The sequence below is a fragment of the Vitis vinifera genome, chromosome 2 (genome assembly GCF_030704535.1).
Source record: "Vitis vinifera cultivar Pinot Noir 40024 chromosome 2, ASM3070453v1".
NCBI classification, from domain to species: Eukaryota; Viridiplantae; Streptophyta; class Magnoliopsida; order Vitales; family Vitaceae; genus Vitis; species Vitis vinifera.
In genome coordinates this window covers 4,753,099-4,876,372 of record NC_081806.1, presented here as the reverse complement: position 1 = coordinate 4,876,372, position 123,274 = coordinate 4,753,099, and the positions used below count along the sequence as shown (strand labels likewise).

The following is a 123,274-nucleotide window of genomic DNA, read 5'->3' as shown; positions in this document are numbered from 1 at the left end:
TGGTTAGAAAGCTTCCACCTAGATGGAGCCTCTTGGCCATATGTGGACAGTTTCTTTACAATCTTATGGATGGTTCAATTGTTGAGGGGAAGCAGAGATGAGAATAGCAATTGAATTTTTTTATTTTCATAGGAAAGGGCTAACTGTTCAGTTGCTTTGGATGTTAAACAAAAGATGAGAAGAGAAAAACAAGCAAGCTTCATCTTTTCAACAATACTTTAAAAATATGGACCTTCTCTTGAGAAAAATTGGAGAAGCATTCAGTAAGCAACGTCTTATGGTATGTGTCTGGTACTAATTTAATAAGCATCCAGGAGCTCGATTAGAGACTTGGGTTTGAGTCTGTTTGACTTCTTCTTCATTGGAGTAAGACTCAGACCTCTTCAAAATTTCCAGATTAATGGACAATCTTCAGCTCTTTAGTGTGCATGATTGAGGGGTAAAAGAATAGTGTGACAGATAGGAGTGGCAATTCATGTTTGTAGGTTGCGTCTGTATCATATTGAAGTTTGGACATTCTATTAAATAGGTTAATCCAAGCATGATACAAATAATTATCAGATTAAAAATATAAATCCGCATATGACTTAATTATTAAACAAGTAATACATTGTATAATCTATTTAATAATTTAATTTTTAATAAGATGAGTTTTGTATAAGTCTATATGTTTAATGTTTTAACTTATTTATTTTTAATCCAATTAATCTATTTATTCAAAAAAAATTTTAAAAAACAATCAAATATGAGTGTTTATAGTTATAATTAGATTAATTAACATGTTTATTAATTGGATCAATTCAAATCAAATTCATATTATGTAAATTGATCCAGAAACTAACTAAAGGGGATAATTGGGTTGGGTATGTGATAAGAATTTGACTCGGACACTATTGTATTCCATTCAAACCCGTGGAAAACATGTTAAAGTTAAATTGTGTTAACCACCCATAACAAACTTTGTCTAACCTAAGTGAGGGGACATCTGGTTTAGGCATGAGATAGGTTGGGCTTGTGCCTGAGGGGCTGAGGATGAGAGTGGGGCTCGGCAATCATAAAGGCCTTTGGGACAAGCCCAGGCCGGACCATGACCCAAAGAAAAAGATTAGGCCTAGCTATGATGGTCATGAGAATTCTCAATTGTTTTGGCCACACTCTATGCTAAAGAGGCCTCAAAGTTTCATACCCACTTCGGCTTGATGTGAAAACATGGGAGCCTCTGAATTGGAAGGTCTCTCCTACCCACTTTGCCGTTTTAATATGAATATATCTAAACAAAAGCCTCCAAATTCTCTCTCTCTCTCTATTTAATTATCTATTTTCACACTCATCTACTCCGTTGACCAACGTTATATCTAAGATCTGAAGAAAAATAAGTGAATAAACAAAACTTCCACTCTTATAATTTCCTAGATCTGAGTCTGATTATGGTTTGACCTCCTTGGCCAATCCATGGCCTTGCCGCCCCTGTGGCCTCATCCATTTTCTTATAACACCTTCTCCATTATTGTAAGGCCCGATTGGAGCCAATCGCTGCCCAGTTCAAGCCTTATGCTCCGCCTTGCTCATTCAATCAATTACTCAGACCCCACAGCCTCATGCACATCTTATTATCTACAGTCATCATGATCCATGTTATTGTAATTGGTGCTGCTATTATTATTATTATTATTATTGCGATAACTTAGGTACAGCGGTCCATGCAAAAACATACAAATAAATTAAAGACATTCCTTGACCAAGTTGGGACCAAATCAGGGGATTATATTATATGGTTTATGGTTTCATTAAAATAAGGAGAGGAGATGGGTAGGTTTGTATTACAAGTTATAATAATGTAGATTGATAGCATGGAAATTGATGTCGTCTTACCGGGTTTAGCAATCAATGAGTTGGCAGTTGGCACGTCTGGATTTTTCAATATTTTGGATCATCCCACCATGTGATGTCTACATTTTCATGCATGTAATTATAATGAAAATTTAAAAAATAAAATAAAAATCATCAATCAGCCCTTGAACCTACCCATGTCCCGTACATATTTTCTTGAACACTTGTTTTTTTCTACAAAAATCCCAAAATATGTATGATAAATAAATGGTATAGGAATGGTAATCCCATTCCCATTCGGGCTATTTATATAAATTTAATTCTCATTTTATATGCGTTAAAAATTAGAAAACGAAAAAAAAAATATTTTGAAATTCAATTATATATATAATCGGTGTAGCATTATCTGGAGGGGGAAAATTGTGTGTGAAATCACTCAAGTGGATGGGGGGCAGCGCCCTCCATCACAACCGCAATCTAGGCTTTTCCAAGTCATGAATGGCCATTGGCCAATTTCTCGCACCAACTTTGAGCTGGTTTCCACTTGCATTGGTCGGCAAGATCCTGGCTCAACCCCTGAAATCCCCAAAATATCCCAAGTTCCTAACCTCACATCCAGGAATGAGATAAGTGTGCCATCTGATAGCAATCAAATAAAATTTGCAAGCATCATGTCTTTTATTTATGATTCTTGTTGGTTAAGCCACTGGGCATTGATGGCATCCTTCTGCTTTTGCCCAAATCAGGGGTTGCCTTGTATTACCAAACACAATGGTAAATAAAATAAAGGAATATATCATGTAACGCCAAGCTATCAATTAGAATGGTTAATAGACCTATTCAGGGCTGCCTGGGGTGCCATACCCAATTTGGGAGAAAAGGAAATGCTTGAATATTCTTATGTCACGGGCCCCACTAAAACCCTGGGTTTTAGTTTTGCCCGTTGCTTGTTTACTTTCACCTTCTTGGTCAGGGTATTTGGAGCCATCCTTGGTGGGTGAACTGCCTTATAATTTTGAAAATTTTGTCACTCTTCTTTCATAATTGAAGTGTTATATTCTAGTCTAAATCTTATGAAACCTTTTTGCAAATGTATTTTAATTATATTTTATCAATAACTCATCCTTGATCATGTTCTTCCTGGATACTGAAAGTTTATTTATGGCTGGCATCCTCGTATGATCCATGTCGTTGGGCCGATGACAGGCAGTCTCAATAGTGACCATCACAGCTCATTCATCACCGTAGGATTTAAATACCTGAGGGGGTGATGTAAGACCCACAGCATTAAGGTTGGTAATGGTGGGACCGCACGGTATTTTGACCTATTGCCTAAAAAGTAGTGCTGCTAAAATATGTAACATTTTGGGATATCGAGGCTGAGTGTCAGCGCCACTGGCTCTGCAATTATTATGGTTTTAACATTACATACTGTTTGAAATTCTTTTAAATGGAGGACTCAATATTACACCACTTTGTATAGAAGCTCATTGGAATCCAAAATTCCAGGGCAAATAGAGAAGATATTTGAGAAAAAGAAAAAGCTAAATATGTTTGAAAAAAATGGATGGTGGGAAGTAGGGGGGAAGGGAAGGAGGAGGCTGAAACGTTGAATGGAAGTGGGAATAGGAGCATGGGAGAGAGAGAGAGAGAAGGGGTGGGGACCAGAGAGCAGGTGGTGGGCTGGCAATCATGTGGCGCTTTCAGAAGATCCGAACGTTGGATTAAATGTCGGGGTTGGACGACACTGGTTTTATGCCTTTGCTATACGCGTGTGCCTCCTTTTTCTACGTCTTCCCTTCACTTCTGACCTGGCTCTCCGCTGTCACTCACCCTCCCACACTCTCTTTCTCCTTCTCTTTAACCCTTCTCTCTCTCCTCTTGTTATTAATTTTTTTTCTACCCAACTCCATTCATTTAATTTAATACGCAAGATTTTTGTTATCTGCTTCTGTTGAAACGGAAGAACCGGATGAGAGGAAATTGGAGGAGACTGGGACTCTTGCGTCTCTTCTCTCTCAAGCTCTTTTTTTTTTTTTTTCCCTTCTCTCAACGGATATGAATGATGTTTGATGAGTGATGAGTCTGATGACCGACAAAAGCTTGGGATCAACTCTCTCAAAAGCCAACCAAAGTGCTTTGCTACAACCCACCCCCAAAAATATTGTACAAAAGTAAATATAGACGTTCACTCTCTCTCTCTCCACCTCTCTGCTCTGCTTCTGCTTTCTCTCTCCCTCTTTCTGAATATGTGAGTAACCAAAAGCTCCAAAAATCGGCTCTAAATCTCTAACCAACTCCCAAAAGTCTCATACATGGCTTCTTCGGGTTTTCTCGGACTGTCGCTTATCCACATTGCCTTACTTTTGAGCTTCTGTTTTGCTGAAGATCCCTTCGTTCACTTTGATTTTGAGGTCTCCTACATCACTGCTTCTCCTCTGGGTGTTCCCCAGCAGGTTTGTTCCTCGGATCTTTCTGTTTTCTACTTTCTCCCTCTAGTTTCACTGGATCTTCTCACGCGGGTCTGGTTTATTTTCATGAATGGTTCATGGGTTGGTCTTAGATTTTGAAATTTCAGTCAGTGGCTTCAGATCTGCAAACTGTTCTTACTTATTTTGTGTTCTGAGCTTCGTGGTTGTAGTGTTAAGTGAAACGAGATGATGGGCTTTGAAATGATGCTGAAAAGCTTTCCTTTTTAGGGTTCTAGTAATCTTCTTTCCATCTGCATTGCTTTGCAGGTTATTGCTATAAATGGAAAGTTCCCCGGTCCTGTAGTTAATGCCACTACTAACAACAATGTCGTAGTTAATGTACGGAACAAATTGGATGAGAATCTCCTCATTACCTGGTGAGTTTTGTAGTGATTTTCTCGCTAATTTGAATTGGAAGTAGTTGAAGTTTTGGAATGTAATGTTTTGATGTGTGCAACAGGTCAGGGATTCAACAGCGGCGTAGCTCATGGCAAGATGGTGTTCCGGGCACAAACTGTCCGATTCCACCAAAATGGAATTGGACCTACCAGTTTCAGGTCAAGGATCAGATTGGGAGCTTCTTTTACTTCCCGTCTCTCAATTTTCAGAGAGCAGCAGGCGGGTATGGCGGTTTTATTATAAACAACCGAGCTATAATTCCGATTCCTTTCGCCACCCCAGATGGGGATATCACCATTATGATTGGTGATTGGTACACCAAGAATCACACGGTTAGTGTTTGTTAGATTATCAGAATGATCCTCTTTATGTTGATGTTGGGTTTAGGATGTTATGTATGTAATGCTGGTCTTCTTTTTTCTCTCTTCTCTTTTCTTTAAATTGTAGGATCTGAGGAAGACCCTTAACGGAGGAAAAGAACTTGGTATGCCAAATGGGGTTCTCATTAATGGGAAAGGCCCTTATAGATATAACACTACGCTTGTCCCTGAGGGCATTGACTATGAAACAATTGATGTCCAGCCAGGTGATTAATCTTCATAGCTCATTGTTAAGGAATAATTTGTTAACAGTTCTGTATGTTTATGGAATGGTTTTGCCTGTCTTAGTCATCTACTATCTAGGGATGTTTGTCTTGCAGGGCTGTGAACTGGACTTGAGAGTGACAAATAGTTAGATTGGTAGAGGCTTTACTATCTAGGGATGTTTGAACTTTGAATGCCTGTTTCTGTAAAATGTAAGAGATATCATTCTATTTGTGTCAGGGAACTGTTATTTCCAGCAGGAATTCTATTTTTCTTTCCTCCTTTTTTTTCCTTTTTCTGTTTTTGTTTCTGATTTTGTTTTTGCCTTATTCTTTGTTGTGAGATAAATCATGTGTGGAAATGTGATAAATTGGTGGATGCAAAAAAAAATAGTGATGGAAATAGGGCTATAACTTTAGATGAGTATAATAGTTTTCTTCCTGATGTTGTGTGGTCTAAGATTTACCATGAGAACCAAGATTACCTGCAATCTTTCATCCACCCACTGACATTAGTGGGAAACAAATTACTGACTCTTAAGACCTTCAACAGTTGTAAGGAAAATAAAGAGAGGCTCTTTTGAGGGTTCTGGATGTATAGAACCTTGCATCACATAATTCTCGAGAATGATAATACCTGCTTGCATTCAAACACATATTAATGCATAGTGTCTTACTATACTAAATATTTTATTTAGATGTGGATATTACCTTTTTACTTGTTGAAGAACTATTTGAACTGTTGATTGACAAAGTTGTAAATTTGAACAGGCAAGACTTATCGTATTCGTGTACACAATGTTGGAGTATCAACTAGTTTGAATTTCAGGATCCAGAATCATAATCTGCTTTTAGCAGAGACAGAGGGATCATACACAGTGCAACAGAATTATACTAGCTTAGATATTCATGTTGGGCAATCTTATTCATTTTTGGTAACCATGGATCAGAATGCAAGTACTGATTACTACATTGTAGCTAGCGCTAGGTTTGTGAATGAGTCACTTTGGAAACGGGTTACTGGTGTTGCCATTTTGCGTTATTCAAATTCCAAAGGAAAGGCATCTGGTCCCCTTCCAGACCCACCAAACGATGAATTCGACAAAACATTCTCAATGAACCAAGCTAGATCCATCAGGTTTGTTCTTAATGCAGTTTGAATGCTAATGCACACTATTCTTGTGAAAGAAAATGATTTTTTAGTATGTCTTTCTTTTTGTACCTTCCAATGATAGTATATCATTTTTCAAACACACCCACAGATTTAGATCCAGGTATTCTTGTTTCTACAAAATACTATTAGTTGGCAAACAACTCTAATTTTTGGAACTCATCATAAAGATATCATGATAAGTCAGGAAACTAGTGCTAATAGACTAGATAGCATGTTGTATATCTAGAGAAGTCTTTAAAATAATTCAGAAAGTATTTTTCAGTTCCAATCATATTTGCAGATGATTATATGTAGTGGAACTGGGCATTGCATTTTCAAATAAAAAAGGTTCATTTCTAGATTTCTATAAAATACTAGAGGTTTCTGATTACTTTGGTACTGTTTCTCCATTTTTATCACTGTGTGCAGGTGGAATGTATCTGCTAGTGGTGCTCGTCCTAACCCACAGGGATCTTTTAGGTATGGCTCAATCAATGTGACTGATGTTTATGTGTTGAAAAACAAGCCACCTGTGACGATCGATGGGAAAATGAGGACAACACTCAGTGGGATATCATTTGTCAATCCCACCACGCCCATTAGGCTTGCAGATCAGTTCAAGGTGAAGGGAGTATATAAGCTTGATTTCCCCAAAACCCCACTTACTGGATCACCTCGGATGGAAACATCTGTAATTAATGGTACATATAGGGGATTTATGGAAGTAATACTACAGAACAATGACACCAAGATGCAGAGCTATCACATGAATGGATATGCATTTTTCGTTGTTGGGTAGGATTTGTTTCCTCCCTCTAGGCTTTATTATATCAACATGTGTATATGTTGAGTGTACATGATTTTTCTCAACATTGGTTAACTAATTGCAGGATGGATTATGGTGAGTGGACTGAGAATAGCAGGGGCACGTATAATAAATGGGATGGAATTGCCCGCTCCACTACACAGGTATGTCCACATTGTCCGGACAGGAATGTGCTTTTTTAGTCTAAATTGATACCTTCTAAAGCCTTGGGGTAACGTGGTGTTATTTGTTTAGCCTTTTCTTTTTTCATTTTTGACTTAATAGTATGAATAGGAACATATGCTCTTATTCACATCCCTAATGAGATGATGGATTCAGGATTCTATAGTGTGGGGAAACCATTGGTACATCCCTAACTCTGTGTCACAAACGCTAGTGTTACCAAGCCAATAGTGTACTCTGCATAATGTTGGGAGTAACAAATTTCCTAGTGTAGTAGATTCAAGAAGCACAATCATACCTTGTCATGGGCCATTGAGGCTCTGGAAACTTGATTTGATCATTTTATTTTATTATTTCATATTTTCCTCTCAACCACTCCAGAGAGAGAAACTGTGGAAGGCCAGATAAGATAGATTCTATTTGCTTCATGCTGTGGGAATGATGGATCATCATCGAGGAGAATGCACAAATGTATAAATTCATAAGCACTCTATGGACTCCAATTAAATTAGAGCATTTCAGCTGTAAACTATTTGGTTCATTTTGCCTGGTTCTGTATTATTTTACACTGTGCCAGTGCCCATAGAGTGATGACCTGAAAAGTTGTGGTGGTCTCCACAAACTCAAAGGGTGCTCAGAACATTCCTATTTCTGTGCTATGCAGGTTTTCCCTGGTGCATGGACGGCAATCTTAATCTCTCTTGACAATGTTGGAGTTTGGAACCTGAGAGCAGAAAATCTTGACTCATGGCATCTTGGCCAAGAAACATATGTCAGGGTTGTCAATCCAGAGGCTACAAACAAGACTGAGTTGCCCATGCCAGATAATGCCCTTTTTTGCGGTGCCCTGAGCAAAATGCAGAAGTATGCATAAGACCTATTCTTACTTTCTTTTCTTCACTAGTTGTCTCTTTTAACCAACTTTGGTTCTACATTTCCTTTTCATTTTCAGGCCACAAGACATCACTTCTTCAACCACATCAATCAGTGGCAGTAAATTAAGTATTTTCTTCACTCTGTTGATGATCTATGCTGCAATCTCCACTTTCCACTAAACCTCTTCACCTTAAGTTGCTTGAGGGAGCCATGCTTGCTTAGTGAGGTTTGTGATTGTGAGTGTTAGGTGTGTAATAATTCTAGTCTTGTTGATATGAATGTTCGATGATTTTGGTATTTATTTTTTTATTTCACAATGTCTAATGTGCTCCCTGGGTTGTTGGGATTTATCATTCTTTTATTACCTCCAAACTTTATGTACTGATGACAATTCATCAATTTTCAATACAATTAACTTCCCATGTCTTAGTTTAGTCTGTTTTAAATAACAACTTCGAATTTCTGTTATCATTTTGTTCCACTTTTATTGTAACTTTGGAGTTTGAACTGCTGAAGACAAGATGTATTATCTTTTGCGCGTGCATGTTGAATGAGTGATAAAGATAGGAGATGATTGTCTACCCAACAGGGGCTTGATGAGCTAAATGTCCGCCAGTGTGGAATATAAAAAAATCATGAGCCTTACTATAGTAAATCATCCTGAGAGACATAAGACTAATTTACAGGTACTAACGTCGATGGCAGAAGCTGTGGGTCTAGCTGGATCAGCATGGCTCCTTAAAGTTCTTAATTTGCCGTTTTTAGCTTTTTGGTCCTGCCAGGCAGATGATAAATCTCCTTGGGATTCTTAGTTATCCTGCAGATGGATCAAAATCATAACATTTCAATTATGATTTCAATTCTTAGTTTGTTCGCTTGAGTAGGTTTTGCAGTAAACAAAGGTGCTATTAGACATTATTTCTTTTCCCTTTTTTTGTCCAAAGGAGACAATGGGCTACAGAGTAGGTTTCAAGTCTCTACTAATAGGGCAGTTCTTACCTGTTTCGAATTGTACCAACCAAGTGATGGAACTAACGGCAAAATGATCTATCCCATGGCAACGTTGCAAGATGAGTTTAGAACTGTTTCAAAAGTAAAATCTTGATCTTTAACTGAATAAGATTGTATGGAATTCGTTAAGTTTCCTGTGGCTTAAAAGAACCAGATATATGCGCTAGGCCTACCAAGGATTCTTCCCCATTGGAAACCAACGTGTAACTCCTTGAAATCTGCTCTTGTAAGATGGGTCGTGAATGTCAGGCATGGAGTATAAGCATGCTGTGACAATAGCTTGATTTTTCCTGTCAGGCAGAGTTCGGCAGTGTGATTTCTACATATGATAAAAAACAATCTTTGTCGTCTCAGGTTTTTTTTTTTTTTTTTTAAACTAATGAGTGGTTCTATCAATGGCTGCTCACAACCGATTCCTTTCTAAAGTCTTTATGTGTTGCCTATTCAATTACCCACATTTTTATCATACAGTTCAATCTTGGGGGCTGTTTGGAAGCTCAGGAAATAGGTTTTACCCTGTATCAGAGTGGTGGAGAACCGACTGCCTAATGCGAGTATCCAATTTTTATCTTCACAAATGGCCCCTCATTTCAATGTTCATTGTGTTTCACCTTGTGAGCAAATTTGTAGGCGGAATTGAGGACTAAGTCCCACTGCAACCATTTTCTCCATCGACATTTGCAATATCAACTAATACAAGTGGAAGTTTTTGTTATGGACTCTTCTTTTGATAACTTGCATTACATGCTTTCTGAAAAGCTGGATGGTGGAAGTGCTTAGCATGTGTTCCATCTTCCATGATTTGAGGCTTTTGGAGCTGAAACGGTGAGAGACAACAGAAGAAGAAGCAACTTTTACAGGGATTCAACAGTGCTTGTGGGGGCTTTCTTTCAAGCCCTTTTATTGATAAGTACAGTTGTAGGAAGAGCAGGATAAAATAGCCTTTTGGTAAATGGCAGCATCCTATGCAAATGCCTTCAACTTTACAAGCCACGCTTGCCTCCCCCAAACTTCAATTCTCCATACAATTTTTGGGCAGTGGAGAATTCACAATAATCAGCAAAATGCTTCCTCTATTTGCTTCCTCCCCACCTGGATCTCTGTGACTCCGACAATCCATCCTTGTCACCAAGGCCCCTCTGTTTTTAGAAATCCTCGTACGATTCTTGCATCATTTTGGCCCCACTATTGTTACCTTTTCTCCAACTCCTTATGAGTTGCATTAATGGCTGCACATGAAGTGGGGTATTGTTGGACATTGTTGGCCCCGGCTTTATAATTCAAGGCACCATTCACTCCATTCATTTCAAATCACTCTTGACCATGTTCCAGTGTTCCCGAAACAGCAAATATTTCTGCCTGTTTCCCTGCACAGGCCCTCCCGCCCAGACCTGCCCAAAATGGGGCTCCAAGCCTCAGAGAAATGCTCCATTTGAAGTGACTTTATCTAATAATAAATTAAAATACTTCAAAAAATAAAGTTAAGAAAAAAAAATGAAACTAAAAGCAAAAGAGGTTAGAAGAAGAGGTTTTTGAACTTGTGATATTTTCTTAAGACATGTAAGACAACGTACCAAGCTGTCCCAGACAGCGCCAGAGGAAGAGGTTGCATGCTCACGGATTTCGTTTGCTTGAAATGGAGGTTTCTGCCATGCCAAACCCGATTCAGTACACCACATTCATTTTTCATTAAGGGAGAAATGTTTGACAGTTGAAACGCAGCAACAGTGATGACTGCCCCACTTCAGCAAGCGTGGCTGCTGCTACTGTAGAGGGATCCAGCACGAAGATCGATGCATCCAGCAGGTTTGAACGCGATATCACATTCATTTTCAGTCCCTGATCCATCACCCACCACACAGCTGGCCCATATACTTAGATCATAGCCGATTGTAAACGTGATCACAAGGGGATGAACCCAAACAAGGGTAGATTTAAATTGGTAGTAGTGTTTAGAGTTTGAAATTTATGGGTTGAGGTGAATCGGCAATTTCAAATTTTGGGCAGTAGTGGTCAATGTCCTACTTCGTAAATTTACAAGCAAATACACTTCACGAGTCTTTATGCCAAGCTAAATCTCTGAAGAAACGAATACTCCCAATTTAGAAAAAAAAAATGTGCGATTCAAATTTGGAATATTAGAGTTAAATAGTAGGATCTGTAATCCATTCCATGATTCAATTACATATAATTGAATGGAAAAAATAAAAATATTTGACTTTTTACTAAGAATAAAAATGACATTTTGAAACAATCGAAACACAATCTCAATATATTTTTTTTATATGTAAATTAGTAAATAAGAGACTGTATTAGAAAAGCTTAGAAGAGGTGAAAAGAGTATACACGAAGTATACAAGCAACACCCAAAAGGGTAGGCAAAAATAAAGAAGAAAACCTTTCTCCTATCTAGACAAAAGTCAATCTATAAAATCAAATAAGAACAAAGAATGATCCTCTAAATACATTATACACCAATTCATAAAAGTGTACAAAAAAAGAAAGTTTTAAAGTTTAATCAGAACGTTCAATGTCATTGAATACTCTTTCATTTCTTTCCTTTCATAAGATCCACATTAAACAAGGGGACAACCCTTAATATGATTTTCATCCTATTAATACTTAAATTAATAAAAATAAAATAATATATATATATATATATAAATATAAGAATTATGGCTTTGGAACTACCAATCTATTTAAAGCACTCACAATTAGGTTTAGAAATGTTATTGAAAAGGTGTCATTTTTTGTTGTATTTATGCATCACAATGTTTCTCTTAAACTAGTGCATCTACTACCAATGAATTAATATTTAAGATTAGTATGTATTGACGATAATATATGAAACTCAAAGAATTAGGATATTTAAGAGGAGATCCATTTTAAAGAAAATATTGTAACATATTTCCAATCTTGTATGGAAATATTGTGTGTTTTATCATTTATTTTTTCAGTCCTATATGTGGTATAAGTAATGGTGCACCACAAGTATTTAATAACATTCAAACAACCATGCACGGCCTGCTGATTTATTAGACTGCCAAATAAATTCCACAAAACTAATGGGGAGGCTGGATGAATTGCATCCTAGAGGAATTACTCTACTGTATCTTACCGTGATCGGAGGACTACAAGCAATTGGCCAAATAGTCTCTAACTCAAGTACAGTAGAGGTGAAAAACGTGGGGGGAAAAATGTACAACATGGGTGGCACCAACACTGGTTCAAAAACTTGTTAGGAATTCAAAAAAATAAGAGAATTAAATTTTTTTTTTCTATACACAGAAGAATATTTATGAAGGAAATTAGACATACAAGACATATTATGGGTGTTTTTTTTTCTGCTAGCAGTGAACTCTTAACTACACTCTCAATGTATGGCATTTTTCTAGAGTGGGTGCTAGCATGAGGGGGTTTGTATGGTCATTTGAGCAAAGGGATGGACCATGTACGTACATATATGCCTTGAAACTTCAAATAATGACTATCGCAACTTCAAATTCTACTTATTTTCAAATATCCTTTTCAACAACCTCTATGATAGAAGGGTTAATCAAATATGTCATATTAAGAGCTGCGTTAATCATTTAGTGGATTTATGATGGAAATCAAGGAATTGGGAGAGAATAAATTGGAGGGATTTAAGGGAGTGCATGTTTGAATTCCTATCTTACCCTCAGATATTTGTCCTTGTTTTTAGTAGTGGGGTCAAGAGAGGGGATAAACTTGGTTCCAAACTTGATGCCTCACCAGTTTCTTTTCAAGATTTCATTCATGCATGTTCAAAGTGTCAATTTTATGTGATACAGCAAGTTTAGGTCATTCATAAATGTTGAATCTGATGTTATCGGCCATGGGAAGTAATTTGCTGGTCTGGAAACTATTTTGCCTTTACTCCAAGGTAGGATCAAGTCAACAAGTAGTTAATGCAACTATATACCAATATAGCAACACAATTTTCTTTGAGATTTGTTCTATGTTTTAGAACTCTCAATCACAAATATGAAAGCAAATTCCAACTGTATTTCTTTGTATAGAGCAACAATTCGAAGCACATATATATATATATATATATACTTCACGGTGCCATCATTATGCTGAATTATGATGCCTTTACGCATCCAGTACTCCTCTTGAAGAACAATCATTTCAAACATGAATAATTCACCATCATTATAGGATTACAATTGTTCTATTCAACCTATGTATTAAGATTATTAGAAACCCTACTATCCCTTGAGTTCCTACATCATTTTCAAATTTACTTTATTTCAACAGTCAGGAGGAGCTTTTACTTTTCATCTATGACTCTCATTTTAGTTGAATGGAATATTGCATTGTGGAAATGGACGAGAGGGTTTCTGTGTTTCAATATAAGTCGATCTTCCCAGGCTAGGGAAGCGCAAATGACGATTTCTTAAGAAAATTGGGTGCATGATGCATCAGGTATGCAGGTAGGCCACTCTTTACTATCAACTTTGAAACAATCTGAGCTTACAAAATGAATATTGAGGCAGTGGATCAAGTAATTAAACAATTCACGCATAACCATGCATCCTATTTTAGCCTTATAAACAGTGGGGATGATTTTCAGGATCCCAAGAAATTAACATCTCATTGTTCTCATATCTCATTTATTTAACAGTTTCATAATATATATATATATATATATATATATATATTTATTTATTTATTTATTTATTTATTTCTGATCTTCAAGGTCTTACTCTGGCATTTCTGTGGAACCCTCTGCTACACGAATTACACACCAACCCAACCCCTCAGGACAAAAATTAACAAACCCAAACACGAATCCCACAACCATGTACCCACAAGGAAAGAAGCCCAAATTGAATTTAAAGAAATATCTTTGTTTTCAAATGAAGACGATGCCCCAAGCCTAAAGATGTATAAGTGAGTGAACTATCATTTAGTAACTTATTATTTGAGAATTATAAACAGGTAGCAGTCCACCTACCCCCACCATGGAGAAGGGTGCTGTAGCAGTGAAAGAGAAAGCCATATAGATATGGTGATTAATTAGAAAAGAATGTGAACTAATTGGCATATGAGTTATGGGTGAATATGCAAATTTAAAACGGAATGATGTGAACAAGGTTGAGAAAAAAAAAAGTATAAGTGCAGAAGGAATAGAAACATGAAAGACAGGAAACTAGTTGATTTAGCAAAGCTACATTGCTGATGATAATTATCGAAGCATAAAGGATAAGTCTTCCAAACAAAAGTAGACATAAAAGGTTTGAAAGTACATGCGGGCTAGAGAAGTATCAACACTGAAAGACCTTGATTGGCAATTGGGTCACGTAGATATTGAAGTTGTTAGACTTGACAAGCATCCGAACTTGAAAACCTTTCTTCCCCATTTTCAATAGGAAGCCGTGCAATAAAGACTACTGCTAGAAGTCTTCTCTACGAGAGAGAGAGAGAGAGAGAGAGAGAGAAGGCGCTAATAACAGATGGAAAGAGAGGAACAAAGAAAAACCAACACAAGTCCACTTCTAGTAAGGAGAGACACCGACATTGGCAGAAGCAAAGAAGCCATCTTTCATGAGAACGTCCTCTCCTTCCTGCAAATGCCCAAAATACAAAAACTCAGAGAGAAGGAAGTCACATGCAGTGCAGTAGGAAGACATGGAGAGGGTGCTTAAGTACCTGTTGGCGCACGTTAGTCTTCTTCATCGTCTGATCAGGCATGAGTCCAAAGTGGATGTGAGGGAAATGGGCCCACTGGAAGCAAGAAAAACAAACATATTTATATATATTCAAATATCAAAGTTCGACCCCACAAAAGATGTAACCCTAATTTGGCAACAAATGAAACCCTAACAACTTTTCTTGGATCTTACATTCTTTGCAGCTGCACTGAAGGCTTCTCTGTGAGTTATATCAGGGTTTCCCGCCTTGATGCGTTGGATCTCGTCCCTGCAGATTGATGTATATCAAGAGGGTCATAACCATTCATTTGGTTCAATTTTTTAGCTGCTTCTGTAATAGTCTTATCCCGGAAATGATATATAGAAATAGTAGAGAGAGAAGACTTATTATTGTTATTATTGTAATAGGGCTTTCTATATATAATTACTCACTTGATGAATCGGTTGTACGCGGACGGGACTCTCTGTCTCTTCTCCGGAGCTGTACATGTACAGACATACAGACACATTAAAATCACTTATGCTGACTTTTAGCGGAATTCTGCATTTTTATGATCTTCCTCTCTCTCTCTGTCTGGCTACTTCGTGAATGTTTCTCTATCTCCATACATGTACCGTCTATAGTATCTTTACTACCTACGATTCCAGGGAGAGAATTCTTCGTCGAAAAGATTTAGTAAAGTAAAATGATTTGTTGTCTGGTCAGCTTGATTAAAATGTTTAGGGACATGGGCTAGATTAAACTTGGCTTCGGCAACAACACAAAAATAAAGAAAGGCATGAAAGAAGAAGTCTTGTCAACTAGATTTAACTTGAAAAGTTTTCAGCTTGCCTTTTAATGATTAATTTCATGGTCCTGCTGATGATTATCGAGGAGTGTTGGGAGATATGGAATGATGGGTGCAAGTAACACAGTAGTTATAAGGGTTTCTTTTCAGGACTCATTTAAAAGGAAAAAGAGAAAAAGACAATAAAAAAAGAGAAATATAAATAATGGCTTTAGATCCAGAAAGTGGAGTGCCAATGGAGGACAGCAATGGCAAGGCGTGAAACAAACTTTAGAAAAGCTATTGCTAAATGAAGCTTGTGGTATCATAACAGAAGTCTGGAATAGCTCTCATAAGAGGTTTAGGCTTCAAATTAACTGACGTGTTAAAGGTTCTTTCTCCCCTGTCACCAGACCAAGAGACCCTCTAAAACTGTAGGGAAAAGCAAAAAAGCAAATGGGGCTGATTCTTTTCCGCTTTTTTCTTGATTGCCTAAGAGAGTACTGTATGCTTAACAGACTAAAGTGCAGGTGTTTTGAAATTTCCTTCAAATCCACTCCTTAGGAAAAATGGTATCGACGAGTTAGGGAACAATCTGGTGAGCCAAAACAGTTATATTCAAGCACCCAGAGCTAAGGGCCTGGAAAAGCAGTAAGAAATAGAAGATGTAAAAATGAATCTCACGTCTGTTAATCACCGGGGGTCTGGGAAGTTCATCAGCTCCTCCTCTAGCTGACACAGAAAAGTCATTTGCGGTGGTCTGATTGATCAAAAAGTTCGGAGATGGATTTGGGATCTCTTCCTGCAACATAATTATCAACCAAACAGCAACATATTAATTAATTCGTATAAAAATTTGGGATTTTTGTCTTGGAAACTGCCGGTTGATTATGATATACCAGAAGATTATGGGAAGGAGAGAAGAAGGCGTGGCCCAGGTGAAGCTGATTGGCTGAAGGTAGAAGCAATCCACGAAGGTTTACAGGCAACAGGTTGGTGCAGTGTCCACATCGAACAGTAACGGTCTTGAACAGACTGGTGCAAGGAACGCTCACCTATATCATAAAACAAGCAAGGGAAAAAATGGGAAACCCCAAAAGATGAATATGAGAAAGAAGAGAAAAGAAAAGAAAAACCCTAACCTAATTGGGTAAAGAAAATGGATTAGAGCGAGTGTGAAGAATACAAAACAAATAAGGCAAAGGAATACCGCGAGAACGGTGTCGCAAATGTTGCAATGGACATAACAGAGCTGCTCGGAAGGAGGGAGGTGGTCCAGCGACAAGGTTGAAGAGGAGGACATCTTTGATTCCCTGTTCTCTTGGATGTGATTTGATTGCTCCCACTGGCTGATTGATTGACTGATTGATTGATTGACAGATTAACCAACTCCTTGGATCTGCTTTTGTTGATTATGAGTTATGAAAGAAAGGAGAAAAGAGAGAAAGAGAGAGAGAGGAGAGGTAAGAGATCTACTTGGTCTAGTAGATATAAGACCAGAGAGAGAGAAAGAGAGTCTGGTAGTTTTCTCTCTTCCCTCGGTTTCTTAGCGTTGTTGTTTATAGTTCATACATACATGTATATACGGTAAGTAATGCATCTATGTGTGTATACATCCATGTTATAGAATGAATGATGATGATCAACCAATCACATATGTGGGAGAGCTAGATCGCATACTATTTCCAACATACATTATGCATATTACACATGGTTTTATAATATGACATAAGAAAGGAACATGTGTGGTTGGCATTCCCGATGTGTGTCATATGAAGTGAGAGAGAGTGAGTGAGTGAGAGAGAGAGAGAGAGGCGGCAGATGTGGGGGAGAGGAGCGAGAAAGGGACGTGTGCATGGGGGTGATAAGAGCTTTGGCTCATTCACCTGTTGCTTTCGAAGTTAAGAGAGGTGTGTCATGGTTCGAAGCCTTTTGTGCCTCGCTTTCCGAACCCAACCCACCCACATCCCCATGACTCATGACTCAGGACTCATGTTTCTCTCTTATAACTCCCGGACAATAAGCCTCCATCCTCCGCCTCCTCCTCCGCCTCCTCCTCCGCCTCCTTAGGGTTACAATCATACCCTAACTTATACTCCATCTCCTTCACTTTTGAGCTCCACAACTCATTATATTACAATCATCACCATTATATTTTTCTGTTTTCTTCTACTTTTTTTTTTTTCCCTTCTTTTTATTTATTTCCTAAGTGTAAGTTCACTTTTAGCGATTTGACCGCTCAATAACTCTCTTCTTACACATATACAGATCAGTATTTAAGTCAGTAACCCAGCCATCTCAGTAGCCAGACTTCCCCTTCTTATCAGCTTTGTCCTTTACTAAATTTCTATATCTTTTCGGCTTATGTTGGCTAATTTAGTTAGATTTTTTCTCACGCTCCTTCCCCTCCACAGATTTCTAGGGTTTCAGTGACAAATTTTGCAAAGCAGCTGTGATTTTCCATATCTCCTACTTTTTTTTTCTTTAACATGTTCATTTTTCTGTTTCATAACTATCACCGTCTACCCTCGTCAATATTCCAGCGTTGAGGTTTCTCTTCCCCCCAAATGTATCCCAAAGTAAATGTTAATGACCTTCATGACTCAGAACGGGGATGGGTCCTGTTCAACTCCCATGCAGAATTCAATGTGTTTGTAATAAGGAAAGATTTGCAAAATTTGTTGGCCCTTTATAGACCATCGATATGGTCTATGTCTATTTCAAATTTCAAACCATACCTATAAACATTTTGAAAGGGAAATGTGCCTTAGAATCTAAGATCCATACTTGAATGCGTCCATGCTAGCTACAAAGTCAAGTATCATTACAGATCGACCGTTTGGTTTATTGGGTATGCATTCTCATTTATTTGGAATCCAAAATTAATCAAACAAAAAAAGCTCACAATTTATTGAAGTCTGATCAAATCTGTTCAAGTTATTTTTTCATATAATTTGAAATGAGTTCATCTATTTTCCATCTGTATCAATGTGCTTATTCTAAAATCAATTATTCTTGAATTCCAGAAATGGTTAGTTGACTCGATTTTTTAGGAGTCTTGTTCACCATATCATCGGTCATTGAAAGGGGTTCCGAAATGCCTGCAGTATAGGGTGGATCAGGAGATAGCTTTGCTCTAATCAAGGACCGACTACGTACGTACCATCTGTCCATGGAATATATACTCGTCTTTAAAGCAAGAGCTCCACTGTCTACTTTGCTCTACGTCAAGACATTATAACAGCAGGAAAAATAAAAATGCTTCAGAGTTATAGATTCAAAGAAATAGCCATCTATTGATTTTATTATTTTATTTGTTTCATCAAAAATAAATTTTTGACAATTTCTATCAGTTGCTGCTATTGATTTTGTACAAATGTAGGTAAAGCTCATTATTTTATTTGTGTTATTGACAGCTTGCGCATTCTGTGACCTGAGCAAAGCTAAACCCACTCTGGAGGGAGTAGTCGTTCAGAAAAATCAAACATAAAAAGGGAAAAAAAAAAAACAAAAAAGCCCAGGAGGATGCCTCCACTGCAAGGTGACCGCATCTCTTATAGTTTCCCTCAGTGCTAGCTAATATATATTGTCATCAGATTAGCAATGGAAACTCTCTCTCTATATATATATGGTGGCTTCCACTCAACAATTATAGCTCTAGAGGGTATTAGCTGCCTTGTTAGAAACCTTGATTATTGAAAAATTCAATGACTTTTCGGGCCTATAACATAGAAGTTCACAGTAATAGCATGATTAACTCTGAAGGTTAAAACTCATTAAATATCAGAAGTAGTTTGTTTTACACTTAATTCTGATTTTTCTGATTCTATTTTAATGGTGACATATCAAATCCAAAGAACTACTGAAAGATATGGTCAGCCAGAAACTATAATTGGAGTAAAGCTGAACCATGGAACTCATTTCATTATATTGTTCAATTTGTTTTGTCATTCTTAATTTTTCATTAATTTCTTTTGATTTAATCGAATTGATTTCAGTAAATAGCACAAACAAATTGATTTAATCCAAGCAATGGCATTTGCATGGCCCAAACAAATACAATGTTTGTCTTCCTTCAAACTTTGCTAAAACACCTATAAATTTGAAAGATCATCGGATGGATGATCATTTTGATTTTCAACCATTTGTGTTGTCCCCTTTTCCATGGTGATAGTGAAATCAGAGAAAGAAAAGTATCACTGTTAGTTATATATTCCCGTATAGTGTGTATAATTTTGAGGTATTTAGTTGATCACTTTGAATATCTTTCTATGAGCACTCAAAATGGACCAGCATCCTGAACTCATAATCGTTTGATTGAAGTGAACTTGATGTCCATATATATAGTTTTGAGAATGGTATGATATGAATGCCCATAAAGGTAGCTGACACAGATCTTGGGTCATCAGCAAATTTCTGTAAGATTAGGGCAAATCCGGAATCTGACGCAAGCCCCTTGTCGTGCTGACTATTGGGGCTATACTGCTGAAGCACAAGGCTCGAGCTCTCAGTGTACAATAAAAAAGGGTATAACCCATGATCTCACTTTTGCAATAAAAGGGTCACGAGAGAGGTGATGTGGTGAATATTGTCATCTAATTCATCATTTATCTCACCATGTCCCATCCTCTCCATCCAATGTAAATGTGATCAATGTTGGCAACATGAATGCATGCATGCATGTACCATGCTTTCATGTACGAATGAGGAAAAGCTATATATCTCTCTGTAAAAAGCCTGCTAGGAGCTATTTGTTGCTGTTCGTGGGGATATGAAGATCTCTTAATCGCTCTGCCTCTCTCTTATGGTGGTGAGGGTGGGGTAGAAATCGATAAAGGTGAAATTAAATATGGGTGTGGTGTCTGATATTAATTTTTTTTGGCCTCTCGAGCTGACTGGTGGTTTACCTCCTCTGTGGATTACGTACATACGAGTTTAAAGAGGAGGTTGCGATACCTTTAGACCTTTAGCTTTGATAAGGCGTATGTTCATCTGTTGTTGCATGGACATATGGGATGACCTGCTGTTAATGTTTTTGAACCACACATCCACTTTGTTACATACCCCACAACAGGGATGGGTTATAGAGGCACTGGTGTTCCCTACTTTTATCATTCAATCAGATCCCCCGCCACCCACCACATTTCAACTCCATATACGACAAAGGGCACTGTTCTTAATTGTTAGACTCAGCTCTATCTGACGGACTCGTCTTAACATGACTAGCTAGCTCTTTGAGCGTGGAGGATAAGGGTTTTGTTTCATCTTTCTTGGTCCGCAGAAGTGACAAAACTGCACTGTAACAATGAAACAGTGGCCAATGCTGCAATGCATGCATGCCCACAGCCAACTTGTTCAGGGGTGTGCGCTGGAACCTCAATTAAGAGTATTGACAACATTTTTTATTAAATTTTTATTTTTATTGCATTTACCTTCTAATCAATATAATAATGAATTTATATTTATAATAATCTAACTGTATTTGGATATAACTCCAATTCATAATTAAAATGGAATCCTATTTAACATAATAAATTCAAATAAATAATCATTCCTAAAATTTTTCAAATTCCTAAAATTCTTAAAATTTGACTTCAAATTGGATTTCGATTTTCACCCCTGTCACTTAAATTGAGCTTTAAATACATTCGGATCAATAAATTTTTTTTTCAACTTTTCCAACACATCTACTTTTAATAACTTGTAAAAATATTTATAACTTGAATTTCTTATGTATAAAATTCAAACTTGATTTTACTATTTTTACGAGTTCTTTAATATAATAAAATGTAATGTTTATATATTTTACTTCTACCATGAAATATTGAATATTTTGTCTATGTAATACTAGATTTATTATTACACAAAATCTTTGTATCAAATGTGAAAGCCAAAGTGCTTGTATTGCCATGTATTCAATTTTTTTTAGTATTCTTTCTAGCCTCTTCATTATCTTCCCAATTACTATTTGTTAAAATTAGTTGAGTAAGAGTATAAAATTTTGGGACTCTGAGTATCATTTATACACTTCAAAATGTATTTTATTGTTTGTAATTGTGATTAATATGGTATTTAAAAAAAAAATTGACTAACAATTATTACTCCATAAGCAATGTTTAGTTTACTAAAAGTCCGATAGTAAAAACTTCTAACCATGTTTGAAATGCGTGAGATTTACTAATTCTTTAATATTTTCCTTTTTCATATCCAACAGGAAGGTGAATTGCTACTAATCACTCTATCTTGAATCTTTTTATCTATACTATACTTTTTTAGAGAGATATAAATATCATCATTTGATTATGGACATTAATCCCAAATGTATTATGTTTCGATTTGTTATGAGATTGTCTACTTAAAATTTTTAAATACATACTAATAGTTTCCAATATAAAGTAAATCACCCACAAAATGATTCAACAATTATATCATCATTAGAATTTGACTTGATGCAAAATGTATACTCGAAAGGAATTTTGTCACCCTCTATAGGTTGATAGAAACTACCATTATATTAGTTGCCTCTTCCTTTATAAGAATTTTTGTCACTATCATTGTCTCTATTGTTAGAGTTGTAGTGTCTTTCTTTCCTTAGCCACAACCATGACCTCCACCACCTTGTTGGCTACCATGACTTCTTGTACATGCTCTACTTTGCAAAGTTTGCTCTAGATTAGTAAAATTAATTATCTAATTTATTAGTTTTTTTTATGCAAATACAATAAATTTATTAACCAATAATTTGTACTTTTCATAAAATAAAATAAAAAACAAAAAACATGCTTTTATTCACTGGTTAATAAAAATAAATTAATGAAGGCAGAGAGAGTTAACATGAGCAAGATCTAGATACAGTGATAGTGTCAGAAATTCTGGTGCCAAACATGGTAAATTTTGTAAATGGAACCCGTGCTCTAGTGTTGCGGACTGTAGACATCGGTCCAATCTCCTCATCATAACGATGGAAGAGGATAGAGAAGTCAACCGAGGAAGAGTTTGGTCCATAGAAGCAGAATTCTGCGGGTACGGTGGGCCACCTTCATCTGCCCAATGAAGTCTGTCTACCAGAGTCCTTTCGGGTTATCCTTTTGACTCCCTATACCCCCTTCTTCTCAGGCCCCTCTGTTTCCACTCCGCAATTTCCTCTGTTTGGTCTATAACTTTTTTGTTTGCATTTATGCTTTCTCCCACCTTCGCAGATTCATCCACGGCCGCAGTATGCAGAGAAGGCTGAAAGGGATGTAGAATTTCAATAAGTAATAATAGATTAATAATCATCGTAAGTAGAACAACTGTGAAGACTGAGGGAAACAACCAAACACGGGCAAGGAGGCCCAACTATTGGCCCATACAGAGTCCATCACTCTCTTACATGGCCTGTTGAAGCCAGCCCATCATCTTTTCCCGAAGTAGGCCTCATCATGAAAAACCCTAGAGGATTTTGAAGTGCATCCATGCACCACTATGGTTTTCTCAAAATTTTCAGCCCGTCTGTTAGTTCGTGGGTGGATAAGATAAGATCATAATCTGCAATATTTGATCTCGAATGAGAAATGAGAATGGCCACATCATCTCCAGTGAGTCACGCCACCTTTTTGGCGTCATCCCTTCTCTTACTTGCATATTCCTCAAGAACAAGTAAACTGGAATTCCATCAAAATTAACCGAACTATCAATTTTTCGAACCCACGAACAGGCCAAACCAAACAGTAGAAAAACCAACTTTCCTAAAAGGCTTAAATTTACAATATTTGAATTCAATTTGCATATCCCCAAAGAGGTGGCGTGGTTGAGAGTTGGACCGACTCCCATAGTTTTTACTTTTTAGTTTTTACCCACAGGCCAGAGGCACCAGCTTAATCTGTACAGTTGGCACACTTTGGCGCTGCAATGGCATTATCGAGTGTTTCCCCACTTTATATCTCAAAGTCTCCAAATCATCTACGATCTCTGTCCAAACCCTTCACCGTCGTCTGTAGGATTGAGCGCCAAAGGGAAAATAATTGGCGCGGTGAGTTCATCTCTTCTATTAGTTTCTTGGAATTGGAGCTGAATCTTGGGTTTTGGAATTTCGAATTTCATTCACTTAAGACCCAATTCCTTTCAAGGATTTTATAGTGCTGAACTTACTGAAATTGTCCTTTGAAAAAGGGGAAGCGAATGCAGAGTCGAAGAAGTGGCAAAGACTGGTTTCAACCGCACTGGCTGCCGCAGTGGTTACCCTCAGCCCGGTGATGCCTGCTGTTGCGGATCTCAATAAGTATGAAGTCGAGACTCGGGGTGAATTTGGGATTGGATCAGCAGCCCAATTTGGTTCTGCAGATCTCAGGTTCGTTTTCTGTATTGTGGACATCCTCTTTTGTTGTGGAACAGTGGGTTGAATTATTTCCTCTTTTTGCTGTTATGCAGGAAAGCAGTTCATGTGAATGAAAATTTCAGGTGATTATTCTTCATCTATGATAAAACTGGCTAGGATTGAATTAAGCAAGTGGTTCAAATGACCTGCCTAGTTACTCAAAAGGGAATTCCTTTTCCAAGCTACTTATTACGTTATTTTCCTTTCCTTTCTTGCTTTCCTGTTAAACGTTTTTGTTTCCCATGAACTATTGGTTTGTTTGCTTGAAAACGTCGAAAGAGCTCAGGGGAAGGGAAGGAAAAAAAAATGCCAAAATTAGTTAACAATGGAATATTTTATTTATTTTTCTGAAGCTATTTTCAGCTATTTAATTTTTGGTTTGTCATAAATTTGGTTTAGAATAGATCTCCCTGCTAATGTTTGATTGCTAAGAAAAATTTTGAGAAAAACTTGCAAGTTTATTGGTTTCTTTCCCTTTTTTCTTTAGCAATCAAACAAAGCTTTTAAGTTCATCTAAACAGAAAAAACTGTACCAGAAGGGAGCTGTTTGAGTTTCTGCTTTACTGTGTAATGTTTACCATCAATCTAAATGGTAATACAGAAGAGCCAATTTCACATCTGCCGACATGAGGGAGTCTGATTTCAGTGGTTCAACATTTAATGGTGAATACCTTGAGAAAGCTGTTGCATACAAGGCGAGTTTAACAGGTAAAACCTTAACCTTTGTCTCCCCTAGAATGTTACGACTACCCGCATAACATAGTATGTAGCATATAAAAGATGAGCTCTTGATTGCTGCTTACATCCTAAAGGAAAGAAAAGAAAAAATTGAATTGGGTTTTCTCCTCCTCATCTTTCTCTACAAATTAAATAGCATTCTTCTATGAGTTAATGAATCTTTTTGCCTCCAGTGGCACCACGTTTCTGTTGTAGATTTCTGCACCCTCTTTGCATTCCTCCATGGACAATTTGGTGCAGCCATCAAAGCCAGCACAACCACCCTGCCCATAGGAAGTTTAGAACTGAAGGGCTCTTCTCTTTGGAATTGAAGCTCTGTCCTCACGTTGTCATGCACACCTCCAACCTCCTCTGGTTGATAGAAGTTACTGTTGCAAGAAGTAACACTCTTTTCCTCTGTATCTTCCATTTTCAGCATCATCTCAGGCTGGATTTCAACTTGAAATTCATGGCTCTGGTTTTCCATATCATCCCTGAACACCCTAGGCTTTCTTCCACAACCCAAAGGAAAGTCTTGTGCAGCCCAAAAGCCTCTCAATTTCCAAGGAGTATAGTATTTGATTCTCTTCCAAATCTTCCTTAGATAATTCAGTACTTTCATGATCTGAGGTTTTTGATGGCTTCTGCAATCCAGCACTATCAAAGTCTTCTATCATCAACTCAGATGGATTCTGATTGAGCAAAATTTTCGAGCACCTCTGAATTATCAACACTTGCGATTTTGATTGAACAAAATCTTCCAGCTCTTTATGAAGTGGTGAGTCCAAAGCATTCCCAAAATGTTCAATCATTTTCATCTTCTTCTTCCATGAGGAAGCAATCCAATTCTGTCTTGGAAAAATTTTCTAACACTCTTGGAGAATGCAACTCCACAGCATCTTCAAAAGGTTCTATCTGTGCATCATCCTCATCCTCTTCCAATAACACATTGCTTTGCATAGTGATCCTTCCATGGCCACAACCCCAAGGAAAATCACAAACAAAGGAAGGGGGGTTTGTACTTCATTGAATAGGCCAAAACAATTGGCTTGATGAATGGTCCGCATCCGTCTGGAAAATCACGAATAACACAAATCTTCTGCCCTTTATTCCCCATGAAAACATCAGAAAATGCAGATGTGTGCTATTCCAACGGATGTTTCTTTGGTTTCCATGCAAGAAAACCACCATTTGTTTCTGAACCCATTAGTGAACACTAATGGCAATGACAATAATAATAAAATCAAAAGTAGCCTACAAAAAAGAAAAAAAAAAATCAAAGAGATGAGAAGCATTTAAAAGAACAACTTCAATCAAAGAATCAACAACATATGCTTACATCAAGTGAAAATCAAAACCCCGCAAACAAATCTAATTAAACTCTTAAAACGAAGAGAAATAATGGTGAGAACACATAGAAAATAGGAAGAATAAAAATCTGATCTGTTGCATGGTTCTAACAAAGACCCAACCTCTTTAAATTCCCGATTTACGTAGGTTTGTTTTGAATTTTGATGTCTTATAGGAGGAGGAATTAAGAGTCGACTTTATATAGTGTTCTGAAATTTGTTTCCATGAAAATAAATCCAATTTAGAAACCATATCTTTCACCAATATTTACTTCTTTTTTCTTTCCTTTTCTTTTCTTTCAACAGAAGTCAAAAGTAAGTTCCAAAACTCATGTAAAATCTTGTACCATAATTTAAGTAAAAATAATAAAAATTGATTTAAATTAGTCTTTATTATGCTTAGAATTGCCTTGGTGTTATTTTTTATTATTATTTTTTTCTCTTACAAATATTATAAAACATAACTAATGAAATTAAAAACATAATATTGATTATAACATATCGAAAATCAAAATCCAACAAACAAATCTAATTAAACCCCCAAAATCAAAAGAAATAATGGTAAGAACACAACATATGAATACAATGGTAAGACGCTCAGTCTTCCATCAATCCAACAGCTAGGCAATACAAATCCCAGGATGGGGAGGTTCTTCTTATTCTTCTTCTCCTTGCTGAATTGGAACTCAAGCTTCTTCCAGAGGATTTGAGCCCTCCAATCTCCTTTTCAAGGTTGGTTGCCAAGGCAAATAAGGCAAATTTGCTTAATTATTCATAGCTAAATTTTGTGTGCTTTCATGTGCTATGCAGGGCCGGATGCACCCCATGCCAGACCATATAAAATGGTCTTGCATCCTTCTACGGGTCTTTGCGTTCTAAGGGGATCACTGTCTGAGCCATTAAAGCTGGGTCCATGCACCGAGTCGGAAGCCTGGGGCTACACCCCCCAGAAGATCTTAATAATAAAGGGAACATACCTCTGCCTTCAAGCAGTTGGGCTGGGGAAGCCTGCAAAACTTAGTGTGATATGTTCTAACCCAGGGTCAAATTGGGAAAGCATTTCAGATTCAAAGATGTACCTGTCAACTAAGCTGGGGAATGGCACCACTGTTTGCTTGGATGTAGACTCCAGCGACGACATTGTCACAAATTCCTGCAAGTGCTTGAGTAGAGATGATATGTGTGATCCTGGGAGCCAGTGGTTCAAGATTGCTAACAGCACAGATATTACATCAAAACCGATTCTTCGGTTAGCTCCAACTTTGAACGATGGATTACACCGAAGAGAGGATGAATAGGCGTTTTTACAAATTCGAGATGGTTGTTTTGCAATCTTTTCAACAAACGATCAAAACCACATGTAAAAAGGATGTATCAATACTCTGCCTATATTTTAATAAATGCAATTACTTGCAAATGGATCCATACGCCCTAACCAAGGATTATAAAATATTTGTACTAAAACAAATTTCCAAATATCTTAAAAGCCAACTGATGGTGATGGTGATAGAATCAATCTTCAAAATATCAAATACTGTCAACTGGTGATGGTGATGGTGATGGTGATATAAACAATCATAAAAAAAATCAACTACTGTCACCCAAGTGGCACCACACTCACCAAACAAGAAAGAAACACTCGTGTTCCGGTCTCAACCTATCCTCTACCCCAAAGATGTGGTGTGGTTGAGACTTGAGAGTTGAACCAACTCCCATTGTTTTTACCCACAGGCCAGAGGCACCAGCTTAATCTATACTTGACACTCTTTGGCACTGCAATGGCATTATCAAGTGTCTCCCCACTTTATATCTCAAAGTCCCCAAATCATCTACAATCTCCGTCCAAACCCTTCACCGTCGTCTGCAGGATTGAGCTCCAAAGGGGAAATTATTGTCGCGGTGAGTTCATCTCTTCTATTAGTTTTTTGAATTGGAACTGAATCTAGGATTTTGGAATTTCGAATTGCACCCACCCACTTCAGTCGTCAGACCCAATTCCTTTCATGGGTTTTGTAGTGCTGAACTTACTGAAATTGTGCTTTGAAAAAAGGGAAGCCAATGCAGAGTCGAAGAAGTGGCAAAGACTGGTTTCAACCGCATTGGCTGCCGCGGTTGTTACCCTTAGCCCGGTGATGCCTGCTGTCGCGGATCTCAATAAGTATGAAGCCGAGACGAGGGGTGAATTTGGGATTGGATCAGCAGCCCAATTTGGTTCTGCAGATCTCAGGTTCGTTTTCTGTATTGTGGAATGTGGATGTCATCATTGGTTGTGGAACAAGGGACTGAACAATCACCTCTTTTTGTTGTTATGCAGGAAAGCAGTTCATGTGAATGAAAATTTCAGGTGATTACTCTTCATCTATGATAAAATTGGCTAGGATTGAATTAAGCTAGAATTTAAAATCTTTTTGGTTGAAATAGGATGCCCAAGGGGCGAGGGAAACGAAAATTCAATAAATTACTTTTTCCCGTTCAAAATTTTGGTTTCCCATGATCTGTAGATTTATTTGATCGAATGATTTTCTCTGAATCTATTTTCAGTTATTTTACTTTTGGTTTGTCATAAATTTGCTTTAGAATCGATCTCCCTCCTAATGTTTGATTGCTAAGAAAAAATTCGAGAGAGACCTGCAAGTTTGTTGGTTTCTTTCCCTCTATTCTTTAGCAATCAAACAAAGCCTTTAAGCTCATCTAAACAGCAAAAACTGTATCAGAAAGGAGCCGTTTGAGTTTCTGCTTTACTGTGTAATGTTATGCTTACCATCAATCTAAATGGTAATACAGAAGAGCCAATTTCACATCTGCCGACATGAGGGAGTCTGATTTCAGTGGTTCAACATTTAACGGCGCATACCTTGAGAAAGCTGTTGCATATAAGGCGAATTTTACAGGTAAAACCTTTGTCTCCCCTAGAATGTTAGGGCCACCCACATAGCATAGTATTGTGTATATAAAAGATGAGCTCTTGATTGCTCCTTACATCCTAAAGGAAAGAAAAGAAAAAATTGAAATGAGTTAATGAATCTTTTTGCCCCCAGTGGCACCACGTTTGTCTGTTGTAGATTTCCCCACCCTTTTAGCATTCCTCCATGGGCAATTTGGTGCAGCCATCAAAGCCAGCACAACCACCCTGCCCATAGGAAGTTTAGAACTGAAGGGCTCTTCTCTTTGGAATTGAAGCTCTGTCCTCGTGTTGTCATGCACACCTCCAACATCCTCAGGTTGATAGAATTTACTGTTGCAAGAAGTTGCATTCTTTTCCTTTGTATCGTCCATTTTCGGCATCATCTCAGGCTGGATTTCAACTTGAAATTCATGGCTCTGGTTTTCCGTATCATCCCTGAACACCCTAGGCTTTCTTCCACAACCCAAAGGAAAGTCTCGCACAGCCGAAATGCCTCTCAAATGCCAAGGAGGATAATATTTGATTCTCTTCTCTTCCAAATTTTTTGATGGCTTCTGCAATCCAACATTATCAAAGTCTTCCATCATCAAACCAGGTGACTCTGATTTAGCAAAATTTTCGAGCACCTCCGAATTATCTACACACGGCAATTCTGACGGAGCAAAATCTTCCAACTCTCCATCAATATCAGAATTTTCATCACAGGGCAATTCTGAATAAGCAAAATCTGCCCGCCCTTTATGAAGTGGTGACTCCAAATCATTCCCAAAATGTTCCATCACTGAATCTTTATCATCTTCTTCCTCCACTAGGAAGCAGTCCAATTCTGTCTCCGAAAAATTTTCCAATACTCCTGGAGATTGCAACTCCACATCATCTTCAAAAGGTTTTACCTGTGCATAATCCTCTTCTTTTTCTGAGCCACAACCCCAAGGAAAATCACGGACAGCGGAAGGGGGTTTGTGCTTCATTGAATGGGCCAAAACAATTTGCTTGATGAATGGTCCGCATCCCTCTGGAAAGTCACGAATAACACAAACCTTTTGCCGTGTATTCGCCATGAAAACATCAGAAGATGCAGATGGGTCATATTCCAATGGATGTTTCTTCAGTTTCCTTTCAGGAGAACTGCCGTTCGTTTCTGAACTCATTAGTGAACCTAACTGCAACGACAATGAGAATAAAATCAAGATAGCCCACAATTTAAAAAAAAGAAAAGAAAAGAAAGTAACAGAGACATGCATAAACATCTGTTTGGTTGCGTAGAAAACCCAGGAAAAGAATCCTAGACTCCTCAATACTTCAAGAATCAACTAATCCTAATCTTGACTGTTTCTTGAGTTTATTTTTTCATTGTCCTACAACAAAAATAAAACTGAGAAAATTGTTCTTGTTCTTCTCCTTTCCCACTTTTTATTCACAATCAAAGAGATGAGAAACGCTTAAAAGAACAAACCATGTGTACATCAAGGAAGAATCAAAACCAGCAAACAAATCTAATTAAACTCCCTAAACGAAAAGAAAATAATGGTGAAAACACAAAGATGATAGGAAGAATAAAAATCTGACCTATGTTCCTAATAAAGATGCAACCCTCTATAAATTTTGGATCTACGGGGTGTTTAGATGGTTGTTTTGAATATGGAGTCCGTAACTTTATACAGTCCTTTAAAATCTATTTCAAAATCTGAATCCAATTTAGAAACTGAATCTTTCATCATGTACTTTTTTTTTTAATTTCCTTTTCTTTTAAATATATATTTCAATTATCATAAATATTTCTAGATCATACTTTACAAACAATGTATTTATACTTTTAAAATCTTGTGCTGTAATTTAAGTAAAAATAACAAAAGTTGATTTAAATTAATCTTGTATTATGCTTAGGATTGCTTTGGCGTTATTTTTTTTCTTTTACAAAAGTATCGATAATTGAGAATTTGATAAGAGAAACATATGGAATTAAAAGAAATATTATTTATAAAATTGAAATAAAAAATTATACAAGAGAAAGGAGAAGAGGATTGACGTGATTTTAGCTAGATTTTAGAAATAATATTTTTTTTCCTTTTATTTCTTATATATCTCACTTGGGAAAAGTGAATTAATGTGATTTTACAAATAAATTTTTCCCCTTTTATCTCTTATTTATGACTTTGAAGTTGATAACATAAATTTAACTTCTTTTTTTATAAAAAAAAAAAATTCTTTGAGGATGGTTATAATAATAAAAGTGGATGAGAATTTCTAAAATTTTAAGCTAACTGAAATAGATTGGAAAGTCAACTTTTAATTCAGTTTCTATTAGGAATGGGCTGGGCCGGGCTGGGCTCACTCCTAGTTTCACAAAATAAGACGAAGCCAAGCCCATGTATGGTTGTGTGATCACGGACATGTGTGGTTGCAAATAGCGTGGGCTTTGGCGGGAAACTCCAAACATCAGATCAAATTGGAAATCCACAAAGAATTGGCTACATTTTTGTTTTTTTTCCAGTCCTTTCATTATTTTATATATTCATAATTCCATTTTCCATGGTCTCTCATCCGTTTGACAGGTGCGGATTTAAGCGACACATTGATGGACCGCATGGTAAAGCTATATAACCAAAACTCTATTATTAATTTGTATAGGAATTTCATAACAATTTATTGGAAGTATGGTTAGGAAATGTTTAATATAAAGTGGTGGGTTTATGAAAATAGGTTCTGAATGAAGCAAATCTCACAAATGCTGTGCTGGCTAGAACAGTGCTCACTCGCAGTGATCTTGGGGGTGCTGTTATTGAAGGTGCTGATTTCAGTGATGCTGTTATAGATCTTCCCCAGAAGCAGGTCCATTCTCTTTTCATTCTGTTTCTTGTTTTCTTTTTTTTTGGTTGCTTAACAATGTGACTCTCTTTCACTCTTTGGTTCTTGAAGGAAATGCTGAGGGAAAAAATTATTTTAAATCAATAAATTATTTTTATATATTAATTTAAACTTATTTCACTTTTTTTTTCAAAGTAAATATTAAATAATTTTAAAATATGTAAAATTTTTACTCATTTTAATTATATTTTATTTTCTTTCATATTTTTCATGATGAAACCTGTTGGTATAAGATTAAATACTTATACAAAAAATATATTTTTGGGCTGCTGGAACTAATTTTATTGATGAAGAGTGCTGAATTTATACATGAGCTTGTAACTTAAATGACATTAGAATAGCAGAAAATCAAGCTACTAGATGATGAACAACTACTTCCTATAAAATAGAAACCAAATCTTGACCAAATAAAAATAAGAAAATATCTAGATGTTGCAGATTTTGTGCAAGACTCCAGCTGCAATATTCAAAATTCAAATTCCAGCAAATACTAAGTCAAAATTCAACACTCCTCCTTGACTTCGTAGATGCAAACTCCAAGTCTTGCACGTAGACACTCAAACCAAACTTCGAAAGGAGTCTGCTTCAGAAAATATACTGCTCCATTTTGTTGTGGATTATATGGTGCAGTGAGCTGGTGAACATTGTTTGCATTCAATTTCAAGGATGGCATCTTTTGAGATCCACCAACATCAGTATGCACCAGTTGCAGTTTTTGGGTTGCTCTCCAGGATATTTTCTTTGGAAAGGGAAGTTTAGTTTGCTTCCCATATTGACAAGTAGCACATATAGGAAGATCTTTTTCTAAGTCAGGAAGTCCTTCAACTATTTGATTTTTCTTCATGTAGAGCACATCATCATGATGAAAGTGCTCGACCCTTCTGTCCCAAAACATTGTTGTGCTATCTTGTTGTAAAATAGCAGTATGCTCATCTTCCAGTAAATTCAAGGCAAAACTCTTGCCCTTCATTTTTATGTTGAACACCTCTTTGCCTTCAGCATCCTTGATAATGCAATTCCTATCTTCAAAATAAACTTTAAATTCTTTCTCAACGAGCTGTCCAACACTGAGTAAGTTTTGGTCAATGTCAGGCACAAACAAAACATCATAAATGAGTTTCAAACCTGTTTGGCTTTCGATTGCAACCGTTCCTTTGCCCTTCACTGGAATATACTCACCATTTCCAATTCTGACTTTGGAAATAGTTGTTCTATCAAGTTCTCTAAAGAGATCTTGATTATTTGTCATGTGATTTGTACAACCACTATCCACAAGCCAGCTTTCAGAGGTGCTTTTATTAGCAAAACACGTTGCTGCAAACAATTGCTCCTCCTGGCAATAGTCAACTGCTGCACTAGTTTCTTCCTGTTGTTGATTTTTGCAAATCCTCTCCACATGTCCTTGTTTACCACACTTGTTGCATTTCACATCTGGTCTCCACCAACATTTTTGTGGAGAATGATTTGTCTTCTTGCAATGAGGACAAGGTGGAAAAACTCCATTTTTCTGGTTGTTGCTGCATGGCTTGTTGTTGTTCATCTTTCCAATTTTATGGCCTGCATTTTTCTGCATTCTTGCTTGAAATGCTCCTTCTGCAGTATCTCCTTGTCTCATGAGTCTTCTTTGTTCCACAGCCTCCAAGGAATGTAATAATTCTGTCAAGCTAATAGTTGACAGATCTTTTGAATTCTCCAAAGAGGAAATTGTAGCTTCATATTTCTCAGGAAGTGTAACCAATATCTTTTGAACAATCTTCTCATTGGAAAATTCTTTTCCAAGCAGCCTAACTTTGTCTGCTATTGAAAGAAGTTGTGCAGCATAGTCTTTAACAGCATCAGACTCCCTCATTTTCTTCATTTCAAATTCTCGAATCAAGTTCATCACCTGCATGTTCCTGATTCTTTCATCTCCTTTGTATTCCCCCTTGAGATACTCCCAAATTTCTGCAGCTGAATCAATTTTCATAATTTTGATGAAAATTGATGGTGAAACTGCAGCAAACAAGCAAGCTTTCGCTTTAGCCTTTCTTGTCCTTCTTTCTTTATGCAACTTCATTTGAGCCACAGTTGGATTGGCTCCTAGGGGAGGAATTTCATAATTTTCTTCCACTGCTTCCCAAACATCAAGTGCTTGTAGATGAACTGTCATTCTAACAGCCCAAGTTTCATAATTGTCTCCATCAAGAATTGATGGTGCAACTGTGAGACTTGACTCTTCCATTGCTAAATGATTTTAGAAGGTGTTTGGGTTCACTCACCTCACTGGCCCCTCAAGATAACTATGGCTCTGATACCACTTTGTTGGTATAAGATTAAATACTTATACAAAAAATATATTTTTGGGCTGCTGGAACTAATTTTATTGATGAAGAGTGCTGAATTTATACATGAGCTTGTAACTTAAATGACATTAGAATAGCAGAAAATCAAGCTACTAGATGATGAACAACTACTTCCTATAAAATAGAAACCAAATCTTGATCAAATAAAAATAAGAAAATATCTAGATGTTGCAGATTTTGTGCAAGACTCCAGCTGCAATATTCAAAATTCAAATTCCAGCAAATACTAAGTCAAAATTCAACAAAACCGTTTTTTTCTTTACTGAATACTACTTTGGGGAATCGAATATAGCCTAAAAGTGACATTCTCAGAAAAAGATGGAGAAGCTTTGGTACACTGTTGTTGAAAAACTTAGTTGGGAAAAGATAAAAAGCTGTTCATATGTTATTGTGAACAGGATGTGATATTTATCAACCTTTATTAAGATTTTGCGAACAAATCATTGATTCAACTTTATTGATGATGATGAAGTTGATAAGGATTGAACAAATGATGGGCTTCTTATGCATATGGTGATTCAGAGTCGGAACTACGGATAGATGGGAAGTTGAATAAATAGTACGCCCTTGTTTGATCTGGCTCACAAAATTCATGGTAGTGGTGGCCTGATCTCACATTCACTCTTTGAGCATCCAGACATATTCAAAGGGGTGCAGTAGTTGGAAGACCCCTGGATCACTAAGCCGAATTAGTTGTTGTATGATAAGGCTCCTCATTGTTTGATTCATTGGGAGCTAGTTGTTGTTTTCGAAGTCAATTGGCCTTGAAGAGTCATAGCCAAAGCAGGAGAGATTAGGCTGTTTAAACAGTCCAGTTTTGATTATTCTGCAAGATGTTTAATTGGTTCTACCCACTGTCCAAAACTTTCCCACATCATGTACATTGGCTATTATCTATATTGTTTCTTATATGCTCCTATATTTACTGGTTTATTTTTATTCTAATGCTTGGATTTGTTTGTAAAGGCTCTCTGTAAGTATGCAAGTGGCACAAATCCTATTACTGGCGTGAGCACCAGAGCAAGCTTGGGCTGTGGGAACAGCCGACGGAGCGCCTATGGTTCACCATCTTCCCCTTTGTTAAGTGCTCCACCACCAAAACTGCTTGATCGGGATGGATTCTGTGATGAAGGCACTGGGCTCTGTGATGCAAAGTAAACTCAAGGCATAATGATAACCCAATGGCAGTCTATATCTGCATATATAGACGGAAGTATGGGAAAGTAAAAAAAAAGAGCACTATCAATGCACCAGTTTTCCCTTGGAAGCTATTGATAATTTTACTTTGAAATACATCTGGAACACTTACCATAACTTGTTTGTACTGTATTCCAAACAAGATTCGAAAATAAATTTTGCAAATCATATTGCTTACCTGGTGTCAACGATGTTTTGTTTTATAGAACCTGTGAAGCCGATATGCAATGTTGATGTCTTGGTATGACCATGTATTTAGTCTGTCTTTAATCATGCAGCTGACTTATCTTCACCTAAATATTCTTTTAAATTCCATATCCTGAACGGATTGAAGGACGGGAACTTTCATCAACCTCTTGATGCAAACTAAGAATTACCTCCCATTCACCCTGTAAAAGGTTCCCTGCTATCTTGAAAGCGCTTCTGGTCTATACAACGGGAACAACTGATAAGAGAAACAGTGCATTGCGGAGCAAGATATGTACTGGGCTATCAAATGGGGCATACTGTCCTGATGGAAACTAATTAGGCTTTTGCACAAAATTAGGACATGAAGATCATCATAAGGGTAAGGATGAGATATGTAGCGGGGATGAAAGAAATGTAACTTAACCATAACTGGAGTATAATTTGGTAACATAACTTTTATAGAGTGCCACATCCAATCCCTCAAGTCGAATGTATGATGTGCTAGCTTCGAGTCTGAAGTTCAAGTTTTTTCAAATTATTATCTTTATATTTGTACCCTATGTGCAACCGTGGACATTCGCTTGGAAATGGAATTCTGCCCTTGTAAGAGCTCCACCCTCTCAATGAACTATATTGTAATCTCAAATTTTGTTTGGAGGCCTTTCTATCCCCTGAGAGTACAATCTCTGCAACTTGGTTATATAAACTAGTGCTTACATGTATTTCCATGGATCAAGGTGTGACAACTTTGATGCGATGATCCCTTAAGTCTCATCTAATGAGTTGTTCTTCATACACTGGACACAGAGGTCCACTCTTGAAATTTATGCTTACTTAGAACCTCCGCATCCACCAAATCTATTATTTTGGAGCTCTTCAGTACTGAATATATGGCCCATGAATCTTGAAGTAATTGAGTTGTATGTTTGCTTGAGCCAGGAGAGGTAACAAGGCACTTACATCGATTTAAGTGAAGAAAGTTGGGATTGGAGTTCATTCAGAAGCCGCAGCAAAAGATGTACAATGAAGATAAGTGGTCCACATGATCAAATGTGAAACTGGAACCAGGAATAAAGAGCATAAAGCAGGATAATATAAATGAAGCATGGGCAACATCTAGGTGAATGAGTAATGATTAGTACAGCACACTTTATCTTTGAATTATTCCTTCTTATCCATTGCACCAATGGTGAGATGGCATTCGAGCTGACCACTCAAGAGAATCTAGCTAGTGGAATCCATCTGCACAACAAATTAACAATCATGTAGGCATGGGCTGACCTCCTAAAATGGAAAATACAGTTTGTTTTAGGGAATTGAGGACTTTATCAACTTCTACTTGGAATTCATCCCAATACACCTAATTTATTCTTTGCAGAAAAGGATTTAGCGTGTTATCATCTAGTGAAAAATACTCCTTGTGAACTTTACTGCAGATGTAGAAACAAGAACCTGGTTTATATTAAGTGATTTAACTTCCAAAAAACCTTGCCTTCACTTTTTCCCCAACTAAACTCTTATTCTAAACTGAACATGCATGCGTCGTCCACTCAGATGCATTCCTTCAAGCCCAGAGTTAAGTCTACATAAGATTGAACCTTACTTTGGATTGGCCACCATTAACTAGCTCTACATATGTCTACGCCTCTGCTAATTAAATCACAGGGCATCGTCACTTCCCCTTTTCTTATCATCAATTGGTGCTATATATATATAACTACAATTCTTCATGATTTCCTAATTATATGCAAAGGAGATGGATTAGGGGGTTACACGAGTATATCACTCATTATGTATATTGCTTATGCATGTTTTTGTTTATTAATGAAGTTTAGCTCGCTTTGCATTAATAACTGCCCTCCAAAAGAAAGAAAGCAGAAAAGGGCGTGGGATCTTTGTCTCTTCACAAAGACACACATTGATCTTATGGACATGATCAGATTACAACATAATATTTTTTTCACATAGAACCCCTAAGCCAGTGAGAGAAATGCATCACAATAATTGGCACTGAATGTCTGACTCATGCCCAATTGGTGTCTCAGCTGATTTGTGTTCAGCTGGTGCTCCTTGATTGAGGAAGTGATCAACAAAATTTATACCTATAACACCATACACTAGGGTAGCAAATACAAAGCTACTATAGTATAGTGGCTCTAGGATCGTTCACTGGGAATGATTTGCAAGCAATCAATGATACCAATTCCAAGTGAATTGGTCTTGTTTCATTTCACGGTTAGCTTAAGGAATAAAACACAAACTTTGATTGGTAAAGGTTAAGACTTAAACTAACTAACTTAACAGAAGTTTGGAATAATTTAGGAAGAAAAACATTCCTTGGAGATTTAGGTTCACTGAGGTGGTTCCTCATGCAAAAGACATGGCTCTGGTCAGATGGTTCATTTCCTCGCATTAGAGATTCAACTTAGAGTCAATTCTCTAACCGGTGATGTACAGAGACTCCTTCAATTAGATTTCACTCTAATTCTCTCACTGATGCAACTTGCAATGGTTCATGCCTCTCACAAGCACTTACCATTCAAGGTGATCTTTAACCTTGGATTCCCCTTCACAAACTCGCAAGAGATAACTAATGGATGTCTCCTAGGAGTCCAAAAGCTTACCAAGTGTTGGTAATTCCAGAAAATCCTACCTTGAAGTCACCTCCCAGAGGCTCGCAAGGGGTAAACTAGTGCATTTCCACAGTTGGAAATCACTTGCCTTACCAAGTGTTGGCCCAGGTGACTCCAAGGTGTTTTAAGTTAACTAAAAACATTGAAATCACTAAAGGATTTCACTTCCTCTTCATTACTAGCTAAAACCACAGAGCTTTGCATTTTTGCACTTGGAACCTTCCCCGGCAACCTTAGCTCCAAGGAATTGGAGGTTTAGTTACTCATTCTCTGGGGAAAACTCCTCAGAGAATTCATAACTTAGAAATAAAATGAAAATACAAAGTGAGAAGGTAAGACAGTAGAAAGAAAAGACCTTTACTTCCTTAACCAAATGTTTTCAGGAGGAACTCCTCTTTGAGAACAGGCTCTCGAGAGGTATTTATACCAAACTAATATAAAACTAATTCTTACAAAGATATTTGGTCTTTTTACTAACTTAAAAACTAAGGAATCATGTAATTGGTGGTTTACAAGGAGTATTTTGGGATTTAGACAACAAAAATCTAATGGAAAATATCTCCCAATGTCGGTAGCAAGCTTCGGGAGGCTTCAGGAGCCATTTCGCAGGAGAAAAGTGGTGTCTGCTAAATTTCGCAGACACCCGAGAGGGCTGCGAAATTATTTCGCAACACCAAGCTATCTTCACCAGGCTGCAAAGTTGGCTTCCATCTTGAGGTTTCCAGCTCCCTTCTCGCGGCATGGTTCGTGCATCGTCAGAAGGAGAAACACCTTACTGTACAAAAGTGCTGCGAAATTCTCGCAACAAAAGGCTGATTCCGCAACACTTTAGAGTGACTGGCTTGTAATGGCTGCAACTTCTTCGTTTCAACTCCAAATTGCACACCGTTTGAAGCATTGGATTGTTGACTTCCTGAGCTTTGAAATGGTATAAAGAATGCATCATTTGGACTTCAGAAAGTGCTCCAAAAGTGGCTGCTACGACTGTCATCAAGAATAGGCTTTATGGCAGATTCTCTTTGCTTTTTCTCCTTGCAATCCGGATTCACTCTTGGCAATTGAATTCTAAGCTTTGCCCAAGATTCCTCATAGCTCTCCTCATTTTTGACTTGCTTTGGTGATCAAAATACTAACAAAAACACCAAAACTTACACAAAGTGATCAAAATTGCTTTAAAGGATCCTTAACATGCCAATTGAGTTAAAAGGCCTAAACTACTACTCAAAAGTGTTAAAAAGGATTAATTAAAGGCTATCAAATAGCTTTTTTGAGTAGTAATCAATGTCGACATCCCAATTAAAAAGGCATATTTCCGTAGTATTTGAGAATTTGTATTCTTGGGTCTACTGAATCCTGCATCTTCTCTATCTTTAAAAATTCCAACACACCTGAGCGTATCCATGTATTATTCTCTAGGGAATATGAACTCAGCTCCTCTCTCCAAAGAGATAATGATGATACACCACAGTAAAAGATGCTCTGATTCCATTTTTTTTACCATATATACCATGTGGAGGCTTGCAAATCAACTCGCTTATTTGATTTTTGGTTGTTTACTTAAGGCCCCTTTCTCTCCAAGTTTGGCCATGTTTGCTTGAAAGCTCTCTCCCTCTGCAGATTAACCAATATGAAGATGGTTTAATATCAGGAAGATGAGAGGAAAGCTTCGGATAAATCATCTCAAGAAAGTTAAACTTAACCCCAAGAACTCTTCTATCTAGTAGTGTAGTGGGCTACAGGTCAACTAACAGGAAGGGGGAAAAAAGGGACTGAGACAGAGAGAGAGAAACTGTAGATGCCAAATTGAGAAAACACAAAACGGGTGGTGGAGAAGCATATCCCAACTGGTAAGTCAAGTTTCTACCGACTTATAAAGTAATCAATCAATTTGCTTGGCGTTTACTCTTTACTTTCCAAGTGGACCAACAAACAAAACCTTAAGGTCCCAACCAAAAGAATGAAACATCAATCAATAAACAAACAGTGATTGTTTCTGTTATGCCTGCCTTGGAATAAGCATTCTCCATCAGGGAATGTTCCCTCTCAGCCGGTCAACTCCCCTTTCTCTTGTCCTTTGTACCTCCCTAAAATCTAGCATTTCATGACATAATTGAGCCCACATCTCATGGAATTGAAATAATCATGCCCCATGTATTTGAACAATTGATCCAAATAAACCGGATATGAAGGATGATTCACCTATTATAATAACTAGTATCATACGACACATGATATGTACTTGTTTGATCCGTAATGTATTGCAGGTCAAATGGACCGTATATATTCAGTATGCACCACATTTTAACTTTATGCCATATGATACAAGCTCTATATACAAACAATTCCCGTCATTCATAGAATACAAACATTGGAAAAAGCAATATACTATGACTAGTTTTCAAGAGAAAAAAAAAAGTTCAAGTTTGTACTTCGTGGTTAAAGAAAGTATCCATAGGTATGGTTTTCTCATACTGTCAAATGGAGATAATATAGGAAACTTAAATGTTATAAACAAATAAATTTGGAAATGGCCATTAACTTAAAATTACATGGTGGCGATCACATGTACTACAAATTTTGTGTGAAATAAACAGTAACCATTTTGTATGTCCATGAGGTCTATTGGAAGGTAGTTCCCATGACAACATAGGTGGAGAGGATTGACTTGAAATGTATACTCTGCCATAAACTTCATGAGATTCTGATTAAAAATGTAACAAGTTGGTCTTTACTCCGGGAACAGTGGAGGTGTGGATCGGAGGTTAAAGAAACACAAGCATAATGCAGCTGCACATGGGAGATGATCAATGATGTTATCTTAGTCTGCAAACAACATTTTTATTAAACCCTAATTATTCAGTCACACACAGAATCAATACGCATGGTCTGCCTGTTTTGGATTTAGCAGGCGCAGGGCCGCTGGATCCACTCTCTAGTTAAATGCTGAAAACATACATCAATAAATTAAAGGCCATTCTTTATTTCTTTTACAACAAGTGACTCAGGCAAAAGCTAAAGGAAAATGTGAACAAAACCCTAATGAGAAGGAGCAAGTCTGCACGTCAAACTTAGTCAGAAAGATGGACTCACTATCACTTCTGTTAAGCATTCTCTCTCAAACACAAACACACAGAGAGAGATGGTGAATTATGAGTCCATGAGAGCACGCCCAATGATTGTGTTCCCTTGGAAAACTTTCATTGCTTTAAAGGGACTTTCATGCTTGGCTTCAATCCAAGTAAGAGGATGCTCCCGGTCAATAATAACCAAAGAAACAGAACCTTTTTCCTTGGTCGCTAGGTCTCTTATCCATAATAATGGACTTATTTGCATCTCTCGCTATTGCTATTAAAACGTAGGTGAACTTTGAGTCATACTTCATGCGGCCTGACAGATTCTTCTTCATTAGAGTTTGCAGGCTCAGGCTCTCGCTGCGCAACCTCGGAAGTTAAGGTGGGCGACTGAAGATTATCAACATAGCAGCCATGCTACAAGTTAGCAAGTACTGTTTCTATCGAGTCTTTGGATCATTCTGTGTGGGAGTAGCTTTTTACTGGGTATAGCCCAAACTTGAGAGATTTTGGAAAGTTCTAGTTTCTTGTGTTTACCAGCTCTGGTTTTCCAGTTCAAGTTTCATGAGTATGCGAATTGCCAGTTTAATTGCAGGGAAATAAAATTCATTTCAGCAAGAAGTTGGTACATGTTTGTTAGAAGTCATGTTCCTCTCCGTTCTATATTCATCTTCTTAGACAGGTACGTATCAGAACCAGAGGTAGGGAGAGTGACACGGAAATTACTGGGTTTGAAAAGGTTATACCATGAGCAGTTTATGTGTATGAAATAAGGTATCCAAATTGCTTCATCTTCTACAGGTTTTCCTTATCAGGTACGTGGATGGCTTACACAGAGAAAAATGACAAAGCCGCTCGCCTTTTCCCGAACCTTAACAACTACTCCTAGTTTGTTATAGTTTGTACCATCAGACATAACTTGCACCTTTTCTGAAGCTTCAGTAACAACCCCATTGATTATGTCGTCGTGTGCAATATTTCAACTAACTTTTTGCCTCCATTTTAATGTTTTCCATCTGCCATTTCTTCAATAGTGGCTTTACTGAAACCTATTGATTGAATACATTTCACATCCCTAAGGAGTCAGCGCCATGATTAACGAAATCTCATTTGAATAACACCGATCCCACCATCTTTTGCTTTGCGTTCAATCCACTGTTGCCTGTAGCAACCTTTCACTCACAATGCCCAACTAGCATGCATCAGATGTAGAGACGCAAATGGTGGGGCTATTTTGCTAACTCTTATATGATATTATATATGAAGCTAGTGTATTTGTGTGCGTCCCGTAGTCTTATTTGTGTCACACTTTTGGTGCATGTACAATTCCTCTATTTATTGGTTCATAAATCTTTTCGACTATTCATAGTTTGGAGCATATATAGGAAGGTAAAAGTAGAGCATGGAGGATTGACCTTAAATCAAGGGTTGACAAAATAAGAATATATGGCTGATGATGTAGGTTTGTAAAATTTATTTTAGTAGGGATACTTCTATCATCTCACAGGACTCAAATGGCTTATTAAGGTGGTAACAGCCCTTGTAAAACAGTATGCATATCCCTCCAGACATGCATGAAGATTTGAACTTGTTGCTCATTTGTTTGGCAACCAAGTTATTATCTACCCAATACAACAACTTCTATGTGCCTCCTTAATTTTTCCTTCAATTCTTAAACAACCGTGTTTGATTAGTTTTAGGGATAGTTTACTATTTCATGGGCAAGTGCATTTGATGATATTCAGCCGTTTACCAATATTATGTTTGGTTTTAAGTATTAAAAAAGGAAAGAAAAAATAATAAGAAAATGATTTTTGTATTACAAAATATAAAAAATCAAATACAATTAAAATTAGAAACTTGTGTATTTTTAAATTATTTAATCTTTACATTGAAAAGTTAAAATAAGTTAAATAAATTTAAAATAATGTATAAAAATAATTTATTAACTTTAAATCTAATTTTTATTTTTTTCACTTTGTTTTGTACCTATATTTTCTCTCAAATTTTTACAAATCAAATATCGCCTAAGAGTTTCGGTTTAACAACTTTTGTTTCATTAGCTCATTAAGGTAAAGCTAAGGTCATTGTCATGTCAGATTAAACGATATTGATATTAGTAAGGTGCTCAGTAGTTTCAATGATAACGAGGTTCTGACGCTGGACACCTTTTGTTGGACAGTCCAAATTGTAAATTTTTGTCTGACTGGTCAAGTTTAAGGAACAAGTATTGGATAGACATGAAAAGAAAAACATAGAATATTGAAAAGGCCTTTGCTGCTTTGCACGAGAACTATATATATGATAAAATAAAAACAAAGAAAATTTCAGATTCTGATGCTATTTCAGCTGCAACATAGACATATATATATATATATGTATATATAATCTAAATAGACAAAAGAGAATTACAAAATAAACCCTTTTAAATGCAAATTAAGCTGAAACAAAGGAAAATACATTCAACACTCACCAAGTCGATTCAATAGAGTACTTGGCCATACAGTCCATCTAAATATTTTCATTTATTTCAAATAGGCATCTCTATTCTATCTAGTTGCCTAGTAATATCAATCGATATGAAGGGTACCAGACGTCCAGTAGCTAGAGCATTACCATTGCAGCTTTATTATGTACAGCAACCTGGATATCGATCAACCGTTCTTTTCTTTTAGAACTGTACTTGCTATAATTAGTATGTATGGTCTAATTACTATTATTTTGTCTTCACTTCCACAGATCGATTTGGCAACTGGACGTTGATGTTGAAGCATATTCTTGAGCAATTTCTGGCCTTTTGGAATCATTCACTAGCAAGTTCATATGATCAGCAACATGAAAAGTAGGGACAGCTGCATTGGAGTAGTTGGTTTCCTTAGATGCGTCTTGATCATGGCTTAGCTGAGATGCAACAAATTTGTCAAGGACTCGCCAATCCGTTACCTGGTCCACTGCTTGCTCATTGTTGCTGCTGTAAAGAGAGCTCATGTTTTGTTGATAGCTTTGCTGTATATGCTCCTCTTGTGTGAGGGTGGAGGACTGCAAAGTGCTTCCGTTGTGCCTATCAAAACCATATGGAGCCACCGAATTGCAGCTTACGCTAGCAGCTGACTGTGGAAGTTTGGGGCTTTCTAGCTGAGGAAGCTGGAGGTAAGGGTCATGAGGCATATTGTAGGGCAACTCGAGCTCTTGTTTGCAGGAATAATGATGCTGGAAGGAAGTGTAAGGCTGAGAAATCCGCCTTGGGGAATCAAGATCTGGCATGAATGAAACTTGGTCATCATACCAACATGGTGACCCATGTTCACCCACTTTCCGCATTGTTGCCATTCTCTTCTTGAATACCCTACAAACGACCCATCCTTCTTCCTGATGCAATTACAGTAATATCTTCAGGCACAATAACTTCATATCAAACTAAAAGAATTGTGAGCACTAAGATTCGAAGGCAAACACATAAAATAGGAAGAAACTGCCATAAGGGAAATTTCATACTTCAACCAATTTCTGAATATTAGTAGGTAGAATTCCAAATAATAGACTGTTCTCTAGTACTGGACTGATAAGTTATTTTCTAATTCTCCACTCTTAACATCTTATGAACACTGTTGATATTTAACTCTTGAATCTAATCAATTCCTGAGCAAATGAAGGTAGCACTAAAATTAATAAGAGATCCTTAAGTAGAATTGAGCAAGTACTAGTAACAATGAAGCTATAATTATTGGAACTTTTCTTGCAAAATGATAGTGAATTCAAAGCTCAAGTTGATTTTTTTTCCTTTGTGTTGGGAAGTGAGCATATGTATAGATTAATTAGAAAAACTAACACACACCCTAGCAGCTTTGTCTATAAAAATTGAGAATGTGGTAAGATGAATCTTGTTGCTAATCCCTCTTCCCTTGTTCTGAATAAGCATTTTACATATTTGTTAATGCATATTGACAAACACGAGAAAGGTAGATTCTCTCAGTCTCTCTCCCTCCCTTTCCACCACCCACTCTCTCTCACTCAAAATAATAATGGCAAAACCATAGTAATATTATATGATCAGATCAATGAATCATTTATTTCTCTTGAGATCTCTTCAGTGTTTATTTCTACACAGTTTATTCCTATACAGGTCATACCCTCCCTTTTCTTATGATTTTGCTTACTCCCACCTCCCAAACCCAACCTGCACCACGCCCCGCTCCTCTCTCTCTCTCTCTCTCTCTCTCTCTCAAAATAATGGAAAAACCATAATATTTTATTTCTACACAGTTTAATCCTATACACATGGTATCCTTCCCTTCTTTTCATACGATTTTGTTTACTATACTCTTTGTCTGTGTGTCTCAGACCAATTATGGTTCACTTGGAGCTAATTATCCTAATTCCAATTATTTAATACAGAGGTAGATCGAGCGTGATTCTGTTTGTTTTCCAGCAATACATGGCTTAATATTATGAATATGAGGATAACAATGTATACAACTTTTAGAGCATTGCTATGAATGAAGTGAAAATAAAACTATATATGGATAGTTTTCACAGTTTGATAAACCACACAATTAAGATCATACATTTTACAGTTTAGTTACTTACCTGAGGAGTCCCGTTTTCATTTGTTTCCAGACGATACTCATGCATGATCCAATCTGACTTTTGTCCATTTGGGGCTCGACCTTTATAAAAGACTAAAGTCTTTCTCATGCCAATCAAGCTATGCTTACAGTAAATAGCCTTATCTCTTCCAGTAGCTTTCCAGAATCCGGCTTTTGTAGCTCTATTAGTTCGAGTTCCAGTTGGATACTTCTTATCTTTATGGCTAAAGAAATACCACTCATTCTGCTCTTCAGTGCCTATTTTGCATAACTCTATTCAAATTAAGAAAAATGAACATGGAAGTCAGATTTGATGATGTATGGTATTTCATCAAGATATACATATTTTCTGTTGTATGCATAGGGAAGGACTGTAGGAATAAGAGCTACATACCTTGAAGATCCCATGGCTCAATTTTGTAGAGATCAACATCTTTAATGACATCTAGATCAATCCTTCTCGAAGCAACCTTTTTTCTAAGGTAGTAATCGACAAGTTCTTCATCCGTGGGGTGGAATCTAAAACCGGGGGGAACATGTGAAAAGGTATTCATATTCTTCCAACCACAAATCGGGACCTGCATTTCAAATGTCACACACTGTTAGGCTATCAGGTACTGGAAGTTAGTCCAACCATTTCCCTTACATTGCAACTGTTGCTCAAAGAAGTTAAATTCTAGGAAACCCTAATTTCATGTATGATACATATTTTTAATGCTTGAGGATGTAAATTCTTCCAGTTTAGGCTCCCACCCCTTCGTAAGAATCTCTTTATGCACATAAACTGCTACAGATTATGTAAGTGGAGAGAAATGGCACCCAATCATATTAACAAGAATATGTAAATAACCTTTGCATTCAGTCATTTATTTCAAAGAGCCACTTGGTTTCTACACCAAATGAAAGCTAATTACAACATGCAAAGCTGATAACATACATTCATATTCTATCCTACAAGGCTGCAGCATATGATAATTTTGCACACTGGACCACATGAACATTGGATTATTCATAAACTTGGTGAGAATTTGGAAGAACTTCCACAGGATACATGTTGCAAAGGAGAAGTAATAATCTTCCACAAATGTAAATATTGGTCAAGAATATATTAGTTATTTCTTGCATCTACTGTGACTATTGAGTGAACAGTTGAGTAATATGTTTGCTGTGTTAATTTCATGTATGAGGTGAAGGTGATCTCCCATGGCAAATTTGTGTTCTACATTGGCATGCATGTAAACTATACAACTAAATCAAGGAAGGACTGAACTATCATTGTTAAGAAGGATTTCCTGTTAAATTAACCAAGTTTTCTCATATGAAAAGTAACCTTGATTGATCATATAAGTACAAAAAGATGCCAGAGTGAAAATGTGTTCTCCATACATATTATAAACCATGGATATTATGTATTTAACCAAACATATTATGAATCATATAAGAATTGGATCCAGATCTTGTAGGACCCTTCTAATACTTTGGTCTATCTCTTGATCATGTAAGGAAGCAAGTGCACAAAAGCTTTTAAACTATTGGTTAAGAACTCATTTCCAAGATAAAATTTCTTCTAATCCTTAATCCATAGCTTCTGCAAAAATAAAAAAATTAAAGCAAGTACAATCAAAGTCATTAATATATATGCGTCTCCATGGTAGTAGATTTTCATATTGTTGTGAGATCAGTGAATAAATGATTGCTTTTGGTTCAAAAAACAAACACAAGAAAAAGTAGATGAAAACAATCATTCGTATATGAAGATCATAAATAAAATGAATCTACATGTAACACTATAACCAACAAGCTAACTTATATTATCATGTAGGAGAAGTAGCCTAAAGTTTGCTTTTACTTCAAGCCTTTAACATGAACAAACAGTAAATAAAAGATGTTTCTCCACTCATAAAAGTGTGTTAGATAGCAATATAACGAATCACATCCAAAAGCTTTACTAGGCTCAAACATAAAGAAGACTCATTTTTAAGAAAAGATAAAAATGGCATTGTATGATAGTATCCAATACACGAGATGGCTCTTAATTTGTACAAGATCTGTCAATGCTGATGCACATTTTCTGATAAATAAAAAAAACTGATCAGTCAAAAGCAATGAAGAGAAGTGATGACAATGAATGATGCTTCCAATATTTTCACCCCTTATAGTGTTCTTCATGATTTCAGATATATAATTGGAAATAGAACAACCCTATGCCATACTCCTAGATGACTATTTAAACGTGGTCCCAAGTTAATTAGATTTAGAATGAAGTCCATGGAGATAAAGTGTGATCTAACACTTAAAACCTCAGAACTTTGAAAAATGGGAAAGGAATACATGTGACGTATAATAACATATATAACTCATTGTTATTTTCATTGAAGGATCATCAAATCTTTGAAAGAAGAGAGCTTTTCTTTGGGATTGGATCTAGAGAAAGAATGAGAATATGGAAATGAAAAAATTAAATAAAATCCGAAGGAATAAAAGAAAGAAAGAAAAGGAAATGGCATACTTTAACACTCCGATCAAACTAAGTCATCCCGTAAAGTGAACCATCCCATGGAATTTGAATAGTTTGAAGATATTATTAATTTCTAGTATCTATACCCTAACTTGCAATAAAAATATCCTTATACTTTGACACAAACATCAAAGAATGGAACCAAATGAAACACACACCAAAAAAATACAACAAATTAAACCCAGAAGAAGAAGAAGATGCTCACTGTGGCAACACGAGCTTGATAAGCCTCTAGAGTAAAAAACTCTATCCAACTGAAGCCTCCTCAGATCTGGTTGAACCCAACTTATATCCACCAATCAACAAACAGATGAGACACTTTAGAGCTTGCTTTTGTAACCCACTTCCAACTTTTGAGGCCACAAACCGAACCAGACAAAAATGAAAACCCAGAAAGGAAGAGGAAACCCAGAAAAGAAGATGAATGATAAAAATAAAATAAAAAAAGCTATCCTCGGGAATTGAAGTGAACTCAACTGTTGCACTCTGGAAAATTGTCGTGTGGGCTGTGCAGAGAGAGAAGGAGCGAGGGAGAGATCAGATCCCGAGGGTTGGAAAAAGAAAAGAAACGAAAGGGAAAAGGAAAGGTTTGTGGAATGGAAATACAGAGAAGAGAGAGGGTTAAATAAGAAGCAATGCAACAAATGAGTACAAACAACTCACACATGCCCTAATTATCCATCTCTCTCATTCTCTTTCTCCTTATCTTTTAAGTGGAAGATTGATTGCTGCAAAAGCTTTGCGCAAAAAAAGGATGCTGTGAGTGAGAGAGAGATGAAAGGCCGTGGTGGTGGCAACCTCCACCACCTCCCACCAGCAACTGATAGAGACCAAATTACAAGAGAATGTTCCTCTTCTCACCCTCACCACTTTGCCGGAGACCCTCAACCCTCTACTCCACCAGATCTGCCCTATACATTACTATGCCTCCTTCTTAAAGAACCTCTTCTATTACCAAAAACCTCTTCTATTAAATTAACATTCATTGAATATTATAATGAACCAATGAAATTTTATTAAACATTATCAATGATGCATTGGATGATATTTTGGTGTTGATGATGACCTAATCCAACATCCCTCCCGCCAAAACTTACACCCCTCTCTCTCTCTCTCTCTCTCTCTCTCTCTCTCTCTCCCTATCCCTGTCTCTTCATTTTTGCACTGCCCCTTTCTATTCCACTGATCTCGCGTGACATACACCATCTTTGTGACTAAAGTTATTCAACTATGACTCACTTTGAGATGCTAATTAATTACCATCATCATATGTATATATTTATGTATATATGTATATATATTTGTATGTATCAATATTACCATGGTATTATTTGAAGAAATTGTAAAAAAAAAAAAAAAAAGGAAGTTATTGTCCATAGATTAATAAGTTCCATTGTCTCAATCAGAAGATTATTTTCCAATACACTTAAAGAAAAAAAAAATACTTCATTTCATGAATTTCTTTTTACTCCTCCATCTACTTGAGGCTTGAAGGAGACAATGTTCTTGTTTCTGTGCATATGAGACAAATTAGGGTAGACCTCTAATTCATGAATCTTGGATCTCAACTAAGCTGCTAGCTTCTACATACTTTTTACAAATAGTAAAAGATTAGCATCATCAGTTGAAAGGTTAAAATTATCAAAGTGAGTTCATTATTTCATAAAGACTTGTCTTATGTACTTGCTTACAAGATGAAATTCTAACAAGTTTATTTTCCAATTAGACACAAAAGTATGTGCTTCTTCTTTGTCCATCTATTTGATACACGGGAAAAAAAAATTCCTTCCAACGCTAATTAATGGCCTATGATATTTAGCGGGACATGTGGAACCCATCTCACCGTCCCTCCAATGAGAGCGCTTCGTGTTTCTCAAACACCCAACAGAGCGCGTGCCACCACCCTCACCAAAATATCAGAGCCAAGTGGTATATTACAAAGTTGCCCTCGTGTTACAGATTTATTACGATATTGTTTAACGTATCGGTTGCATACGTGAACCCTTTATGAGACCGAGTGGAGGGTGAGGGAGCTCAAGAATTTAAATAATAATAAAATATTCTTCAAAAATGCGATTTATGGAGTTTTATTGGGTATATAAAATTATTAAATAAAAGTACTTGAAAACCTCACCAGAAAAAGCACGCGGGCTCTGGTTGGTTGGTCCGCATTTGTATAATACTTTTCATATTTTCCTCTCGCCCACAACTTTCATTTTCCATGGACCCCACAAACCGACCCGACCCATTAAGAAAAGGACGCTTCTCCAGATACATATACATACATGATTTTCCTTTTTAAAAAAAACCGTCCTACGGTTGAGTCTGAGCTTCCAGGACGAGCGGAGCCGAGCCAGGAGGTGGTTTGGTGGTGGAGGGTGGGCCCCCACCAAAGGGAATGATGTGCAAGGCTCTGTACGTGGCGGCTGGCGGTCCGGCGTGGGCTAGCCCCGATCATTGAGCCCGCAATTGGGAGTGCAGGCCGGTTGCACAAGTGGGGCCAGCCCGTTATCTGTTCGGGGCCCACTCTTTCCCCCGCACCCCCTGAGAAGACGATGCGTTGTTGAAGCGACACGTAGGGATTTTATTTTTTTGTGTTAGTGCTTCTGCGTGCGGATAAGTTAAGCAGAAGCACACCCATGACTTTGGGGCGGTTCTTCGCCGACGGTTAAGGCAAAAAAGCGTCTGATAAAGTAAAATCAATGTATTTATTTATTTACATATGTTTTGTTATAGCAAGTAGTGAAGTGAAGCTAAAGTCTCACACGTGATCCAAGTGTCATCCAAGCTTACTTGGCAATTTACTTTCTGTTACAATGGGCTAAAAGTAGAATATCATAATCAGTGATATATTATAATCTTTTTACAACATAGAAATTCAATAGAATGTGTCACAGGGGCATTTGTTCATTACATATACCCGAAAGAGGCAAGATTGGAGAAATTACTAAACAAAATAACATTAGGAATTGGGCATTAATTGCTGTGGTATAAATGATGAATAAACGTAGAGAGGAGTTGGGGTTAGGAAAAGGTGAGTGCAAGAGGAAGTGGTGGTAGGGCCAAATGATTAATGATTGCTGAAATGGAAGCATTATTGTATCGGTTCCCCACGTTTAAACCAGTATGGGCAACTCCTCATAAAGCCCAATTGGAATTCAGAAAAAAGACTTGTGTGATGCCCTCTCGTGTATATAACACAGCTTTATCCTGTATACCGAGAGGCCCAGTGATATTTTCAATTCGGTTTGGTGGGTCCTTCTGCTGAGTTCCTATTGGTCACCTACCCTAAAAATTAATTAAAATTTCTGAAAATGCTAACCCCACAGCCAACATTCTATTCAACAAATGACAGCCCACATGACGCCAATGATCACCCATGTTGACGGCGTGTTTTTCCCTACAATTCATGGGTAGGTCTTGTCTGTCACCGAAACATACGCAGGGGTGGCTGTGATGGTAGCCAAATCATAAATTTAATAGTGTGATTGTAAACTGTTGAAGATCAGACGTGAATGAAAAGTGAGAAGCACCGTAAAGAAATCGACCCTGTCTTCCTCTTCTTTCTTTATCGGACCATATTATATAAATTGGAGAATATTTCCTTAGGAGAGTGTATATGTAACTGCAGAGGGGTATGGAGTAAAGTTCAGGCAATATGAATACAAGTAGGCCATACGTTTGATACCAAGGTACTTTTACACGTAACTTTCATCAATTGATGTACATCAAGACAGACGACCTTTTACCATCCTTATATTAAACTAAGGTCACAGGCTAGATTTAGAAGACATAGTGACACAAGTCTATATTTGATAGGAGGTTGCAGTCATTGGCCCGTTTATGGAAGGTTCACTACCTATGGGATATATGCAAGGGATATATCAAGAAACCACAAAAATCCAAATATTCTCTTTGTATAGCATAATTTAATATCAATATTATATCTTTAAATGACTTCAGTTTCAATTTTCAAATGAAACTAAAAACTAAAACCTATCACAAGTGAAACTTCTTAAGGCCTCACTTGGCTTATTAGCTTCTAAAGAACCAAAAACTGATTTTTAAATATCACATCCATATGAATAATTTATTTAAAACGTTTTAAGGTTAGAAAAGAACTTAGGTGGTTTTTGTTTTTTTTGCTTTTTGCTGAAAGCAATTTAGTTTTAGAATTTAGGTTGTTTGTTTTTCTACTTTTTCATGACTTATTATGAACTTTTTACTAAATAGAAAAAGTCAAAATATGTAGCTTTTTCTAAATAAAAAAAATAACATATTGATTTTTTTTTACTTTTTAATATTTAATAGAAATAAAATACTACAAAAACAAACAACCTAATATTTAATACTATTAAGCATTAAGGTTCTATTTAGAATTAAGTAAAAAAACAAACATCACCTTAGTCTATTATTGGAAAAATATTGTTTCTTATAGAATTCTCCATTCAAACTTACACTAGAATTTGTATGTAATCCCACCTTTATTTACTAATATTATTTTTTAAAAATAATGGTTATGAAATTAGCTTGAATTTTTAGTTCTCTGTCATAAGCTTCCTTAAATTTCTAAAAAATATTTATATAGAATATTTTCTAAGTTAATATATTTTTGTAATATTAGATTTATTTAAATATAAGAAAAGTTATTAAGAATATGCTTATAAATATTTTAGGTTATAAGATAAAGATGGATTTATAAAGATTATATGAGACGGGTAAGATAAAAGAAAGAATGAAAGATACCCAATGAAGAGAAGACTTGTGGTTTAGAGTGTAAATATAAAGAGTAAAAAAATGAAATATTTTAGGAACTTAATGATTATATTTAATTCTGTCATTTATAATGTTCTTTATAGTGTAGTAGAAAGATTTTCTTTTGTTCTTGGATATAGGTATAATTGGTCGAGTCATGTTAAAACCTCGTATACTGTTATATTAATTATTATATCTTTATGTTTTTAATTTAATATTATTTACATTAGAGCATTTACTAGCATAATAAACTCAAATGAACATTAAGATATGGCTTGTATCCATACTATTTTTTTGTATTTTTAAGAATAAAAAATAATAATAACCCTAGAAAGGCAAAATTTAAGAAAAATTTTGAGATATTAAATTTTTTTATTATTGTAAATTTTCAAATATATATAATTAAAATATTTAAAAATATTCATTAACTTTGAACTTGCTTTATCTTTCATCTTCTCTTTATTATATTTCCCTTGTTTTTTCTTTTATTATTATTATTCACCCTTCTCCCTGGCATGCTTTTCACCATCAAAAAAGAGTCAAAAGGTTTTTTTTTTTTCACCTCCCCACCTTTAAAAAAAATATATAAATAAATAAAATAAAAAAGAAAGATGAAAACCCATGTGATGTGCCACAGTGTTTGACATGAACCTCTCGAAAAACATGTACCCTAAAAGACGTACAGGCCTACTTTAACAGGTAAGAAAGAATACAAGGGTCAAAGACTTACTAACCTCCTGGTAATTTACATACACAAAACCCTAATCCTAATCCTAATCCCAATCCACTTTATTTTATGATAACAGCTCATTTGTTGATGGGAAAGAAATCCTCCAAGAAACGTTACGAAAAAGTTATAAATAGCTTAAAAGAATCAGAACACATGCAGCATTAAGATGAATGTAGAACTGATCAGTCGCAGGTGGAAAGGAAGAGGCCGGACCCAATTCAAAAGATAAGAAAAACATTGGGGAATGGGGGGAGCAGTATGATAATCAATATTAGTAAAGAGGAAAGACAAAGTGGTGAGTTGGGGGCAGTTTCAGTTGAAACAGTTGTGCAAGTACATGCGCATTAACACATGGCAGACAACCATTCATCGGACAATATCTAATTATCCATCACCTTGTCTCTAAACCCCCTTCCCCATCATTACTCTTTCCGCTCCTTATTTAACCACGTGATTTTTTTTCCACATAATCCTTCACACCTCACCTCCTTTTTCTTTCACTTTAGTCGTCCAGGGACTTCTTTCTTGTCCTCTTCTGCTTTCTTTTTTTTTCTTTTTTTTATTTAATCCAAACGGAATCTTTTTCTTTCTAATTAATTTGAATTTTCAACGCAAATGGTGAGTAAACATACAATAATAACAATAATAAGACATGTTATTTATATGGAATAAATTTACAGATTTTCCTTACTATAATATCTCATCACCAACAGTACTTACTAATGCGGCTATTGCTTTCAAAATTGCATTTCATTATAACCATGATTAATTATATTAATTAATAGCTAGCAATAATTAACTTATTACTGGAAGGAGTAATTCTTCTTATTAAAATTGAAGTTAACTGGTAGCCACACAACCAACTGAAAGAATCATCATCCTACAGAACTAGGTTGTGTGATGGACCTGATGATACATTAACCTGGGCTTAGAGTCCACTGCAATGGCCACAAATTATTTCCCATCAACAAGAAACAATATTCAAAAGAAATACTACTATTGCTCCATTTTTATTTATTTATTTATTAATTTTGGTGAGTGGGGTGAGGTGTTCTATCTAGAAATGAGATACAAAAGCTCATCCCAACCATCTTTTCATCATCAGATGTCAAAACAAGATTCAACAGATGGATTTAAATGAAACAAGAGTATTAATGGGCAGCTGACTGCTTGACTCTTTTATGGGTCAAACATGGTTGTTCTGACCGTCCTCTCAGGCACAAAAACACATGCAAACAGTGTCATGATTTTGTGTTTGTTGCTGATGCCCTGATGACTAATAATTACAATTTTAATGTGTTTTTGTGGGTGTGGCACTTTTTAGGAGTGTTGATTGCGAAGTTTGGGAATGGATAAAAATAAAAAAATAAAAAATAAAAAATGAAAAACAATAATGAGAATAGCAACAGAGACTATGATTGCATTTTGGTTTATATGTCCCCTTCAGAATAATAATGCCAATTATGGCAATAATAATAAGATTGAGAAATTAGAACAAATAAAGTGTTGAGAGTGGAATTTGAAATCATTACCATCATATTCAATTTTATCTCGGGAAATTACACAATAATATGACAAGATCTGAGGCAAAAAGCATACAACAAAAATAATTTAAAAAAATGAAAATTTAACATTTGGCACAAAATGATGTGATAAATGTAATGAGAATACACTGAAAATATGGTAGATGCAGTTGAAAAGCCTGGATGGAAATAGGATGAGAAGGGCTCATGGCCATATATTTTGTGGTTGGAGCAGTGATGGAGGGTGTTGATGAATGGGCGCAAGTGGAGGAAAATATGGGAATCCTATACAAGAATTAATAATTCAAGCACCTGAAGGACAACAGTAGTCATACGTAGGAAGGAAGGTAGAGACTTGAAGAAGCCTCCCGAAGGTCCACCACTTTGTATCTAGAAGAATAAGATATAGGTTCATGAGGTGGTCCAACGTACTCCAAACCAAAGAGCCAGGTTGCCATGTCTCTTGCTTTTTCCCAAAGCCCTTGCATTTGTTCTTTGCCCATTTGCCAATGTGAACTCTCAAAGAGAGAGAGAGAGGGTGGGAGGGAGAGAGAGAAAGAGAGAGTGAGGTTGCCATGTCTGTTGCTTTTTCTCAAAGCCCTTGAGGGGGTGCTTGGTTAGAGAGAGAGAGAGAGAGGTGAAGTACTTTTGATGAAGAAGCAATGCAATGAGGGATTGAGTGTGGGGCTTCCATAAGATAATGTCATGAATGTTGAATCCTTATGCACGGCGAAGTGCCCAATGTTGTGTTCACATTTAGAGCCAAAGGGGCTCTCCTACGTGGGACTATTCCTACTGCAAACAACGTAGTTTTTGCTGATAATTTTCACAGTGAATTAACCAATTTTCGTATTTTATTCTTGTTCTATTTCTAGGGAAGATCTTGTCAACCTGAAAATTAAAGCTCCTATTCATTTTTATGAAACATAAATACATAGAGACAATACATATAAACATAGGTTCCTTCATTGCTAAATTAATTACTCTCATTATCGATCTGCAGTAGAAATTCATCCTCATGACCGGCGCAAGAAGATCAATAACACCATGTTTGGTGGGGATGTTGGAAGAATAATTCTGAGTGGTTCTTGTAATAATGTTACAGCTAATAATATTTGCCACTAGAGATGCATAAATGATGTAAACCCACCAAACAATACTTATGATGAATGCATGTACTAAAAATAATATTGGCCACGCCACATACCCGATAAAAGTTTGCTATTATTCTCTCTATTCTGCAAGCACGGTGAAAGATCGGTTCTTTGACAAGGAGACATAGAAAGGGAAGGCATTTTGGTTTCTTTTCTTTAACCCATGTATGGAATTATTCATAATTTATGGGTCTGTATCATAGTTTATTCATTTAGCGTCATCACCCAGTCCAAATTATTGCAAGGGTGGTATGTTACAGCCATAAATGGGCCACTTGGCATCAAGGCCCAACATGTCCAGCCCATGCGTGTTGCTGGCAAACCGCCCCAGCTATAGGACTCTTTGTTATTTCACTCGTGGGCCAATCGAAATTTCAGGCCCACCAAGGCATAGCCTCACTGCCACTTCCAGTTGGGCATGTGATACCTCAAAAACATTGGACAAATGTTATTTCAACCAGCTCGTATTTTCATTGGTGATTGACCGTAAACAATGTTAGGTATCGGAAGGCTCTGGAACATTTCTCTAAGATATGTTGGAGAGCAAAAGCAACAGCCTATTTAGGAGCTTCCCAATGTTTATATCTCAGAATTGAGAGATTCGAGAACTTTCTGCAATAGAAAGTTAGGTAATGGTCCAATTGCAAGTGTCCCCGTCAAGGTCGTCTTCTCTTCAAACCTGGAATCTCTTTGGCATGTATGGACATGTGATGGCTTCTGGTTTTCTCCAGTTTGGTTTCTTTAGCCAATGCCAGTTACCTAATTTCCTTCTTGGATTTTTCTCCAGTTTGCTTTGCTGTAAACCCTGAAAGAAACAGGTCGCTGGTAAGGCTCTCTCAATCACACATACTCTTCACAGAACATTCACTCAGGAGCAAGACTTGTACCAGTGAAATCTCGATTTTAAGGCCACCGTTCATTCAAAGATGAAAACAGATATGAGCTTATATGATCATGCATCGACGAGGAAAATAAACATTTATAGCCATTTAAATTTAAGTGACTCTGGTGTTTCCTATTTATTATATATATATATATATATATATACACCAATGTGTGTGCACTTTCCTCTTAATTATGAAGAAATGTTTTTAAAAAGGATTAAATGGATGATAATTATATGATTAAGAACGAGCAGTGTTAGATCTTGGTAACCCAAATTCTATTTGATCCAACCCAAAAAGCTTACGATGCGACATATTTGGTGAAATTAAATTTATGATGATGTATATTTTTTAAAGTTATGTTGATTACATTTGTACTCCTGATTTTTCCTGTTTCGATTTTTCACGTAAATCTATATTTTTTTATTTTATTTTTATTATCTATTCTTATTATTTTATAACAAGTAGTTACAAAATAATATTAAGGTGTCAATTTCATAATTAATAAGAAAGTTTATTTTTTTCAATGAAGGTTTATTTGTTTGACTTCACAATCTTACAAGATACAACATCTCGTCATAAAGGCTCTTTGACATTTGAAATAAATAATATACTTTGAAATAAATCATTACAATTATCACGTTACTAATATACCGGAGTAAATGATAAGCTGATGCTTAAATAATACCCAGAGATTGGATTTGGTAGGCGTTTATCAGCAGTGGATGATGTTTGAAGGCTATTGGCCAAGGAGATTTCATGTTCGAAAGGACTGCGTAGATGTGCTATTTTATGACCACTATGTGCCGTGCACTTAGCTGCCTTGGATTTGATTGGGCACTAAGAGTCGTGTACATTTGGCCCTTCTGTCATTGTCCTTTGTACATTTTCTAGTTTTTCATGGAACACCCTTGTTGAAATAAAAATTGAGGTTATGAAAAGCTACTGATCTGTGTCAAAAAAGAAAGCACACTGAAGTAAAATATCATTCTCATTAAAGAAAAAGCTTTAATAAAAATGACAAATCCACCTCTAAACTTGAGGTGGAGTCAACCAAGCAAGGCACCTTCATGTGATTAGGACTTAGGACCAGTAAGGTCTGTTTCTAATTTGTACCACTCTTGTACGGATTTTACTATTCAAAGCTATTCAAAACTTTATTCAACATTGAATTCTCCCTTTACTTTTGCTAATAAAGTTGATCCATCTCTATCTTCTAATCTGCGTATTCCTTTGATGGATTCGAATTAGGAGCTTTAAGTTATCATCTAGGCATCATCAACTACCAAATCATTTTTGATTGAAACTTTCAGCCTTCGACACGTTTGCATTAATCCAGTGCTTTAAACTTCACAAACTCTATAGAAAGATTATATTATTGAACATGGGAGACCCCAAAGTATTGTTTGTGGTTGTAATTGTTTCAAAAATTAGTGCTTAATCAAAGAAAGCATTCAATCTTTATGGATGAATTTCATGACTTGTGACAATTCCAAACTTTTCTCGGGAAAAAAAACAAAAAACTTTAGGTGAGGCACAAAGTCTATCCCAATTCAATGTTAACAATTCACTCTTTTAAGGTTCTTCTAATTGCTTCTATTCTAGTTATTATAAATTTATACCAATAAATCTCTATTTTAAATGAATTCAAGAGATTGTCCCCTGCTTTTCACTCTCTCATGCCACTTTTCCTTTTACGAAAAGAGGTGGGAATCCAATGCTGATGGATATCTCTGTCAGCAGTTACTGCTAAAGCCACGTTGGAAAACCATCAAAACAGACCCATAAAGAGCAAACCCACATGCCAAATTCTCTTTCTTAGAAGTTACCACTAAGACTTACGGTCTTCCTCCCCAAATGCACGTGAATTTCAAAAGGCCAAGTGTCGAGTGTGTGGTGGATTGACGGAAGAGTCAGAGAATGGAACCGTCAAGATCGTAGGCGCTATGCCTATGGTCCAAATCCGTAGCAGCATCAGTACAACAATAACGTAACCGCCCAATGACCAACTCTACCCGTGGCCCCCAATTTACAGCCTGTGAGACAAAGCAGTCGACGTCGGAGAAAGGGACGGCATTAAAAATCTAAGACACGGGAGTATTTCAAATTCAGAATATGGTGATGATATATCATTATAATCTTACTTAATCATAAGTACAGAGTTTAATGATTAAAATTCAAGCTCGTATATCGATAACTTATGTTTGAAACGTATAAAATGATTTCTGCTTTAAGATTCTTTACAGTTTTTTAATGAACGACACCAGATAAAATTTAATATTTTCGATACCTGACATTTTTTTTTTCATAAATATTTGTTTTATGCGTTGAAAACCTAAAATAAATAACAATGACCAAACCGGATAGTTGATAAAAACCTAAAACCTGACTTATGAGAGCCACCAAGCGCCCAATAATATGACCTTTCACCTTGCCATTTTTAGTCTTTCTTTCTTGTCCTTCTCCTTAAATTTCTATATCCCCACCTCCAAGGTACATATGGTGGTATGAACCGTGTTGCCGACGGTCTCTCCCTCTTTCTTTCTTCTTTCGTTCTTTTTCACATGTATTGACTCTCAAAAGCTCCTCTAAAGCCACTGGAATCACTCCCTATATAACTAAGAACCTGATTCTTCTGTTACCACCGAATCACATCACCGTAGCCACTACACCCATCACCCAGCTCCACTGCCACCAATAAAAAAACAAGCCAGAAGTGCAGTAACCTCCGCTGAACGGTAGAGAGAAGCTTGGACTAAATATGAGGAAAACGAAAGGGTTCAGGCTAGGAAGAAAGCTGGTCACGGTGTTCAGATGGGTTTTCAGGCGAAATCAAAGTCCGAGAGTTATCAAAAGTTTGGATCATCGGAGTTGTAGGAGTAGGGCCATGACCAAAATCTGCAACTGGGGTCGTCGTCTTCGGATGAAAGCTAAGGGGCTCTGTTTTCCCAAGTCGGGTTACGTTCGGGTGGGTCATGAGCCGTGCGAGACTAAACCGATGGAAGTACCCAAGGGCCACTTGGCTGTCTACGTCGGTGACTCCGGCGACCACACTCACCGTGTTCTAGTACCAGTGTTATACTTCAATCACCCACTGTTTGGGGAGTTGTTGAGAAACGCCGAGAAGGTTTACGGGTTCAACCATCCGGGCGGAATCACAATTCCCTGCCCTATAACAGAGTTCGAGAAGGTGAAAACAAGGATCGACGCCGGTGAGCATTTCCGGCGGTATAGATCAAAGCAACGGCATTGAAGGAGAAGATAAAGAAAACGACGACAGGGTGTCTCTTTACCAGGAATAATAATAATTACGAGTGGCTTTCCTTTTTCCGGTTATGCTTTTGTTTTCTTCCTCAAAATTTGTGAATATTTGGGAAATTACTGAGGATTGTAGTTGTACAAATCAGATGAAGATTTTTTTTTCTTCCCCTCTTCAACTGGTCTATGGTTCTCATGTTTCTCAACTCTCAAGAATCAAAAGTTTAAAATTTAAAATTAATAAATTATTTTTATATTCTATTTCATACCTTCTCACTTATTTAAAATCTTTTATATTAATTTTAATTATATTTTGTGACCATTTTTCAAAGTATTTTTTCCAAACTAAACTAAATTAATTAATAGCTACATTACATTGCCAAACAAATAATTACAACTGGGATAATTTCACAACAAATTTTCATGCACCTTTTGAATATGGGCAATGAGAAGGATTTATCATTTTTGAGCAACCTCACTCTTTTTTACTACTAGATGAATGCATACCGAGTGAAGTAGATACTAATAAAAAAGGTCTCATTATGGTCATATAAAATACTATTTAACCATCGTGTGAACACGAACCAAGCTATGTTCATAAGAACATAAATTAAATATCGTTCTTCAAAAAATAAGAACCAATTATTATGTTCTCAAAATCACGATTACATATAATTAATAGGAGATTATTTTTATTATAAAAAATTATTATTCACTTCAATCGAAGAATGACATGGACACTCCTAATAAATATAAACACTAAAAAACATTTAAGAAAAAGATTATCGAAAAATAATATTCTTACACTGAGCACATGAATAAAATTATCATAAAACATTTAAAATTACAAGAAAAATATTTCATGATCAATTCCTTTTATGGAGTTATAATATAAAACAATTAATTTTCAAATATCCCACCATTTGAAAGAAAGAAAAAAAAAAGCATAATGGGAATATCATGAAATGAGTCAGATACTTACAAAAACGTCAATTTATGAGATAGGATCATTTAAATCATTGAACGTGGTATTTTCATATATTCTATTCTTTTATCAGTAAAAAAATTTGGAATGATTTAAGTCAGAGACTCTTTTATTTATTAATAATAATAATATATTAAGGATAGAAAAAAACCGAGGGCTGGGACTCCCCTCCATTTGTCTATGGACTTATCCACATCAACCATTAAAGTCCATTTTGATGGCGTCACATTCCTAAAGCTTTAGGGCAGGCCCACCATATGGACTATCCAAGTCAGCATTGAGCCCCACCCCAAACTTCATCCTAACATTGGCTCAAGCCGCTCAACCATAACACTACTCTCCCACATTTGGATATTTGCTTTACCCAACAAGTTGGTGTCAGCACTTTCAAAAAAATTTAAAAATTGTAAATGTAAAAATTTCAAACTCTATATTTTAATGCCTAAGAGTCGGTTTGAACTCAAATTTAAATTACAAGATTATAAATTCATATTAATCAATATTTTCTATAAATTTTTAAGACATTAATTCAAATAAATAATCTTTTTAAGAATCGTCAAACAATTCAATCAAGCGTGAAGATATGTATATGTGTAAGTGGATTTGAAGACAACATTTTCAAGATTGATGTAATGTGTCCTTGAATTTAAGTGCGTTTTTCATCATTTCAATCAATCACATATTATATATAGAAAAAAAACTAGATGAAATCAAGGAAGTTAACTTCTCAAAAATAAAAATGCTGGTGGGGAAGGATATCAAATAATTGATGCATGCCCCTTAAATAGAGAAATAAATCTAAATGGTTTCCTTCCTTATAATTGCCCAACGCGTTACCATCCGTACGAACTAGGATGTTTGGTGGAATATGCTTGGCGGAGGCAAGTGGGTGGGCATGGGGTCATCCAGCTCCCAGTTCTGCACGTTATTGAATTGAATACTCCACATTCAAAAAGAAGATAAGTAACAGACATACATCAGTCCACAGTACATACACTCTGATTGAGCTTTGAAACTTCTCCACCATAGTTTTTCATATCGTGGAACAATTTTATTTGAACGGAGGGACTATTATCTTCTTCAGAGTGATTTTCATTTTTCTTATGAATTATTTTTCAAATGGGTGGAATAAAGTGCTAATATTTAAATTATTTTAGAAATAAATTATATATTTTTTTCCTCTGCATTTTGCACACTAAAGAAGTATTTGAACATTTTACATATGCGAAAACTGTTTCTTTGGCTCCTAACACGATTCCCCACCCCCTTTAAATTAAAAGAAAACGCAAAGCCAAAAAGCTGGTAAACGCACTTTTTGTAAATAAGTATTTTTATTTGATGCGCCTATTTATACTTCGGAAAGCACTTTTCATTGAACAAAGTCTTTCAAAGAACTATAGAAATTCAGGACCCAAAATTCCTCTGAATAGAAATGAAATACTTCGTTCTTCTTCAAACAAAAGGCAATATAAAACAGTGGGAGGCATGGAGTAATTTTTCTTTCTATCATAAAACTCGAAAGGTTTATTCAGTATTTTGGTAAACTAATTTAAAGTCAATTAATAATTTAATTATCATTAAATAAATTAAATATATTTAATAAAATAACTTAATAATATAATTTAAAATTAAGAATAATATTTTTATTTTGTTTTTTATTGACAAAATATATCATTTTGTTAATTAAAAATAAAAATAATCTTAATATTTAAAATAAAAATTAAATAATAACTTTTAAATTAATTATTTAAATCTAATTTAACTTAAATTAAATTTTACCATAACTTAAAGATACTTGCAATAATTTTGGGACTGGGACAACCTGACATCAGCCTAGTGCTTCCAATTTATTTTTATTATTCTAAAATTTCCAAGTCTTGGCTAACAGAAACCAAATTTCACATCATTTACCAAAATATTTAAGGAATGAAGAGAAACATCTCTAAAAAATTTCCTTGATATATGTAGATTCCTGACTCAACTCTTCAAGTGGGGCTTGGGTATCAATAGTTTGATGGGGAAGCCAATCGGAATCTGAATTAGGCAGAGTGGACAAAGGCAGTGGCCAAATTTTGGAACCATCACACATGCCAAGTCTTAATCTGAAAGACTGAAACACCCCACTTTAGAAAACAATAGGCTACTCTTTTTTTGTGGGAGTTCTCAAAAAATCCACCCCCGTGGGACACTGGAACACAAGAACCAAAATATAGGTAGTACCAAAAAAAAAGAAAAGATCATCTATCAAATCCTCATAAACATGTACCACTAATAGTGACCAGGAATTGTCCACGTGCCCATCTCGTTACGTACCCAATAGGTGCTAAGATGTCATTTCTACATCTCTGAAAATGACCTTTTCACAACTCACAAGTAATAAGTTTAGAAACGTAGAGAGATCTATCTGGGCAGTCCAGGTTAAAGGGGAGTTGGGACTTGGGCCTGAGGATCGGTCCAAATTGAGCTTTATAAGCTGATAACATTAAACTGCTGTTGAGTACATGAACACCACATCTTAAAGTCGGTCATTTTTGCTACAATATCAAGCACTATAACCTCTGATTGTAGGGCTCCATTGGTCCAGAATGGTATGGCTGCTGCAGGCAGTTCTACAAGCTTCCTCCATGGCAGTTAGCGAGATTCCATTATTGCATATATTGGCGAAAGCCCTCATATGTTTCATGCCATATTGAGTCAGTGATCCGCAGCGAGTCTCAAACACCACCACCTGCAGGCCCAATTTTGAAAAATTAGAAAATAATCAAGAAAGCAAAGGGGGAAACAATCGACAATGTGAATTGCGTACCATCGATTTCAAGCATTCCCAGTCATCAACAACCGGCAAACCGCGTGGTCTTACGGCATTGAGAAGAGGAGGACCGTTTTCTGGTCCAAGTAGAAGCATCCCAATCAGTTCAATACTCTGGTCTAAGTGAACTCTATGCTGCATTGTCTGCGTAAGCTGCTTGAGAATTTCTTTCTTTTCCGAATCAGCTTTTGATCTTTTGTACTGCAGCACAGGAAAATAAAATGCAAGATTCAAATCCGAGAAAAACTTCTACATATGGCACATTCTTCATTCAAAGATATTTGAGAGTTAAGGTTGGAACTCACCCTTTGCCACAAGAAGAGAAGATCGGCGTCTCTCTGGTTAATTACATCCATGCGGATATCAAGGTCGAATTTGTTTTGAGGGAGTTTGTCAGTGGCCGGATCAAAACCTTGGTACAGATAGAGCAGCTCTGTCTTGATGCTTTCATTGCCATATACCATAACATGTGATCCAACGCTATAGGTGTTGTGATTGGAAGTCCGAACCTTAACCTATAAAAATACTTAACACTCTTCATAACAAAAATGCTCCTACTAGATTAATTCACAAATGAAGAAGAATTCAGAGTTTTGTAGAATCTAATTACGTACCCTCTGGTATTGGTCCTCTATTGTTTGTTTCTTTAGGTTGTGTGTCTCACTGCAGAAAATCCAAAACTCAGCCCTCTTCTAACTCGACAAATTTAGTCATTCAAATCTCTACTATTTCTATCTTCAAGAGCGACATACCTGTCTTCCAACCAGGCAACACTGAACAAATCTCCTAAGCAAGTTATGTACTCCGGAGGTGGTGCGGGTTCCATACCAGGACAATAGGTGCCCCAGCTCTCCTCATCCGGGCCGGATGCAGTTGTGACATAAATGTTTAAATCATCAGGCATCAGACCTTCAAAAATACTCCCACTTTCACATGCTTCTACATATAGAACCTGCGTAAAACATAATTAAGCTCTTACATGCCACCATATGGATTACTTCAGTTTAAAAATTTTCAACACGCTAAGCATCTCTTTACCATTTCTTTGTAGCTTCCAGAGGCATGCTTCATCTTTAAAACGTCGATAAAATCCTTTGCATAGAGAAAAGGCATATTTGGCATCCCTACATTCAACGGATTTGGTATCAGTTCTATTTACTTTTTCAAATTATGATTTTTGAAAATATTTTAACTCACCCAGCACTCCCTGGCCTCCATGATCCGAGTAGTATAGAAAGATTCTGTCGTTGGGTTTGCTCTCTACAACCTTTCCACTTCCACCTTTCAATAAGCTCTTGTCGCCAAGGAGTACTGCAAATAAATTCTGTGCAGTAACATCCTCGCCAGTGTAATCCTAGCCCATCACCCATTAACATTAGAAATTGAGAAATAAGAACCATAAAATTAAGTGGTAGGCATATCATGGCCCTTTTAGACTATGTTATTTATGGGCTTCCACCAATCACAACCAGATGGGACATTGGCAACTAATTTTTCTCCCGAGGCACTGGCATGGCGACCATTCTGAAGCCTAACTTGATAACGATCAAAACCAGCTACAATGACTATCTTACTGTATTAAGATGTTTCAAAACATTAAACCCCCCAAAACAATCGCTAGAGACCATCTAGGCAAAGGTAACTACGGCCCCAGTGAATAAAGTTCATCTTATCTTCAATTGCTGTAAGTGTATTTTTCTTCTTAATTAATGCGTGCCAGCACATCACCACTTTTTCTATAATTCTATATTAGATGAAGGTAATCGACTAGGACCCGCTTCGGTAATTTCAAAGTAGATGAGGTGTATAAACTCCATTCGTGGATAATATTTTTAGCACCTAAATCCGTGCCACGTGTGTAATAATATGATACAAAGCAAGAAGAAGAGATTAAATGATTGAACAAACCTTAGGTACACCAGCATACACATCATCACCTTGCGGATGATTGATTATTACGCCGGGCCTGGGATTGAAATCATGAGTGGCGATATCATCGTACATAAACACCACTATGTTCTCATCCTTCAGCCCTCCTCTTTTCAGCAACTGATAAGCATGGCACACATCAGCCTGAAAACATCCAAAACCCAATTGTTCAATTTTCCCAATATCATTTCCAAATTTGCAATCAGTTCATGAATTGAGAGTAGAAACCCCTAGAAGAAAAAGCCCACCTGGTGCCTGTAATTTCCGTACCCATATGAACCGGCCACGAGAACCGCCCACTTCGTGCCCCTTTCTTCACCATCCTCTTCCGCTTCAACCTTGTCAGTTGGCATCCATATCTTCTGATCCCACCGGCTAAGCCTTAAAGCTCGAGCGCCCCCAGTACCTTCAGCTAGTAACAGCAACAGCGGCAGCAGCGCTGAGTTCAGGAGGCAAACAGATCGATGCAGAGCCATAGAGAGTGTGAAGTGTTTGGAAGGGGTGGCGTGCAGAGCGTGAGATTTAAAGTGGGACGGTTGAAGTGATGAAGTGGTGTAAGGTGCCATGCAACACAGGTGCGTGACACGCATGCATAAAGGTTCAGATTTGTGGGTCCTCAGGTGGTTCGTGTCACTACCAGAAGCGAGCGGGCGTTGGCTTTATGTCATTTTGTTCATTATTTAGGCTGCCATTATACCTTGAAAAATTAAATTTTCTGTGCCGCAACGGCAAGAAATATTGTACAGATTTGTTTCCGGCCATGACCATGAGGTCCAAGATGATGACTTTTTGTGTTGAAGTTTGGACTATCGAGAATAACTGACTGCAAAATATGCGTTGATGACAAGTTCAATTTTGGAGGTCTCTGAAATCTTTATCCTTTTTCAGAAGCAAAATTATTGAAGCCATTTTCCCTGGAGGAAGAGTTAATACAAAGGTCAACTTCAATTACAAAGGATGAAAATTTTGAAGATGGGAAATAGGGGATCAGATTGTTTGAATCCTAATACAGAACACACTCGCACCACAAGAGCTGGCAAATGGGTTTTCTCGATTTCTTCGTTCCTGACATTGCAGCCTACAACACTTCAATTGAAATCTAGAACCTGCAAATCCCTTTATAACTTATTGTCTTGTCTATCAATACCAAGACGCAAGCTTAATTTGGTTCCTCTACCCATGACGAGCGCCCAAATGCAATTAATTTATTAAATATGATAGCTTTCGGTCACTTTTTGTGGTAAAATCATGACTATGTGGACTTCTAGTCATGGTTACTAGTCATGGTTATCATGGAAACCATGACTAGAAGAAAATCTTATAACTTTTTGTGATAGGTTTTTTTTTTTAAAAAAAAAAAATTATTAAAGAACAAAATATTAATCCTTTAAAATATTAGCCATGGTCATCACAAAAAGTGTGACCAGAAGAAAATCCCATGACAACAGTTATAATCTAAACCATGACGGATAAAAATCTTGATAGTTCTTTATGATACTTTTTTAAGTAATATCGTGACCAGAGATTTTTACATGGTTATTGAAATATGATAAAAAAAATTTAGGAATTACTTTTAAAATAATAATAATTTTGATTTTCAATTATATAAAAGGTTTAAGAAATTATTAACTTTTGGAAAAAAAAATCAATTTTAATTATTTAAATTTGGAATGGTATAAATATTTGGAAAAATGATTAATTTCCAAAAAAATAAATTAATAACAATGTTTTAAATATCGGACCGGACCGGCCGGTCCGACCGGTCGAACCGTCGACCGGTCAACTTTCCGGTTCGGTCCGTCTCAATGAACCGTTTTGTGGTCGCACCGACATTGAACCGTTCAAACCACCGGTCGAACCGCCGAACCGGACAAACCGTCCGGTCTTTCACGAACCTACCAAGCCTTCTTTTTTATATTCTACAAAAATTTGTTTAATATTAAAAGGCCCATTATCCATTGAGCCCATTCCACACCCATAACTTTTGAAACTCAAATTAATTATAAGCTCATACTTGGTTTAAACAACTGGGCCCAATTAAATAAAACATTCAACTTATTAACATTTCTCTTGGGCCATGCCTTTAAGCCCAATTTGTTGGCTTGTTAAGTTTGCTATGCATGTTGCAAGGTATTTATAGAGCACTTGAAGCACATGGAATTCATGTGCTTCCGATGTGGGACTGGGAATAGGACTGCCTCTTTGAGGGCTGGACGCATGAACCATATAATTGCAATGTTGTTAATATATATATATATATATATATATATAATAAGACTTAACATTAATGTTTTTATTTCAAATTTTTATCATATAAAATGTTTAAAGAAATGTAAATATTTAAATTCCTGTTTATTTTTATAACAATTATAAAAAATAATATAAATTAATTAATAGAATAATTTTAAAACAATAAAATACAAAGACAAAAAGATAAAATTAAATATATAATTTTTTTCATCTTAAATATATCTTCATTCTTAAATATTACATCTTTCTATTTAATAAAATTTAAAATATTAAACTTTATCATTTAATTTAATATACCAAATATAAAAATCAAATATTATTAAAATTTATAAATTTATATATTTTTAATTTTATATAATATATAAATTATATATTTATTACATCACCGGTTCAATAGCGGTTCGACCGTCGATCCGACCGGTGAACCGTGAACCGGTAATTTTTCCAGTTCGATCACCGGTCCGGTTCTGAAAACATTGATTAATAATCATTTTAAAATTTAGAATGAAGTAAGAATTTTAGAAAATTATTATTTGTGGAAAGGTTCAAAAATTAAATTTTGTTGTAAAATAAAAGAAAAAGAAATTAATCGAGAAATAAATTGCAATGCTTAGAAGAGGATACTAATTTAATTAATAGGTCTCCATTTTATGAAAAGTCATGAAAAGATTTACAACGGCATTTGAGTTAATCATTTATATCAGAAATTGGAAGATCATTCACAAGTTCTCATAGCTTAACAAACTTCATTACTTATAACACTCATCATTAGATGATCATAAGAATGTCTTATTAAAACCTTATTGGGAAAAAACTGATAGGAAAAACCCTAGTGAATAAAAAAGAGTATAATATTATTTAAATGATTTGACTATTAGAATTGTCTTATCACAAACCTTGTTAGTAAAATTCAATGGAACAAAACCTAAACAAATGAAAAAAGAATGCAGTATATCTATATCAATATTATCCCCCTTATATAGACATGATTATGCTTTCTTCAACGCTTTAACTGACAAATCTCTCAATTTTCACATTTCAATGTTGTATCTTAACCATTTCAATGTACTCAATAGTAAAGCTTTTGTGAATAAATCTGCTATATTATCATGAAACCAGATATCCTAAACATCGATTTCACTATTCTCTTGGAGTTATAGAAGAATTTGGTAGAAATCTACTTAGTTTTATCAAATTTTATAAATCTTATTTTAATTTGTGTAAAACAAGTAGCATTATCTTCATGTCACTTGGTAGCATTATCTTTAATAGAGGATAGTCCACATGATTTCTGAATATGCTGAATCATTGACATTAATCATACACATTCATAACTTGCTTCATAAATTGAGAGTATCTCTAAATGATTTAAAGAAATGACTACCATTGTTTGTTTAATTGATATTAATGATATTGTTGCACTTGTTGGGATAAAACCCTAAAAAATATGACATAATTGAGTTCATTAATAAATTTATTTATTTATTTACTTTCATATTCCCTGTAGTATCCTATAAGTATTAATTAATTGAGCATACTAATTTGAGTCGAAATATGCACTCCAATGACATATATATGTTATGATTTATACAATATAAAAAGCTCAAATCATCAAACGTAACTCAAATTGATGCTAAGGCCTTATTTATGGATCTAACTTCTATTTTGAGTCTAATTCCAAGTTTAAGAGATGAAGAAAATGATAAGTGTAAAAGTTATTATCAACCAAGGAAGTGGAAATGTTAAACAAGCATAATTGAGAGACTCGGAACTTATGAACCATGAAGAGTCTAAGAAAGGTTTAAACGAGTGAGTCATGAGTATGAAATACTAGTAATGAATATTATAAAGTAAGATAGATGACAAGCAACCATGAGGAAAGAGGTTTGGAAGCAACTACAATCAAACTTAAAATGAAATTTGGAACTCAAACCTAGCAACAACCTTGACTTTGACCTGATTTTTGAAGTACTTTTTATGATCTTTTTGGAGCAAGCTACAAAAAAATAGGTTTTTAATGACGAACCTTTAGTCACGGCCACAAATATGGTGACCAAAGGTATTATTTTGTCACAGCCACGATAAAATTGTGACTATATATGTGTTAATAAATTTAGGGTGGGAAAAAAAACATGTTTAGTCACGGTGATTTTTACCAACTGTCACCAAAAACATTGATGAGAGGGTATTTTAGTGAAAAAATTATTTGAAACCGTGACTATTTGTAAATTTAGGGAGGGAAATTTTAGCGCCAATAATTTTAGTCACGGTAATTTTATCATTCATGACAAAAAGTGTAACAAATGATGTTTTAGTCACAATTTTTTGTGAAACCGTCACTATATATATATATATATATATATATATATATTGTGACTTTTAGTCACACCATTGATTGACTGTGACTGTATGGGAACTTATAGTCACAAATTTCACATTGATCGTGACCAAATGCATAGAGGTTTATTTTAAATATTTTGAACCTATGGTAACGAGATTCACACAATCGTGGCCAAAGTCTATTATTTATTTTAAACCTTTTTGGGTTACCTATTATAATTTTTTAGAAAATATTATATATCATAGAAATTATCATTAATAGTAATAATAATAGTTTTTATTAATTATAAAAATTTTAAAATTATATTATTATTATTATTTTTTTTTAAGTTAAGAAACAAATTAGTGTGTTACTTATTTTTCTTTAGTTAAAATTATTTAATTTCCTTGTTATGATTAATGTTTTAATAAGAAGTAAAATAAAATTTAATATATTAGTTTAAAAATATGATGGTTCAATTTGATATTATTTGATAAAAAGTTTAAATGTAAGTGAGTTAGCAAATTAAAAAATAATTTGGATTTTATATATGATAAATAATTTTTATTGTATTTAAAGTATCAATAAAAGTAATAACTAAATTTTACTATTAACAATTAAGATCAATAGATAAATGAAAAAAAAATATAATCAATTAATCAATATAAGGTAAATATATAAGTAAATAAAGAGTTGAAGGGCATTTGAAAAGTCAACCCATGACAATCACCATTGAATACTGATTATTATATTGGGAAACCAATGTAATATAAAATTTTAAAATTTTAAAACTTGATAAGCTTGATAAAACTTGATACAATTTTAAAAAATAAAATTTTCAAAATATAAAACTTGATAAATTTCTCATATATAATTACAAAATTTTAAATTTTAAAACTTGATAAATTTCTAATATAAAATTTTTAAATTTTAAAACTTCAAAAACTTGATAAAACTTAATCAAATTTAAATTTTAAAACTTCAAAAACTTGATAAAACTTAATTAAAATTTTAAAATAACTCTTTGAGTAAAACATTGAATTTTCAAAATTAATTTTAAATTTTAAAAGCGTGATAATTTTAAAACTTGAAAAACTTTCAAAATTAAATGAGTTAAATAATTTTTAAATAATTAAATGAGCTTAAATAATTTTTATATTTTTAACAATTAGATTTTTTTTGTTAGACTTTTATGCCATCAATTATCTTTGTAATTTAAAATTAATTAATTAAATTTTATATGGTATAATCATGAGCTTAAATTTTATATATTTATTCTCCCACTAATTGATGGGTTATACAGACAACAAATTTGCCTTGAATGGTGCACTAGATATCAACGGGTATTTTTATTTTAAAATTGAATATAATTATTTTTATATTTAATAAATATAATTAAAATTAAATAATTTATTTAATTAATATAACCCAAAATGATAGTTAATAAATATAATTAAAATTAAATAAATTGTTTTTACAAATAATTATTTTAAATAAATAAATAGACAAATAATAATAATTTTTTACAAATTTTTATTTTTTCTTTATTTCCATCACGATTTTTTAAATAAATAAATAGACAAATAAATAAGAATTGGTAAGTTCCTCTAATATTAAATCCTAGTTTTTATTTTTAAAATTTTTAATAGTGGTGGTTACATTCAAAATAAACATAATTCATAAGGAGTATATACATAAATTATAAATTTTTATAATTTATTTTTTAAAATACAAATTAAATTTATATATATATGGGAAAGGGTAAGAGGAGAAGATACCCTAATTTTTTAAAATCTTGATCTTTTGTTCTTTTTTCCTTAACAAACAAGCCAGCAAAAGAAAAAAAAAAAAAAATTGAATTAAAAAACAAACCAAAAGGAAAAAAAGGAAACAAAAATCTCTCTCATCTTTTGCCCACTATTTGAAGCTTCCACCGTCAGACCACATCTTCGAGAACCTCACTGCCAGCGTCGTCGTCGTTACCGCCGTCGACTACAACTGCCACTGCAGTCAGCATCGCGTCTGCGATGCTTGAGACTCAATCCCAAGGTAATGACTCTCACTGGCCTGAGTACGATCCGGATCTGAACCCTAATCGGACTGGTTTTTTGATATGCTTATTATTTATTAGTCCATGTTGTTTCTCTTTTGTGATTTCTGGTTCAGTGAAGGTTGTATTGAAGTAATGCTTATCTTATTGAATTTTTTTGTAGTTGTGTTGTTTTTCAGGCAATCAAATATGGAAATGATGGTGAATTTAGGTGATTATTAAGTTGTGCTCAAATTGAGTTCGAGTAGAAGTGGTAGCTAATTTAGAGAGAATTCAAATGGTTGTTTCAGTATTTGATGTTTTGAAATTCAAGTGATTAATTTTAGAGTGCGGTGTTTTGCTAAAATGTTGTTGGCTGATCAAATAGGAAAAAAATGGTAGATTTAGGTAATTAATGAGTTGGGGGTTGAATTAAGTTCAAAGAAAATTCAGACCATTGTTTCATATTGTCATTATCTTTTATGAAAACATAGCAACTTTAGATTGATTTTGATTGTTTCAAGGTGAAATTTTAGAAACTTTATGTGTTTTAGGGTTTTTTTTTTCCCCAGTTTCAGTCATTTTGTTCAATTACAATTTCCATTTGGGGTTTTGATTTTTGTTGTTTTGTTTTTGAAATATTTTCCTCATGTTGTTTCAGGGTAGAGGTTCTTTTCATTTGGCATTGAGGATTGGAAAAATCTGGTCTTTTGCTATTATTACTTGATTAACAGTGCAGTGAAGTATCTGGTAATTTTTTATACTTTCTAATGGATTAAGGTTTTGATGTCATTTTTACTTGTTTTGATGCATTGTTATTAGTCAGCTGCATCCATTGAAATATTTGATCCATTTGAGTGATCAGCATGGTTGAATGGTTGAATAATAATATACTATGATATTGATTTTCTGAATTGGAAAGATAGATCATTTTCTAATTGTCTTATGCAGAAGTGAGAAATCATGTATGACCATTTGTTGGACAATGGGATTGCTAGAAATTATGTACGATGGTTGATGCATGGGGAATATGAGTTTTGCGAACCTACAAATACTAGCACTAATGAGTCTGATATGCATGATGAGATGCAAGAAATGTTAAATGATGCATTTGGAATGTCAATGCCAAATGAGGAATCTGAAATAAGTCCACATGTGCATGAGAAGTTTGAAAAACCAAATGAAGATGCAAACAAATTTTATAATTTGTTAAGAGAAGCAGAGTAGGAACTATATCCAGGGTGTAAAAAATTCACAAAGTTGTCTTTTATCGTAAGATTATTTCATATGAAGTGTCTTAATGGATGAAACAATAAGTCCTTTACAATGTTGCTTGAATTGTTGAAGGAGACATTTCCTGAGAGTGAGACATTGCCAAACAATTATTATGAAGCAAAAAAAAAATACTTCGTGACCTTGGCCTACAATATATCAAGATTAATGCATGCCCCTCAGATTGCATGTTGTATTCAAAAGAGCATGCAAATGCAAATGAGTATGTTGTTTGTGGTGTCTTTAGATGGAAATCAAGTGATGATCATTCTACATATGAGTTCGCTAATTCAGCAAAGAAAAAGAAAATTCATGCTAAGGTTTTGCATTATTTTCCCTTAAAACCAATGCTTCAAATGTTATATATGTCATCTAAGACAACTTCTCACATGAAATGTCATGTTGATTGTTACATGGAATGTGAGATGATGAGGCATCTAGTGGACTCTTTGGCTTGGAAAAACTTCAATAACGTACACCCTTCATTTGCACTAGAACCTCGAAATGTTAGGCTCGATTTAGCAAGTGATGGGTTCAATCCTTTTGGGAATATGTCAATTTCATATAGCATGTGGCTTATGGTTCTTATTCCATATAACTTACCACCTTGGATGTGTATGAAACAAACATTTTTCATGTTGTCACTACTTATTCTTGGTCCAACTGCACCTAGGAATGACATTGACATACACTTACAACCATTGATAGATGAGTTGAATGACTTATGGGACGTTGGAGTTGAAACATATAATGCTTCAACAAAACAAAATTTTTGTATGCGTTCAGCTATATTATGGACCATCAATGATTTTCCTGCATATGCAAATTTTTCAGGTTGGAGTACTAAAGGGAAATTTGCTTGTCCTATTTGTAATAAGGATTGTTATTCATTTCGATTACAAAACGGACGGAGATGGTGTTACATGGGTCATCGTCGATTGATCATAGATTTCAACGTGATAAAAAGTCATTTGATGGAAATGAAGAGCATAGAGCAACACCTAAACAATTGTCTAGATGTTCTACATCAATTAGATGAAATGGAACATATTACTTTAGGGAAAACATAAAAAAATAAGATGTCAGCAAAAAGAAAAAAAGAACATGTTGAACTTGAGCATAATTGGAAAAAAAAAATAACATTTTTTTCCAACTGCCATATTGGAAAAAAAAAAACATTTTTTTCCAATTGCCATATTGGAAAACCCTCATTTTGCGTCACAATTTGGATGTAATGCATATTGAAAAGAATACATACGATAGTATAGTTGACACCTTGTTGAGTATCAATGGTAAATTGAATGATAACTTCAATAGTCATCTTGACTTGCAAGCTATGGGTATCAAAACACATACTATCATTATCTTGTGGACCAAGTACATCATTTACATGTTATAGAGGATACATCATTAATGGGTTCAGATTTCACACAAAAGAACGAGAAAAAGGAAAAAAAAAACTCAAAATAGTGGAGTTGTTGTGACTGCTAAGGTATCAAGCTTTGCAAGTGCAAGAGATAAGAACTCAATTCCTAATCATGTTTCTTACTATGATGTGCTAACTAATGTAATTGAGTTACATTACCTTGGTGGAAATAGAGTTATTTTATTCAAGTGTGACTAGTGGGATGTAATCAATAGTGGAAGGGGAATAAAGAAAGATGAATATAGGTTCACATGTTTGAATTTTGAACGTACCATATGCACAGATGAACCATTTGTGCTTGCATCTCAAGCAAAACAAGTCTTCTATGTTCAAAATTCAAACGAGGAAAATTGGCACACCGTTGTAGAGATACAAACTCGAGGGTTTTATGATATAAATCAGAAAGTATCTACTAATGATCCAGAACCATATCAACAACTTATAACACTTCATAGTCAACGTGTTGTGCATGAGTTAGTTGAGAATGATTTAATCAATTGGGATAGAAATGATATTGCAAGAGAAACTATCTAAACGGATGTTCTACTATCACGACAAGAAAACATTGTTGAAAGAGATAATGAATTCATTCATGATGATGATATAGATGATGTGTAGCTAATAATATTGGTAAGTACATAAATATATACTTATCAGATATACAAATTGTAATTTATTTCATATTATTTATGTAACTTATTTTGTATTACTTTTTCTAATTTACTTTATTATGTAGGAAATGTCACATCAAAGAGGAAAAATACAAATAGTGTCTCCAGAAGATGAGTTGAACAATCTACAACAACTCTCGGACATACAACCTACTGCAACTACTACTCCTAGTATTTCTAATCCTTCTGATTCTTCAGATCCTTCTGTTGTTGGTATGATTAAGAAGATTATGTTTAACTTTGCATATGATAAATGTGTTTACATATGTTTAATTTCTCGAATGATAGGTTTTTAATGTTTAATTTTATATAAGATAAGTAATTTATGTTTCTTTTAATTTCATTATTACTCTTAATAGGTTCATCCTCTAGCAAAAAGAGGACACGTAGCCCAACACGTAACTTAGATATACTTAGTATGAAACCAGGGAAAAAAAAACTACACGATTCCATACTAGATGGCAAGTTGTTTATGATGGAAAATAGGAAAGATTGTCAAGTTATATGGGAACATTGGTGCAATCTCAACACAATGTACTCATCCAAGTTCAAGATTGGAATCATGTTAGTGAAGATGTGAAGGAAAATAATTGGGTCTTAGTATTGACATATGCTAGTTACTATTCAATCTAAATTGTAATTTTATTGTTTAAAATTGATACCTCTTATTTATACATGACATTTTAATACAATACAGGAAAAATATGAATTAGAAGAAACATTTAAGAGCTACATTCTTCAATGTTGTGGAAATTTGTTTAGAAGCTATAGAAATAAAATGAAGGCTAAATATAACCCTTATAATACAAATGAGGAGAGATTGTGTCATCGACCTCCATACTTATCGAATAATGATTGGAGGTGGCTCATCCACTTTTGGGGTACACCTGAGGCCAAGGTAAAGATAATGATCTTTTCTTGATAATGTATCTTATGATACTCATATTCACATAAAATGATATTTATTAGTTATATCTAACCTAATACTTCATGTATATAACTTTTATTATGTTTCTATTACCTATATAGGTGACTTGCTATTTTTTAATTGATGTAGGATATCTTAGAAAAAAAAAAAGAGAAAAAAAACAAGGCAAATAGGGCAAAGCAAGTGATAAAGCATACATCGGGATCAAAAAGTTATGCTCAAATTCGATATGAACAAGTTGGAAATTTATTATTAATATGATTTGTTTGTTCATAAATAATTCATCATAAATAACTCAATTGTTTTACTTGTAAGAATAGGCACAAAAGAAGGAGGATCGAAGTGAGCCCAATAGAATTGAGATGTTTACCCTGACACACACAAGAAAATATGGGACGCCTGTTGATGATCATTCTAACAATTTTTTTTTTTTTGTTTTTTATAATTCCAGGATCAATTTAAGCAATTACTATCCTAACATGAGGGGACATCTTCTTCTACTTCTGCATCATCTGGAGCATCTACATTTGTATCATATACATCTGTAGCATCTACATATGTAGATGAGATATATACTCAAGTCATGGGTCCAGAGAGTCATGGTTGTGTTCGAGGGTATGGATTTGGTCCTACTCCTACCTTGGTCTTTGGTTCTACTAGTAGAAGGCGATCAAGAGCTATTCTTTCAACACAACTTGACAACGTCCAAGAGATGCTAATAGCTGCAAAACAAAAGTTTACAACTACAACTGAAGAACTCTCAAATGTGAAAGACGAACTCTCACATGTGAAAGAAACATTTGAAGAGAGGTTGATAGAAGTTCAAAGGAAGACACGAGAAGAAGTGAAAGAAGAGTTTGAAGAAAAAATGATAGAAATGCAAAGAAAAATGCAAGCTCAAATTCAAGAACAGATGATGCAAATGATGCAACGATTCCAGCAAAAGCAGTAGAAATTTGAAGATTTTGCTACATCTTTATATGATAGATTCTCTTAACTTTTTTGAAAATTATGCTACTTAATTATATAATAGATTCTCCTAACTTTTTTTGCTTTCTATGACTATTATGTGATGTTTGGTTGGTTGATTTGTTATATTATGTTAGAAGGTGAAACTAAATTTGAATATCTTTGTTCTTTGTTTGTTTTTTTTTTTTTTTTTTGTTATATTATGTTTTTTTTATTTAATGACTTATATTGATATATAAGTTTTTAACTAGCTTAGAATAATTGATTGTAATATATTGAAATTGTTTTAATTGCTTAATTACATATATATGTCTAAAATGGGTTTGTTTGGGTTTATAACAGGTTTGGGAAATTTGAATTTATAAAAAACCAATGTTCAAATATAACAAATTTTAGTCACGGCCACTAAAAAATTGTGACCATAAGTGTACTTTTAGTCACGATCAATAATGAACCGTCACTAAAATTTGGGGACAAGGCAGCCATCATATGATTAATTTCAGTCACGGTCATTAATAGTCATACCCATAAGTGTGCATTTTGTTAAAATAAACCTAATGATTAGTCACAATCATTTAATTACCGTGACCATAAGATCCATTTAGTCACGGTTAGGGCATTGACCGTGACCATAAGTTTACATTTAGTCACGATAACTTACTTGACCATGATCATAAGCTTACATATAGTCACGGTCGATAACTTTACCTGTGACTATAAGTGTACATTTAATCATGGTTTATTATTTGACTATGACTATAGGTTAAACATATAGTCACGATTTATTACCTGACCATGACTAAATCAACTTAATAAATAACAAAGTATTCTTAACTTTTTTTTGTCATAGTTTTTGTATGACCGTCACAAAAAAAGAAATCATATGGTCACGATCACTTAGGAACCGTGACCAATACCTTTAGCTACGCCTCATACTATGACGCTCGATCACGGTTTCATAAGACCGTGACAATAGGTTTTGGTCACAGATATATAAGATTTGGTGATGGTTGGGGACCGTCACTAAAAATCATATTTCTTATAGTGAAGTCACATATGGTTTTGAAGCTTAAAAGTAGGAGTCTAATGCTTCAAATAGTGCATAAATTGAAGTTAAAATGAAAAAGTTATGACCATTTGAAAACAATTGCACAAAATTGAAGGATCATTTCGATTTTGAAAATCAACTTATGAATTTGAAATCCATTTTGAAATGACCCAATTTCAAAAATCACACACTGCTACTTTGATGTTTCTCCTCTTCCACCTCGAGAATTGCATTTTAATCACTCTATCCCCCCTAAGTGAACCCCACACGATTGGAAATCATGATTTTATTATTATTTTTTTAGTCATTTTTATGAATTTGCAATTCATTTCGAAATGACCCAATTTCAAAATCACATACTACCACTTTGATATTGATGATCCTCCTTTACTTCAAGAATTGCATCTTAGGCACTCTATCCACCCTAAGTGGACCCCATACAACTGAAAAATCATGATTTTATTTTATTTTTAGTCATTTTTAGGTAATTATTTGTAAAATAAGTGGTCAATATGAACATGCTATGTGTTAGGTTTTCTTTTGTAGAAACTATAAAAACTCAAGTTTTAGGTTTTCTAAGGAGTTCTTGATTTTTATTTTTTTTAGGAGAATTAGAGATGATTTGATGATTATGAGGAAGGAAGAAGAAAACCTTGAAGATTTTTCTTGATTCGTTTTCTTTCTCTTTTTATTGTTGAATATATTATTACTTTTAATTTCTTTAAAATCAATAATGATTCTTTCTTATTCTTTTATGTATGTGAGAGTATGCTTATAAGATGCTAAAAAGTCATTTTGGGGTGAAACATAAAAACTTAAGGTTAAATCTAAAAGAAAACAATAAGTGAAATCAGATTAATAATGGAATTGAATAAAAGGTTAAAGACGCTAGTGTTGAGATCAAAATACCCTCTAAAATTAGTTTGACTTGAGAAATAGTATAATCACATATTCCTTGATAATAGGAATTTTCGGTAATTTTGATCCTTAGTTATTAGAGATTTTGTCATTGTTATCTATATTAAGACAAATATACATAGAATGGTAAAAGCGTAAAAACATTAGACTTAAACTTAGATTTTATATTTATTAATCTATTAAGCAATTAAATGGAATAAAATATTAAAAGTTATGATTCAAATCAACTTTAAGGTGTGAAACTTAAGTTGGTCTCATTGGACCATGCATTGTGATTACCTTAAGATTATTAAATTATATGCCCTTGTTTCACCTAAAGGTCTATACCTAAAGTTGGATTGTGAATACTCAATTTTGATTAATTAAATTAAATTGATACTTATTGTATAATTTAAATAAGTTTATTTTAGGAAATCTTTATCCATATTTTATTTTGATCTATTTATATTAGGTTTTTATTTTTTATTTATTTTTTTACCTATAGTAAATAATTAATCCTTTTAATCCAAAAACAATTGAGCACATTAGAGTTGATCACAGATGACGACAACCTAGAATACTACAAAGTCATAATGACTATATCTCTATTTTTTTTTCTCTAGAGTTATCACGTATTTAGGCTTTAATATTTTATTTACAATAAAGATTTGCAGTCACATACATGTTCATATCACTTGCATTGTACATGACTTTTGTCCATTAAAAGTTGCATAAAAAATACAAGTTATGAGTTTCTTACAAGATGACAAGTTATTCATAGTCGATTCGTGGATTTGTGCAATCTAGTAGAAATTGTAATGCATTACCTCATAATTTTAGGAATGACTTGTTTTAACCATCTAGATGGGTTTCTCATGATAAGTACACTAAATGACCACCCTTCAAGGCATCATCCCTAACTTTTTAGAATAAGGTTCAATGTTGTGGCTTTTTATTTCACTAGAGTGTTAACTAGTTTTCAACTTATGTAATGAACACACTATCGATGACTCCTAACTAGTTGGGTATAAATACCAAGGTTTAAAGACAAAAATGTTATAAACTCCTGAGAGCTAGTACTTAAGCCTTGAATAAGTCATTACACTCTTCTTCTTTATTCTTTTTTTTTCCTCAACTTATTGACCTTTTTTTTCAAAAAAAATCTCTACTTCTACATCTAAGTAGTTTTTCTTAAGCTAAAGAGTTCAATTCTTAAGTAGGCTACACCACAAGGATATGCCCTATGGAGTGTGTGGATTGAGTTACAAATATAAGTTGACCCTAACATACCAATTCAAGGATCCTAAAACTTTAACCTAACTATTTTTGCAACCAAATATATATAAAAGTAATGTAAATCCATTATCAACAAACATATCTACCAATCATGATTTTAATTCAAGAAAAGTAATTTCCTTTCAACAACCTAAATTTTAAGAAACAAGCAAGCTAAAAACGTTCATCACATGAGCTAAAAATGCTTAACACAAATAAATATTCTCAAAAGATATAACAATAAAAGCACACAATTTATTAAGAACCAATTTGATGTATGAAAGAATCTCGAGATCAAATGAAGATAGGGGGTGGCATTAGAGCACTTTCTAAGCATACATACTACCTATTGCGAGAGGAAGGATATTCACTCTTATTGTTGGAATATCCAAAATCTGATAGATGAATTAGAGTTAAAATCACAAATAGCCAAACAGAATTCATCTAACTAATGTCAGTTAAATTAGTTATGCCAGTTGTCAATACTTAACAGCTTTATTGATCCATTTCAAGTGTATAAATAGACCTCACCTGTACATTTTTATATCATCTGAATGTAAGGAGAATTTCAGTTTCAATACACGTTTGAGTGCTCCTCTGTTTTCTACTCTGTTTTCCTTACAATTCTGCATATCTTCACATGGTATCAGAGCTTCATATTTTCCGTTGTTCTTGATCTTTCTTGATTCTTCTTCATCTTTCCTGGTTGATTGTTACTTCACAATGACTGAGGAAGAACATGTTTTTATGGCTAACTCTCATTCATCAAATGGACCTGCACAGAATCTTTCAGATGATTCATCCAGCTACTATTACTTACATCCATCTGATAATCCTGGTGCACTTCTGGTTTCCGAGATATTCACTGGTGAGAATTATATTGCATGGAGTCGATCTATGTCAATTGCTCTAACAGTGAAAAATAAAATTGCATTTGTTGATGGTTCTCTGGTTCAACCGATCACTAATGATCCTCATCTTCATGTTGCTTGGCTAAGAACCAATAATCTTGTCCTGTCTTGGCTAATGAATTCAATTGCCAAAGAAATCTGTTGTAGTCTTCTCTATTTCACAAATGCTTTTGATATCTGGGAGGAACTGAAAATCAGATATCTCAGAAGTGATAGACCAAGGGTTTTCTCCCTGGAAAAATCATTAAGTTCCATTTCTCAAAATTCAAAATCTATCACTGAATATTTTAGTGAATTCAAGGCTTTATGGGATGAATACATTAGCTATCGTCCTATTCCCAGTTGCAGATGTGGGAACCTAAATCGTTGTTCTTGTAATATTTTGAAGGACTTGATTGATAGACAACAATCAGACTATGTAATGAAATTTCTTATGGGGCTTCACGATTCTTATTCAACAATTAGAAGTCAATTGCTACTGCAATCTCCTTTACCATCTATGAGCAGAGTTTTCTCCCTACTTTTACAAGAAGAGAGTCAAAGATCATTAACTAATGCAATTGGCATTTCCATTGATTCACAAGCAATGGTTGTTGAACAATCATCAAGAATCGTTTCAACAAGTAATACTCAATTCACAAAGCAGAAAGGAAAGTCTGATGCAATCTGCTCTCATTGTGGTTATTAGGGTCACTTAGTTGATAAATGTTTTCAGCTAATTGGATATCCTCCTGGATGGAAAGGACCAAGAGGAAAAAGATTCAACTCTACACTAACTGCAGCCAAAAATTTTCAAAGATTGCCTACTGCAAATAATACTAATGTTTTGGAGCAAAATTCAAGTAATTCCAACATGATTTTTTCTCAAGAACAAATCCAAAATCTGCTTACTCTAGCAAACAACCTTTCCAGCTCAAACACAAATTCTAATGCAACTGTCAATGTTGCATCCACCTCAGGTAATTCCTTTTTCTGCAATACAGTTTCTTCATCAAAGAACCAGTTTACTTGGATTCTTGATACAGGAGCAACAGATCATATGATATGTTCTCCCCTTCTATTTGACTCGATTGTTTTACCTAAAACATCTTCCAAAGTTCATTTACCAAATGGACAAACAGTTCCAATTATCTTCACTGGATCTGTAAAATTCTCACCTGATATTACTTTACACAATGCTCTTTATGTTCCATCTTTCAATATCAATCTTGTTTCTACATCAAGATTAACTAAAGATAATTCAATTGGATTATTTTTTCTTCAATCCAAATGTATCTTGCAGGACCTCAGCAAATGGAGGATGATTGGGCTTGCTGAAGTTCAATCTGCTTTATACCATCTTCAACAATTATCTGCTCAAACAAATAAAGAAATGTTTTCTAGTTCAATTGGTTTACCTTCTAGTTCTTTAGTTGAGTCTTGTACTGTTAATTCTGATCTATGGCATTTTCGTTTAGGCCATATTCCAAATGCAAAAATACAACTCATAAATAGTTCTGATTCTTCTGTAAAGGCTATTCATAACAAAGTTTGTGAGATCTGTCCATTAGCTAAACAGAAAAAGCTACCATTTCCTATATCAAATAGTTAATCAAATAAAGCCTTTCAATTGGTTCACACTGACATTTGGGGGCCTTTTTCCATTCCTTCATATTCTGGTTACATATTCTTTCTAACTATTGTTGATGATTTCACAAGATTCTCTTGGTTATTCTTAATAAAAACCAAAACAGAAACTCGAGCTATACTTACCAACTTTCTAGCTTATGTTCACACTCATTTCAACACTAATATTCAAACTCTTAGATCAGATAATGGTCAAGAATTTAATATGCCTACTTTCTATCAAGAACATGGCATTATTCATCAATTATCATGTGTTGAAACACCTGAACAAAATGGAAGGGTTGAAAGAAAACATCAACACCTATTGAATGTAGCTAGATCTCTCATGTTTCAGTCAAAATTACCCTTATCCTATTGGACAAATTGTGTATTAACAGCCACACATCTGATAAATCGTACTCCATCATACATTCTAAATAATCAAACACCATATCAGTTATTGTTTCAAAAGCCACCTAACTACAATTACTTCAAAGTCTTCGGTTGTTTATGCTTTGCTAGTACAATCACAAACAATCGAGGCAAATTCCATCCAAGAGCAACAAAATGTATTTTTCTTGGTTATCCACCAAACATTAAAGGATACAAAGTTCTTGACTTAACAACTCTCAAAACTTTTGTTTCTCGGAATGTACTTTTTCATGAATCTACATTTCCCTCTATTCCAGACACAATTCACAAACCTTTTGTTTTTCTAGATTTTCCCCAAATATATGAATCCAAATCCTGCAAACCAAACAACTTAGTTTATATAGCTTCTGGTTCTACAAATTCTACTGATCCAACCTCTGTTATTGAATCTTCAATTCCTGAAAAGACAATTCATGCAAACAATTATGCTAATAGTCTTAGAAGGTCTGAAAGAACCAAGCATTTACCTAAATACTTGCAGAATTACTATTGTGGTAATATGACTAAGATTGATTCAGCAACTCAAGCACCTTCAAGTTGCTCCTCATCTGGTAAGCACTACTGCATATTCTCCTTTTTATCTGATTCCAGATTATCCTCCAAACACAAAGCCTTCATTTCTGTTATTTCATCCACTTTTGAACCAAAAACTTACAAACAGGCTGTCTCAATTCCTCATTGGCAAACTACCATGACTGATGAAATAAAAGCTCTTGAGCATAATAAAACTTGGGATCTTGCAATTTTACCTCCAAACAAAACTGCTATAGGTTGTAAGTGGGTATATCGAGTGAAATTTAAGGCGGATGGGAGTGTAGAAAGGTACAAAGCCAGGCTTGTAGCCAAGGGCTACACTCAACAAGAGGGGCTTGATTTTTTTGACACATACTCTCTTGTTGCAAAGATGACAACAGTTAGAGTGCTTCTTGCTATTGCAGCAACTAAACAATGGTATTCACATCAACTTGATGTAAATAATGCCTTCTTACATGGAGACTTAAATGAGGAGGTCTACATGCAATTGCCACCAGGTTTTTCAACACCAAATGACCCTCAGGTTTGTAAACTCAAAAAGAGTTTATATGGTTTAAGACAAGCTTCGAGGCAGTGGTACTCAAAGTTGTCTTCATCTTTACTCAAGTTTGGTTTCAGTCAAGCAAAGGCAGATTCAAGCCTTTTTATCAGACAAACATCAACTAGTTTCATTGCTCTATTAATATACGTTGATGATGTTATAATAGCTTCAAATGATCTCAAGGAAATAGATGCTGTGAAAAAGTTTCTCCATGAATCTTTTACTATAAAAGATTTAGGTGAACTGAAATATTTTTTAGGCATTGAAGTAGCCAGATCAGCAAAAGGTATTGTGTTGTCTCAACGAAAGTATGCTCTGGATGTATTGAAAGATAGTGGTTTCTCTGGCTCTAAACCAGTTGGTTTTCCTATGGAATCAAGTTTAAAACTTACTGCCAATGATTCAAGTCCTTTATTGTCTGATCCTGCATCATATAGAAGACTCATTGGCAGACTTCTTTACTTAACAATCACTAGACCTAACTTGGCACATACAGTACAAGCTCTCAGCCAGTTTATGTCTAATCCTCATTCAACATATTTACAAGCTGCAGAAAGAGTTCTTCGATACATTAAGGCAACACCAGGTCAAGGTTTATTCCTAAAGGCTTCATCTGATCTACATTTAAAGGCATATTCTGATAGTGAATGGGGTGGCTGCATTGACACTAGGCGAAGTGTTACTGGTTTCACAGTTTTCATAGGAGACTCTCTCATATCTTGGAAATCAAAGAAGCAACCTACTGTAAGTAGGTCCTCGACAGAAGTTGAATACAGAGCTTTAGCCACTACAATTTGTGAGCTTCAATGGTTGGTTTATTTGTTGGCTGATTTGAATGTTAAGCATCCTCAACCAGCACTGCTGTATACTGACAGCAAACCTGCTTCAAAAATAGCTTCCAACCCAGTACACCACGAACGAACAAAACATATACAACTCGATTGCCATCTAGTTAGAGAGAAATTGCAAGAGGGTTTGATCAAAATAATCCACATTCCTTCCAAGCATCAACTGGCGGATATATTGACCAAACCTCTCGGATGTCTCTATTTTCATCATCTTATCAGCAAGATGGGAATGATAAACATTCATTTTCATCTTGAGGGGGGGTGTTGGAATATCCAAAATCTGATAGATGAATTAGAGTTAAAATCACAAATAGCCAAACATAATTCATCTAACTAATGTCAGTTAAATTAGTTATGCTAGTTGTCAATACTTAACAGCTTTATTGATCCATTTCAAGTGTATAAATAGACCTCACCTGTACATTTTTATATCATCTGAATGTAAGGAGAATTTCAGTTTCAATACACGTTTGAGTGCTCCTCTGTTTGCTCCTCTATTTTCCTTACAATTCTGCATATCTTCACACTTATCAAATTAATAAATTCATTACTTTTGAAATAATTTTCTTGCAATTTTCCCCTTTCTAATTCTTTTTGGTAAGTTTATGCGTCTCACACCTAGATTTTGTGCATTTCATTACCAAACGAAATTGAATTTCTGTATGTACTAATTTCAGTATTACTCTATAAATGTTAGATTAGCGTTAGACAAGTACATACCTGCATCCAAACAGCTCAATTCCCAATCCCAGCGTGCCGCTCACAAGCGGTTGGAAGTCAAGTAGGAGTCTACGCAAGGCCCCGGAACTTTCCAGAAACATTTCCAGATCATTCTCAGGGTCTCTCTAGTCTCACCCTTCTTGCCCTATAAAACCCCGTATTCTGCTTCATTGTATCCGATTACCATCAATCTCCAATCATTCGCTCTTCCGAGTGCCCAACTCATTCATGGCCGAAGAAGCCAAAGCCAAAGGCAACGCCGCCTTCTCCTCAGGCGACTTCTCAGCGGCAGTTCGTCATTTCTCCGATGCGATTGCTCTTGCTCCCACCAATCACGTCCTCTACTCCAACCGATCTGCTGCCTACGCCTCCCTCCAACAATACTCTGAAGCCCTAGCCGATGCCAAGAAGACTGTTGAGCTGAAGCCCGATTGGTCCAAGGGCTACAGCCGTCTCGGCGCCGCTCATCAAGGGCTCGGTCACTTGGACGATGCTGTTTCCGCCTATAAGAAAGGCCTCGAAATCGATCCCAACAACCAGGCCCTGAAATCAGGTCTCGCCGATGCCCAAGCCGCTGCTTCCCGTCCCCCGCCCCCGCCGATGGGTTCGTCCCCCTTCGGCGATACTTTCCAGGGACCGGAGATGTGGACTAAATTAACGGCCGATCCAACGACTAGGGCCTATCTGCAGCAGCCCGATTTTTTGAAGATGATGCAGGATATTCAGAGAAACCCTAACAATCTGAATATCTATTTGAAGGACCCAAGGGTGATGCAAGCCCTGGGCGTTTTGCTCAATGTGAAGCTCCGGACTGCGCCGGAGGGTGCGGACTTTCCGGAATCTTCCTCGCCTGAGAGAAAGAGGCCGGCTGAGTCGGAGCCGGCGAAAGAGCCGGAGTCGGAACCGGAACCGATGGAGATCGGTGGGGAGGAGAAGGAGGCAAAGGAGAGGAAGGCAAAAGCACAGAAGGAGAAGGAGGCTGGCAATGCCGCATATAAGAAGAAAGATTTTGAAACTGCGATCCAACATTATACCAAGGCTATTGAATTGGATGATGAAGACATATCGTTCATCACAAACCGAGCTGCTGTTTACTTGGAAATGGGTCAGGTATTGTGTTTGGTTTACTTTAATGTGGTCTTTGCCTTTATTTGTTATATAGTGATCCGTTGGAAATGAAGTGTTTTTGGGTGTGATCTTGATCAAAGTTTGCTGCACTAGCTATGATTTTAGGGTTGTGTTTTATGCTGTTTAGTTGCGTCATTGTTTGAATATAGAAGAAAGATGGTACATGACATATCCTTTGATCAACTCCACCTTTTGGTTTCAGCTACGAAATAACGATATTAGTTGAGATCTCTTGAAAAAAATCTAATTTTGTTTCTAATGCTTTTACTTTATTTTTTCCTTATCTTCTTTGTGATTTGTCTTGTCTTCTTGCCATTTGGGTTTGACTATTTTGCATGCATTGGTGAGAAGGTTTGTTGGGGCAATGTTCTTAGCGGATTTCCTTGTTTGATGCTTTACTAAACAATCTGATTGGACTGTATGGTTTAATTGTCTTTTGCCTTTTATGGGATACACTAGGCCTCTTAGGTTCTTTGTGTTAGTAGGACATTGTGTTGTGCCTAACAAAGGAAACTTAAACCATGTTGCTTTAGTGAGAAATAATCCTTTTCACATGCTAATTCTCCTTGTATTAATTGAATCCCTCTGTCTAATGTACTTGTATTATCTATCTGATAAAAAAAATAAGACTGATTTAGTACAGATCTCACAAGGTTCCCTTGGTGGGTCTAGTTAAAGTATATGAGCAGGGTGGTCAATAGTGAGGCAAATTTTTTATGAAATGTGTGGTTTGTAGCTTTAGGAGCACCTTTTCTATATTTTAAAAGCATTGTGAAGTTTCCATCAGAGAGGGTTTTAATTTTACTTCTCTCTTGACAAGCTGAGCTCATCCCTATTTTGTCAGGTTGAGATTTTCCTCCTCCCTGTGCGGGGGTAACAAGACTCCATCCATGGGCTGAGGATGATTATTAAAAGTCATTTTCTCTCTTCTCTTGTCCTTAATTCTTTTCTCCTTTCTGTCTATTCTTTTTCTCATTTACCCTTTCTGAAGATTGCTATAAAGAGGCTCAGTGGAGTTTAGCCAACAGTTCTCATTATATTCATATCTCCTCCTAGCCTATTAATTGTTTATGATCTTTATATGTTGTGTTTAGAGCCTTCTTTTTAGGTAATTGTGGTCCTCAGTTTAGGAAAGTAGATAAATAATGGTTTTTATTTAATATTGCAATACCCAGAAACCTTTAAGGAAAACTTACTGAATGGTGGTACACTCCAAATAACTTTTATGGGGCATTTTTTGAGTTAAAAGTGTAACGAGCTGGGTGTGTACGGGGCAATTAGCAGTTTAGAATGGAGCTAAATGCTTGCCATTGATGTTTTGCTCAAGAAGTCCTGGTTGCAATGAAAGCTTATGTTCATTGGATTAGCTTATTTTTCTTTTAAACTAGAACTAAAAATTGGCCAGGTTGAACCTGACCCAATTTTATCAACATGCATGCTTGATCTGAATATTCTACTCATAGGGTTGGATTTGAATAAAAAATTGGAGTGGAACCTTAAGGGTGGCTGAGTTTGATGCCTTGGGCAGCCCTACATACATTAAGTATTTAACTTGGTTTCTTATATCTAACTGACTTCAAATGTTTCTCAGTGTTTATAGTTCATAATAGTTTACTTTTAGAATGTGACTTGATGTTTATGAGATACATTGTTAGTAAAATAAAAAATAAAAATAAAAAGAAAAGAAAGAAACCATTTTTCATCTTGGAAATTGAGTTCTTGAACAAAACATCTTCTGGTATAAAAAAAAACAACCGAACCAACCTGACTTAATCATCGCTTGAGTTGAGCTCCTGAAATCAGATGTAGAGCTCTTGGGTGGGGCCAAATAGCTGAGAACTTGGGAGGAGCTTGGAAGCTAAAGAGTTGAGAACTTGTGGTGGGCTTGATAGAGACTGTTTTGTGAGAAAATGTTACTGGTTTTATTGTCATCTGAGAGTTTCTTGTGTGTCTGTTTTGCTTAATGTTCCAGATAGTATATTGGTGTTAGCATGCCAATGGACGTGATTTCTCTTTTGAATAGGGACATCATAATGAACTTTCACTACATGGATTTCAACATATGATTAAATGGTATGGATATTTGAAATAGTATATGCACTTTCTTTCATTCAAACTTGGAGCTCATTTTTTGATAAATTTTTTTCAACTTAAAAGTAGTTCAAATCTTGTCTTTAGAAAACCCCAAAGAAGTCAATAATGAGGCTATGGCAATCTCATGCACGTTTTTTTTTTTTTTTTTACATTTTTTTTTTCAATTTTTAATTTTTGGGTTTTTTTCCATGCATTTTATTCTTTTTTCCTTCCACTTCCCAGTAGCCTGCTTTTCATGTCGCATCATTGCTGGTGGTGTGTCTTCTAGGTTGCCTATAGCAATAGCTACCAATGTTCCTGCTCTTGTTTCCTGAATTCCTTGATATAGATGTTAACTATCGTTTATTGGCATTTCGTTTTACTTGGGCTTACAATTTCACATTATGTTTCACCCAGGCTTATGATTTCACAATGTAATTATATATATTCTACCTGTTTTATTCGGGAAATAGTGCTTTGGTGACAACCATGTCATTCTATTTATTTTATTTACTTTCACCTCCACACCCTTTTAAATTGATGTGGGTTCCCCCCCCCCCCCCCCCCCCAGTATGAAGAATGTATCAAGGATTGCGACAAAGCTGTTGAAAGGGGAAGAGAGCTTAGGTCAGACTATAAGATGGTAGCAAGGGCCTTGACTAGAAAGGGAACTGCCTTGGTGAAAATGGCAAAATGTTCAAAGGACTATGAACCTGCTATTGAGACTTTCCAGAAAGCTCTTACAGAGCATCGCAACCCAGACACATTGAAGAAGCTCAACGAAGCTGAGAAAGCAAAGAAAGACCTAGAGCAGCAAGAGTACTTTGATCCAAAACTAGCGGATGAGGAGCGTGAGAAAGGTATTTCTATGTTAGCTTTGTTGGTAATGTTGTGCCTTTCCATGCACTTGATCTATTGTCATTCATCATGATGATATGAATTTCTCCCTCCATTGCTCTCTCTTCCTATCTGAATTTTACTTTATTTCTACTCTTTTCTTTTTTATCCCTTGTTTGTTTCCCTGTCATGTATGTATATGGCTGGAATTGTAAATATGTATTCAACTGGATAGATGATGTCACTTAATGTATACTTTTTTGAATGATGGTACAGGTAATGAGTACTTCAAGCAGCAAAAGTATCCAGAGGCTATAAAGCATTACACAGAATCCTTGCGAAGGAATCCCAACGACCCAAAGGTTAATGAAGGGGGGAAAATCCATTTTTATGTTTTAGTACACAATAGATTTAGACGGTCATAGATGGGATTAACATTGCTGGATTGAACATTAACATGGTTGACTGTTTTCTGTTTTTCAGGCGTACAGCAACAGGGCTGCATGCTACACAAAACTGGGGGCATTGCCTGAGGGACTAAAGGATGCAGAAAAGTGCATTGAACTTGATCCAACTTTTTCCAAGGGGTATACCAGAAAAGGTGCAGTACAATTTTTCATGAAAGAATATGACAAAGCCTTGGAAACATACCAGGAGGGACTGAAACATGACCCAAGCAATCAGGAACTATTGGATGGTGTGAGAAGGTGATGTGACCTGAATACAAACTTTTAGCTTAGAATTTGAATGTGATTGAAAATTGTTCCATACATAAATAAGTGGTTAGGAGCTTTATGTGACACTCCGAAAATCCTTTGCAGATGCATAGAACAAATTAACAAGGCTAGCCGTGGGGAAATAAGCCCTGAGGAACTGAAGGAGAGACAGGTCCGACTATTTTCCAATACTTTTTAGGAGATAAGACTGTTTCTTTGGTGCTATTTGCAGATTTGGTCCTGAGTTTGTTCTATTCTTTTGCAGGCCAAGGCTATGCAGGATCCAGAAATTCAGAACATCCTCTCAGATCCTGTTATGAGACAGGTAGGGATTGAGAAAGATCATTTCCATGAATATAATTTTAAAATCCTAAATGGATGGATTACTGTTTTCTATTGTTTTACATATTATTGCTGATAATCACTTGGATTGGGACAGGTGTTGATTGACTTCCAGGAGAATCCAAAAGCTGCACAGGAACACACAAAGAACCCTCAGGTGATGAACAAAATCCAGAAGTTGGTCAGTGCGGGAATTGTCCAGCTCAGATGAATTTGAAAGGAGACTTTAAATTTATGAGCAAAGCATTTTCATTTATCATTTTGTACTTTGCAGTGTGAATCTGAGTGGATTATTCAATGGAACCAATTTAACTGTTGAAAATTTTGAATAGGTTATCTTTTATGTTAATCAGTGGATATCATCTCATTTGCTTTCAATTGTGTGGTAATATTTTTGGTGCTGCATGTTATGTGCACCTTGGATGATCTTTCCATTATTGGGTTGGGAAATCCATGTGGTTTGGGACCATGGCTGTTGCTTGCATATTTGCTAATTTGAAGCCAAATTCTTTATTGGCAATGCTGTCAGTGAGAGCCGTGCTTCCACTGGTGGCATGCTACTGTGCCTTTGATTTCTCACAATCACACACAATTGCAAGTTGAGGTTCTTTATTACCTTTTCTAATGGCGAAGACACAGATTACACCTTGTTATCTTGTTAAAGAGACGCCTGTATGACCAACTTGATTTCATTTACTGGGCTGGCTGATGAGGTGCTCAGCCTTGTTCTTTTCAAATTATCCTTTCACCTAATAACCAAATTAGGGCTGATTTAAAGCAATGTAAATTGAACTCTGATTCTATTGTGTTTAACAGTTTAAATAATGGCCTCACAATTTAACTTTTTAAAGTCATGTTTCAGCTGATTAAACATTACCATTTCTCACCTGGAAAAAAATCTTTAAATATCTGAAAGTTATTATCTCTCACGTCTCTCCAGCCCCAAAATGAGTTTATTCTCCAGCCTTAAGACGTTCAGCCTTTCCTTCAAAGGGACTTGCATTTCATATATAAAATTGATACAGAAGAGGGGGAAAAATGGAAAAGGAAAACAGTTTTTTCTAGGCCCAAAGACAAAGTAAATAAAAAATTATGAAGCTTCCCTTCTGTGGTCTTGGCGAAAGGAAAGCCAAATCAAGCAGCAACTGCTTGCTCTTTAGCAGCGAGTTCATTCTGGATATGTTGAGGAACAACTTCAAACTTGGCTAATTGCATGGTATAGGATGCACGGCCTTTTGTCATTCCTCGGAGCGTACTAACATATTGGAACATCTCTGCCAGGGGGACCAGAGCATCCACCACCTGCACCAATCCCAGACCAACATATCAAAATAAAGTTCTCCACGTAAAAAATATGATCTTTTAAGGGCCGACAATTGATCTCAGTTGACAAAACGGTATCAGCGCATCTCTCTCTCTATCTCTCTTCTTTTCCCCGTAAACCATTTACCAATCATAGAAGTCAGTAAGCCATATTACTGTATTTTGAACTATATTCAGTCTGCAGGGGAACTACAGTTGCAATTGCTATGTCTAAGGATTTTTTTCAGCACCGGTAACAATTCATCTATAAGGTTGTCTTAGTCAGAAGAGAAATCGGGTCCAGGACCAAGGAAGCAGCTCTAATTGATCTTGAGGCATACGATTTTGAAAGTTCAATACAAAATTTAAAAAAAAAAATTGTAACTAAGGCAAAAGAGAAACAGTTTATTTCACATACCTTGAGACCACCAGGTTTGTCACCAAAGCTGTTAATCTGGCCTCTCCTTGAGTTGAGATCACCGATCACATCTCCCAAGTGTTCTTCAGGTGTGACAACTTCGACTTTCATAATAGGTTCCAGCATCTTTGGAGCAGCTTTCCTCATCCCCTCACGGAATGCACCTCTGGCTGCCAGCTGGAATGCCAAGACACTTGAATCCACATCATGGTATGATCCGTCAACTAACACAGCACGTACATCAACAACAGGAAAGCCTGCAAGCACACCATTACTCATGCATTCCTCCAATCCTTTCATCACCCCTGGAATGTATTCTTTTGGCACAGCACCTCCCTTAATTTCACTCTTGAACTCATACCCGCTGCCTGCCTCTATGGGCTCAAACCTTACAGTGATATCAGCAAACTGTCCTTGTCCACCTGACTGTTTCTTGTGCACATACTTCACCTCCGAGACTTTAGAAATGCTTTCACGGTAGTTTACTTGGGGTGCGCCAACATTAGCTTCCACCTATGTGCCAAGAGAGACCCAAATTATAACAAGTAAGATCAACAATACATCTAAGGCATTTAGTTCTGCACAACAAGTGCAGAACCATCTAATTAATGATGAACAGTTAATAAAAACGGTTTGATTTATCAAATTGGGAAGTGACTACCAAAAAAAGATTTATTACAGTCAGACAAAACCAATTCATCAAACTAGAGACATTGAAGTTTTCAATTGCTAGGAAATTGGTTTTATCTTGCCTTTGCTTTTCATTCCCCACCCCCACCCCCACCCCCTCCCCCTCCCCCTCCCAAGAAAATGTAGAAACGAGTCTAATTCTTATGCAAACTTATAACTCACAACAAATTATATATATATATATATATATATATATATATATATGCATACGTGCCTGCTTGTCTGGGTATTGTGAGAATATCAAGTGTTTTAAAAAGGTCATGGATGAGTTCAAAACAGAATAATGAGCATTCACGATTAATTTGGCAATCAGATGATGAGGTAGTAGATACAAACCTTAAATTCCCTCTTGAGCCTGTCAACGATAATCTCAAGATGCAATTCTCCCATTCCTTCAATGACTGTCTGGTTGATCTCTTCATCCCGTGAGAAGTGGAAAGATGGATCCTCTTGAGCTAGCTTGACCAAGCCAGATGCCATTTTATCAACATCTGCTTTAGTTTTAGGCTCAATAGCAACCTTTATAACAGGATCAGGGAAGTCCATTCGCTCGAGCACAATAGGATTCTCTGGATCACATAAAGTTTCACCAGTAATTGTATCTTTCAGACCTGCAAGTGCAACAATATCACCTGCTAAAGCTACCTTAACATCCTCTCTGCTGTTGGCATGCATTTCCAGAAGTCTTCCAATTCTTTCTTTCTTTCCTTTGTTTGCATTCAGCACGTAAGATCCTGCAGCTAGCTTCCCTGCATAAACTCTTACAAAAGTAAGGGACCCCACGAAGGGGTCACTCATAATCTTGAAAGCTAGACCAGCAAATGGTTCTTCATCACTTGCAGCTCTTTCAACTGTCACCTCTGGGTTCTCAGGGTCAGTTCCTTTCATTGCCGGTAGGTCCAATGGTGAAGGCAAATAATCCACAACTGCATCAAGCAGTGGTTGAACTCCCTTGTTTTTAAATGCTGAGCCACACAGAACTGGGACAAAGCTGGCTGAAATGGTTCCCTTCCTGATTAATTTCTTAATAGTTTCCTCATCAGGCTCAACTCCTTCCAGATAGCCTTCCATAGCTTCATCATCCAACTCAACTATGGTTTCTATCATCTGTGACCGATAGTCTTGAGCCAGTTCTAGAAGATCAGATGGAATATCATCATACGCAAACTTTGCACCCAATTCTTCTCCTGACCATAACACAGCTTGCATCTTTACAAGATCAATAACTCCTCGAAAATTATCTTCTGCACCAATTGGTAATTGAATCACAAGTGGTTTAGCGCCCAAGTTTGTCACTATCATGTCTCTGGTCCGGAAGAAGTTTGCCCCAAGACGATCCATTTTATTGACAAAGCAAATTCTAGGCACCCCATATTTATCAGCTTGTCTCCATACAGTTTCAGATTGAGGTTCTACACCAGCAACACTGTCAAACAAGCATATAGCACCATCCAAAACCCTGAGAGCCCGCTCCACCTCAAGAGTGAAGTCGACATGCCCAGGGGTATCAATAATGTTAATCCGATGTTTGTTCCAAAACGTGGTAGTTGCAGCAGAAGTTATAGTAATTCCTCTTTCTTGTTCTTGCTCCATCCAGTCCATTGTAGCCGTTCCCTCATGAACCTCACCTATTTTATAGTTTCTTCCTGTGTAGTACAGAATCCTTTCAGTAGTAGTAGTTTTTCCTGCATCTATGTGAGCCATAATTCCAATATTGCGATAGTCTACCAGTGGCACTGCTCTCTTTGATTCTGGCAACAAGAAAAAAAGAAATCCATCCCTGAAGTGTTAGACAAACCTTAAAAGCTTAAAAAGCATCAATACTCAATATTATACTACTGCATAGCACATTGTCTAGTTCCCTCCGTCATACAGACACAAGGTCATCATTGTGGACCTAAAATTCATTGTGAACAGATATCATCAGTGAGCTTTGTTTCTCAATACAACCAGTAACAAATTTTACCAGTACCATTTGTAAGGCTTTTGGTTGCAAGATAAAAGGGGTTAAATCTCTACCATGACATTGTACCTAGACTTTGCAGAGCAAACATGTCTGGTGACGAAATTCCCAAGTTTCACAAATACAAAGATTTTAAGCTTTAGAATTGTACAAAGTCAATAGAAGAAACTCATAACAGAGAATCCACTCGTGTTCCAATGAAACATCACACTCTTGTATAACATCGAAATGAATCTATACAGTATTATGCACAACATTTTCCTTAGAATTTTTCAAAAACATCTTTTACGCTTATGGCAGATAATCCCATTTTCACAAAACCTTATCCAGAGGACATCCAAATACAAAAAAAATCAAAGCAATTATACCCACTTCACAAGCCAAATTTGAAAACTGCTTCTGGGGTGTTCGCTAATTGGCGGAGTTGGAAACACCCATCAAACTATAAAACCAGAATTAAACTAGAAAACCAACCCCATTCTTATAATCTCCATTTACGACAGCAAACTTGAAAAAGAATAGAATCGAAGCCAAAATTAAAATTAAACTCGTGTACATAATACGAATTCCCAAGTAAAATTCACTAATAAAACAACCGAAATTTAATAACCCATGACCATAATCTGTTATTTAAAGCTACAGAGGATAATAAAGAGAGATACCATCAGCAGCCATGGCAAAAACAGAGAACTTTCCCCTCTGTTGTTGTAAATTTGAGGCCTTGGAGAGTCTTGACCTGAGATGAACATTTCCCACAAATTCTGACCGATAGGAAGAGGAAGAATGACGAGAAGGGAGGAGGAATCGACTGGGAGAGAGAGGGATAGGCCTCCGGGAGCCACTGAAGCTGCGGAGTGAGGAACCAGTGGCTGACATTCTCACTGACTCTGCCATGTTCTTTTTGGTTTGCTTTCCTCTGCTTCTCCTTCTTTCTCTCTGCCTCTCACTCTCGGGGTTTTTGAGTTGAGGTTTTGGGATAGCGTCTTGAAGAGATGTGTATTTATGTGGCCAAGGAAAATCTTTATTTAAAAGTTTGCCCCCACCTTCTAATGCTAATAACCAAATTGCCCTCACCCCTTATGGTGTTATTTATTTATTTATTTTATTTTTGAATCATAATTATTATTTTTAATATAATTTAGACATTAAAAAAATAAAAAATCCAGCATAATGCAATTGATATGGCAATTGTGTAAATTGCAAAGATGTGGTGGTTGGAAGTGTGAAGGAAGAAGAAAACGTAGTCTTCTAAGTTTACACATATACGAATGTATGGGGCCTTTGAGTGGCAAGGGCTGCGAGGCTACCACGTATTCCTGAAATTTACATCCTCATGAGACCAGCCACCCACGGCCTCTCATATTTTCCCTATCCAAAACCTCTTGTCCCACTAATTTTTCTTGTCAAAATAAGTAGACAAAAAATATGTCAAATCCTTTTTTTTTTTTTTTCATACAACTTGACGTGTATATACAAACATCAAGTTGTATAGAAAAAGGGTCTGTATACATTTTATGTACTTGAAAATAATTTTTAAATTTAAAAAATAAAAAAATTTCACTTCACAGATTTTTAAAATTTTGGATAAGTTTAAAAAAAAATCTGTGAAATATATTATAAATGTTGCTCTATGGTCGAGCGGTAGATTATCTTTTAACAATGTTGAAATTAATGTAGGAGATCAAATTTGATCTTATGTTTTGAGGTGGAACCTGGGTAAGTTGTTTTGAACCATTCTTTTATTCAAAAAATGAAATCAGGGGATTTGTTTTATTATGATCATCCAGATTAGTGAATATCTGTGTGGGCATTTCGTCTCAAATTTATGGGGAGTTGGTGCCTCCTTCCAGTTTTGTGATCATGTACCCATCCCATGTCCATTATCAGAAGCAGAAACTCTCTTGTGGATTTGTCAATACGCTTGCTATATGCTGAGGCAAACGTTCAAGTTGGTAGAGGGCATTTGGGCTTTATATTTGCAAGATAAATTGATTCCAAATCTAAAATGGTAGGAGGTGCTTGATTGAATTTTACACACTATGACAATACTTAAACAAATACTGAAACTAGCAAGCAGTTAGCCTCTGTTGGTATATGGGAAAGGCTTACCAGAACGCTAGTGCTAGGATCTCACCTAAGACAAGGTGGTTTTGGTTGAAGCATAATTGTTGATGAGAGACAGGGCGTTGCTAGTCATTTGAGCAACATGAAGAATGCGGCTCCTGACCATGGCATGTACCTTCCCTTTGGAGGAAATCTCGGCAAAGCCATCCATGCATGTATCATCATCTGTCAAAGCAGCACTCACCCATGTTTGAACATCATTCATTGGAAGCACAAAGTTTGAGCCTCCTGGGTGTTCCATTTCCTGCAGAGATCTTTGGAGCTCGTCCACGGAGTCACGAATTTGCTCTACACAGTCGCTTATGGCTGCAGCCTCCGCAGGCTGTAGGCCGTGGATTTTGGACAGTTTTGTTATTGCCGTGGAGGTAGAAAGGGCTGTCTCAAGTGACATGGAGAGGGCAGTGTCAGCTAATAATTTGGGGCTGCTTTCAATTTTGCTGGCATAGCTGGAGAGGGAGGAGATGCATAATCGAGGATAGGGTGTGACATGGCAAGATTTTTGTATAAACTCGGTGTTTGTTTCACCGGGAGTGGCTCCAGCAGCTGAGCATGAGTTCATATAGGTTGTGAGTCGGAGGAGAATGGACAAAGCTGCCACTGCTTTGAAAAGATATGAACCTTCCATCTCTCTCAAATATGGACGAGGAATTTCGTCTTTGACACACAAGAATGAAAGGGGAATTAAGTGAGGGTGTTTGATGAATTTAGGAGGGGGGAACTCTTGATTTATGGAAAAATTTCATGCTTGTATTTCCTAGATAAAATGCCTCATTCCTCAGGACGAAGGCAAACAGCGCATGCCAGCTGAAAGCAAACGTGCTTTCCCATCTAGATCGTACTAGGAAATTGATTGTCGCTTTTAGGTGTGGGTCCTTAAGTCACTTAAGAGGTTTATAGATTAGTTTTTGAGTCACATTCCAATGCTTTTTACAACCAAATCATGCTCGATTCCAATTACCATAACATAGTTGTCAAATCCGTTGAAACAACTTATCAACATGATTCAAGTTCAGAAGTTTACCAGACTTGTCTTGATTGTTTCCATAGTTTTTGTACCATTCGAATTTCACAACAATTTTAAATGGTAATGGACGCGATATATTTTGACCATATCGCTATCTTATAGAAGTTTAAGAGTAGATTGACCAATATAACTGAAAGATAGAAGATGAATTTTGAGCCAAGTATTTAAAATGAACCAAAAAGCATTCAGTGTGACTCAGCTTTCTAATTTTCTGAACGGAGAAGCACTACAGACGTCACTTTAAAACCCCCACCCCACCTGCTGCCCCAGAGATGTTTCAGAGCTCGTGGCTCTTCTTCTCCCCTTTTCTCCATTTTAAGTACAATGTTGTTAGGGGTTGCTATCATTCAATAAACATTAAAGAACCCAAAAAAGTAGGAAGCAAAAAATTTGCCCAAACTGCTCATGGTTCCATGTATAGGAATATCTCCTGCTCATTAGCCTAACTGTTTGGTTGAGTTTATGCATGAGAAAGGAATTCGTGTGAATATCCACTATTAATTACTTCTTTTCCTTTTTTGTCGCGGGGTTCTCCCATACAACCTCGCACAGCCTTAGGAGGGAGAACTAATTTTGTGGCAAGTCAGGCCACTCCCCAAGTGAGATAAAATAGAAGTGCATCAGATTCAGTAGTTCTCTCCTAGTAATCTGAAATGTAACAATCTTCGCCCAGATTCTGATCCTACAAGCTCAATCTAAATTCTGGTGTACGAGAATATATCAATCAAGGTCACTGGTCTATTGTGCCTTCCGTTTCGGTGGGTCCCCAGCAAACATAACCCGGAAAAAAGTATCATCATTGGAGAGCATTTTATGATGATAAAGTCTTGATCCATGTAGTGTGTGGCAAATGGGATCACTAGCTCCAGTAATTAAGCATCTTCTTCACTGCAATTGTGTCTCAATTTGATTCTGCTTCCCTGGTGTCCGTTTCAGCCAAAAATTGAGAGAACACTTTAACTAAGCCGGGGCCCTCTTAACTAGTGGTTCGTATTTCTCTTTCCGCCGAACGCGCTCACACACACACAAATAATAATAATAGAACAAGAAAGAGAAACCCCACGTGGCTGATTATCATTTTTACCTAAAAGGCTGTCATTTTTTAATTCAAAAACATGCTGTAACTCTAGATCCATCTATAGTTTTGTATGAGTTACAGTATATTATGTCCTAAGTAATATGTACTAAGTAGAAGATGTTTTTAACAATTAAAAAAAAAATGTTGTCATGAACACTGCAAATTTTTGCAATGGATGCTATGGACCCGTAATGAGAATGATGGATGGATCCACTGCTTCAACAAAGGAAACGTGGCAGCTTCATACGCCCAACATTCTGGTGTATGTAATGTTGGGGACGCTTATTCCAACCACAAGCCATACTGCCCAGGCGTGACCGCACCGAATATTTGGCCCCTCCATGCATCCTCGTCAATAAGGACCTCCCATGAATTCTTGGGCACAAATATATGATTGGTGAGGAAGTATTCTACTACACTTGGATTTCTCGGACTGCAGTGACCACCTTCTGAAAGTGATGCTGCAGCGGAAACTCTCGACTGTTTAATTCTTCCAAAAGCTCGTCTTGATTGATGTAACTACATAGAAAGGGCTAATAGATAATCCAAACGAAACATCCTCAATGATTATAATTAAAAATTGATCGATTTCACACACGAATCATCGATCAAACAAATCAACATTGACTTCACATTAAAAGAATTGCCTATTGTGTTTTCTGTGGATGTATAAGTAATCCCAACTAAAAATACTAATCCTAAAAGGAATGTATTAAGTCTTATAATATGATAATATTTGGTAAAATTTAATATTTATTACTTAATCATTTAAGTTGATTTTAAGTTAAATTATATTTAAATTATTAACTTAAAACTTATTACCTAATTTTTATTTTAAATATTAAGTTTATTTGATAATATTAATTTAAAATTTATTTTAAATTATCAAATTAATATATTTATCCTCATAAATTATAACTAAGGTGGTGTTTGTTTTTTTTGCTTTTTGATGAAAATCATTTAGTTTTAGAATTTAGGTTGTTTGTGTTTTTTACTTTTTCATGACTTATTATAAACTTTTTACTAAATAGAAAAAATCAAAATATGTGACTTTTTCTAAATAGAAAAAATAACACAATGGTTTTTTTTACTTTTTAATACTTAATAGAAATAAAATACTATAAAAACAAACAACCTAATATTTAATACTATTAAGTATTAAGATTCTATTTAGAATTAAGTAAAAAAACAAACACCACCTAAGATAAATGAGGTCGAATAACAATTGAAATCATGACGTAGTTAAAGATAATTAGGATAAATGAGAATAAAAAAATAAAATAAAGATATAAATTTAATAATAAATTAATTATTTTTACTTGTTACTTGAAGTTAGTTTTAACTTTATGTCATATTATTAAATTATTTTATCAAATATACTTAATGACTTAGATTAAGTTATCAAGTTACTTTAAGTTATTAAGTTGGTTTCTTAAACACCCACTAGACTTAAGATCTTTTAAGGTCAACATCTTTACCATTCCTCTACATCCTTAAATTCGCACCCCATACACCTTAGTGATACTTCAACTCTATGTTGAAGTTAACGGATCAAACATCCTCCTATCAAGATCATTCTTGAAAAGTTGAGAGATAGATTAGTACCAAAACTTAAGGATTATACTCTTGTGTGTGTATGTTTTTTAACTCAATAAAATCATATATTTATGCCAAAAACCTAAAATATCATTTTAGGATAATTCTATTTAATTTTATAAAATTATCCTTGAAAATATGAAAAACAAATTTTAAATTATGAAAAGGAAGCCTACTAATTGAAAGCCTGAGGGGGACATTTAAAGTTGAAGAGGATGTTTGAATGTTCTCTAAGGTAATGTTGGAATATGTACCTTGCAAAATATTTGAACATTCGTTCATGATGTTCTCCTAACTTTTTTTGATATCTTTTTGGAATTATTTTTTTATACTTTTCTCGAAAATGTACACTTACTAATCATTTCATAGTGTGGACCCCGTATTTCGGCTCATGCGTTTTCCACTCGATGATAAGCTCGATTTTTATTTCGAAAAATTGATTTTATTTTATTAAGAAAAATGACTTGGAGTCGCCACTTATTTTTGTTTTATTTTTAAAGGGTAAACAAAATAAGAAAGAAAAACCCTAAGTGTGATTCCTAGTTTTGGAAAAGGTTGGTCTATGAAAAAATCGGATCGGGTTCGGGGGTCAGGTTACTTATCGGGAAGGTACGGTACGGACCGTAGCACCTCTCTAAGTCCCTAAAGCGGGGTCTCTACTAATAGACTGAAGCTGACGTGACAATCAATGAGGAAATCAGCGGATACTCAAATCAAACTTGCACATATGAAAATAAGAGCATGCATAGAGAATAATCAAAATGAGAATGAGTGCATACCTGGACTTCCAGTGACAAATGCGCTATCAAGAGGAGGGTTAGTGCACAATTAAGAAATAATTTCGAGCATGTCATAGAGCAGGATAAATTAATCATGTATCATAATCAAATCAAATCAATCAGTCAATCAATCAATCAGTCACATATGTGGGGCCCCCACCAAAGCCCGTTTATTTTGCATGAATTAATTCCAATAACTCCATTACTTGGAATTATGGAAATGAATTCTTGCTTATTTTAAAACATTTTAAAATCATGGAAATTTCGAAAATGGCTCGCCAAAAAGAAAATGACGGCCAAATTTTATTGAAAATGAGACTCATGGGTGATCCTAAAAATTCTAAGGATGAAAAATGAGAAAATTGGGATTATTAGAAAATTAGAATTAGAGAAAGATATTTACAAAAATGAGATTTGAGAAATCATTTTCAAAAACAAAGGTGATGGAACAGTAGGTGGCATGTGGTCCAGAGATGACCATGCATGCCATGCGAGAGTAGGTCTAAGGGTAAGAGTACTAGAATTGGGTGTAAGATAGCCAATAGGAATGGAGTGAATTAAGAGACCCCAGCGGCAAACAACTTCATGAGTCCTTCCTTTGTGGACGTGTAACTGCCATTATCAGCTTTCTCACTACCTTTATCCTTTCATCCGAAGCAAAGTTCTGCCCTACAAAGTCAAACTCTTTGGGCATCATTATTTCTTGCTGTAAGAGCATCATCAGGTGTATCAACACTCGCCATAACCTTGGGATGTCGTATCTGATCAGCCCAAAACATGAAAGTCTCCAAATCACCGCTCAGAGCCAATGGGACAAGGGCCTGTTTTCCCAAGATCACTTTACATGTAGACCCATTGAGTGAAATCCAGTCATCTTCTTTGATCACTTTGTTTCCAACTATAATTACCTTCTCAATGTCATTTACACAGATTTCAGAGCAGCCAGAAACACAACATTTTCCCCATTCACAGGCTATAACAGCTGCGTGAGATATCATGCCACCCCTGGCTGTCAGGATCTCTATAGCAGCACGAAGAAGACATCCTTGCTATCATTTCCCATCATTGACCATCCTTCATCAGTAAATCCATTGAGAGCCTCATTAAAAACCTCTGCTCAACCTCTGGCTAAACGCTCGCAGTGCTGCAGGTCGACTACCCCAACCAGTGACATTAGACTCAGAAACCTCCTAAGCTTATCCTTGTCAATCAAATGAGCTCTGTCAATCATGGCCAAGCTTGAGAGCACCCGTCGGGAGTAACAGATATCAGGAAGCTTCTCTGGTCGGCCATTTAATCCTCCAGATTTGACTTGTCTTCACATAACCACCACCCAATGAGGTCCTTGTCAACATAACGTAGAGAACTCGTCAAAGCAAGAGCACCAACCTGATAGAATGACTGCCCTGCATGGGATTCTGCACCAAGTGTACATCCTAAACCCACCATCCGGATTTTTGCAACTCATGATGTAATTCACAACCTTCTCAACATCAAGTAAGCTGGGTAGAATCCCACACCAAACTGTATAATCGTGCCCACATCAGTGCCAATAGCTGAATCTTCCATGAGTTCCTCATGAAGGTTACGTGGTGTGAAAATATAGGCACGATGGGTTTGAAAGATATGGGCATCTTTAGTGGACCGAGTAGCAGGAGAGATGAATTGGTGACCATTGGAATATGGTAATGAAATTATGAGGGATGAATGGTGGGTGACGGGTATACGGAATGGAGAGATGAGTTGGATAGATGAGTGATAGGTAGGGTGGAGTGTGAGGATGCAGGGAAAGAAGAGGTTGTAGTGGTGGGATTAGATGGGTATGTGCATGAACAATGAGTGGGATGGCTGAAAAATGATTTAACAAATGCATGGGTATTAATTAATGGGATGAGTGACGGAATATGAAGTTATAAGGGGCATGAGGGATGGAAGGTGATGAGAGAAGCATGGGTATGGATTAGTTGGATGAATGGAAGTGGAGTGATAGAAATGGGCTTGATAGGTGTGAAAGAAAGGATGTGAACAGCATGGGAGAATGTAGGCGTGGAATCAATGGATTGGATGCAGGAGGCTAGTGAAAAATGGGTATAGGGGAGGAATGAGGGAAGCGGGTATGAGTGGACTGGCAGAAGGCTTTGGGTCTATTGAAACTGCAACTACCTCAGGCTTTTCGCTTCCATTATCCACATAATACAGTCCATGATCATCATCTTCTTAGCACATGGGAACCTCCTAGTCAAGGATGATTTCAAGGTGTCATTGACAAGGCTGAAGTTACTGAACCACTTGAACTCTGATCTATTCCTTTAATCTGTATCATCTCACCTGTGAGGGCGTGTATCCTTGCAGGACTTAGCAGCTGAACCCAAACCCTCTCGCTCACTCATAGCCAACGTGTTCTTTGCTTCTTCGGTCTTTCTTTCTCTCTCTCTAGATTTCCCAAGGTTGAGTCACTTTACCATACTTTCTTCTTTTCTTTAGTAAATTCCTCTCCAAACTTTCGGAGTCCCCTCAAAACACCCAATCCGGGCAGTCAAACTTAAACAAAAATATTTGCACTAAAAGAAATAGAAAAACAGAGGATAGAGAGTGAAGAAGGAAAACAGAGCAAGAATGGGTGGATCAAGGAATTACTAAGCAACATCTCGTTTTATGAAGGATGAACGAGTTGCTAATTGGCAGCATGAGTTAAAAGTCCACAGTATAATCATCAGAACATCCAAACCAAACCCAATGAGAATCCAACCATTTAAAGAGGAAAAGATCAAGAGTCTCAGAGAAAACTAAAGCAGAGCATCATACATAAACAAGCATATTTAATCAAAGACAATCCCGTGGCCCTTGACGTCCACGGCAATCAATCAAAGTTTACTCATGAATCAATAGAAAATAGAACAGTGTATTAAAAAAAACGTACCAAGCTCAAAAGCTGTTTAGGAGTTCACCCATGTTGTTCATCCGCCACTTCATCTTCTTCCTCAAAGCTTTCTCGCCTCTCAAGCTCAAGAAAACCCCAGCAAAACTATCCCCGTTTTCTCCTCAAGAAAACCTCCTCCTCAATGACCAGAAAAATCCCCCTGGTTTTCTCTCTGAGCTCTCCTCAAACTCTTTAAGAAAACTTCTTCTCCTCAAACTTGCAGCCTAAGAAAGTTCAAACCTCTGGTTTGCTCTTTCCCTCGAGCTCCAACCTCTACTTTCGATCAACAACCCCTCCTCTGCTATCTCAATGACAGCCCTCAACTCCTTCTCTAATGGAAAACTCTCCCTGGAATCCCTCTGCTACTACTCACAATACTCTTCTTCTTCTCTCCAGAAACTTCCTCTGTTTCTTTTTCTTCTTCTCTCCCTCAACTCTAATCGAAAACTCTCCCTGGAATCCCTCAGACTTCAGCAGCCCAGGTACCTCTCTCTTCTGATTTTTTTTTTTTCGTTTTTCTCTCCCGTCTCTGAATATCCAGCTTGCTCCTCAAGAATCTCTCCAAAAAAACCCTCTTTCAATGCAGCTGCATCCTCCTAAAAATATCTCTAACGGACTTCCCAAAAGCAAAACCTCTCCCCCACTCCTCTGCCCAGACGACCTCCCTTCCTGCAGCTGGCAACCTCTCCCAAAAGCACCTCACCTCTAGCTGCCAGCATCTGCTCCTCTAACGGCCAGTATATTCCCATGTACGCGTCACCTCCTGATTGGCTCCCCAAACCACTATTATGATTCTCTCATGGCTTCTCAGGTGTTAACACGTGGCTGACCAAGGCTCTTCCATGTGGTAAAATTGAGCTGCAAGGTAGGAATGACCTAAAAGGGAGTCTACACATAGTCATTCCTTAAACACTGATAATACTAAATACATGTATACCTCCCAAAGTAATCAATTTAGAAATTATTTAAAGCTAAATGATATCAATAAGACCTTTGAAAGTAAGATGCATGAGACTTAATGCATAAATGAAATAAAATTATCAATTTAAATTAATTCAACTACAATCTTCATCTTTGATAATTTTGTAACAAAACAATGCAAATCAACGAAGCTCTCTTAATTCTCATAAAAACTTCACTAAACCTAAATCTAAATATCACCTTAACCATTTTGAATTCTACTTCTACTTAGTAATTTGCACACACTCAAACTGAACATATGTGAAAATTAAGTAAAATGTGACAAAAAAAATGTTAATAAAATGCACTCAAATTAATTAGTCACTATTCCTCTTTTCATAGAAGAACATCAATATATATTATTGAAAATTTTATAATATTCATCTAAATTTTACATCCTTTCTTGCATCTCTACTTGATGTATTCATCTAAATTTTGTAATTTATTTTTTCATGTGACTTAAAATATTTATAAAAATATTTCTCTCATCTTTAATTTTTTTTGTATAAAAAAGAACCCATTTTTGTAAGACAACATCAATATTATAAAATATATATATCACATACAATATTTCTTAACAAAAAAATATAAAGTTATCATCGTTTATTACAAATGGGTTTAGGATATTTTTCAATAATTTCCACCTTAAGTTTTGTAATTCTTCCATCTCCACGATGCACATGGACACAGAAACTCCTCTTCACTAATACACTTCACCAGCTGCTATCCCAATCCCATGGGTTTTTTTTTTTTCTATTATTTATACACATTATTTTGAATATTTTTTAGGTGTTGCAAGAGAAATAACTCACCTAATGATTTTCATGTTGCCATACAAATGTCTCTCGGCACATGACAATCACCATTAATTTTCTTTTACTTTTAAACGTTTTCAGAGACGTATAAATATGGATATCGGTAGACTGTACCAAATTGGGTAAGAGGGGAAAACGTTTGAAACCAAACAAAAATATCAGTAGGTGTAATTTATTCTGTGATGGGATGTTAGCATTATTAGTTACTTTCACCTGTAGTGCAAGATGCTACAATTTATAATGCATTCTTTTTGCCTCGGGGCTCAAACTGATCCAAGATAATAAAATTTCAATTATCTTTGGTGTCACTGGCCGTCTGGACACAATCTGCATGGAAATTTGATGTCTCCTTCACCAACTTGTGTAACCAGTTTCTCACGTTATTTAAGATTGGTTGTAAACATACATTAATTCATCAGTACGTTGTCTGTTAATTTTTACATTGAACATTATGTCTTTATATATGTATCCGCAAAAATACACACATTGATCTCAATAAAAATTTAAAGGGATTCATAAGAAATGTTCGATTTATATTAATTTTGACAATATATGAATATAATAAACATATAGGCAAGCTGGGTATGTAGCACACTTTCTAGTCTCCAAAGCTCCAAACCTCACTACGAATTTCCACTGGTCCATATTGACACATTTGCGGCCGGTGATTGAAAGCAAGAATTGGAAATTTATTATATTATACAAATCAAAGAACAAATGAAACCAAAGTTATTATTGCCATGATCTCACCTAAGGTGAAGTGGTCTGGCCTAAAGCATAGTTGTTGATGAGAGCCAAGGCAACGCTAGTCATTTGTGCAACATGAAGAATGTAGCCCCTGACTATAGTCTTCACATTCCCATTCATGGCATTCCCAGCAAAGCTATCCATGCACGTGTCGTCGTTCGTCAATGCCGCACTCACCCATGTTTGAATATCACTCATTTGAAGCCCAAAGCTTTTGCCTTCAGGGTGTTCCATTTCCTGTATGGACATTTGGAGCTCGTCCTCGGAGTCGCCTAAGACCTCCACACAATCGCGGATTGCAGCAGCCTCCCCAGGCTTTAAGCTCTGGGTTTTTGACAGCTTGGTAATTGCTGTGGACGTAGAATGGGCTGTTGCAAGAGCAATTGACAGGGCTGTGTCGGCTAATATTTTGGGGCTGGTTTGGATTTTGCTCGCATAGCTCAAGAGGGAGCTCGTGCACAACTGAGGATATGTTGTTGTGCGGCAAGATGTTTTAATAAACTCGGCGTAAGCTTCGTTGGGAGATGGTCTAGCAGCTGAGCATGTGTTCATGTGAGTTGTGAGCTGAAGCAGAATGAACAAAGCCGCGAGTGCATTGAAAAAATAAGAACCTTCCATCTCTCTCAAATGTGGGAAGGGAAATTGATCAGCAGTTTAATTTCTCTGGGAACAATGGAAGGGAGAAGTTTGGGAGGTAGATGAATTAATAAAGGCAAGTGGTTCTCAATTTATAGCAAAAGCTTATGCTTGGCGTTTCTAAGATACTCAAATGGCCCATGCCAAGTTTAAATGCGCTGGCTTTAATTTCTGTACAAGAAAGGGCTCAATGTTCCTGCTAATGCATAGGGGTATGGGCTCTAGTTCTAACTAACAGGTTTGTTGTTGCGGCACGCCATAAAATTAACGTTCCCACTCAGTCAAACTTTGGAAGCGTATTAGAGTTGTTTTTATACTCATTTTCATATTTCTTATATCAGAGATGTCCAATTAATTAACTCCAAATGGCCATGAAAATAACCAATTCTGGTAATATCCCTGACTTCTAACTACCATTCATCAGCACAATGAGAGAGATGTCAAGCCATGTGCACCGAATTAAAACAAATGAATTAATTTGACCGCAGATTTTTGAAATCGATCCACGAGCGTTTCCTCCGGAGCCGCCTGATTATATGGCCAATATCAAGATTGTTACCTCTTGTTAGTGTTGCCATCTCAACGGGGGGAAAGATGGAACGGAAGAACACCTAAAAATTTGTATGACATCGAGGGCTACAAATAACTTCCTTGTAATCATCTAAAAGGTGACAATATATCTTCTCTTTTGATGGGTCCCAGCAGCCTAGCCAACCCAAGAAAAATAGTGATTATTAATTCTTGATTGGTCCTCATGTGGCCAATGAGCTCGTTGGCCCCATCCGGCGTCTTATTGAGTGGCATTGCGTATTTTTCTTTTGGTGGTCCCCAGCAGACCTAGTTCAGCCTTAACGAGTGGCGCACTCTAAAACGACATGGTTTTCAAATCCAGCACACTGAAACATCAAGCATTAATTAATAATGCTTTGTCATAATCAGTTTCTCATTTTCTTTGTACGTAATAAAAGTTACAGTGAACACAATCTCAGTGGGCCTCTGAGCGAATGCTACATTAGAGGCCAATTTGGTCTGGTCTCTTCACCGCTCCAATTATGGAAAGAGCTTCTGGGGTACATTTTGATTAGGCGATTTTGAATCGTCCTCTCCTTAGCAATTCTAAAAAATAATCCAACTAATTAATTTGATGTACATTTTGGATCCATTATTATCCTACAATTCAAATTTGTAAGCTAAATTGGTAGTTTAATACGATATTAAAATCTTAGCCGAGGAATCTCATAACATGCTTATTTGTCCCTATTTGCAAGTTCAAAAATTTGTTAATATGAAGCTATTCTAAATTGCAGTAAATCTTTGTGCATTAATAGTGCTTAAAAGATTTTTTTTTAATTTTATTTTACATTAATTAGGACTTGATTGAGTACTAAAATTTCAATTCACTGTAAGGACACGAGAGGATGTGATGAGCACAAAGAAACTGTCAAAGCTTATGACATATGGGCGGGCCACCATTAACAAGAATTCATATAGGACGAAATCATTTCACGATGAGAATTGATATTTCAGTCTCACCTGAGAAAAGGTGGTTTGAATTGAGAAACAAAGCAATGTGAGTCATACGTGCAGTAAGGCCATCATTACACGCATACTCATCCCTCAATGCTGCACTCACCCATATTTGAATATCATTCGCTTGAAGCCCAAAAGTCTGAGCTTATTGGATCTTCCCTTTCCACTCCTGTTAATTGGTGCATGGAAAAGAACAGCAACTTTTCCATCTCTTTCCTGGGAAAGTCGTGGAGTTCAATGAAGAAGGTATCTGTACATTCTCGGTGGAGTATATGCTAGATAAATTCAATCTGATAGACTAATCAACTCTGGCAATTCACTGTTCTAAAAGTTTAACAACCATATTGATCATCATAACTAAAAGGGACAACTGAATCTTGAGACGTGTGAACCTAAACTAAGTGAATCTGGCCTCTAAATTTTGATGATGGACCCATTTGTGGCTCAGAATTGTCTGCTGATTTGATAAGCCATGTCTGAAAACAAGTTTACTATACGCAGAACATGTGCTGTCGGCTTCCATTTCCTGAATGGCTGGAGACCAAACAGGTCGCCTCAGGCCGAAAAATACCTTAAATGGAGTGAAGTAAAAATAATGGAGACTGCCAATCTTCTCTTCTCATTGAGAAACCAATGCCATAGGGGGGTCTCTGATTTGGTAAACGATTAAGGAACTCACAAAAAGAGGAAGTAGGAATCCGCTATAATCCTACTTCGGTGTCCCAGGGAAGAGGGACATAGCTGATGCTATCAATCCCAATTTAGGGGGCTTGTTTTTCTTCTGTTGTACTTCATCCTGGTTTTGGCCATTTCTTTTTTTTCTAGATAGATGATTTACTTGAAAAAATCCCTGAAAACCTAACCTCCAGTTTTATAATTGTTTTTTATTGTTTAAAAAATACGAAAAACACTTTTGATAATCAAAGACAAAAAAACAAATAGAGTGATTTAAAAAAATATCTTTTAACGGTTTTTATTTTTCTTTTATTATTTTTTAGAGTGTTTTTAAAATGTATTTATATAAATACGGGGAGGAATGATTAAAAATAAAATCATTATATGTAAAATTTATTTTTAAGTCATATTAAGAATATTTTGGGTTTTTTGTTTAATAAATTATCATAAAATAATTTTCAAAAAATTGTTTTAAGATCGACTTTTAAAAAAAATAATTCTCAAATAAATATTATTTTTATTTCATTCATTTTGTTGAAAAGTATTCAAAATTCTTAATTACTATAGATTCCATTTTGTTTTAAAAATTATTGTATAAAATATTTTTTAAATTGATTTCTTATTTTATTATTAGATTTTCTTGTGAAAAAATGAAAGTTATTAGAAACAGTTTTATAAATATTATTTTCTTTATTAGATAAGAAAAATTATTAGAAATATGTTTGTAAATATTATAGTTCGGAAAGGAAAAAAGTAATAAGATGAAAATAGGTTGTAAATATTATATAAAGTGAATAACATTGTGAAAAAAAAATGACATACTCAATAAAATAAAAGGGTTTGTAATTAGGATGTGAATATAATGAGTATAGAATAAGGCATTTTCACGATCTAATAATTATATTTGATTTTACCTTTTATAATAAATCATATGAGAGTATGGCCTACAGGCACTTCCAAACCAAATAAATCATATGAGAGTTTGAAAAGTGACAACTTTAACACAACAGGTCCTAATTCTACTCTCTAGGATTTTTTATAAGAGTACGATAATTTTAAAAAATAATTCTTAAATTATCGTAATAGAAAAAATAATTTCAAATCTACAGTAGTTTTTGTCAGATAGGAGGAAAGGATATTTGTTTTTTTTTTTAAATCATCTTTTGAAAAGACGATTTATGAAGTTCGAAATCATCTCTTGAAAAGATGATTTCCACCAAAATATATATATATATATATATATATATATATATATATATATATATATATATAACAAATTAACCAATCAGTCTTTTGAAAAGACAATTTCCAAAAAATAAAAAATTAAGCAATTGAAAATCGTCTCGTCTCTTGAAGAGATGATTTCCACCAAAAAAAAATTATTAAGCAGTTGGATATCATCTCTTGAAGAAATGATTTCCCAAAAAAAAAAAAAATTAAACAATGTAAATTGTCTATTTCCACATATATTTATTACCCATTAATAGGTGTGGTTTGAATCAATGTATAGTTGGCTTAATTTGTTTTTTATAATCCATCCGTAGGTGTGACTTGAGCTTACAAATCTCACTCTCCACGTATAATAGGAAATCGTCTTTTCAAAAGACAAAAAAAATAATTTCTTTTTTCTTAATTTTTTTTATTTTTTATTTTTTGAAAATCTTCTCTTTAATAGACGATTTCTCACTTATTTTATTTTTATTTTTATTTTTTTTGAAATCGTTCTCTTGAAGAGATGTTTCTCACTTCTTAATTTTATTTTTTTATTTTTTATTTTTTATTTTTAAATCGTTCAAGAGATGATTTCTCACTTGGTTTTATTTTTATTTTTATTGAAATCGTTTCTATGAAGAGACGATTTATAGTTTCAATTTTTTTATTTTTTTTAAAATTATTTTTTGAAGAAATGATTTTTCAATTTCAATTTATTTCCTCTTTCCTATTTGGATAAAACTAGATAGATTTGAAATTATTTTTCCTACGATAATTTAGAAATTATTTTTTAAAACTATGGTAATCTTATAAAAAATCCCTACTCTTTGTTCATCTTAAATTATGGTGCCAACGAATCAAAACGTGCCCAATGCCACATTGTACTTTCGTCTCAATGGTCCCAAGCAAACCACGGTCCTGAAGTTTTGCGGAAAAAACAATACATTACATATATCATTTGACTTCCACTTTTTTAATGGTCAATATTAAATGAATTAATGGGGCCATTTCAGTGGTTGTTGATGGAAGCTGCATTGGGAGATGACAACCAAACCATAATGATTACTGTGCCATTAGTTCTCTCTGGGCTGGTGGTTAATGAGTGTAATCTGAATTAAAATATAATTAATTCAATCTAATCAAAACCTCTAATCTAAGATACTAAATTTAAACCTAATACACTCTCATTTTTTAGAATTGGTATAAGCTCAAATTAATCAAATTAGATTCAGGTTAATTGGATAGTATGATTCAAAATTTACACCATTTTTGAAAACTTTTTTTACGGCTTTATACCAAAATTTAAGTAGTAAATAAGTTGATATTTTAAAAAATAATAAAATTCAAAATAAATAAATATATATATGAAGTTAGATTCAAATTATTAGAACTAAGACTTCTAAGCAAGTTAGTCAAATTGATAACTAACCCAAATATAATCTAAATTATAAAACAAACAATCCTAATTCAATCTAACTTACTTTTAATACAAAGTACTCAATCCAAGCGTAATCCCAATTAAAAAAAGTAATCAATTCTAATCTCATGTGAGGCACTCAATCCAAACTTAACTCAAATTGAATTCAAATTACTTAAATTAGACTTACATGATTAGATTGATTGAATTGCATAACTCAAAATTCATCTACAAACTTTCTTAAACTTTTTTTTATATATTTATATGAAAATTTAAATAGGAAATAGGAAAAAAATTAAGATAACAACAAAACAAGTAAAAATAAATTTATATTTATTTCTAAAATAATGAAAAAAACTATATGATATAATATAATTTAAAAGTTTTTTAAAAAAAATTAAAAAGAAAATAAATATTATTATATGGGATAATATGCATTATAAAAATTATAAAAACATTAAGTTTAGGTGAAGTTTGAATTGTGATCTGAATCCAACCCAAATTGAGATTAGGCCGAAAAAGCATAACTCAAATTCAACCCGAATATTAAAAATAATTACCTAAGTTCACCCAAATATCAGATTAGGTCAAGTCAATCTCTTTAACTGCACTCTAAAATAGAACATTGTTTTAAGTCCAACTTGAATTGAGTTTATGTATATATTATAAAAATATTATATTAGATAAAAGATTAAGATTGCTACAACATTGTCCTTGTCAAACCTCAATCCAATAAAAAAATTAAAAATGATTGTTAAAGTTAATCCAAAGATTAGGTTAGATTCTAATTGCATCAAATCTAACACGCCCAAGTTGTGCCCCTGACGAGGATCAGTGGGCGTGGCCCGTGGGAAGTGATTTGCAGAAATTGAGGTGTGATGGGACAAGAGAAATGGACTAGTAGGTGGATTTCCTGGCCTTAAGAGGGTTGGGCCAACAAAAGACATGAACTCAGAATGGCTGCCTTGGCCCAAGTTGGCCTGAAATTAAAACCCAAGAGAAATTTCGTGACATGAAATGAGCTGGGGTTGACCTATAAATTGATGATTATTTTTCTTTTCTTTTCTTTGTTTGTTTACCTTGAAGTATAAAATTTAGTTATATAGTATACCTTTTTATGAAAGTGATGCTAAATTTTTTTCAATGAAAGTGGGGGTGGATTGGGTTTTGTTATACACATGAAAAAAATCCTCTAAAATAGTTTAAATTACATCACACAACAAACTATGCTCTGCTTTACTAATTAATATCAATATGGTACAAATATTTGATACTCGCATGTGTTTCAAGCCTACACAATTCACTAACCCAAGCTCTAGAATAAGCTTACTAGTTACAGACCCACAAACTGCTGACATCTAAATCTTATCCATCCTGGTGCATAATCCCATGTTTTCTTCGATTTGCCCTTTTTTACAAAATGATTACTATTTTCACAGTGAATCTGCTGAGGTATTTTTCACTCGCCTGTTCTAAAAACTTAGCTATCAGCTAGCACTCAAGGAAATTTTAATGGAAAAGGTTGAGTCCCAAACCGAGAGGTCAAACGTCATGGTGATGCAGGGGTGTGGGTGGAGGCATACTTGTTGACAAGAGCCAGGGCATTGCTAGTCAAACGTGCAACCTTGTTGATGTGTCTCTGTACAGTTTTTTTGAGGTTCCCATTCATGGCTCTCCCAGCAAACCCATCCGTGCAGGTTTCCTCATCTGTTAAGGCTGCACTCACCCATGTTTGAATATTACCCATTCGAAACTCAAAATCGGGCCCTCCAGCATGACCCATCTCCCCTATGGACTTGTGAAGCTCATCAACTGAGTCTGCCACCTCCTCGACACAGTCTATCATGGCACTAGCCTCTCTGGGTTTCAAGCCATGGGTTTTTGACAGCTGTTTCATCGATACCAACGTTGATCTAGCTGAAGAACTGGCCACGGAGAGGGCAGTGGTGGCTAGCCGTTTGGGGCTGGTTTGGATTTTGTTGGCATAAATTGAAAGGGAGTCGTAGCAGAGATGAGGATATGTTGTGGCAAGGCATGATGTTTTTATGTAGTCCGTGTTGGTGTGTGCGGCTGAAGATGAGCTCATGCACGCAGAGAATTGAAAAAAGAGAATGAAGAAAGCTGTAAGTGGTGGGCTAAGAGATGAACCTTCCATTTCCACCTCTCCTGTGTGATGATGAATGTGAGGAACATGGAAGTGCTTGCAATTTATAGAAAAATCCGAAAGTTTGTGGTTCCCACAAAAAACGGAAGCTGACATATGAAGGGCAGATTTTAAGGATGAAGCAGATCCTCTTAGGTAAGGAGCCACGTTAAAGGCTTATCTCATGGAAAGTAAAAAAATAAAAATAAAACTCCAAAGAGCCAAATGGGTCGGTTCCAAGTTACTTCAAAGCTCTAGTAGTTTTCCAACTTTTCCTTTTCCCTACTGTTGCCAACATGGCTTATTTTTGCCGCAATCCGGCCTTGCCCTTTCATATTGGCAGAGCTATTTTGGATAACTAAGCAAGAGTTCACTTACATCTGTACTCCACCCTGCCTCTTAAGGAAAGAACCAGGTTTCAAGGGGGGAGTGAATGATTGTACTCCGATGTCTTCCAAATCTGGTTGGTTTTCTATTTTAACTTTCCAAGGCCTTGTTATATTTGCCGCGTTTCATGATCTTGAAAGGTATTATAGAGTCTTGATTCTCCACGCCCAGTGTTCTGCAACGTTAATTAAGAAAAATCTGGGAGTTATAACAGTTGTGGCTATAGGTAATTTAGATGTGTAACAACCAACAATTATTTCAATTCAATCTGGCGAGGGCCCAAAGCCATTTTCATGGGCACAGATGTCTAAACTGAGTGCAAAAAAAGAGAGAGACAAGAGAGCGAACCCAATTCCCAAAATGAAGGTTAACATGTGACACTGGTCCAATGCCATTGCCTGGGATATCATATATCAACATCTGATTCATACTTGTAATTGAATCATTAGCAGAGAAATCGTGCACGTAACTAAATGTCATGCCGATAAAACTTTGGCCATGACCCTCCTCTTATTTGAAAATTCCAGAATTCTAAATCGAGCGTATCCCAGGTCGAAATATATCTAAATTAATAGGAGCAACTTGTGTGCATTAAAGACGAGGAAAGCTCAACTTACCAAACATCTGGATCCCACCATCCATACCCGTTAGCATGAATTAAAAAGCTTTGTATGTAACGCACTATTTGAAGATGTTCACTGCCAGCCATTAATTAGGTTGCTTGAATGAGTCCGTGCAATGTACCTTGGTTGCGGGCATGGGGGTATGGGTTTTTCAAAATCAATGTCCCATCTCATTGGAGAAGAAAAATTCATCCTCTTTGACCGTAAGAGGTCGCTGTTGCAGATCATGCATGGTTTCAAAGTCTACAGATTTTCAATAGTAAGCCTGCCTGAGGTGGTGGGATCAGAATTAAACTGACAGCGGCCCGATGCCTCGCCCATGCTTGACCCACTTTAAGAACAGTCTGCTGTTAAAAGATAAAAACCTTGTCGCTGTTGGCAGATTGAAACCAACATTTTCAAACGTTCAAACCAATTGGAACAAATTAATAACATACAAAAAAGTAAAAACCATTACACACCTGCGTTTCTTTTTTTCTTTTTCAAATAGGGGAAAGGTCTTTCTAATTACATCCATTGTTTCGACGGATGGCAAATGTTGGGCTGGAATATTGCGGCCACAGCCCAATTTTAGCAATGAGACAGAGGCCTGGCGATCGGTTAGTGGTTGAAGAACATGACAGGAGTATGCAGGTGAGCCTCGTTCCTCCTCTGTCAAAGATGCGTCACTCTACCTCACTGCCTCCATTCATTGCAGTGGCGAATTCCATTTCTGGGCCCACAGAGTCCGGCATTTGGTTGCAGAAGGTGTGCCACTTGCTCCATGCGCCATCCACTTTTCCACTGTCTTCTCTCGTGCCCAGAGCAGTTGAGCTGCATGTGGTGACACGTACTTCTGTGGGTCTCGCGACGTCCTTATCCACTCAATTTCTGTACCATTCTCCATTTCATATTCCCAATCCTTCCACAAAAGCATTATATTCGTCACGTATACAACAACTTACACTCTTTTTTGCACTCGAAAATCCAAATTATTTCAAGCGAAATCATATTATGCGCAAATAAGAGCAGTTTCTCCTTACAATTAATGGTATTGTCTGTTTTCTCGTCCGTTTTCATATCATTTTTGAATGAATTTGAAAAATCCAATAATCGAATTGTTTGGTCATTCAAAAATTAAAAATGTCACCGGGGCACCGTACTGTGACCCCTCCCTCGGAAAAGAAGAATAATGAAACGGAAAGCAACCAGCTATGTGGGTTTGTGGGCGTGAAATCAACCATGATTGATTTGCTTTTCTGCAGTAAAGATTGACCCTTTAAATTTATTAAAAATATAAAAGTAAGGAAAATGCTAGACTGTTAAAAAGATATTTATTGAAGTTATCTTCATCATCAAATCCATGAATAATGATACAAACAATAGGATTAAGACGCCAAATAACGGGATCTCGAATCTAAAACAATGAAACGCAAGGAATGGGACTTTGATAACGTAACATTCTATTTTTTCATATGTACGCATGACTCTGAAAATAAAGAAGAATAAAATGAGATTATATCATGAAAAATTTGAAAATGACACTTTGCCTTTTACTTTCTCAAAGGCCCGTAGATTGCGGGCAGGACTGTCTCGTGCCCCCCTCACACCTAGCCCTAAGGTAGGTATTTATCTTTTAAATGACTGAAATGCCCATTTTCAGAATATTCTAGAAAACGCCATCAAAGGCTAGTTTCGTCCATCAAATTATCCCGCATAAAAAATCTAAAATACCACACCCCATACCGCCCACTCAAGACCCCACCAACCAAGCACGGTTCTGCTTTATCGTGCCCCAAAAAAAGGAGATAAAACCAAAGCATTAGGTTGAAGAATTAGACACTGGAAGAGGCGGTTGAGCAACCATGCTAGAGCACAGTTCCCTGCACTGAATTATTAAATGCTTAAAATACATATATTAATTCTACCATAGTGCAAAGAGGAGTCACGATCATCAACTTTAAGATAGTTCCTTTAAATTCAAGTTTAGAGCAGTAATTGCATGCACTTAAGAATGGGTTTTCTCACCAAACTTGTCTTCATATGGATATAATATAATTTTGTAAAAATTATATGATGCTGAGAGACAATTTGGCTTAACAGTGGGGTGAACCCATCATTTTCTCACAAACAAAACCACCTGATTTTATACAAGAAGAACAGAGCCAGTTACAAGCCTTGATTGAGAGAGATCGTGTATTAGTACATACTCACACACAAGCTAGCAAGCACAGAATCTCCAACGCTAAATCTAAACCGGCTTCATGGTACAAACCTTAGGCATAACATGTAGTATTCACACATAAAAGCAGCAAGCTGACTACTCTCTCAAGTCTCAACACCAAATCTAATGCCTTGGTTTTGCAGCGAAGCGATTGATCAATGCAAGGGCATTGCTAGTGACTTGTGCCACGTCGATGACCTTGCGCCTAACGGCAGTCTTCACATTTCCCTCCATGACGCGCCCCGCAAAGCCGTCGAGGCAAGTGTTTTCGTCGGTGAGGGCGGCGCTGACCCAGGTCTGGACATTGCTCATATGCCACATGAAGTCCTGGCTCACTGCTTTCCCAGTGCGGCCAAGCTCCTGGACCGAATGGCTTAACCTGTCTACAGTATCAGCCATGTTCTCTATGCAGTCTTTCACTGCTTCGTGCTCTCTAGGCTTGAGTCCCCTAACCTTAGTCAGCTTGGAGGCAAACACGGTGGCGGATCTAGCCCTGGATAGGCTCACTGACAAAGCAGTTAGAGCCAACTGTCGGTCACTCTGTCGAATCGTGCTGGCATAGCCTGAAAGGCACTGAAAACACAGCACAGGATACCGAGTGACCCTGCATGAGGCCTTAATGAAGCTTGTGGCAGCAGAGTTTCTGGCAGCGGCAGAGTCCACCGTGCCAACCATGTGAAGAATAGAACAGACAAGTAGCAGGGACAGGCCAAGCTTTGCCATGATTTGAAAGGATAGAGATGGACTGGACAAGGATGGAGAGAATAAGAGCTTGGAATCTCTATATAAGGGAGTCTAAAGGAAGTCATTTATCTTCCTTCAAGGTTAAATTAAAGGATGTCACGTGCCTTGGTTCTCCTGCTTTCTATCTTTTAGTTTCTCTTTGCAGCTATTGAAATATTTTATCTTTATGCTCTCTATTTCGTGCAAACACTTGTAAGCTTTCAAAATTTCTTCTCTCTACATTTTCTCAGCCACTGAACAGAATAATACCTTTCTTAGTGATAAACACATGCCTAACCCCTTTAACCACAATGTGCTCCCTAGCAGCTTAACAAGAAGAATTTTTTATTGGGTCTGGCACAAAAACATAATTAATGCGAAATTTGCCAACCAAGCCTATCAAAAATATATGGAAATTGAGGTGTTGAGTCAAGCAATTACCAATCCTTACGAGTCTAATAAAATATTTTCTTTCAAGCAAGTTGCAATTAGAATGTAAATTGAGAAAGTTGGAACCACTTGCCCTGTTAATAAACTAAAGTTTTCATGCAAACATAACCAATTGATCAGTAATAGACAAGATGGAGGCGAACAAGGCGAGATTTTCATGATGTTGGGAGATCTAGGGAGTGTGAGTTCAATAAAAAGAGCCATCGCATTGTGTGCATTGATATCTCAATCACTTGCCAAGGCTTTCTAGATAGTTCTAAGCTTCAATACAAAAACAAAAGTTAATATATTCTATTGGCATTGATGTTCATGAAGAAGCCATCTGCAGATCCCAGTCAGATAAGCAATATACTATTACAATTAGCAAACAGTAATGCAATTTGACGGGTTTTTTATTTAGTCTTGTGTGGTTTCCGAGGTCAATGGGTTTCCTAGTGGAAGATGCTAAAGAACAATATCTATGTGTAGGTGTGTGTGTGTGAGAGTGAGAGAGAGAGAAAATATAGCAAATATAAAAATGAGAACTACTTCTAATCAAATCTCCAAAACTTAAAATAAAGCCCACCTTCCCTGGGTAATCACTGGGATGGTGCATCCAACTATAGGAATGGACTGGGCCCACCTATATTAGACTTGATGAACCATTAGTACCAAAACCATACCTCACAAGGGCAGACAGGACTGGTCCACACCTCTTTAGATAGACAAGCCGGTGTTCACATGTTACCGTAGATTGGGGTTTTATTTGTCTTCTAAGCCAAGACTGCTATCAGCCATGATTATATGTACAGTTTCCACACCTAACAAAGTTAACAGTTCCTTGGATTCGGCCTTTCCTAGAGATATAAATTGGGCCGGGCTAGGATCAGACCTAGAGGAGAATGGTCAGGCCTCGCTGCGCCCAGCCTTGGAATTTCTTTGGTTGGACTATGGCTGGCCCTAGAAGGGTTGTATTTCCTAAGCTCAATCTTCCCATTTTCCGAGAGACCTGCTAAGACAGCTCATTATGGCCAACAGGCAAAGTCAACTTGAGAGGATAAAAGATCATTACAAAATATCATATTGCTTTGAATTCAAATAACTACAGCTTCTCCAGTGTCTTTTAAGTGCATTTCATGTCCAGTGTGCATGTGACAGATATTCGGAGAATGAAAAATTGAAAAGTCAAAGATGAGATAAAGAAAAGCTCCACACACTTGATTTAACTAATCCACTATTAAATTGTCCTCAGTCTCAGGATGACTTGAACCTCTCTGATCATTGATCTTCTAGTATAGATTGTCTATGGGGAAATGACAGAAAATGTCATGCATCAAAGCATCCTGGCACCTTCTTGGCTTTTTCTAAAATTTTCTTCAATCCCAAGGGATTTCAAAGATACGTGAAAGGAATCTTCGTATAAATTTCAAGGAGTATTCAAAAGGCTCATAAAGATAAGCTGTCATAGCTCTAAGGTCATACAGTAATCTACAAAAGCTCCAGCAAAATATAATTTGTAATAGAACCATTACAGTTTTCTTACATTTTATTTAAATGAGAATCTGATCTCTTTCAATTTTTTTAATATATTAAAGAAACAGGATCTATACTGATGCAGAATAATTGATTATCACTTGAATTGATCTAATCAAGAACCCACTATAAGGACTGAAAGGTTACTTAATATTTATCACCAGAACACTAAACTGTTATGTACTTGAGAACAGCTGCACGAAGCTTTTCCATGAATGCTACGGCTTGTTTCTGCATATTACACATCACATTAAGTTAGCTTTAGGAACTTCCTTTGATCTGAATGCAGTTTATGAGATAATACGACTAGGAAATGATGGGATAGGTTTTTCTTGTTTTAATTGGTTGAGGATTAGCGATAAACTAAACACAATAAGAAGCTAATTTTCCCTGAGATTGGTCAACATGTTTCAGGAAACAAATGTCATTAGTAAAGAATAAACAACAATAAATCATAAATGATCAGAAGGCCACCATGTGTTTTGTACAAAAAGATGAATATGAAGAGTGATTGTACATTTTTTGCCCAGTATGAAGCAAATCTAGAATCAAAGCTTATAGTTTTAGGACCTGTTCGGAGTGATTCTGGTAAAAGTGTTTACAACTTGTGCCTTTTCTGCCAGTAGCATTTCTATTTAAAACACTTTTATGGAGAATTAGTTAGTGTTTGGATATAAACCAAAAAAGTATTTTCGATAATGGGATATATAACAAAAAAAAGGGTGTTTTTAAAAAGAAGCACCTATCAAATGCTAATTCAAAAATCACTTCAAGCGATTCTCTAGATTTTTAGAAGTGATTTTTAAAAATTGGCAAATACATATTTTTGTAAGGAAAGGGCTTTCAAGCATTAGGAATAGCTTCTGACCCCTCCAAGAATCACTTCCCATCCAGACTCTTACAGTGTTAGCTAGAGGCATCCAAGAGGGCAATCTAATTATTTGACCAGCATAGCAAGCCAACCTCAAACTACCGACAATCCTAGTTATAGAACATTGGTGATGTGTTAGTGACACTTGAAGGCAAAGACAATGAAATTCCAAAGGATCATGAGATAGTGA

The 123,274-nt window shown here is 35.8% G+C and overlaps 15 protein-coding genes and 2 long non-coding RNA genes across 23 annotated transcripts in view; 6 read left to right on the top strand and 11 right to left on the bottom strand.

Annotated features, from left to right (window-relative positions):
• The first annotated feature begins 3,635 nt into the window (after positions 1 to 3,635).
• Positions 3,636 to 8,734, top strand: LOC100262548 (monocopper oxidase-like protein SKU5). Its single transcript, XM_002266316.4, has 9 exons — positions 3,636 to 4,286; positions 4,569 to 4,678; positions 4,762 to 5,032; positions 5,148 to 5,286; positions 6,055 to 6,421; positions 6,866 to 7,231; positions 7,327 to 7,405; positions 8,089 to 8,288; positions 8,377 to 8,734. The coding sequence occupies exons 1-9, from the start codon at positions 4,146 to 4,148 to the stop codon at positions 8,477 to 8,479; spliced, it is 1,776 nt and encodes a 591-aa protein (XP_002266352.1). The 5' UTR covers positions 3,636 to 4,145; the 3' UTR covers positions 8,480 to 8,734.
• Positions 8,735 to 14,491: 5,757 nt separating this feature from the next.
• On the bottom strand, positions 14,492 to 17,308 carry LOC100267708 (protein YABBY 4). Its single transcript, XM_002266197.5, has 7 exons — positions 16,967 to 17,308; positions 16,656 to 16,811; positions 16,441 to 16,558; positions 15,422 to 15,470; positions 15,182 to 15,257; positions 14,988 to 15,062; positions 14,492 to 14,902 (listed from the first exon to the last, which is right to left on the bottom strand). Exons 1-7 carry the CDS (start codon positions 17,057 to 17,059, stop codon positions 14,834 to 14,836), a joined length of 636 nt encoding a protein of 211 aa, XP_002266233.1. The 5' UTR covers positions 17,060 to 17,308; the 3' UTR covers positions 14,492 to 14,833.
• Positions 17,309 to 23,285: 5,977 nt separating this feature from the next.
• On the top strand, positions 23,286 to 27,595 carry LOC104882043 (thylakoid lumenal protein TL20.3, chloroplastic). Of its 2 annotated transcripts, XM_010663947.3 has the most exons (6): positions 23,286 to 23,767; positions 23,908 to 24,085; positions 24,166 to 24,195; positions 24,714 to 24,820; positions 26,799 to 26,910; positions 26,989 to 27,595. In XM_010663947.3, the coding sequence occupies exons 1-6, from the start codon at positions 23,647 to 23,649 to the stop codon at positions 27,017 to 27,019; spliced, it is 579 nt and encodes a 192-aa protein (XP_010662249.1). In that variant the 5' UTR covers positions 23,286 to 23,646; the 3' UTR covers positions 27,020 to 27,595. The 2 variants fall into 2 exon arrangements, with proteins under 2 accessions (XP_010662249.1, XP_010662248.1); XM_010663946.3 differs by lacking the exon at positions 26,799 to 26,910.
• A 191-nt stretch (positions 27,596 to 27,786) lies between these two features.
• On the top strand, positions 27,787 to 35,678 carry LOC100250522 (thylakoid lumenal protein TL20.3, chloroplastic). 5 transcript variants are annotated; one of them, XM_059733562.1, is made up of 7 exons: positions 27,787 to 28,077; positions 28,195 to 28,405; positions 28,493 to 28,522; positions 28,963 to 29,069; positions 31,639 to 31,673; positions 31,787 to 31,915; positions 34,816 to 35,214. In XM_059733562.1, the coding sequence occupies exons 1-7, from the start codon at positions 27,957 to 27,959 to the stop codon at positions 34,831 to 34,833; spliced, it is 651 nt and encodes a 216-aa protein (XP_059589545.1). In that variant the 5' UTR covers positions 27,787 to 27,956; the 3' UTR covers positions 34,834 to 35,214. The 5 variants fall into 5 exon arrangements, with proteins under 5 accessions (XP_059589545.1, XP_019073103.1, XP_010662245.1 ...); XM_019217558.2 differs by having other exon boundaries at positions 34,766 to 35,214; XM_010663943.3 differs by lacking the exon at positions 34,816 to 35,214 and adding an exon at positions 35,260 to 35,678 and having other exon boundaries at positions 27,791 to 28,077; positions 28,243 to 28,405.
• On the bottom strand, positions 29,023 to 30,812 carry LOC132252669 (uncharacterized). Of its 2 annotated transcripts, none has more exons than XM_059733546.1 (2): positions 30,540 to 30,812; positions 29,023 to 30,246 (listed from the first exon to the last, which is right to left on the bottom strand). In XM_059733546.1, exons 1-2 carry the CDS (start codon positions 30,540 to 30,542, stop codon positions 29,194 to 29,196), a joined length of 1,056 nt encoding a protein of 351 aa, XP_059589529.1. In that variant the 5' UTR covers positions 30,543 to 30,812; the 3' UTR covers positions 29,023 to 29,193. The 2 variants fall into 2 exon arrangements, with proteins under 2 accessions (XP_059589529.1, XP_059589532.1); XM_059733549.1 differs by having other exon boundaries at positions 30,653 to 30,812.
• A 5,801-nt stretch (positions 35,679 to 41,479) lies between the features above and the next one.
• On the top strand, positions 41,480 to 42,383 carry LOC109124140 (uncharacterized). Its single transcript, XR_009467282.1, has 2 exons — positions 41,480 to 42,065; positions 42,185 to 42,383. It is a non-coding gene; the product is annotated as an uncharacterized LOC109124140 (long non-coding RNA).
• A 1,373-nt stretch (positions 42,384 to 43,756) lies between these two features.
• On the bottom strand, positions 43,757 to 49,372 carry LOC100242025 (NAC domain-containing protein 7). The gene is made up of 4 exons (XM_059733544.1): positions 48,693 to 49,372; positions 46,364 to 46,547; positions 45,971 to 46,242; positions 43,757 to 44,752 (listed from the first exon to the last, which is right to left on the bottom strand). The coding sequence occupies exons 2-4, from the start codon at positions 46,521 to 46,523 to the stop codon at positions 44,111 to 44,113; spliced, it is 1,074 nt and encodes a 357-aa protein (XP_059589527.1). The 5' UTR covers positions 46,524 to 46,547; positions 48,693 to 49,372; the 3' UTR covers positions 43,757 to 44,110.
• A 10,585-nt stretch (positions 49,373 to 59,957) lies between these two features.
• LOC100255700 (auxin-responsive protein SAUR36) lies at positions 59,958 to 60,970 on the top strand. The gene has a single exon (XM_002265449.5). It carries the CDS (start codon positions 60,295 to 60,297, stop codon positions 60,784 to 60,786), a length of 492 nt encoding a protein of 163 aa, XP_002265485.2. The 5' UTR covers positions 59,958 to 60,294; the 3' UTR covers positions 60,787 to 60,970.
• Positions 60,971 to 64,225: 3,255 nt separating this feature from the next.
• On the bottom strand, positions 64,226 to 67,038 carry LOC100260773 (vacuolar-processing enzyme). Its single transcript, XM_010648516.3, has 9 exons — positions 66,763 to 67,038; positions 66,494 to 66,658; positions 65,783 to 65,939; positions 65,624 to 65,709; positions 65,338 to 65,537; positions 65,200 to 65,248; positions 64,891 to 65,100; positions 64,583 to 64,786; positions 64,226 to 64,504 (listed from the first exon to the last, which is right to left on the bottom strand). The coding sequence occupies exons 1-9, from the start codon at positions 66,988 to 66,990 to the stop codon at positions 64,319 to 64,321; spliced, it is 1,485 nt and encodes a 494-aa protein (XP_010646818.2). The 5' UTR covers positions 66,991 to 67,038; the 3' UTR covers positions 64,226 to 64,318.
• Positions 67,039 to 87,039: 20,001 nt separating this feature from the next.
• LOC100854305 (hsp70-Hsp90 organizing protein 3) lies at positions 87,040 to 92,664 on the top strand. Its single transcript, XM_059743463.1, has 7 exons — positions 87,040 to 88,300; positions 90,963 to 91,251; positions 91,505 to 91,590; positions 91,712 to 91,935; positions 92,050 to 92,116; positions 92,210 to 92,269; positions 92,384 to 92,664. Exons 1-7 carry the CDS (start codon positions 87,419 to 87,421, stop codon positions 92,495 to 92,497), a joined length of 1,722 nt encoding a protein of 573 aa, XP_059599446.1. The 5' UTR covers positions 87,040 to 87,418; the 3' UTR covers positions 92,498 to 92,664.
• A 603-nt stretch (positions 92,665 to 93,267) lies between these two features.
• Positions 93,268 to 97,647, bottom strand: LOC100257414 (elongation factor G-2, chloroplastic). Its single transcript, XM_002264185.5, has 4 exons — positions 97,322 to 97,647; positions 95,033 to 96,447; positions 94,007 to 94,519; positions 93,268 to 93,588 (listed from the first exon to the last, which is right to left on the bottom strand). Exons 1-4 carry the CDS (start codon positions 97,551 to 97,553, stop codon positions 93,421 to 93,423), a joined length of 2,328 nt encoding a protein of 775 aa, XP_002264221.3. The 5' UTR covers positions 97,554 to 97,647; the 3' UTR covers positions 93,268 to 93,420.
• A 1,000-nt stretch (positions 97,648 to 98,647) lies between these two features.
• On the bottom strand, positions 98,648 to 99,493 carry LOC100853303 (21 kDa protein). The gene has a single exon (XM_003635185.4). The coding sequence runs from the start codon at positions 99,406 to 99,408 to the stop codon at positions 98,794 to 98,796; it is 615 nt and encodes a 204-aa protein (XP_003635233.2). The 5' UTR covers positions 99,409 to 99,493; the 3' UTR covers positions 98,648 to 98,793.
• A 792-nt stretch (positions 99,494 to 100,285) lies between these two features.
• LOC132255339 (uncharacterized) lies at positions 100,286 to 106,909 on the bottom strand. The gene is made up of 2 exons (XR_009467963.1): positions 106,181 to 106,909; positions 100,286 to 101,404 (listed from the first exon to the last, which is right to left on the bottom strand). It is a non-coding gene; the product is annotated as an uncharacterized LOC132255339 (long non-coding RNA).
• A 1,558-nt stretch (positions 106,910 to 108,467) lies between these two features.
• LOC100243664 (21 kDa protein-like) lies at positions 108,468 to 109,595 on the bottom strand. Its single transcript, XM_002264855.4, has one exon. The coding sequence runs from the start codon at positions 109,318 to 109,320 to the stop codon at positions 108,706 to 108,708; it is 615 nt and encodes a 204-aa protein (XP_002264891.1). The 5' UTR covers positions 109,321 to 109,595; the 3' UTR covers positions 108,468 to 108,705.
• A 5,784-nt stretch (positions 109,596 to 115,379) lies between these two features.
• On the bottom strand, positions 115,380 to 116,454 carry LOC100248802 (21 kDa protein). The gene has a single exon (XM_019218363.2). The coding sequence runs from the start codon at positions 116,430 to 116,432 to the stop codon at positions 115,722 to 115,724; it is 711 nt and encodes a 236-aa protein (XP_019073908.2). The 5' UTR covers positions 116,433 to 116,454; the 3' UTR covers positions 115,380 to 115,721.
• A 2,969-nt stretch (positions 116,455 to 119,423) lies between these two features.
• Positions 119,424 to 122,040, bottom strand: LOC100253894 (21 kDa protein). The gene has a single exon (XM_010648515.3). It carries the CDS (start codon positions 120,249 to 120,251, stop codon positions 119,652 to 119,654), a length of 600 nt encoding a protein of 199 aa, XP_010646817.1. The 5' UTR covers positions 120,252 to 122,040; the 3' UTR covers positions 119,424 to 119,651.
• Positions 122,041 to 122,079: 39 nt separating this feature from the next.
• LOC100245386 (uncharacterized) overlaps positions 122,080 to 123,274 on the bottom strand; it is a 4,456-nt gene continuing 3,261 nt past the window's right edge. The window contains exon 8 of the mRNA XM_002264518.5: positions 122,080 to 122,444. Coding sequence (XP_002264554.2) covers positions 122,382 to 122,444 — 63 coding nt within the window. The 3' untranslated portion in view covers positions 122,080 to 122,381. The remainder of the gene's footprint in view (positions 122,445 to 123,274) is intronic.

Coding starts and splice junctions, on each gene's coding strand:
- LOC100853303 (XM_003635185.4), bottom strand. CDS start 99,408: ATGGAAGGTTCATATCTTTTCAAAGCAGTGGCAGCTTTGTCCATTCTC.
- LOC100250522 (XM_010663934.3), top strand. CDS start 27,957: ATGGCATTATCAAGTGTCTCCCCACTTTATATCTCAAAGTCCCCAAAT. Junction 28,078..28,194: donor AAGGGGAAATTATTGTCGCG/GTGAGTTCATCT, acceptor TGGGTTTTGTAG/TGCTGAACTTACTGAAATTG. Junction 31,916..35,259: donor TAGATCTTCCCCAGAAGCAG/GTCCATTCTCTT, acceptor TTGTTTGTAAAG/GCTCTCTGTAAGTATGCAAG.
- LOC100248802 (XM_019218363.2), bottom strand. CDS start 116,432: ATGTCAGCTTCCGTTTTTTGTGGGAACCACAAACTTTCGGATTTTTCT.
- LOC100253894 (XM_010648515.3), bottom strand. CDS start 120,251: ATGGCAAAGCTTGGCCTGTCCCTGCTACTTGTCTGTTCTATTCTTCAC.
- LOC100854305 (XM_059743463.1), top strand. CDS start 87,419: ATGGCCGAAGAAGCCAAAGCCAAAGGCAACGCCGCCTTCTCCTCAGGC. Junction 88,301..90,962: donor TTTACTTGGAAATGGGTCAG/GTATTGTGTTTG, acceptor CCCCCCCCCCAG/TATGAAGAATGTATCAAGGA. Junction 91,591..91,711: donor GGAATCCCAACGACCCAAAG/GTTAATGAAGGG, acceptor TCTGTTTTTCAG/GCGTACAGCAACAGGGCTGC.
- LOC104882043 (XM_010663946.3), top strand. CDS start 23,647: ATGGCATTATCGAGTGTTTCCCCACTTTATATCTCAAAGTCTCCAAAT. Junction 24,086..24,165: donor TTTGGTTCTGCAGATCTCAG/GTTCGTTTTCTG, acceptor GCTGTTATGCAG/GAAAGCAGTTCATGTGAATG. Junction 24,196..24,713: donor CATGTGAATGAAAATTTCAG/GTGATTATTCTT, acceptor ATGGTAATACAG/AAGAGCCAATTTCACATCTG.
- LOC100262548 (XM_002266316.4), top strand. CDS start 4,146: ATGGCTTCTTCGGGTTTTCTCGGACTGTCGCTTATCCACATTGCCTTA. Junction 7,232..7,326: donor TATGCATTTTTCGTTGTTGG/GTAGGATTTGTT, acceptor AACTAATTGCAG/GATGGATTATGGTGAGTGGA. Junction 8,289..8,376: donor GCCCTGAGCAAAATGCAGAA/GTATGCATAAGA, acceptor TTTCATTTTCAG/GCCACAAGACATCACTTCTT.
- LOC100243664 (XM_002264855.4), bottom strand. CDS start 109,320: ATGGAAGGTTCTTATTTTTTCAATGCACTCGCGGCTTTGTTCATTCTG.
- LOC100267708 (XM_002266197.5), bottom strand. CDS start 17,059: ATGTCCTCCTCTTCAACCTTGTCGCTGGACCACCTCCCTCCTTCCGAG. Junction 15,258..15,421: donor GCGTACAACCGATTCATCAA/GTGAGTAATTAT, acceptor ATCAATCTGCAG/GGACGAGATCCAACGCATCA. Junction 14,903..14,987: donor AGACTAACGTGCGCCAACAG/GTACTTAAGCAC, acceptor GGGCATTTGCAG/GAAGGAGAGGACGTTCTCAT.
- LOC100255700 (XM_002265449.5), top strand. CDS start 60,295: ATGAGGAAAACGAAAGGGTTCAGGCTAGGAAGAAAGCTGGTCACGGTG.
- LOC100242025 (XM_059733544.1), bottom strand. CDS start 46,523: ATGAATACCTTTTCACATGTTCCCCCCGGTTTTAGATTCCACCCCACG. Junction 46,243..46,363: donor TGAGCCATGGGATCTTCAAG/GTATGTAGCTCT, acceptor TAATTTGAATAG/AGTTATGCAAAATAGGCACT. Junction 44,753..45,970: donor ATGAAAACGGGACTCCTCAG/GTAAGTAACTAA, acceptor TAATTGCATCAG/GAAGAAGGATGGGTCGTTTG.
- LOC100257414 (XM_002264185.5), bottom strand. CDS start 97,553: ATGGCAGAGTCAGTGAGAATGTCAGCCACTGGTTCCTCACTCCGCAGC. Junction 96,448..97,321: donor TTTTGCCATGGCTGCTGATG/GTATCTCTCTTT, acceptor TCTTGTTGCCAG/AATCAAAGAGAGCAGTGCCA. Junction 93,589..94,006: donor ACAAACCTGGTGGTCTCAAG/GTATGTGAAATA, acceptor GGATTGGTGCAG/GTGGTGGATGCTCTGGTCCC.
- LOC100260773 (XM_010648516.3), bottom strand. CDS start 66,990: ATGGCTCTGCATCGATCTGTTTGCCTCCTGAACTCAGCGCTGCTGCCG. Junction 65,538..65,623: donor CTGGAAGCTACAAAGAAATG/GTAAAGAGATGC, acceptor TGTTTTACGCAG/GTTCTATATGTAGAAGCATG. Junction 65,101..65,199: donor TAGAGGACCAATACCAGAGG/GTACGTAATTAG, acceptor GTATTTTTATAG/GTTAAGGTTCGGACTTCCAA.